General features: G+C 43.2%; 1 protein-coding gene across 1 annotated transcript; it reads left to right on the forward strand.

The window, feature by feature from the left end:
• The first annotated feature begins 53,911 nt into the window (after positions 1–53,911).
• UBL3 (ubiquitin like 3) lies at positions 53,912–115,141 on the forward strand. The gene is made up of 5 exons (XM_054804074.1): positions 53,912–54,968; positions 104,514–104,622; positions 108,290–108,376; positions 112,884–112,961; positions 113,373–115,141. Exons 1-5 carry the CDS (start codon positions 54,942–54,944, stop codon positions 113,423–113,425), a joined length of 354 nt encoding a protein of 117 aa, XP_054660049.1. The 5' UTR covers positions 53,912–54,941; the 3' UTR covers positions 113,426–115,141.
• Positions 115,142–125,783: the final 10,642 nt, after the last annotated feature.

Consider the following 125,783-nt stretch of genomic DNA (forward strand, 5'->3'; position numbering starts at 1 on the left):
CTTTCCTTCCCAACTGCATCACACAGGCAGGGATCCTGCAGGCAGGAGCCTTTCCTCTGCACAGCCCAGTCATGTTCCTGGAGCATCGTCTTTGCTGTCATGGATGGGAGCAAGGGTCCCAGCTGATCTCCAGTATGTGGCCATGTAATTAATTTTCCAAATGCACAGGTTAAGTGAAAGCTGCACAGGCAACTTTACTTGGATGATGCTGAAGTACAGGTAAGCAAAAGCAATAATATATTGCATTTGTGTACTTTAGACCAGCTATTTGTTATATCATATACCATGCTGGTAGAAACATGTTCTGAAGGATGAAACTAGTGGTTTAAAATGCTGACTTATCAGTTTTTCTGAGTTTTTTGACTACTTTTCATTTTCTTTTTGCACAGCACCATCTAAATCCAGCTTTCTCTCAGGTCTTAAACTGCAAAAACTGCAAAAAAGCCCCACTTATAGAGACCCAACTCTTCAAAATGTTCTTCAAAAGCGTGGCTGCGATGGGGGAAAGACTGCAGGTGACCCTCACCATTTGAGCAACGATGCTGGCCTTCATCAGTCCTCCCAAAGCAAGGAGAAATGCTGCGGCATCTTTCCCATATCGAGCTCTTCCATGGTGGTGATTTCATGGTACACCTCAGTAAACCATCAATTTAGCAGGAGAATTACCCACTGTGTAATGACATCTTCCAGCCTGGTGACAGGAATCCTTCTGCACTTTCTTGTAGTGGTATAAAAGCCACAGATGGGTCATTGGGATGTAGCTTTTTGAAAGCTAATGGGTAAACTCCTGCTGAAAGAAAGCAGACCTGGTCTACCAGAGCCTTAGGCCATCCTGTTAGTGAATGCCTGGATGGGGACCCAGGTATGAGCCTGGGTGGAGACGGGCACTTTGTGGGTATAAATAGATATAGGATAAATATGAAATTATTTTGTAGTGGGGGCAGGTGAGGAGAATTTAAAGAAAATCATGTTGATCTCTGCCTACCCTTGTATCAGACCCATGGAGCCCCTGTCACTCTGGCTGCTCTAGCTGACCATCTTCTGGTGGCCCGCCCAACCTCTCCTGCAGACCTGGCTCTGCAGTCATGGATGAAAGAAGGCTTGGAGCTTCACGCTGTCCCTAGAAACAAACCCACTTTTTATTAGGAGAAAATCCCCTCTCCTTTCCTTCTTCAAGCATTATTGATTCTCAACTCATCCAGGGAGCAGTTTTGGATATTCCTGCAACACCTTTTTGGCAACATTGATGTCTTTCAGGGAGGGAGGCTGGGTGCAGTCATCCCCTGACCTGACAGTAAGCAGCACCCTTAGCAACCTCTTCAGTGCTTAACTAAGGGATAAACACCTCCTGCGAGATCTTCTGTCCTCTTAACATATCAATGTTCAAAGCTTCAGTGCAACAATACCTTAAACCAATGTGAGGGATCCTCATCATGAGTCAAATGCTGTGACCACCCTGATGCAAAATATTGAGGATAAACTCACTGATGGGGCTCTGCATGGTGCAGGCAGTGGCGGATGGGTGTCCTTGCCTTGTCCGGTTCTGGCGTGTCCCTCCGAGTGACCCTGCACCACGCTGACCTGCTGTCCAGCAGTGGACTGGGGAGCCTCTCTGTAAGTTCAACTTTTGGATGAATGAATAAATTGGCAGCCATTCTTTATTTGCAAACATTGAGACATCACTGGGGCTGGACTGAGCCCAGCCATGACAGTAATTGTCCACGTTAGGATGACAGAGGTATTGGGGTGACTGACCTCCAGCCCCAGGGTTTGAGGGATGCCAATGCACCTAAGTGGGGAGCAGAACCTGTGGGAATCCATCTCGCGTAGCCCAAGATGTACAAAAGTTGCATTCAGGTGTTATGAGCAGCTTGTGGGTGCTGTGAATGTCCTGTGCTGGACACATTGGCAACTGTAATGTTTTATATATTTATCTCCTATGATCTCTGCTTTGGTTAGTCCATGAGGCCACATGGCAGAGAGACACTGGAGTGGTAACACTGGGAGGTGATCCCAGGTCACTGCCAGCCCTGCCTTGGGTACACAAGTGTGCAATGAGTGTGCAAAGTGGCCCAGCTGGCTGCACACCCACAGCCATGGGGGAAGGGGGCGGGGGTACCCCTGTACCTGTGCGTCCCCCAGCCCTGGCCTGGGTTCGGTTCGCCTGATGCGCTGATTTTTTGTTGTTGTTGCTCTGAGTAGGCACATCTTAAACTTTTCAATATAACAAAAATGAGGATCAAAACGAGAAATGAAATTTGGGGGGATTTTCCTGCCCCGGATCTGAGCAATGGCTGAAAGAGGAAGCAGCTGAGGTTCGCTGCTGCTGCTGCTGCCACCGCTCTCTGGGGAGCAGCCATGAGCAATCCCCACATCAAGCACCCCTGAAACCTGCTCCCCAAAGCAGGAGCAGCCCAACTCTCCCCCTGGCTGCAGAAAACCCTTCCCTGGAGAGGGAAGTGAGGACAGAGGTGTGAGGAAGAGTGAGGCAGTGGTTCCCTGCCATGGCAGCCCTTTGCCTCACAGCAAAAACCATGGCAAGGGTGTAACAAGCATACTTGGCATGCTCCCCATGCACACTTTCCTTCTTGAAATTAAAAGCTTAAAAATAGGTTTTGCTGCTGTGGTGGAAAGCCTTGGTGGCCCCACAGGTGCACTGCCGTGCCTGGAACATGGTGACTTGGTGGTCCACCACTTACAGTGGACATGGCTCCTCCTCCTTAGTGGTGAAAAATGCCAATGGAGCCCACTTCATCCTGCCAGGGCTTCGATTTAAGGAGATGGTTGTAATCTGTTGAAAACAGTGCGGTGGCTAGCCCAGAGGCAGAGTGACACAGAGCCCCTGAAGCAAAGAGAGCAGCTGTCACTGCTGCCGCTCGCCCTGCTGCTGCCGTCCCACCATATGAGGTTGGCCAGGACCCATGCTGGGGCCCAGCTCCAGAGACAGCCAAGCACGGGTCTCTGCTGGCTCTCTTCCCACTGACACAGCTGGTTAGTCCTTTCCCAAGGGAGCCAGAAAGGCTCCTGCAGTGGGTGCTTGGTGTATCGCATCCTCCCTGGGCTCGCTCTGGCCTGGAAACAGGGGGGGTATGCTTAGCCTGCGGCTCCCCGTGCAGCACTGAGCTGCCCAGGAACCCCACTTGTTACCCCGAACACCCCGTTTCTGATAACCAAAGGGTAAATGGTAAAACATGGGCATCTTTTTTTTTCTTCTTCTTTTATTTTTTTTTTGCAGGGCACCGTATGCTGTGCAGTGCAAACAAAATGGGTGTTATGCAGGGCTGCAGGGCTGCCTGGTGGGAAGCATCTTGGGGTTGACTGCAGCACAGCAGCTGTCTGTCTGCCTGTCTGTCTGTGGAGCTGCCTGCAGCCACCTCCAGCATGGGAGGCCTCTGGCAGGACTCCAGCCCAGCTCGCAGGTAATGGGGAGGAGCAGAAGCTTTGCCCAAGCTGGAAGCTGATGATGGATGAGGAATTTTCCTCCTGTCTCAGCTTTTGTGACTTGCCCTGCCTGGGCACATGCTACATGCCAGGGTGTGCAACCCATTGCAGGGCTTAGACCCCATGCCTGCATGCTGCCAAGGCAGCTGAGAAACCACCTGCCCCACGTGCTGTAGTAAATCTGGGATGTAATGGCACCTTGCTCAGGGCTGGGGCTGGAGATTCCCAGCCTGCCTCGCCCCGACCACCCCGACACTCGTTAGGGTGTCCCCGGCATGTCCTGCCCGCCTGCGACAGCAGCTCCAGCCCCAGAGCTTGGGTTGGGGGTTATTTTTGCCAGTATGGCCTGAGGAGGCGTCCTGGGGGCCAAGAGCAGTACCCGGGGTTGGCGCAGCCCAAACCTGTCAGGGTTAGACACCTTCAACCCCAGCCAGGCCAGAGGCAGCGCTCAGCCTGGGGACATGGCCCTGGTGCTGCCATCGGTGTGGGCTGGTGCTGGGCCCCGTAAAACTTCCCACCTCCCAGGACCAGCTGCCTGCCCCAGCCACATCCTGGCTCCATGCCGGGCAGGGGCGTCATCCCAGCACCCACGGAGGTGCACACCCACCGGCACCATGGCCATGAGCATTTTGAGGAGCACGGGTCTGGATGCCGCCTTTTCCCAAGCTGCCTTTGCAGCTTTGGGGGGGTGCATGACAGCCCCAGAATTTTAATTTCTGCAGGTACTGAGCCCCGCCATCCCTTTAACTCAGTCCACAGCTCCATCACTTGATGAAATGGTGCCACCTCCAACGGGTGATGGTTGTGGCAATGGTGGGGTGACGTGCCCTGCCTTCTGCCGCTCTCATGGAGGCACTATTTAAGCCATTTAGCGGTTACACAGTCTTACTTCAGATCACATAAGTGGCAAATGTGGCTTCCAGGGAGGTGTGGCAGGTCACACGCAGAGGCAGAGCTGGTGTGATCAGCCCTCCCCTGGGCCGCACATGCAAATGCTTAAAACCAGGCGATCATGAGTGCTCGGTGTAGCCCCGAGGCATTTCTTATTTGCTCTGTGGTAGCAAACACTCATGCCTGACAAGAAAAATCTCTCTTTTGATAGTTTTCCCTTTTTTAGCAGCAAACCTTCAGCTTTTCCCAAGGGCCTTGGAAAAGCTAATCCTAACATCCCCGGTTTCAGCTACCACCCACCACGCGTGTCAGTGGTGGGAACACTGGGTAGTTGGAGGTGGCACATACCCTCGTCCTTCCACTTTTTGTCTAGCAGGAGAAAATCCCAGGCCCAGGAAACGCCTCTTGCCAGGGAAGGGAACAGTGTTAGATAGATGCTGAGGACTCAAAAATCATCACCCTTCCTCTAAAGGAGGGGAGCTGAAAGCCACGCCTGGGCAATGCACTGCCCCACGCATCCTGAGATGTGGGTTACTTCATGCAGGGACATCTCACTAGTCCAATGCAAAGGCAAGGCTAATTACCAGCCTGCCGCAAAGTCAAGAAACCAAAATATTCACCCTGCTGTCTGTTTTGGCTTCCCTCACGCTGCCTTGGAGCATCTATAACACTTGCATCTCCCACTGAAATGCTGATTTGTTTCTGTCAGACACCTGGAGCTGGTTCCTTGGTGCCAAGCTGACTCATAAGTCACTGTTTAATTTGGTGTGGGACACAGTGGACAGTGGGACCAGGGTGACCCGGCCTCGCTGAAGCTGTGCACATGGGGCAGAGCCTGCAGCACCTTTCTCCTGGGGAGAGGAGCAGGCTGGAAGGGTAAAATGCATGAAAGGACAAAAAGCAGCTGAGGAAAGCAACCTGGGACCCATCAGTATCTGTCTTGGCCCTGGCATCGCTCTGTTAAGATAGCAAGAGTCAAAATTATTCTTAGCAAGCAGAGCAAGCTGATAGAGCTGACAGCAAAGCTGGAGCTCAGACGTGGTCTCCCCTGTCCAGCCTGGCTGATGCTCGCTCCTAGGCACCCTGTGCCAAAACAAACCCTGCATTAATGCATGGTGGGCTCTTGCCTGCAGCCGGGATGTTTCTGGAAAGCAAATGGTGGGTTTACTGGGGGAGAGCAGGCATGCAGGGGGCTGTCCCTGCACAGCGTGGTGTGGCTGCTCCCACACAGTTCCCCCTCTTTCCCCATCCAGCCTGGAACCGTCACCTCCAGCACTTTCCTGACTCACCTGCCCAAACCACCCCTTCCCGCCGCGCTCCTGCAAAGCTGCAGTGCGAGGATGCACGTTTAGCAGAGGTGTGATGCTAATAACAAGGCGTAGGGCAATGTAAACAGGAAATCCTGCCACGAGACACCTCTGGCCCTTAATCAGGCTTCCAGAACCAACCATCACCCCAAAGAAATGGAGCAGCCCTATATCCGCTTGTAATGCCAGGTGGGAACGCTGCCGTCGGGGTGACAGACTATGCCTGGCCCAGCTGCTCTGCCTTTGGCGGCTGTACCCTCCCGAAAGTGAACGTGAGCGGGAGTCAGATGCCTGGCAAATCCAAAGGAGAAAGGTTGACTTGCCAAACCTATTTAGTCTATTCAAAGCAGAGTAATAGATGCTTGTCTGAGTTGTGTCTACTATTAGTGGAGCTGTTCCAGAATGGTAGGAGATGTGATGAAAAAAAAGTGCTTCCATTTTAATAACTAATTATACAGGCTAACTCAGCCAGGGACTGCTGCTGTGGAACTGAATCCAAAACCTAAAAGAAATAGCGGTAGCTATTGCCTGAAGCCTTAGCAGTGAATGAGCGATAGAGCAAAAACATCTGTCCCTTGGAAGAAGGTCAGAAAAGGCTGATAGTCCTCTTCCAAATGGAGAAAAACCTCTCCAGACTGGAAAATAAAACCGCTCCTGTTGGACCAGTGCCCCCCAGCCCTCGACAAGCTGGCCAGTGCAGTGGCAGATGCTCCATCTACTGCTGCAGTTCAGGCATATGGCTGCATGTGGGCTACAGTGGTCCGGGGTTAGCACGAAGCCGGGGGGATGCCATGCTGCTGTGAGGGCAGCCAGAATGCCCCAGCCCCAGCCCTTCTTGTGGTGTTACTGGTTTATTAAATCATGGGCCAGGCTGATAGCTCCCTGGCATCCTCATGGCTTTGCTGCAAAGCTGGCTTAATTCTTGGCGTTGAAAGAGGCTGGGAGTATGGCACACATGGGGATTTGCTGTTCTCAGCACATTTATGGGGGAAAACCAGGGCTTTTCCATGAATGGGCCATCACAGAGCCTCCTCTATCACATTATGCCTCTGCTGGGGATCACGCTCACCTGGGTTTCTTGCTGTCCCACAGACACCAGCTTTTCATGCAGCTTTCCCCAGTGCAGAGGGCATCCTCCCTTACCTGGGGGGCCTGTTTTTATCGAAATTGTACAAACCTGCTTAGCTGGGTCGCCTTTGCCCCGCAGCCACATTTGGCTGAAATTGGTCAGTAAGGTCAAAAATTACTCTGGAGAGGAGCAGAAAGGCAGGAACAGATGCTCATGTGGGTGCACACCTGCAGGAAAGCAGGCTGGAAATGCAGAGTGTGGTGCCAGGGTGCTGGGGTGCTGGGATGCTGGGTGCTGGGGTGCTGGGTGCATCTGCCAGTGCAGGGGGCACCAGGCCAGGGGGACTCGGCAGCAGCAGCCACTGGTGGCATGGGCAGAGAACTCATCCCACCTGGTTTTGCATCCCAGACTGTGCAGCCAAATCAGGTGGAAAAAAAATTGCCTCAGCAGGTCCATTTGACAGCAAAATGTTTTTGGTTTTTGGGTTTTTTTTCTCTGACAGGTTCCTCAGGCAAATCTGGAAAAACCCAGAAAGGATAAGCTGGGCACATTTCATGCTTAAAGTAGGAAGTCACCTCTCCGGTGATAGTGTCTCATTTCTCTCTGTGGGCACAGCTGCCAGGCAGACCAATAAATCTTTCAGATGGAAGTACTCGGCGTGGACCTAAATATACACCCTCCTCTCTGCAACCCTCTCAGCTGCGCAGCAGCAGCTCCTAACACTGCTCCCAGACTGCTTATCTGAGTGCAGAGCCTTTTCAGGCTGCTAAAACCCGGCTTCCCTGGGTCATAATTTACTCCTGCTGGTTTGGGACGAGGCAGAGATAAAGCGACTCTTCCTGCGGGAGGCTGTGCGAGTTTATTTATCAGAGGAGGCCATTCTGCATGCTGCGGTAGCTGGGCTGTGCTGGTCTCTGCGAGGGATTTGTAACGTGCGTTTGACCCATGGATGCATACGGAGCAGCCCCGGCACAGCCCCGCTGCTGTGGAGAACCGGAGCCACCCCAGCACTGCTCCGGAAAGCATGTTGGAAAGCAATTCAGCACTGGGAGCAGCATGTGCATCTTTATTCCAAAATAATCCATGGTGTGCCGGTTGTGGTGCTTTGGAGTCTTGGAGATGGGGTTTGCTCAGCTGTTTGCTCAGCCGTCTCTTCTCCTGACCTCCAGGCTGCCAGGATAGCGGCTTCTCTCCTCTTATCTCAGCTGATGCTATCACTTGTTCCTCCCAAGCCCGCAGAAACATGTCATGTGGTAAAAACTCCCTCCGGGGCAAGCGGTCTTCCCAGCCCTGCTGCCAGCAAGCTTGGTGTGATCCTTCATCTCGGAGCGGGGAAGGAAGAGGTCAGAAATAGATGCTTCTTTCTCTTCTAAAGCATCTTTGATCCAAAAAAGCCTGCATGGTAACCTGCCCTTTGATGTCTGTATGAGAGTTGGCGAAGGAAGATTTCAGCTTAAACCCCTCCTAGCACAAAGCTCAGTGCTGGACTCTGTAAATCTGAATTGCTCTTACTGCTTGCTCCTGTGTGAGCCCTGGCAAGCCCCTTGCCCCAGCATCACTTCAGGGGGACGAGGGCAGGTGTGGCCCTGCAAATAGGGGTTTGCCTTCTTCCCAATCTCTGCCCTTTGCTGAGTGGGGAGAGACTTAATTCTGTGAAAGCTGCGTGCTCAGGAACCTGCTCTCTGGACCAGAGCTGGATACCCAGGTCATTGCCTGCTTTGCTGCAGAAACAAGTCCCTGACTGTTGCACACGTGTGCCTGCGTGCACACAAACACACCCTCTCCTGTGTGTTCCTTCTCCCGTGGCACTTAGGATTTTTCCTTCCATGCTGGTATTTTGCTGAGCTCAGATGGCCCTGGCAGAGGGAGCCTTAGCAGCATCGAGCCCAAAGGGACGCAGAGCCAGCAGCTGGAACCGAGGAGGGAGGAGTGGCAGCGCAGCTTTTTGATGGCCGACAAGATGAGTCATTTGGACTCTTCCACTCTCTTTACGTTTTAAAATAAGGTGGTGAGTAAACCGTATAATACCCAGCTTAAAAGACAACTCTGCAGTTAAAAATAGTAGATGGCAGGTTTGCTATGTACTTCTTATTGCTGTTTTCCTTTTTGCCATAATCACTTGGTGTGTGTGTTCGAGACGAGCAGGTAAAAAATGGAAATATAATATTGGTTCCCTGAGCATATTGTGTGCAAGGCAGGAGCAGGGTGTGGGGGAAGGGTGGGCAGATTCACTCCTCATTACCTGCCTAATGATCAATAAAGTCTCCTAAGATGCTGAGGCAATGCTCAAACATCCCAAGCAGATGGGCTAAGAGTGGTTTTTCCATGCAATAGGATTTTGGAGAGCTGCCGGCCATCTGGGCTCAGTAACCCTCCTGTAACACATAGGTGAGACCCAGGGCTGAGGGCTTGCTCCGGCCTCTTGATTATAAAGGACGCGGCATCCCAGAGGATTTGGGTGAAGCCCTGATGATGGCAGGGCTGAGCCTGGAGCAAAGGCACATCCTGTGCCTTGTGAAACCAGCTCTCCTGGCCCTGTCCCAGCAGCCTGGCCGGGGACTGTGCCAGCAGCCCAGGCTGTGGCTGGTGGAAGCAGGACCACCAGCGATGGTCACCCTGTCCCAGGGGCTGCCAGCTGCCTGTAGAGAAATCTCCTGGGGTTGGGTCTGTCTCTATATAAATCTATCCCATGCGATGCGTGGATCCCTCTCAGGTTTCTCCCTGGCACATCACTTTGGAGAGATGTGGGTTGCGTTCCCTTGGTGCTGGCTTTGTTCTTGATTTGACAGGGGTAAAAATAGCAAAAGAGAAATAAAGGGACCGTGTGGGAATGGTCTCCTTTTCACAGCACATCCCCCTCAGCACAGAGGCTGGAGGCAAACCCCCGCTCGTCCAAGAGCCCAGGACCAGGGATCACCTCTGATGAGATGACCCCTTTGCGACACGGTGCTGGCACGAAGGAGCTGCCAGGGCCTCGGAGCTGGAGGCGGCAGCACCCTGCGTGCCTCCCGCCCGCCCATGCCCAGCCGGGGCTGTTGGGTGAGGAGCAGAAAGCCTTCGCTCCCCGCCCCGCTGTGACTCACGGGCCACCCGCTCTGCCTGACCTGCTGCAAACGTTTCGACACATGGTGTTGTCTGACCCATTCTTCAGGCAGATGTCCCCTTGGCAGGTCCCTGGTGCTCCAGCACCCCTTGCAGAGCACCTTGCCCAGTGTGGGACAGCGGCTCGTGGCCACTGTGATGCTCCTTCTAATGCCCTGTGCCAGCCCTTGTCCCTGAGCTCCAGGGGGATGCTTTGTGACCAGCTATGAGAGCTGGCACCACCTGTATGGCACAGAAACAGGGCACGAGTGTTGCAGAGATACCTCTATAATTGCCCTGAAAACTACCCTTCTGAATTCGTGATCATCCTCTGACCTGTCCAGACAATCACGATGCTATTTTTGCCTTATCTGGATCTGTGCCGCAGTACATCATATGAACATGGTTTGTCACCGTGATAGCTCTCTTCCTTCCTAATCTCTGGTCACCATTGACAGTCGCATGCAAGAGAGTGACTCCTTTCCTGTGACGAAGAAGTGCCATAGCTAAAGGATTAGTTTCAGACAACCCACAGGAGATCCATCCTGGCAGCTGTGAGTTACCGCCTTTTACACTCCGGTCCTTAAACCCACTGTTTTGGCTCTCTGGTTTCACACAGAAGAGACTTCCAGGCTCCCTTTTATCTTTCTCTGCTACCCTTCAGGAGGTTTCTTGCCCAAAATCACACGGGAGTTTGCAGGAGCTGAGCACTGCTTTGGAGAAGCGAGGGAAAGCACCTGGTAGCAGAGACCAGCCAAGGGGAACCACCATGAGAGATGTTTGGGTTTTTGCAGGAGCTGTAGAAGCCATGAGGAGTGTATCTGAGTGTCCATGGCTTCAGCTGCTACCTCAGGTGCTCTCAGGGCAGTTTGGCCGTGATCACCATCCCAGAGGTTTGTGTGAAGTGCCCGTGGCACAGGGCAGCTGAGCTCACCATGCCACCTTGCTGTCTGCAGTATTTGTAGAGATCCGCATTGTGGGATCTGTTGGGAGATGGTGCTGGGGTTCAGTCACCCCGGGTTCCTCACCACCTTAAACAGCTGACTATTCCCAGGCCTGCCTCATTCACAGGGCAGTAAGGAGCTGCAGGCATTCGCGCCATGCCTATGCCTACATCTGTGGTGTGGCTGCCAGGGCACGTGGTGTTAGGAGAAACACCGATCAGTGGGACAGAAAGGACTCCCTGGGTTTGTGCTCAGCAGGAGGCCGGGTGGAGCTCTGGGACTTCTTCCAACACACCAGAAATGCCATAGCCCCCTGACACAAAAAGCTTATCTAGAATAAACATGCTCTGCTGGTGGGAACATATTTTTTGAAAGGTCATGCGTTAACTCTGTGTCACACCAGGGACTGACTGTCCCCCTGCAAGCGGGTGCAACCCTGTGCCACCTCCTTGGCTAGTTTGACAGAAACACACCCGTGTATGTGCCCGTGTCACCAAATGGGTGATTTTGCTGAATTTAATGATGACGGAGCCACAGACTACTATTTCCTCCATGGGGGAGAGCATCTTATCCCTGCGAAATGGCATATGCTCTTCTCAAGAAACCCTTGGGCTTCCAGAGACGAGAGCAGCCAGAAACACTACCCCCTAGAGAAATTAGGTGTGAATAACCTTTTGGGAGAGAGGGAGACTTGAATCTGAATCACATCCCTGAGAGATTTTGAGAAAGAAAAGGAGTATAAAGGTTGCCGTGAGTGGAGTTTCCACCCTGTGAAGGCAGCCCGAGGACCTGGGGCACGCAAAAGCACCAGGGGAGTTTGTAGCAAAGCAGAGGGAATAAAACAGCTTCTTTGCAGGGGGCAGCGCCCTCAGCTCGTTTGGCAAAAAGACCTCATGAAGGGTGGGCGCCGGGCCTTTTATCTGCACGTGCGTTTGTAGCAATAAGGCGATGGTTCTTGGGAATACCCAAGATCAAGTGCGAAAATCAAAAGAAGGCTTTATTTCAGTTCTAGGGCAGAAGCAAATAAAATGGCCACTCTGCCATAACGAGTGAGCGTTATCAGCCTTAAACCAGCTAGCTCCAGCCCTCCGCTTTCACACAGCAAAGCAAAACCTGTATTTCATGTGTGTGCGGCTGGGGGGGACAGAAGCATCCTGTGTGAATTTGAAAACTCATAAGGAAAAAAAAAAAGGAAAATCTTGTGTTAGGTTTAGAATAAACAATGTTTAGCTTTATTTTGCAGTTTGCGTTATTCTCAGGCACAACCAGCAGCAGACTCATCAGACTGAATCATTTCAGAGCTCTGCTCAAGACTGCTGCTTTATTTTTTATTGCCATCAGAATTTAAACAGAAACAACACCTTTACTCTTCTTTTTACTTTTCTCATATTTTTTAATGTGAATAATAGAATTGCAGAGTCACAAAATAATTTAATTGGAAAGGAACCCAAGGCAGGGCCAGCTCCAAAGCCAGACTGGGTCCTCAGGCCTTTGGTTCTGAGTTTCTCCAGGGATGGAGGTCCCACCTCCTCTCTGGGCAACCTGTGCCAGGGTTGACCACCCTCATGGTGAAATACTGTCCTTACATTGAACCAGCATGTCCCTTGTTGTAACTTGTGACCATTGCCCTGGTCATTTCAGTGTGTATCTCTGGGAAGAGCCTGCCTCTGTCTTCCCTATAATCCCCTGTAGGCAATGGATGACAGCACTAGGTACCTCTGTAGTCAGCATTAGGACCCCCCACCTCAGACCCTCTCGTCCCAGTATCTCTATGTCCTTTTTCATACTGGGGAGTACAAGACCGGACACAGCACCCCAGATGCAGCCTCATGAGTACTGTGTAGAGAGGAATTACCATTTCCCTTGACGTGCTGGGTACACTCTTGCTGATGTGGCCCCACGGGTGGCCAGCCCTCACCCCCCACTTGGCAGAACTCTAAGCAAGCAATGATGTGTTAGTCACAGAGTTTGGAAGGAAAATGCCATCACTGATAGAGTTCCTTAAATATTTGACTTCTCAAGAAGCCTAAAATCTGTATTTGCTTAGAATAAGACTAAGAGGATGACTTGAGAAACGAGAAAGAAGGAAGGGGGCATAATCTAGTAAAGAGATTCAGCCTCAATGAAAGGTATGGACAAATATTAATTGAAGGTGTTAAAGAAATTTAGTTCCCATCATAGAATCATAGAATCATAGAATGGTTTGGGTTGGAAGGGACCTTAAAGGTCATCTAGTTCCAACCCCCCCCCTGCTGCGGGCTCCACTAGACCACGTTGCCCAAAGCCTCATCCATCCTTGACCCATCCAAGTCAAGGACCTCCTAAGGCTTAAGTGGAAAAAAACCCCTAGTCCAGCCATCAGGTTGCTTTTGCCTGGAGCACCAGAGGACCCAGCCTGGGAGGTGGTGAAGCTCACGTGCCTTCCCTTCCCCTCCTGCCCCTCCAAGCATTACCATCCTGCAGAAAGCAGGGTCAGCCTCCCTTTCTGCAGGCTCTCCAAACCCCCAAACATCTCAGCACATGCAGGAAACCTCCACCTGACCCCTGGGCTCTTGCATTCCCATCACTGCCTACCAGAACTTGTTGCACACAGTCTTGGGTTGCATCAGTCTTCCCAACAGCTCCTCCCTGCAAAAACATCTCTTTTCCTTGTGCTGTCTCTTAGTTTTAATCTGTGCCCAAAACATGGGCTTTCAGCCCATGTATGACACTGTGGCCAGTTGGTGGTGGCAGGGCTGCCACATAGACAAGTTCCTGGCACGCAGCAGAGTCTGTCCAGGGACCCCCAGCATCCTGAGAGGGACAGCTGTGGGAGGAGATGAGGGTCACCCCTTGCCCAGGGAGACATGGTGCTGCTGGGAACAGTAATCTCTTGGAGAGCTTCCCCCATGCTTAACCCCTCATTTTGGGAGCTAAAAGCTCCAAGCAGAGCACTTTTGAAGCACTCTCTCCTCTTTCTTCAAACTACTCCATAGCCATCACCTTCACTGACACTGCTAGAAACCTGGCTGGGCTAGTGTAGCCATGGCTTGTGCTGGCTGGGGGGCCACAGCATTTACAAGCAGTTGGTGGATATCCCGACCAGCCAGTTCACAAACACAAACCTTTTTTGTCCTTTGCTTCTTCCTCTAGCTACAACAAACCCATGCCTGCTGGCATGGCTTCTTGCTGATGGCTGATCTCCCATGCACCCTCCACTCCCATCACAGCTTGGACCAAAATGGTGGCAGGGAATGTCGGGCACATTTTGATACCCGCTTGTTTACATGAAAACATGAGTACGGCAAAGCCTGCACCTCATATCACCACCCTTCCTCGCTGGATCTGTCACATCACCCCAAAGCTGGTGCACGCTCCCTGGCACTGCTCGCTAAGTCACTCAAAAGCCTTCTGACAACACGTGCTCGTTCACTTAATGGGGGGATGTGGCTGCCTTGCCGTCATGTGCTGTGCGCTGCGCATGGTGACTCATGCCTGACTGCCCTCCAGTAAAGGCATCAAAATGCCCTGGGGAGGTTCTGTGCTGGCCCTCTAATTCCCGTGCCTCGCTCTTGGGGTGGCCGGGCAGATTTCCAGCACTGTTTGCAGGCTGCTGGTTTGAGGTGGATGCTGTTAAGAGGGTGCTTGGATGTAGCAGTGTCATTGTTGAACTGCGTACGGTTGCCATAGAAATCTAGGAGACGTAAATCTGACTGATAATTGTCTTTTTCCCACCCTTTCTTTCTTTTTGCATTAAGTAAAGGAAACTGCACAGCTAGACCTGCTTTTCTGAGGAGCTGGACTGGGAAATCTTGGCTGTCAAGTGATGTTTTCAGATGTTGATGCTGCAAGTAGCCACATGTGTGCTGACACACAAGGGTAATGGTCAGGAAACAGACCTGCTCCAGAATGGGTGATGGACATAAGATGTAAAAGGCTTCTGCTCAGCTGGGACCTTATACTGCTGCTGATAACACAAGGTGGAAATGAGATCAGACCCCAGGTTTGCTATGCGCCATCTCTCCACCCCCAAATACATGATCTTGTAACAACAGAAATATTCTTTCTTAATTAATGACCCATCTTTGCATCCACAAAGCTCTGCCGGATATTTCACAACAAATACTGTTTGCACTTTACAGCATGCTATGATGTGATCTTTAAGTATATAAATTTGATTTCCTTCTGTAGATCCTGGATAAAAGCAATATAAGGCCTCATTCACCTTCAGAAATACCAACTGCTTGGCTCATGGTACATGCCCCAGTGCTACTGATTTTTAAGCAATCGTGCTTTAAGCAATCATGGAACCCTGATCAAACCTGGCGGTTGTTGCAATGTGAGCCGCAGCCGAAACATCCAAGACGAGGAAGCCCTTCACCTTTCTGAAAACTTTGCTTTTTCTCACACAAGCCCAGAAGCCACCCTCTGCTCACCTTAGCGAGTCCTCCCTCATGTGAGTGCTGCCATTAATATCAGAGGAAATAAGTACATTCCCAGCAGCATGGGAAAGCCTTGCACAACCAGGCCTAAATATAAACCGGACATGAAAGATCAAGTTTCCAGTAAATATAATTGCGATAGCTCGAGGGCCCAGCCAGCTCATGTTAATGTCAGGGGGCGGTGGTTCTCTGGCCATCTCCTGGCTTCCCCTCCAATCAAACTACATCGTCAAATTCAGCCCATGGCTGAAGACTAGGGTTTTTTTCTGAATTAAAAGCATTCTTAAGATAGCCCCTACTAACTGGTGTTTCAAAAGTGCCGTGGCGTAAGATGATGAGCAGCATGGCTCCTCTTCATACTCTGCAGCCAGGGCTGTCTTCCTCCCTGCGCAGCGGTCAGTACTTCTATTTCAGCAGCCCGCTGCGCCAACCAGCCTGATGTCTGCCAGCTGGTGGGATGCTCATGGGCACCAGAGCTTGTACCCGCATCACGTATGCCCAGTGTGCTGGGGCCCATCAGAGGGTGGAAATTTGGGTAATTGCCTCCCTGAGAGCCAGACTTCCAGAGCGTATAACTGAGCTCAAATTAAATTGCTCATCAACAGGTAATCAGCTGATCCACTTGATTTGCTAAGAGTCATAGCTGATGCTTTCCTGCTCCTCTGTTTTGTTCTTTGACAGGTTCCAGAATTTAAGGTCAAGGTGGGGAGTGATGATCAGTCTATCCTGCATGCCAAAGCCTGGCTTCAGACTCCAGCCTCATAATATCTCTAAAGGGCTTTGGGTTGGAGGGTTCAAGCACACACCGTGGGTAAGATTGCTCTGGGAAATCGTTTTTCTGACACTCCTCCAGTAGGAGACATTGCTTCCCAGACAGCTTTCTGGGCAACCCAGCTGCTGATCTGGCACAGTACGGTCATTTTTGCAATACACCAAAATGTTTGCAGTGATGATGCTTGAGCTCTTGCGTAGCACTTGAACGGTATAAACCTACAGCAGCAACAGATGGATCTAATCCCGTGAGATCCTGTGGGACTCTGAGGACGTGCTGATGCTCTCTGCTGCTGCTGGTGACTTCAGGAGGTGCTCCACGCCTTGTGAGACATAGACAGCTGGCCAGGCTCTTAAAAAAACCCCCAAACATTAAAACAACGCGCCAGTTTGTGGCCTGAGTTTCAGAGGGTTTATAGGACCTTTTGCACCAGTTTCAGCGAGAGAAATATGATCTCACAGGATGGTGGTTTGCAAGAAAAGCAGCATGGCTTGCCTGTGCATCCAGAGTTTCAAAGGCCATGGAGATCAAAGGAAGAGGCTTCAGACAAAGCCGCAGCACAGGGTGCTAGGCATGTTAATAATTTAGAAACAGTCAAATGTAAGAATTGTTAAATGCAGGTGCTGAAGGAGTCACAGGGCTTTCGAGGTGAGTACAGCCCAGGGCAGGAGATGGGCACCTGTGCAGCATGAAGGTCTCTCGCTCCCTGCTCGCCAAGGGAGCTGACGGACAGTCCTCCCTCTGCGGAGGCCCTGGAAGCATGACACGTATGGGTGAGCATGTCTTTGGGAATAAAAACCTCTGATTTTTGCTGGGTGTGCAGGCAGAGCCTTTGGGAAGTTGTGAGTGTATAGACTATGGCCCGCTGCCACTCATTTAGTGCACACGCGTGACCTGACTCTGAGTATGCTGAGCGTGCCCAGCTGATAAAAAGCATTATTTGGGTGATGGTTAAAGATTGTTAATAAATATTATTAGGGGGATGAAATGTTTCTTGGGAAATAAAGGATTTCTAATCAAGCTTTAATTACCATGTGCCACAGATCTTCCTTAAACTGAAAATAATGAATTTCAGTGTGAATTGTATTCTTAGGTGACTAATGAGATATTGGAAAACTCGCTTGGTGATTTTTAGGCATGAGTGAGAGAGAGTGTAAACAAAGACCCTGTCAGAAAAGCACTTGTAACCATTCAGCACTGGCTGCATGAAGAGATGAAAATGGGAATCTGAAATGGATCTCCTTTATAAACCCGTTTCACAATATTAAGGTATAAATTTTAGAGGCAGCCCACATAATGGCTTTAAGTTTCAAGTCACATGTGTAATCCATTTTTAATGGTACTATTTTTGCTGTGGCGCTTCTGACAAATGGTCAGAGAAACGTCAGTCTTGACAGTCCATAGAATTAGCAAAATCCCCCTAATAAAGCTAAAATCAGGAGCCACTTTCCGAAGCCGTAGGGGCCAGAGCAGCCCTGGGTGTGCGGCACGGCTCAGGCTGCCCGGTGCTGTGGGGACAGCTCTCCATGGCACAGGAGAGCCCCTCCAGGTCCTTGTGCCGGAGCCCTTGTTCTTACCGGGTGTGCACATCCACAGCTTCTCTGGGCAACCTGTCCCAGTGCCACACTACCCTCATTGTACAGAATTTCTTTTTTATGTCCGATCTAAACCTACCCTCTTTCAGTTTAAAACCATTATCCCTCATCCTGTCCCTGGCAAAAAGTCTCTCTCTGTCTTTCTTATAAGCCTCCTTTCTATACTGAAAGGCCACAATAAGGTCTCCCCGGAGCCTTCTCTTCTGCAGGCTGAACAATCCCAACTCTGTCAGCCTGTCCTCATAGGAGAGGTGCTCCAGCCCTCTGATCAGCTTCGTGGCCTCCTCTGGACTCTCTCCAACAACTCCATGTCTCTCCTGTACTGGGGCCCCCAGAGCTGGATGCAGTACTCCAGGTGGGGTCTCACAAGAGCAGAGTAGAGGGGCAGAATCACCTCCCTCGACCTGCTGGTCACACTTCTTCTGATGCAGCCCAGGACACAGTTGGCTTTCTGGGCTGCAAGCGCACATTACCGGCTCACGTCAAGTTTTTTTCCACTAGTACCCCCAAGTCCTTCTTTGCAGGGCTGCTCTCAATCCTTTCATCCCCCAGCCTGTATTGATACTGGGGGGTGCCCTGACCCATGTGCAGGACCTTGCACTTGCCTTGTTGAACTTCATGATATTCACATGGGCCCACTCCTCAAGCTTCTCGAGGTCCCTCTGGATAGCATCCCTTCCCTCCCGTTTATCATCTGCACCACTCAGCTTGGTGTTATCTGCAAACTTGCTGAGGGTGCACTCAATCCCACTGTCTATGTCATTAATGAAGATATTAAATAGTATTGGGTTGAGTATGGACCCTCAAGGCACACCACTCATTATTGGTTTCTATTTGGATATTCAACCATTGACTATAACTTGTTGGACACAGCCATCCAGCCAATTCCTTACCCATCTAAGAGTCCATCCATCAAACCTGTATCTCTCCAATATAGCAGGAAGAATGTTGTGGGGGACCGTATCAAAGGCCTTACAGAAGTCCAGGTACATGACATCTGTAGCTCTTCCCTTGACCACTGATGCAGTCAGTTCATCATAGAAGGCCACTAGATTAGTCAGGCATGATTTCCTCTTGGTGAAGCCACAGAGGGTGTCTGTGCTCACAGTATCCAGCTGGCGCTTTTGGAGTGAGGGTTTCCCTTAGACTAGCTGCAGCAGGGCAGGACGCACAATGCCTGGGGGGCGAGGTGTTGAAGAGTCCCAGAGCTGGTGGATCAGTGAGGTGGTGGACGTTGCAGCTTCCTGCTGCAACTGACTGCTCCAGGCCACACAGAGGTCCCTCATGGCCTCCTGGGACCTGGGCTGGGACTTTCTTTGCCCTTGCAGTCTTCTAACACTGTAGTTGCTATTTTTTTCCCTCAAGCCCCAAGAAGACACTAGCATCCCTGGACCAACCTGGTGGAGACCCTGCCCTAGCTGCAAGGCATGCACAGTGGAAATGTGCCATCAGTCCTGGGCTGAGCCCAGGGAGCCTGCAGCCTGCGCAAGGCACTGTGCGTCGCCATGCTGGGTGCAGGATCAGCCCCCGGGGAGGAGGACCAGGGTGGGGGTGATGGAGGGAAATGCTTACTCAGCACGTAATCTTGACAGGCCTTTTAGTTTAGGAGTTCCTTAAGGTATGTGCCTACACCCACACATATTTTTATATATACATACTCATATAGATCTCAAATCCAAAGTTGAAGTGCAAAGGCTTTTAAAAGCTTTAAAGGATTTAAAGACTCCTACTAGGAGCGATGCTGACATAGGAGAAGAGAGAAAATAAAGGTTTGCCCTGGCTGGGGGGGCAAAAATGCAAAAGGGTCATCATGGGGAAGCCCAGTGTCAGCTTCTTGCCCTTTCCCAGACTTTTTGTCTGCACACGAATCACGGTCAGTGTCTGTGAAATGGGGACACTCTGCCTCTTCACCACCATGGTCCCTAATGTCCTCTGCTCACAGGCTGCCTCTCAGTGCACAGCACAGTGGCAATCCTGCTGCCTCACGCTATTGCAATAAAAGTAACATGAAATAACAGAAAATGAAGCTTGGGTCAATAGCTACTGATTGGAAGCGAATGGAAGGGGAGCAAGTTCAGAGAGCACTGGTATCGGGTAACGCAGCCAAGAGCTGATGCCTGAGGAAGTATTCACCAGGGAACGTGGGATTTTTCCTCTCTTCTTTTCTTTTTCTTTGTGCCTTTTTTATTGATCTGCATGAGGAGAGAGTTCTGTGGCTGCAATATCTGAGAGCTGGTGGTATTTTGCACCTTCATCTGCAGTCCCTGTCTCCGTAATTGTACTTCCTCTGTACTGCATCTTGAGCTTTCTCCAGGAGGCCTTTCAGCCATCTGAAATTAAAGGTTCTTCTTCACCAGCCTCTCACCTGAGCTCTTTGCTTCCACTACTAACCAGCATTTTTCTCAGCATCCTGAATTGATTCAGTATTTTCATCAGAGATCAGGTGTTTCAGCTGGAAGAAGCCATTGGTGGTGAGGCCACCAACTCTTCTTTCGGCCCCAGCCCTCCTCCTCATCGCCCAGCACATGGGAGACTGGTTCAATTCTCCCACATCCTCCTCCAGCATGAGAGACTGGAGGGATGCTGCAGCCCTGCATTTCCCTCATTTCCATGGTGGTTTAGAGCCAGGAAAACACCTCAGCCCCCCTTATATTTTCATTTTTTGGGGGGAAGATGGTGGATGTTTCCATATCAGTGTGCTCAGAGCCAAAGGAGGGGAAAGTGTTGCCCTGCTCCTTGCACATTCTCCCCTCTTCTCCGACCCTCCAGCCAGTGTGGGCCCATGGCAGATGGCTGCTCAGTTTGCATCAGCGTTCAAGCCCAGAGACACCAGCATTTCCCGGGCAGAGTGGTAACCGGACGCAGAGATTAGCTCTGGCACATCTCCATGTTTAAATGAACTTCCCCTAATTAGGGAAATTGCCTGCGATGACACTTCAGACAGATCCTCCCTGGAATTATATTCATAAACTTCTCGTGCACCGCATTACAAATCGAGCCACAAGCTTGGTGTGAGGCGATGCTCATCCCCGAGCCCCTGCGCACTCCCACCTCTGCTGTGGTGGCCATGTCAGTGCCCAGGGTTTATGTTCTTTTCACAGATTCACAGATTCACGGAGTGGTAGGGGTTGGAAGGGACCTCTGGAGATCATCTAGTCCAACCCCCCTGCTAGACCAGGATCACCCAGAGCAGGTTGCACAGGATGGCGTCCAGGCGGGGTTTGAATATCTCCAGAGAAGGAGACTCCACAACCTCTCTGGGCAGCCTGTCCCAGTGCTCAGTCACCCTCAGAGTGAAGAAGTTTTTCCTCATGTTGAGATGGAACTCCCTGTGTTCCAGTTTGTGCCCGTTGCCCCTTGTCCTGTCACTGGGCACCACTGAAAAGACTCTGGCCCCATCCCCTTGACATCTGCCCTTTAGATATTTATAAGCTTCCCCCCCCCCTTTGCTCACTGTATGATGCTCACCTTTTTGGCTAGGGATGTGCAGGTTCCTCTTCCCCCATCTATCAGTGGTTACCCTAATGCCACCAAAACCATCTCCCCACACCTAAACTTTTATTATCCACCAGTCCCTGCTCAAATCCCACTGAAATCTCTACCAGGCCAACTCATGATGAAACTTTCCCTACTTGCCTTTGCTAAATGTGCACAATTTTTAGGAGGCCTTATGGAAGAACAACTTAAGGGGGTTGTGTGTATACATATTATATTGCTGCATTTTTGCTCAAAATAGACTCTTTTGGGATATCATGAAGACTGTGTGCTCGGAGAAAAATTAAATCTGGGAAAAAAAGAAAGAAAACCAACCAAATTAAGCTTGTTAAGTTTCACAGAAAATCGCTGCAAGTCTGAGGCATGACATAAAAGCTGGGGTTTTCAAAGGGCCCTGAGGGAAGCAGACCTGGGGCTGACACTGAATTTAATTTGCTCGATGCTGAAGGAGGCAGCTTTGGAGAAATGCCCATATGCATACTGATCCCTCAAATAGACATTTTACCAGGTTCAGCAAAAATTATGTGCTCCAGAGCAGCCAGGGAGTCCTTGTGCTGGATGGAGAGCAGCATCCAGAGAAGGGGTCCCTCCCCACTGGTGCATGGTGGGGACTCCATAAGCACCGTGGCTTATCTTTTAATAGAGATATTACTTTTTCTTGGGAGACACAATGGGAATTTCTCAGTGTACACAGACAAGAGAAAACATTTTCAGAACAGGAAAAAAAACCCCACCATCCCTCAACAAATTGCAGATGAAATCTATGTAAGAACAGGAAATGAATTTTCTGTTAATAATCCTTAAGGTTAACAAATTCCAAAGAGCCAGAGGGTGAGAACGCTGCCCAGCTATGACATCTGCCCTCCAAAGCGCTTTTTATTTGATGTCATTTTTTAATTGAATGGATTTCTCTTTTTCTGTTCTTTGAATTGCAGGTGATGCTTTGGACGGCATAAAGAGGCACTGAGCCAAAATGAGCTGGAATTGAAAAAGAACTGAGAGAAAAGCGGAGCTTTCCTGGTTTGAGAATATTTCTTTTTAATGTGGGAAGAGACAAACCAAACAGGCAGAGTTCCCTCCAAAGGGAAAAACACCAAAACCTAATTCAAGTCCTGGCTTCAAAGTCTGGTTCCTTATCTAAGCGCAGGATTTGTTATCACAAGTACGGTCACACAGAGAGTAGTAGAATAATGAGAGTGAAAACGTGTTTAGTGCTTTTAATGCAGTGCTGTCAATCTGAATTATTTCATCTTGAATTCCAGTGTCTGGAGCTTTTGTTAATACCAAGATGCTGCAGTCGTGCAGCTTTAGCAGCATTGCAACTTTTCGTTCCAGCTTCTTCTTTCTCTCCTAGATGTGGGGGAAGAAACCTTGAAACCCCAAGTCCTGAAGATCAGGATCCAAAAAGCTTGTGAAAGATATTTAACTGCTGTGGTTTTAAAGCCTCAGTGTTTACAAGCAGGATGAAGATTTTGGGAGTAACCAGGCGAGCATGTGGGGCTGGCCAGCAGAAGGCATGAAGCAGTGTCCAGGGGAGGTGAAGCATCTTCATTGCCCCTTAGCATGGAGGAGGCGCAGAGCGGCCACGCAGCCATGCTGCAGGAGCTCGGACACCGCAGTGCCACCCTCAGGGTGCATGCTTTCCCTTACGGCCTTGCTGGCTCCGTCTCCAGCTACTGCCCATTTTCTCTGCCTTTGAGGAGCAAAGCCACCACCCTCCCTTCTCCAGGGATCTCGCCCCAGGCCCCTTCCCGGGTGTCAGGGTGGCGTGGGGAGGGCACGCATGCCGTCGTGGAGGGATGCAGGGCTGGGGAGGGCTCCCAGACCACCTGCGTCTAAAGAAATTTGGAGTTTTGCATTGACTCACTAGAAAAGCAGGATGTAACAGCGTGTTGGAGCTCAGAAGGTCCCTGTGCCTCTCAGTGAGCCTGGGCCAGCTCTGAGTTTTGCTGTGCCTCCACACAGATCCCTCACCCAGAGGCCAGCTGAGCATCTCAGTTTCACTCCAACTTTTGGCTTCACGGTTTCAGGAAAAGAGTGAGATCATGCACTGTAACCAAAAAGCAAAATAAAAAGGGTACCATGTACATGATTTTTTTCAAATAGCAGGATTTTTTGTCAACTTCAGGATGGAAAGGAAATGGCTTGATGCTGGCGGTTGGCAATCCTGCCTTTACCTAGATTCATCCCAAAAGCAGGATGACATGAATGTGCTGGAGGGGACTCTTAAGCCTGGGGATAAGGTTTTGCCTCCATGCAGGAAGGGAGGGAGTAGGGTGTATGTCCTGCCTCAGGCAGACCTCTGCGTCTCCACTGGCAGCCAGATGCTGTTTTGGGAGCTGCGTATCAACAATAGTGTCTCTCCTGGGTAGTGATGTCTCTCCGCAACCAGGCAGGGTTTGCGAGCTGTCATGCAAGGTCCTTGACTCCCCCCCGAGCACTTTTGCCTGGGTTTGCTTTGTGATTGGATCTTTGATTGGTGGCAGAACTTAATTTCATTCTAAATTTGCCTGGAAATTAATCCAGTTCCTCCGAGTGCCAGCTATTTGCAAAGAAATAGCGACATCCTGGGTTAGAGTAACTCTGGGATCAGCGATTCCATCGCCAGCCTTCCCTCTTGCTTCTCACGACACACGACGAACACGGCATTATAATGTCAATACACTTGGTACACTTTTCAAACCCACTGAGTAAACATGCGCCAAGAGTGCGCTGCAGATAGGCTTGCTTGCCAAGGGCTGTTGCCTCTTTCCTTAGCTGTGTTTAGCGAGTACATGGTTTTGTTTAAACAGGAAAACACATTAAGAGGCACTTCATCTTCGAGTGTTCCTGTCTACGCTGCCTGCATTCCTGGCTGGGGTGTTTAATATACATTAAGTGCAACGTGCTCATGGGACCCTCTGATTAAAATACTGGCAGGCCAACAGCGCCGCACTGGAGTAATCGGGGTGACTACTTAACTAAGAAAAGGCCAGTTATGTTCATTTTTTCATCCCGTTTCTTTTTTTCTTAGGTTTCATACCCATTGTCTGATAGTCTGTATGCTTCCTATAGAGCCTCCGGTGGTCACAGCGATGGCATCTGGGTTAAAATCCACAGTCACGATTTTCAAGCATGACTTTCTGGTGTTGGCTTCCTTTAGCTTGCACCATTGAAAGCTGACTTCAGCCTCAGCTGAACGTCTTGGTTTCTTGTGCAGCCAGGATCAGCGCCCAGTCGGTGAGTCAATGCCCATTTTTCTGCAGTGACTGTGGACAGACATGGGATGGCTTACAGAGGAGACTCCTGCCATTTGGAGGTATTACACCACATGAGGTGAATCCCAGCTGAGGCTGCTCTATTTTCAGACGCTCAAGTTAAGAGGGGTCAAGGTGCCCGGCCTTTGCAGATCTCAGCACCAAATCTGGTGCCCTCAAGGTGTGTTGAGTTGAACAAAGACACTCATCATCAGGCCAGGCCCTCATCCTGATTAAATTTATAGTGGAAATCTAGTCTTATTCTCTTCTGCGCAATGGGGTAATATGGATTTACAGTAGTACAAGGCTTGCCCAAATGTGAAAATTTATAGATGCTGCTATTCTAGAAGAATTACACCAAACCCAGTTCTCAACTATTACTCCAAAACCACATTCCTCCACAATGTCCTGAAACAGATACTTTGGCTGAATGTAAGAAGCTGTCTCCTTACCTTACTGAGTTTGAGTCTCCAAACATCAGATCCACAGCCCCACGAACATGTTGGTCTGCAAAGATGACAGCAGAGCTGCTTTCTTTGACCTGCCGAGCGCATCCTTGGAAGGGTTTCTGACTGCTCCACCTTCACACCCAGAAGACCCCCTGCCATGGGCCCAGTGATCGCTAATGGTCCTGCATTCGCTTGGCACTAAGGGAAAACCTTTCAAGAGCTCCCACCGTGAAAGGTACGGAGAGGGTGTTGCACAATTCCGTCTGAGTTTAGCTACTGGGGATGAGACACAGATCTTATCTGTTAAAAAAAAAAAAAAAGAAAAAAAAGAAAGAAGAAAAGAAAACACAGCCACTGATTCTTTCTAATCTCCCTTTCCTCTCTTCTCATGAGCCTATTCTGGGATAATTCTCTGAAACAATCAGGTTTTTCCATCTCCATCCAATGCTCTTCCACTCAGCCTGAGACACTTCTCACCTGCAATCATGTTTTTTTCTAGTAATAATAATAAAAAAAAATCCCCTGTAGTACAAAAGGGGGGTTATTTTGTGTCCTTCTCAGTAGATGAGGTTGTTGAAGTGGGTTTCCATTAGATGCACCATACCCAGCGCTAACGTTAACAACTGCTTTTCTTGGTCCTGTAGCTCTTTCCCAGCAGGCTGGGTTGGAAGTGCCGGAGACCTCCTCCTTCAGTCCAAGGCTTATCTGGTTCCTTGTGGGACATCAGAGACGCAGCAATTTAAGAAACTTGCCAGGAACCTAAGTTGTGCCTCAACACTTTCTCCAAATGATCACAATGTACAAGGCAGATTGAACTAAGCTAGAGGGAGAAAAGGGTGCCAGACCTGGAGATAAACATGCCTGTATTTATACCAAAATAAATACTTGGAATAACTTAACAGAGCTTATCCTGGAGAAGATGTAGAACAATTTGCTGGGTGCATTTCCAAAAGGAGACAAATCAGGCCAACAAAATCCATTTTCACATATTTTTAGGAGAAGTGTAGGGAAAGGCTTTGAGAATGAGGAAGGATCTATTTGCTTGTCCTGAAAAGATAGATATTTTAGGGTTAGTGGCTCTAGTTTTCAGCAGCTCACCTGACAGACTGCACAGGGGGCCATTTGCCAATAATAATGATCGAGTTACAGGATTACGAGTCCCTGCCCATGAGAAAAGCAAGCAAGGAAGGCGATACTGTACAGCGTCTCTCTGTGTGCCTGCGCAGATCCAGGCAGTGCTCTAGTACTACACAAACACTGTTTTTGTTAGTTACAAAAGCAAAGTGCCCCACAAAGAAACAGTACTGGGCGAACCAGTCGACCAAGGAAATGTAGACTGTTGTAAGGAGAAACTTGAAGTTTGTAGTGTACCCAAAGAAAAGCCAATAGGAGCCGTCACTGCCCTCTGCAAATGCCTGAGAGAGGAAGCAAAGCTATTTAAGGTAAACACTGGCATCAGAAAAAAAAAAAATAATTATAACCTGTCTCCACAACCACTCAGGCTGCAGAGGGAAGACCTCTCACCATCAGAGTATGACGTCCTGTGAAGTCCCTGAGCTCGTCAGGGCAGTCGTGGAGGTTGGGAACCCTTCAGTGAGCTTCAGCCTGGAGCTGCCGGTATGTGGCGGTCACTGCCAGGCAGGGGCTGGCGTGTTACCACAGTGCTTCCTCCAATGAGGGAATTGTGGAGCAGAGCAGCGTCTGCTTAGGGCACTGAACAACCAGCCATTGTCCTGGGGTTGGCAGCCCACAGGGAACCCCGAGATAAGCTGCTGGCTGAAGCCAGATCCTGGACACTGATGATGCCTGCAATGTCCATTAGACAATAAAATCAACTGGTCTCCTTATCACAGAGGGGAAAAAACCCAGAAGGATTAGGCCTGGGAATTGCACCCCAGTCACATTTCTACTCCAAGACAGAAACGAGTCTCATGGGTGAAAATAATGGCCAGGGCTGGCCAGTTTGTGACACTGGAAACCATGCTGGTCTCATTAATGAGGAGAAGCAAGTAGGGGCAAAGCCCAGAAGAAGCAGCAATGAGAGGCATTGCATCTGGCAAACCCCAGTGCAGCCCCTGAAGGTGCCAAGGGAGCAAGCAGAGAAACGGCAGTGGGCGATGCAGCAAGGGTCACCCCCAGAGACCACCCCGTGCCCTGGGGCAGCCCCTGGCTGGGGCTGGTGGCCACCTCCCGGCCAACAGCCTCCTGGGGAGAGGAGCCTCCTGCCCACCCACAGGATCTTTCCTCTAACTTTCTTCAGTTTAAATCTGGTTTTGTCCTGACAGCTGGTATGAACAGGTCTGGTAGCCTGCAGTCAAATCCTGGCCCTAGGATTTCTGGTGCCCCAGATACAGCTGTCGGAGGAGACTGCAGTGACCCCATTTATTCCCTGGTTAGCAGCAGCAAGAATGGTCCGTCCACATCAATTCAGCTATATCCATCTCCACTGATAATTTTTCTCTCTGGAGGAATCTAAAAATTTATTTCGCCTCATGAGGAGTTGCTCAGAGCTGGGATAGCCTCACTGACATCCATGGAGTGATTGCTGGGTTAGAAAGAAAAGAGTCCCAGGGAGGTTGGCCACGACAGGGTTTTCCACATCCTCCACTTGGTTTGCATGATGGGATTTGGGTTTTTTTTCTGACAATATGGCAGTGCTGGGGTTTTCTTGGGCCTTTGAGGGCTGCTATATCCTGGAGGGAGCATGGCAGCATCTGCAGGGACATAGGCAGGGCTCTGCTGGGAAAGAGCCCTCCAGAGCCACAGGAGTTTGTCCCCTGGAGCCTACCAGGTTCTGCTGAGGTGGAAGGAGCCTCCAGGTCCAAGGACAGCCAGTGTCTCCTCCACACACAGTGCGTTGTATGCCAGGACCAGGATCCGGGTTGGGCTGGGTAGCACCTTTTACAGGGCACTAGTAGAGATGCTTCACCCATGCACAAAGTGTCCGATGCACCTTTTTGTCCATGTACACTCAAATAAGTATTGTAGAGCCCAAGAATGATGGAGGCAGGATCATTTCTTCAATCACAGTTAGGGTCCTGAACGAGGATTGAACACATGTCAAAAAAAGTGATGGAAAAGTCATTATTTGCATCCAGAGTGATTATATACAGAGAGATGAGGGCAGCTAATAAGCGGATGGAACTAACATTAATCAAAAGGGAGTAAGAGTCCTTTCAGACATTAATTTAGACAAACTAAAGGGAGGATGACAAAGGAGAGAGTAACTGATAAAACACTAAGAAATTAAATTAGCGGGAACGAAATACTAACTGAGATCTGACTGTTTTTTCAACAGCTAACTTTTCTCTAGCAAAGAAACATGGTTTGGCCTCCAAGACATGATGAAGTAGGTCATCAGGATTTGAGGGATTATGTTTCTGGAGCTCCTGAGTCCAGAGTCAGATTTTCCAGGTCTCTGACGTCACGATGATGAGTTACTTTACAGAAAGAGCTGTACAAAACAAAACATTTCAAGGAGAGTGAGGTTATTATAAGGGGCTTGCCTTCCTCAGTCGGGGCTGATGGACATTGCAAAAGACCTCACCATCAGTTTATTATTAGTGGGACTACACAGTCCTAGGCACCATGTCAAATGCACGGGGATAGCCTGGAGGTTTTGAAATCTGAGCAGACCAACACAGAGCACTGAGGTGAAGACCTGACTTGCCCAGGGTCAGAGCACAGGCTAGAGGAGAACTTGGATAATGAGCTCAGATCCCCTTGGCACTGCACGTTCCTGGTGTGTGTACAGTTAGAGGGGGCTGCTTTAGGGCTTTTACATACTGTGTACCTTTTTGGCCTGGTTACTGCAGACTTAATCTTTGACTTCTTCTAGCAATGCCATGCTTTCCTCCAGTACCCAAGCAGGAGGTTCTTCCTTTCACTTCTTCTTTCCCCAGCTGCACACAGCCCTGGGGCAAACGGCCAAGAATGGCAAGTTCTTCTTTGCAGCTTCCTCAGCTGAGTTATGCAAGTGATTAAATGGTTTATGCCCCCCACTCACCCACACTTGCTATCTTGTGACTTTATGCAGGGTATCTTTCCATCAGAATTAACAGCCAGCTATGTTGATAGTAGTCTCCAGAGTCAGTGACCTGCCCTCCTAGCTCCAATGCTGCATATACCATGCTGGGGTGATCTAGCTGTCACCATCCTCCAGCCCCCCCACCAGCTCTTTGCAGAAGTCACAGCCAAGATGCTGACGTTTCGCGGGAAGCTGAAGCAGTTGTCTTCAGTGAGTGCCCCAGCCATTGCCTGGCTGCCCTGGAGGAAGCTGTCTCTGCCGGACACATTCCCTCTTGCTGTTTTGAGCAGCTATTCCAGCTGCCAGGCAGGAGCCTGTTGTCATTAATCAAAGCCATACCCATGAGAAAGGGCAGTAAGAAATAGTTCGAGGATATTTTAAACCAGAAACTATTTTTTATGCTTCCTCTTGAGATCAGCCAGTCTCTGCCCAGGCACAAAGCAGTTATTTTCTCTTCCCTTTCCCCTGTGCCACCCTGGTCCTGGGAGGGTGCTGGTAAGGGCAGAGCCAGGAGCTCAGCTTCCAGGGCTCCAGGAGCTCAGGATGCTCAGCTCTCCCAGCACCCTTGTGAAAATTAGAAGGGTGGTGGGCAGGGGCACGCACTAGCCTGCTGTGAGGGTTCAGGCACCCTGCACAGCACGTGGGAGTCATTCAATGGGCATTTGCCCTCTGTCCCGTGCTGCGGTCCTATGGGGCTGCCTCATGCTCCAGACCCCCACTTTGCCATGCAGGTGATTTGCAACCCAGTGGGAGAGCATGGTGGCACTGCAGCCACCAGCTGCACGGCGCTGTCTCCTCCTCATGGCAGCCTGGCTCTGCTGCCCCTCTCCCTCCGTCCCATTCAGCTCTGCAGGGTTCAGCCCAAAGCACTCCTTCAAGGTGAAGATCACTTCCAAAAAGGCTGGAAGAATGAGCCAGAATTTTTCCAGCATGGGCCCCCCTCTATAACCCTCTCAAGAGTCCCAGTCTTGCCAGAGGGACAGCAGTTTGGTTACAGGAGATCTTCTGTATGCACTTTACCATCAAAAATATATTCAAAACCCACCTGGAGGCAACCTGCTCTAGTAAACTTGCTTTAGCAGGGGGGTTGGACTAGATAATCTCCAGATTATCTATTCTAACCCCTACCATTCCATGATTCTGTAATTCTGTGATTCTGTGATTCTGGTATCTAATATTTCTTTCAGAGCTGTTTGCTCTGAATAATAAGCTGCAACATGTTTACTGTGCCAGAGTGTGCCTCACCCATGAGCTACAGCTCACAGTGCATTGCAGTGTCTTTGGGAAGACCGTAGGTGCTAAGGTGTGTTGCAAACTGCATAGGGTCAAACCTTCCCTAACTCTGGAATTGTGTATTTGCCTCCCCATGCCCACCTCTTCCACCTCTCCCCCCTGTTTTTAGCAACTTCCTTTGACCAAAGCATTTGGGAGAGAGATGCAGCCAAGCCCTCTGAGGGCAAGATGAAGCAGTTCGGTCCCAGCTCTGACTCTGACTCCATGTGTGAATTTGGGAAAGTCATGCACAGGTAGATGCAGATGCTATGTGGCACTGACTGCCCCTGGCCAAAATGATCTAGTGGACAGAGAGTATGTTGTGTGGTTCCTGTGGTCTTCGGGGGTCTGGAGGAGAAGATGTGCCCATCACGCCTGTGTGACAGGAGGAGCTCTGGCACAGCTGTGCTTCCCACCATCCCTTCCCAGCATGACTGGTGCAGCTGCACGGGAATAAGAGGGTTTACAACTCCTGGGGGCATCACAGACACATTCCCCATCCACTTAGACATGTCCTGTAAGGTGTAAGTGAGCCTGGAAGGTACTGTGTGGCTGTTGAAGTTGCTCCTCTCTGCTAAGACAGCCAGAGGCAGGATGGAGAAGAGGAGCCTAACTACACTGCTGAGAGGGCGGCAAACCCAGTGGGGCAGGAGCATCACGATTTCCAGTCCTGCTTCTGGGCTTGTTTCTGAGTTTCTTTTCATGTCATTCCTCATGCGCTCCTGCATTACCGGTGGGGAACTCAGCTGCTACCAATGTAAAGCCACGTGTTAAGGGCACACCGAGCTGGTGGCAGAGGGAGAAATTGGAGACAGGTCCCCACAGTGCCCGTGGAGATGTCTGAGCAGAGCGAGCCTCCTCCTGCCCAGCATTTCCCTCCCTCCTTCCCAAACCCAGCCACGCAGTATATGCTCTCACGCTTCGAGACAGCAAGTGTACGGACCTCTGCTTCCCAAGGGGTTAGTCATTCCCATCGGGATGACACGCGACGCAGCCGGCTGCGCTTCGGCTCCCACCCACGCACCCCGTTCGCTCAGCCCGGCACCGGGACACCCACCCGGTGCTGCATCTGCTCACCCCGGTGTTAAAAATCGTAACGGTGAAAGCCAAGGCTGTGACAGTGAGCGGAGGCAGATGCTGAGCCGGGCGCGGGGGGCAGGCAGGGAGGGGACCGGCTTTCTGTCGCCAGCAGGTGGCATTGCCACTCTCACCGCCCTGCCCTGCGAAATCAAACACCACTTTCCTTTTTCCTTTTTCCTTTTTCCTTTTTCCTTTTTCCTTTTTCCTTTTTCTTTTTTCTTTTTTCCTTTTTCCTTTTTCCTTTCCCTTTTTTCTCTTTTCTTTTCTTTTCTTTTCTTTTCTTTTCTCTTTTCTTCTTTTCTTTTCTTTTCTTTTCGTTTCTTTTCTTTTCGTTTCGTTTCTTTTCTTTTCTTTTCTTTTCTTTTCTTTTCTTTTCTTTTCTTTTCTTTTCTTTTCTTTTCTTTTCTTTTCTTTCCTTTCCTTTCCTTTCCTTTCCTTTCCTTTCCTTTCCTTTCCTTTCCTTTCCTTTTCTTTTCTTTTCCTTCTTTTTTTGGGGTTTTATTCACATGCAGATGAGCCCAGAGCTGCAAAGCGCTTGATGGGTAAACTTATAAAATCAATTTATCAAATGTGACTTTCTCTGAAAGGTCTGTTCATGCAAAACCTAATGAAGGAATGCTGCCCCATTTATTCCTGGAAAAATAAAGGGCTGGGTGTGCAATATGCCAAGCATCCTTACATCCTCCTAACCCGAGGAGATGAGGGTACTTAGTGCTTTGGGCCTGGCCACAAGAAGACCCAGCAACACATCTCTTGTGAATGGTTGTAAGGTGACAGAGGACCGTGCTGGATGCTGATCACAGCCTGCTCGCCTGCCAGCTCCTACATTTCACCCTGTGCTGCACAAGCCCTGCCTGAGCAAAGCACTGCCCAGGGAAGATGGGCCATGGCTCCAAAAGCAAAGTCAGTGAGTCAGCAAAATAAGGCTGACTAAGCACTTCCTCATTAGATGTTGGACATCAAGAACAAAGCATCAATGACTTAGCATTTATTAGGCAGAATTACTGAAGTGGCTACAAGCTAACAGCCTTAAAGTACCCAATTACTCTCTTTCAAATGCAACATCCTTACTAAGCTCAGGTGATAAAGATTTCAATTCCTCCCTTCCCACAGCGAGGCAGATTGGTCCAGGAGAAGCATAAGCCAATATATCCTGTCATCTCCACTTACATGCTTCTTCCACCACGTCAAAGGGTCAAGTATGTTATGTTTTGCACATACCATTAATGATTAACTGTTGTCTGTAGAGGATCTAGTTTTCCTCCTGACTTAAAAAAAACTCTTGAAAGATGAAATGGAAAACCAGCCTTGGGTTGGCTCCAGCGGGTATTTATGACTATGGCATTGATGGTACAGAAGATTAGAAGGTATCTGGAATCTCAGGCATTTTTTTTTTTTTTTTTTGCTGATCTGTTCCTGGTAGGTTTGGAAATGGTTAGAAAAGCATGAGATTAAAAAAAAACAAAAAACAGGCTTGTGGTTGGGGGACATAATTTCCTAGTCTGGCTGCCAACTCTGTGTGACCTTGAACAGGTCACTTGAAGAGGAGAGCAAGAAGGGAGTATCCATCACTCCTGTTTCTAGGCTTTTCCAAGTCCAGGTCCAACTCTCAGTGATGGCAAACCTTGAGTCAGGGTCATCCCCTGAGCTCTGGGGCAGGGCCCCACAAACACCACAGGCTTCACTGAGGTGGTTGTGTAGGTTCTTCTTACTGCTAATGGAGGGTGAATCATCCCACCTATTTTGGAATGGGATGAAGTGCTCTCTGGAAGAACATACTAAAAAGAACATTTTAAAGAGAGGTTATTGCCTTGGCTTAGCTGCCTAATGTTGAGACGGCTGAAGATGGCTAGGATGACTCCTGGCCTTAACCTTCTCAGGACGCTGCCTTTGAATTGGGAAGAACTATCCCTTCTGCTGTCTTATCCCTTTGTATGTTAAGATAATCACAGAAAGGACCAATTCCTACAGTACAGTATCAGGGACCTTGTTTCCAGCTAGATGTCAGATCAGGGAGGGCCAGCCTGACCCAAGGGAGCTGGGGGAGCTCCTGATACCTGTGCTCGGGCATCCCCAGCACGCTTGTGTGCCCACTCACATACAGAGCTTTCCAGACATCTCTGGTGGCTCTTAGCTGCACGAAGCCTTTGGTATGTACCTTGCGGGATCACAAAGGTTTGGCCAGCCCTACTCCAGGCACTGCACGAATGTGGGAATAGGTGGTTATATTGTAGGAGAGCAGCTACACTGGTTTGTAGGCATGTACCTCAGCTGGATGAGATCAGATAGCTTGTTGTTGACTCCCATCTTGGTGGCAAGGGTTGGGCAGCACATTCACTGGCAGCCCTGGAGCTCGCTGTGCTGGGGCTGGGGGTGCTTGTGCAGGAGGTTGGCTGCTGCACACAGCTCTGCCATGGCCGTGGAGACCCCCTCCCAATGGACGTCAAAAGGACCATAGAAGTAACCACCTCCCAAGAGGTCCCACCTCTCCACAGCTGAGCTTTCACATAATAAGTAACCCCAGATGATCAAGGAAAATAAAACTAGCTCCAACCAAATTATTCTTTCAAACACTCCCTCTGGTCATTGCGGGAGAGACGGAAGCATGAACACAGAGTCACAGATCAGTCAGTTGCTCTGCACAGAGACTGTATTGATGGACATGTTAAAAATATCTGGATGGCTGTAAGCCAGAAACCATTTTTGTGTCTAAAATAGCATTTCATTTCCTTTTCCTTTCTTTTGTTTTCGTTCCACTTTTTCTGAAAGACCCTTCCCATGATTCACTACATCGGCACTTTACGCTTCGGTTGTTCCAAGGCAGGGAGGGCATTTTATCTGCTAAGGTGCTTACAATGCTTTTAATGGTATGATATGGACAGACTCACAGGTATGGTTCTGGTTCACTGCTGCAGAGAGATCCATCTCCTCTTCCTCCAGCTCTGCAGGGAGCTGGTCTGTCCTGAGGAAGAACAAAGGGTTAAAAATCTTATCATCCTGGAAAAGGTCAGGTTGGAAGGAGTTTCTGGAGATTACCTGGTGTCACTTTTCCTTGAAAGCAAGGCCTTAGACTGAATTTTCCAACTCACTAAGCACCATGGTAACCCTCTGCTGCATCCTGTCCCATTTTCCAACGTGTCTCTAGAACTGGGGACACCAAGACTGGACCTGGACCATGAACTATGGAGAAGAGTACAAATATTCCATTCCCTGGGTCTGCTGGCTATGACCTTCCTGGTCCGGCCCAAGAGAGGGCTTGCTTTTGCTGCTGCAGGGACACACTGCTGACTCAAATTTGGGAAGCTGTGTTTTTGCTGCTCAGAAACAGTTTGGGAGGCTGATTTCAGGGACAGGTACATAGTAATATGCATGGATCTGTTTGGGAGTGAACACGTGCTGAGTGATACAGACTGGGTACAGCACTAGAGTATAATCCATACTGGATGCTACAAGGGTGTTGCAAAAGGAACAGAGGAATATAAAGGCCGTTTGCACAGGAGCTTCAAGTATTTAAAACCATCATCCAATGAATTAAGCCTTTCCTTCAAAGCAACCAGTTGTATTTCAGCATATAAATACTGTGCATTCCTCAAAATGAATATAATAGTCAGAAAGCTTTTACCAAAGGTCCCCAATTAGCTTCTGGATATAATTTCACACTGCAAAATTTCAAGACATTGTGTGCAGAGAGCAGGTAGATCTTCTCTGGCGTAATGGTGGTCCTTTGTGAGATGTGACAGCTAACTCCCTAATTAATCTTCGAAATGTCAGAGCCTGCTGGAAGTAATTGGGCCTGACAGTTCAAGGGCTAATTAACTTCAAACCCTGCATTTTATCTTGCTTCCTCCCCAATTCTAGGTCACTTATTTACTTTCTTTTTACATGATTTTTAATGTTCTGGAGTGTGTCTGTTCATATCTGCTTTTCTGGACACGAAGGTCAAGACTGAAGGTGTGTTGCACCTTATGAATCCTCCTGGAGTATCATGACTTCACAGGAGAAGAAAGCTGATGTAAGCAGAGGGCTAGTCCCCGGGGAGCAGCAGCTCGCTGCGGGAGACACTGGTTGCAGCCTCCTGGGAACTCCTGTTTGCTGGGAGGTATCAGCAGTATCCGGGAGCAGGGAGCAGGCAGCGTTCCTGAGGCCGGGCATCCTGCGGAGTGGAGCCAGTGTCATTCATCATCACCACCGTCCCAGCGAGGCAGCAGGAAGCAGTTTTACAGGCTCCATAGCGCTGCAGTTTCACTGCCCAACTTCTGTGAGCAGCATTAGGTGTGCTACGACCCAGTGTCTCGGCAAGCCTCCGCTGGCCTCCTGCATCAGGTCTCCTGGGGCTGGTGTCTCATTTGTCTTTCTCTCTCTGCAGTCTCATTTGACCCGTGGCTGAAAACAGATGAAGGACTTTTGTAGCACAGGCTCCAAATCCCATCCCCTGCTGCCTGTACCCATGTTGAATGACCTTGTGTCTATTACTAGAAATGCATGAAAAGCCTTTTCTCTGGTTGACAGGCTCAGTCTCTGGTCACGCACGGATATAGAGCATGTCTTCGTGAGAGCAGCATGAGTGCAGACTCCTGAGCTGACCCCTGCATCTCTCTGTTTCCACATGGCCAATCCACAAGGACGAGTGAGGCAAAGATCTATTTGGGAGGCACTCCCCACAGGCACACCTGCGCCCAGAGCCGCAGGGCTGCCTTCAGGCTCTTCGGCAGCAGGAGCCCGGCACTGGGAGCAGGATCCTGCACCAGCCCCTGACTTCTGCCGTCACTGAATGGGTCCCTGCCGGGCACGAGGATGGGGCAGCCACATCCCTCCACCACCTCCTGCTGCTGCTGCTGGAAATCACAAGTGCCAAATGATTTCAGTCTCTTTCTGCCTCTGGCATAGCTCTGCTGATTACATTTGCCTTCTGTGTAAAAGAGAATGAAGAATGGGAAGGAAAACCTATTGCAAACTGTTTGGGGAGAAGAGAGGGTTTCCGTCTGCCCAGGTCTGAGCTCAACAAAGCTGCAATTCTGGGTGACTAAAGTTAAATCACGGCAGCAGCCATCTCCCATTCAGCCATTAGCTTCAGACACACACGGCTCATACCTGAGCAGAAGGATCATCTGCTCTGGAGAACAGGGGCTGGAAAAGCTGTATCTGATTTCCTCACTCTTTTTTTAATCCTCATTTCCTCTCAGCTAGAGCTTTCTTACAGCTGCTGCGTAACCGTCTCCAGACAATATCTAATCTGTCTGTCACAGACAGATCAAGATGTCCCTTAAGTGTGGTACCTAGTGATGACTGACAACTGTCATTAAGCGCTACTCCTCAAATGACAAGGCTCATTTCGTTAACGGGATTGCGTAGTCTAAGCCTGCAATCTCGGGAGCAAAGAAGAAATGACATATGTTCACGCAGGATTTATATAATGTTTCTTTTTACAATCCCTGTCATTTAGAAGCCCAACAAAATGAAGAACATATGATAATACTAACCATATATTTAATATATATTTTTGTTGGTTTGCTTTTAAGAGTTGTGTCAAAGAAAAGAATCCTTGATCTTATTCAGGATGTTTTCTTTGACTAAATGTTATCCAAGTCACTGCAAATTGTCTAAGCCAATGAAATAGAGGTGAAACATCAATGAAGAAGAGGTTTATGAAAAGTTACTATCTTACTGTAAAGGGGTGGTGGTGGTAGAAAGCAAATATAATGAACCAGAGAGCAAATGGCAGCATGAATCCTTTCCCTACAGACATTGCAATATTTCCTCTGCAGTTATGGCTTTTTTTGTTCACGCTCTTCTAGGAAGGCCATATGAAAGCACTATTAATTTCAGTTTTTCCTGGTCACCTTCCAATCCTGTGTTGAAGGATGCTGTGATGACAACAGTTCAACACCACTGACTGAAATCAGCTCTGCTATGAATTAAACTACTTATTCAAGTTAGAGAAGACAGGGGTTCATCAGACACAGGAATCCAATGTCAGAAGTAATAAGTCTTTTGTTCAGACAAGAAAGGTTCCAGAAGCGTAAGGAATTCACCTCCGCCAGCTTCCCTTCCTCAGCATTGTAAATAAGGCACGCGGTGACACAGCAGGAGCCAGCGATGCTGAAGGAGGGGGAATGACTTTGAGCGAGGAGACCAGAGTTCCTTGCCTGTGCCATGGCTGGAGCTTACATTTATCCTCACTTCAGCCTGAAGACCCTCCACCCCCTTGCTCTGGCTACTCTGCCTGGCTCTGGCAGCCGGGACAGCCTGGACCCTCCTTTGCACAGGCGATGGAGCCATCCCACATCGTGTGTCCTGATGCAGCATCTCAGCACGGGGATGTTTTCCTGCCTCATGGCTGTATCCTTTGCCTCTGTGCACAAGCTGTACCACACGCAAAGATAAAAGTCAAGTGAGGGCTCTGTGAAGATGCTGGTGTCGGGGCAGGATGCTCCTGGAGTAAAAAGTAATTTGTTTTCCTTGGTGAGGTCCAGCTTTGACAAAGGTAGGGAGTCACGCCAAAACATGTAGGTGCTTCCAGCAGCTGAGATTACTGCCCCAGGAATTTCGTAGGCCTTTAGGATCATTTTCTTCCTGACTCTGTGTGCAATACTGCCCACATTAAACCAGCATTCACCTTTGGGTTTAACCCAATTCTTCTTCTGAAAGTAGTTGTTTCTCCCCTCCCTGTCACTGATGTACTGGGAGGAACCAGGGGAAAGACGAGGATGTCTGGGCTCCTGGCTTCAGGTGTGAAGCCTGGCACCCCAGTAAGTCCATCCAGATACAGATAACCGTGCTTTCAGCTGGCTGTCAACAAATCAAACAAACCGGTGGCGTTTTCACACAGGAGAACTTCATGTGCTCTGGAAGTAACCAGAGAGGAGAGCAGCTACTTGTGGTCACGTCTCTAGCAAGCATTGTGCTTGCAGGGATCTGTGTCTGGGTACTGCTACTTTTTCGTTCTTCACTCTCCATCAAATCCGTGACTTTTGTTGCATCCACCAGCAGGGTCAGATGATTTTCATGGTGCTTTAAAAGCTGCAGTGAGTGGGACTGGTAATATTTACGCTGACCACTGCTGCCTTCTCTGTCTTATAGAGCATCCCTGAAGGAGCGTAGGAACAGGAACGGACCTTCTGCTGCTGTCTCCAGAGAGAGGAATGGTTTTGCAGGCACTTACATTTTGGCAAATGGAAACCCCAGCATCACCTGTAGTGCTGTATGCTCACTTTCTAGCGAGGGGGCTCAGGCACTGGGCTTTCTCCTGATGCCAACACAGCTTTGTCCTTTCCCTCTCCTCCTGCACTCCAAGGACAAGCCCGAAGGTAACCAGAGGTGGCTTTCTCCTCTCCAAGCCGGAAGGCGTTCGGGGATGGTGCTGGGAGCCAAAGCCAGCATGTGGCTTCTCTGGGTGTGAAATGTGGAGTTCAACATCGGGGAGAAAATCCTCATGGGTTTCTGTGCCTGGGTTTCATTACAAAACTAAGTGATTACATTTTCTGCTTTGTGTGTGTTCAGATTTTTAAAAGGCACGAGCACTTTCTGGTTTCAAAGTGAGAAGCGGTAAATACACTGGTACCAGAAGTGGCTTTTGAGTGTTTTGTATTGTCTTTATTTTCGAGCAGAGTATTTTAGCTCCCGCAGAAGGAAACACTGCCAGCTTTTGCTATACGGGATATGCAAGCTACCTGGGGCTCTGTGCCATTGCCTTTCCACTGACTTTGCTGTGTATAGATGAAACCATTATTTCCATAATGTACAAGTAAAAGCACATTGGTAGCGTGGGCGTTTCCAGTGATTAATGCTGGAAAGGTTAGGCATGGATCCTTTGCTGAGATATATCACTATGCTCTAGCAAAGATCGCTCTGCTACTGTGCGCAAAGTGGTTTGTTGTTCTAATATTACGAAGGTCATTTTATTCAGATATACTGGCCAAAATCACTTGAGGACTCTGTTGTTCTCAGCCCGAGGCTCCTCACTGCTCAGCATGCAGAAGGAAGGGGTATTTTTCTATTTTTTTGCACATCACCAGAGCTGGAATGCTCTGGCAGCAGGAATACCACGGTACCACATCTCAGAGAGACAACCACTTTTTAAAGTCGATCTGGCATGACGTCAAGTGCTTGTTTTTTTGGAAAAGGAACAGCAGACTCTGTTGGGGGGCCCAGAGCCACTCAGTTTGTCTTAAGATTAAAAATTTAAGGTTAGGATTCCTGTCACCTAAATTTACCTTCTCAGAAGTCAGGCATCTAATCTAAGCTAGCCATGCTGGCTGCCTGTCTGGTCAGAGGAGAGATGGGTTGCCAAAATATGGTTCATCCCTCTGAAGACAGCTGCCAAAGTAGATGGTATGACTTGCCCTCTACTCTTGCCTTTTTTTGTTCATTTGAATCTTAAGGTAAATACCAACCTTTCAGGTGGCTTTGAGGGGAATGTACTTCTAGGTGTTCAAACCTGCTGTAGCGCTCTGAATTGGGGAACTGATATTTTCTCCTTGAGATTATATTGTTGGGATGGGGGTTTTTGACCAGCATGCTTGCAACAAATGTGAAACCTGTTAAGAAATTAACAGATGGGGTTTTCTTCTGGCTTGGTTTGTCGGTTGTTTTTCTTTTTTTTTTTCAAATGTATGTCAGTATTTACCAAGGGAGGTGTTTGATCTGGGACAGGCTTGTATGTCAGAAGAGGTTTGTACTGACCCCTCAGAAAACAGAATTCTGGTTCCCCCTCGGTGAAGAGAGGGTGATCACAGAGCTGAGAGCAGGAGGATAAAAGAATAGGGCTGTTGGCATCTCCTCTCCCATTTGCTAACGAAACAAGCCTACCCAATACTTAATTTGGTAGATTAACAAAAGAAGCTATCCCTGCAGAGTTGGAAACAGGCTTCATTATGCCATGTCTTTAAAATTGCCAACAAGTCTCTACAGGACCTAATTTAACACATTCATTTGCTCACAAAAGTGCTTGAAGAACAACAAACCCGTCCTGTTGTGGTGGGTTGAGCCTGGCTGGAGGCCAGGTGCCCACCAGAGCCGCTCTCTCACTCCCCTCATTCACTAAACAGGGGAGAAAAGGTATAACGAAAAGATTATGGGTTGAGATAAGGACAGGGAGAGATCACTCACTAATTATCGTCACGAGCAAAACAGACCAAACTTAGAGAGGAAAATTCACCTAATTTATTACTAGGCAAAACAGAGTAGAGGAATGAGAAAATAAAATCAACTCTTAAAACACCTCCCCCCACCCCTCCCATCTTCCCGGGCTCAACTTCACTCCCGGCTTCAACCTTCCCCCCCTCAGCGGCACAGGGGGACAGGGAATGGGGGTTACGGTCAGTTCAGCACATGGTGTTTCTGCCGCTTCTTCATCCTCAGGGGGAGGACTCCTCTCATCGTTCCCCTGCTCCAGCATGGAATCCCTCTCACGGGGTGCAGACCTTCAGGAGCAAACTGCTCCAGCGTGGGGTCCCCCACGGGGTCACAAGTCCCGCCAGCAAACCTGCCCTGGCGTGGGCTCCCCTCTTCACGGGTCCACCGGTCCGGCCAGGAACTTGCTCCAGCGTGGGCTTCCCACGGGCCGCAGCCTCCTTCAGGTGCCTCCACCTGCTCCGGCGTGGGGTCCTCCACGGGCTGCAGGTGGAATCTCTACACCCCCTCATCCTTCCTCCATGGGCTGCAGGGGGACAGCCTGCTTCACCATGGCCTTCACCACAGGCTGCAGGGGGATCTCTGCTCCAGCGCCTGGAGCTCCTCCTCCCCCTCCTTCTGCACTGACCTTGGTGTCTGCAGAGTTTCTTACGTCTTCTCACTCCTCTCTCCGGCTGCAAAAGCTCTCTCTCCAAGTGTTTTTCTTCTTCTTAAATATGTTATCACAGAGGCGCTGATTGGCTTGGCCTTGGCCAGCGGCAGGCCCGTCTTGGAGCCGGCTGGCATTGACTCTATCAGACACAGGGGGAGCTTCTAGCAGCTTCTCACAGAAGCCACCCCTGTAGCCCCCCCACTACCAAAACCTTGCCACGCAAACCCAACACACCTGTACAAGGACAAAGAAACTCTCTATTCATGTACTTTTTCAAGCTGAACCAATCATAACAGCAACTGTATCCTTCTCTGCTTTATATTGCACATGTATATCTGATTCTGGACAATGAGGGAGAGTACCCATAACATTTCCTTGGGGCTCTGGACTCTGAACTAAAACACCCCAAATGCCCTTCACTAGAAGACCCCACCAAACATGTCAGTTACTTCTACAAAACCCCCAAATGCTCAGAGGGCCAAGTACCAGGTAATAGCACTCACAGGCAGGGAATTTGGGGAAAAAGAAACAACAGGCTTTACTCATGTACACACACACATATACTTCTATAAATATTTTTTTTTTCCTATGTTCACCTATCATCTGATCAGTACTTTACTTTGGCTTCTCCAAAAGCTGCTGCTCCCCAGTAGAAGGAAGTGGACGCCCGGAATCTCTCAGGAGGAATTATCTAATCAATACATGACAAGAGCATCCATCACACATTGCTCCACCTTACTCAAATTCTCTGACAGCGAGACAAGGCCACAAGCGGGAAGGAACTGTTCCCATGGGACTTCTGACAAATCTGGTCACCTACTGTGTGAGAAAAGGGCAAGGAGTGATTCAGAGTCCTTGTTCTCCACAGCTGCGAAGCCAGGATTTGGTTTGGAAATGAGAGAGAAAAAACAGGGCTGCACCTCAGACCTGCCACACGACGGACCTTACAAGCAGAAACCATGCTGAAATATCTAAGATATAGACTTAAGCCAACAACCGCTTGAGCTTGGCATTTAGACCAGACTACCCGAATAGCTCACTGATCTCCTGAATTCAGTTGCCACAGCAGGTGTTTCAAGCCTGATCTCCAAGGTCATGGTGTGCACAAGCCAAGGGCTGCCTCATGCCCACAGGGAGAGGATGTCTTCTCCCCACCCTTGGCCAGTGGGAGTCAGCCACAGCAAGAGAGCAAGAAAGAGCATGAGAATGGAGGCTGGTGATGAAGAGACAGATACGCGCTGTGCTAGCTGCTTAATGCAAACAAAATATTCAGGACTAGATTAAACACACGCTGCCCAAACTATTCAGCTACTTGTTCATTGACTTGTCAAATCCTTTTAAACTAATTGGAAAATATTTTTGAAATGGGAAAACCACTCTCACCATTTTCATTTTTTCTAATAATTTCTGAGTCTATAGAGATCTTGTCTCTACCATCATTTTAAGTGCTTATTTGTATTTGCTAGCATGTAAATCCATTTTAAGAGATCACCTGTCTTTAGATTAGAGGGTTGAATGAAAGGCTTAAATGCTGAAGAAATCAGCACATTCATTTATTTATCAGCATTCCCGGATACAGCAGTCCTGTGATGCATCACTCAGCTGCTCATTACCGAGAAGGAATGGCATCGCAGTCAGTGAAATCAAACTGAATCTAACGATGCATGCCAACAGCAAAAAAAATTGCTTTGCAAAAGAATTTATAAGCAAATTGTTTAAATTATTTGTTTCCTCAAACCTGTACAGCGTCCGGTGTCACCCATCTTTCCTCCTTGTTACACTTGATGCAAGTTGCTACAGGCTGTTGTTTCTTTAAGGGTTCAACTGTAAAAAAAAAAAAAGGAAAAATGTGGGAAAGAAAAAAAGCTTACCACTTTGCATATAAAAATTCAAACTCTACAAAATATTACCAATGGTTTAGAAAATGCAGAAAATGCAACGGTCGCTCTCATGGTTTCTTGTGTAATGTCAGGAGGGCACACGCTGCTGCTGTGGCTCACCAGGCAGGGAGGCGACAGTTCGGTGCCGGTGAGACTACGGCAAACACACAATGCTCAAGTCTGCGCTAATCTTTCAACTCTGTACCTGTATTAGTACCTGGGCAGTACATCAGGACTAAGCCAAAATCAGACATAAGAATGGGCAGGGTAGCGTCGGTAAATGGCTGTGTTTTAATGAGGATGTATTGCCTTAGTCCCCGAGTTTATGAATTGCTTAGCTCCGTGTGCTTCTTTATTGCTCTTCTCCATCCTACAGGCTGTGAGCTACTCTAACTTAATACTCCTGCATTTCCACGCTCACGCTGTTTTTTCTCATGTCTTTTTTAACCTGACTCATATTTGCAACATTCTAGGCTCGGATGTGATTAAGAGTCACCAGATGGTATTACTGGAGATGGTTTTGCTGATCTTATTTAAACTGACTTATTTAAGACCAGTTCCTTCCTGAAGAAATGTTTATGGCCAAGCGTGATACATTGCCAGTCTCAGTTGTGGAGAGGCTGACGGGTAAAATCTATTTTGTCTAAATGAGGGTTTTTTTCAAGACTGATGTGCGAATTCTGCCTGTTGGTTATATCTATGCAAGCAAACAGCCAGGAGCCTTGTAAATCCAAAATCAATCTATGGAGAAGTTTGCCTGTATTATTAAATATGCTCGGATCCTAGAAAGAATTTTAAAGGTCTGACACTCTTGGGAGCTGGAAAAGTCAAAGCAGCATGAGAGCTCTGCTGGATCACTGACAGCCTACAGAAATGTGCTGCTTTGAAAATCAGTTCTTTATCAAAAGTTTTGCGGGGAAATATTGCCTGCAAAAGCTAAAATGGAAATGCATTTTTTGTTTCATCATGCTACACACAGTAATCAGTAATAGAACAATTCAGTCTGATGACAGTTTTCATTCCTTTTCTTTTAGGGGAAAAAATACTGAATAGGTTTTTGTTTTTCAGTACTTGCCTTGTTCCTCTACTCCAATGTACAGCTTTCGCCCGCTTCTTCAACAGCCACTTATATACTTTGTAAAGCACGGGAAAATTAGTTTTTCATACAAAAGGGAAGAGGTGTTTCATAAATAAGGAAAAGCGGGAGTTCACTTTTACTGCAGTCATTTGTCACGGAAAGGGCAGGGAAAGTGAACAAGATCTTTGTTTGGTGGCATTTTTAATACTCTTGAAAACACTGTACTATTCCGTGTAACCAGTCTCTGTTTAAGAACTACCTCTTGCTGCAGCTACAAAGAAATCTGCAATAGTGAACTAGAAAGGATACACGTTACATGTCGTAGTAAAGCTATGAAGAAAGAGAGATCTATGCTTGTTTTCTCCAAGCTTTCACATCCTCTTCTTGTTCTCCTTCAACGAGCCTTCAACCATCAGCTCCCTCACGGTGTACTCAGTGTCCTGCATAAAGATCCTTCTGGAAAAATGAAAGGTTTTCAGACGTGATGCAACTCTCACCTGGGCAGCGGGGCTCTGCCCATGTAGTTTAATAGCAGCCAGGCTGCGCCCTGGGGACTTGACGCGGCAGACTCCAGAGCACACGCTGTGATCGCTGAGTAGCCTCATTTAGCAGAACAGCCAGCCTATAACCTTCTCACCTCTCTCAGGAGAGCACTGAGGTGTTCAAAGTGATGCCATGATTGTAACGCTTCCAAACTTACCTCATCAGTTTGAAAACCGAGTTAATTAAGTGACAATAGCAAGTTTTGTGCTGCAAAGGAAACAAAAGAAGAACATTTTCTTGCCTTGAGGTGATTATTATTTAAGCCTTGATCCTGCCAAAGTTTATGCACCTGCTTAAGTAGGTAACTAGTTCTGCTTGCTGTTAAGTAACTCATTCAGCTTCTGCCCACTGACTCCAGCCACGGCGGTACCGCTTTCATGCTGAAGGTCCTCCATAAATGTTTGCAGCATCCCCGACGTCGTATCTCAGCACTCTGGAGCACGAACAATGCCAAGGTCTGGGTGGGTTGGTGCAGAACAGCCCTCAGCAACAAATCATGGGTGACTTTCCAGCTAAGCAGTATGTGGAACTGAAAACACCGTGTTGGTGGGGAGAAGTGGAAGAGATTGGAGAAAGATTCACCATGGCTATCTTCAGCTTTATAAAAATTAAGCATCCAATCTAAAATAATTGTGCAAGCATTTTTAATAGTCATTAGAGTGAAGTTAAGCGTCTAATCTAAGAGGTCAGGGTGGTGGACGTACCTTGCTCCACTGATGACAGATGGAGGCCAGACAAGTAGCTTAGATAAGATATCCATTATTTCTAGAGGACTAAATTTAGGTGGGTTGAATCCCACCCTTAGCATCTGATGAAGGGAACCTGAAAATGTGGCATAAGTTTTTGCACATGGACAAACGTCAACACGATTGCTTCTCGTTCTTTTGTTCTGCCCGCAGCTGGCACCGAAGCCACCAGCCCATTGCCAATGACAGACGCAACATAAGTGAGTAGTGAGACTGATGTCTGACAAATTCTGCTTTCATTTAACTTTTAACACTTTAAACCACTTTAATAAATTAATACAACTAAACCTAATAAAGCTCTTTAATAGCAACTACACATACATAGGACAAGATCAAACATGGTAAAACCTGTCCACTCAGTCTTTCAGACTCTGTTGCTGTCTTGCTGTCTGTAGCAAGACTCTTGTTGACAGTAAACCAATTAGATGATTTTCAGTGCTAGCTATTTCGGGAGCAGTCGCCTATACTACGCAAACACCTATTACTGTCCACATAGGCCTTGGGACTGGAACGAGAAAGGGAGGCTAGAATTAAATCAGGCCCTCTTGGGTTTTATGGTCATGATGAGTGAAAGTGAAAATAGAGAAAAAAATCGATCCCAACACTGGCAGCATTCAGGACCCAGGTGACTGTAGGCTTGGAAGTAACATGGAATTCAAGCTCCTATTAATTTGCCCAGTCCCTCTCTCACCTTATTGTAAACGAGGAATAATTCAGATTACGTCAATGGAGTCAAACTCCATTAACGTAAAATTAATGTAAGATCTCAATGCAGTCAAAAGTCTCTCTGTTAAAAAAAAAAAAATTCCTATATGCAAGACTCCATTCCCCAGAGCTATTTTTTTCTGTATTTTCCCCTTTAAATCTGAAAGAAAGGGGACCATTCAGCAAAACAAAAAGCAGTTATTCAGTGTTTCATATACTGACAACATTCATCCTCAGGAAGTCTTTGTTGATTGTGCCTCACATGTATAGTAATAAAGTAAAAGAAACACAAAACTGTGGTGTCTCCATATCCTATAGATGACATGAGACTATTGTGCCGTTATGTTTAAACAATGCGCCACCGCTCATGGAGAGTCTCCCAAACAACAGTAACCAGTTACCAGAGGTCAAGCAATCTCTTTAGCCAATTAAAAATAGCATTTCTGGACACTGCTTCATTCAGATATTGTTTCTGGCTTGGAGGCTAATGAATGATAGAAAATAAGGCAGATGAAATGTTATATGACATCGACATAACGTGTGTAAACAGCAATTATCTCCTGAGTGCAAATTCTGAGATGGGTTTTTGTTTCAGTTCAAGTAACGTGCAATTAAATGTGAGTGTAATCTATCTAGGTGCTACAGTTAATTTAAAAAATGTTCGGAGAATTAATACGCATGTGTGCATACAGATTTAGAGCCTATATAAGCATATGTTTATGTATATATACATATACCTATGCGTATGCATGTAACAGCCTTAAATTACAGACATAAGAAGATCCTTAAATTAAAAAATCTGAAGAGTTCTAACATAGTGTAGATAACACATGAAAATCAAACAAGGAAGAATTATTTCTTCCTTCAATTTAGTATTTTTAGTACTAATTTTATAAATAGTAAATAGGAGCTATCATGGGAGCTCACTAACATTTAGCTTCCCAGTAGAGACCCTTACAGTAAAAAAAAAAAAGAAAAAAAAAATATATAAATGAACGTAGCTGCCTGATAATGTACAAAATAACCTGCTGTAGTCAGCAGGACAGAGGGATGATAAAACGCAGTCAGTACTGCAGGGTCCCCGCTGAGTTTGGCTCTGCGCAGCTAATAGGCTACACTCAGCCCTGGGCTGCAGCCGCTCCTGTAAGGCACAAATGAAGGCTGGGATCCTGGTAGCACCAACAAACAATTTAAGCTTTAGCTCTCATGTTGAACTGTTTTACAAAGCCGTTTCCTTCTACATCTTTAGTTGGGCTGAGAGTGATTGCTGGTGCTCTTTTACTGTCCTTTCTTGAACATTAACTATGTGTTTTTATTTTCTAGACAATTTCTTTTGCAACATTGAGTTTTGCAACAGCCATTCCCCAAAGTCACAGATTCTTGTTCCTTTTTTTGCAGAGCTGTCATTTAATTTGATATGGCACTTTTGGGGATCTTCGACCTCCCTCTTTAGCAAATTTTAGTAATTTTTACCACCGCAATCCTTACAACCAGTTGTATAGGACTTTTTCATTTCCACATATTTGATTTCCTGATATTAAAGAGCATTTTACTGCTATGTTTTGTAAATCCTTCACAAAATTCAAGTTTAAAGTTCAGAGCTTGAGCATTATTTCAGCGTTCTCCTTAGTTCCTCCTTGCTGTCAGGAAGCTGATCCAGGATGGATGCTTCTCTGCTAAAACTTCTCCTTCCTGTTTCTTATCTATTATAAAATAAGGAACTTCTTCCAATCATTTTCAGGGTTATTTTTCTGTATGGACTGGACAGATGTATCTGTTAATTCCTGAATTCATGGATAGTTAAACCACCTCAAGAAGGCTGGTGATTTGAGCACTCGCTAAAATAGGCCCAGGGATTTCTTCTTCTCATTCGTGTTAGTCTTTCCTTCTTATTATTCCACCTTTGTACTCTCCTCTGTCAATCTTCACCTCTGCTCTTAGGAGTTCCCTGACATAATTTATGACATCAGTAACTGTAACACCACTATGTCATATCTCTGCTACACCCATTAGATTGGCAGAGCACGGTTCCTGGCTGGTTCAGCTGCGTCAGGAAGGTCAAAAAATAACCTCTGGCACTCGGTATCACTTGGTTGTTTCCTATCGTCTTGTCTTTGTACCTAGGTAATGCAAACGTGAGGGGGGAACATAAATCCTTATACTGAGGCATTCAGGGGCACAATGCAGGTTGTTTTAAATAGCTGTGCATTTTTATTTTCCAGCAAGATTGGTCTGACAAGTAACTTAAAAAGTAAATAAATAAACCGTGATTATGGCCAGTGGTGTGTATTATAAACTCTACAAAACCTCAGAGGTCCTTTCGTTGCCTTCCTGCTGGCTCTCAGGTGGGTGAGGACTGCTAAACGCTGTTCCCAGAAGACTGTTGGCATGGATGGAGAGGCTGGTAGGACCCACAAGCTCGTTTGCCTTGACACAGAAGTAGCAAACAAGCAAAAATCAATCTTCTTTCAAAGGGAAAGAACAAAAAATATCTGAAAACACAAAATCTGAGGTTTTTCCAGCAGCCAACAGGAGAAACTGACAGTGCCCGGCAGCAGACAGCGGGTGCAAGTATGCTGCAGGATCCCGCCCTCATTTCCAGTGCAGTTTTTTACCTGAACACTCCCTTGGAAGGGGCTTGAGTTCAACAGGACCAAGTCACACCTAGTTCAATGCAAACTTGGCTCTGTGTCCTGGTTTTAGCTGAGAGGGTTGATTTTCTTCATAGTAGCTAGTGTGAGGATATGTTTTGGATTTGTGCTGGAGACAGCGTTGATAATATAGAGATGTTTTTGTTCTATGGACTTATTGTTGAGCAGTGTTTACACAGGGCCAAGGCCTTTTCTGCTTCTTGCACTGCCCGGCCAGCGGGATGGCTGGGAGTGCACAAGAAGTTGGGAGGAGACAGACAGGACAGGTGACCCAAACTGACCAAAGGGATATTCCATACCATATGACGTCATGCTCAGTTTATAAGGAGCTTGGGGGGAAGAGAAGGGGGGGGCAGCGGCGTTTGGAGTGATGGCGTTTGTCTTCCCAAGTAACCGTTACGCGTGACAGGGCCCTGCTTCCCTGGAGATGGCTGAACACCTGCCTGCCCATGGGAAGTGGGGAGTGAATTCCTTGCTTTGCTTTGCTTGTGCGCGCGGCTTTTGCTTTACCTATTAAAATGTCTTTATCTCAACCTACGAGTTTTCTCACTTTAACTTTTCCAATTCTCTCCCCCATCCTGATGGGGGGGGGGAGCGAGTGAGCGGCTGCGTGGTGCTTAGCTGCCGGCTGGGGTAAAACCACGACACTCTGTAAGAGTTAAAAAAAATGGCCATGTGTTTCTACAAAGGTATTAAAAGTATCCTGTTGACTAGCCCGGTGTGTTCCTTGCTGCCCTGGGTATCTTGCCTCTGTGGCTGCCAGAGAGGGAAAGAATCCTGATCTGTCCCGCGGCCAAACCCTGGAGAATTAAACTCTTTGTCTCAGCAGCCTTTCACCTTCTCAGGCTGCTCTGAAAAATCTGGAGAGAAATCAGAAGCAATGGATGTCCTTGCCTTAAAAGAAATTCCTTGGTGGCGTGTTCCTTCTCCTGAAGATGCTCCTGTTCGCAGCTTGCCTCAAAGGGAAGATGCTGGAGCACAGTACGGGGCTGAAAGCTTTTAATGTTGGTCTTGGAGCGTAGGTTTGATGTGGTCTCCAACCCCAGCAATAACAATTGTCAGGAGAGAGCGCTGCTGCTTTGAAAAATGGCAATCAGTCTCACATGTTATTGATGGGTTATTCTGCCATTAAGGCTATAAAGGACATGAAGTTTTGTGCTTGAGGGCATAAACCAGTCTCCCCAACAGCCTTGGCAGCAGTGGAGACTTAGCAAATAAGAAGATTATAACATAATTGTCCATCATGGGGGGGGGTTTGTGTGTCTTTCTCTGAAGCATTTGATGCTGGCCACTGCTGGAGACAGGATATCGCATTGGCTGGACTACTAATCTGATTTAGAATAACAGACCTTTTATTCCTATTAAGCACGTCTCAGCACAGAGTCAGGTTTCAACTAGTATTGATGGCCACAAAACACTAAAACCACAGCCCAACCTACTTATAGATACCTGGCACAATTCTTCTCAAAGGGAATACAGTATGGCAAAATTCTACTTATTTACTCATGCCATGTCATATTTTTCAAATGAGGAGCAAAATATCAGTTTTATATTTCATCATTCCCCCCCCATAAATTACCAGAGTAATGATGATGAATGATTTTGTACCTGGATGGCTAAATTCACATGACAGTTCTACAAGGGAGACTTAATGGAAATAAGATCTGTGCATCTGAGTACAGGATTAGGTCCCAAAAGTGGAATGGCCTTTTTAGCTTTCTGTGTTGCTAACACTTCTCTCAAACAGCACTTCCCTTTTTGCCTGATCCTTGGATGTGGGAAAGATTTGTTTTGAGATGTGTATGCCTGTAGCACTTGCTGGGGATTTAGCTGCAAGCTGATCCCAGGCGCAGCCTGCAGTTACGCTTTTGCAGGGTCCCTTGTTCCAGCCGACTGCTGCTGACCACAACTCTCATTTCCTCTCTGTGGGAATGTGAAATGAACACTACCATAACAGCCTTTCTTAATACATGCCAAAGAGAAAAGATCTTTTTCTGTTTTATATTTGACCACGCTGCATTTCAAATAACATGACCTCAGCTCCAGGAAACCTGTGGGATTTATCCCTTTCATCATATGTAGTACAACTTCTACCAGGATCATCATGCAGCGCCTCTTTTTATTCATTTGCCTAGCACACAATCATCCTAAAATGATCTCCAGCATGTACCAGCTGGGCTGGATCCTCCATTTGTTTGTGTTGTGCTGTCATAGCTGAGGGCCAGGGGAAAAAAAATCACGCAAATGTGATATAAATGTCAACCGTAGAATAAACCTGGTACTATGAACCTTTCAGGACAGAAATTCAGATATGTGCTTGTATGTGCTGTGCCTAAGACAGTGGATTCTGGCTTGAAGTCACAACTGTAGATTCAAATATGTAATGATAAGAATAAAAAAGCTAATGCTTCATGTTATCTCTTGGACAGCACAGCTGTGTGTCAAAGAGAAGAGCTGATCCTCATTTATACAACACTCAGCAGAAAAGTTGACCAACCCAAGTGCGTACATGAAGTAGCAAGGACAGTCCCCTGACTCCTCCTGTACCCCACCGCTTCATCAACACGAAATGCACGATCCTTCCTTTTAACGGACCGTTAAACTAGAGGCAAAAAAGCAAACCCCATAGAATCATGCTGGTTTAGGCTCTGTGTCTTCTGTATTCCTTCCTATGGTTACGTCCCATGGATGCGCTTATCTCTATGCACCACAGATGAGCACAGATGTGCTTGGGCACAAGGACTTCTTGATGCTCAATCGAAAGGTATTTCCATATAACCTTTGGCAATTCACCCTGTGAGCTGTAAACGATTACAAAGCCCTGCTGCCTGCCTTGCCTCCTCGTAGCAGAGGAGGTGGGAAGGGCCATACACCTCAGCTATCGCAGCGTGGCTGAGGACATCATTTTGAGTTGCCATCAGTTTCAGTTTACATGAGGAGACAGCTGTGAGCTGCAACACCTGAAAAGCAGTCATGGTGCCTATTCTCTTGTCCCAACTGTGAGAGTGCTAGCAGGGAGGGCATGGGCAGGGCACCTCCTGGGATCACCCCGAGGCACCTGTACGGGGCCACAGTTGGTGTGGAATGCAGGGCTGCTCTGCAGGATGGCCTTGGAGCAGATCTCGAAAGTCTGTTCAAACTTAAGCTGTTGTATGTAAGGGGGTTTTAATTTTTTTTTTTCAGGGAAAAGCCCACATTAATAACGTTCTAATTATAAACTCTATTCAGCAAGATCTGTTTATAATTCTTCAGTCTGTCACTGATTTAACCAGAAAGTCATATGCGCCCAGGAATGCATATTATTTGGCATGGAGAGACATCCTTCAGGACTCATCCCTTGGACCCTCATCTATGAGTATTATTATTTAGATGTTTTATGAAAGTAAAAAAAATTTAAAAAATGAATGAGAAACCCCTGGACTTTCTCTGTCCCTCAAGGATACCAGATTGGAGAAAAAGTAAGTGATGCTTCAACAATTTGCTATTACTCCCACAAACACAAGCCTTTGTATCCCACTGGTGGCTATAAGACCTGACTGTGACCGAGGACGATGATATAAGGTACCATAAAAGCATTTATCAGGGGAGAGTCACAGCATCATTTGGGTTGGAATAGACGTCTGGAGGTCATCTAGTCCAACCCTCTGCTTAAGCAGGGTCAGCCAGTGCAGGTTGTCCATGACCGTGTCCAGTTGGGCTTTGAGTATCTGCACAGACAGAGGCTCCACAACCTCTCTGGACAACTTGTGCCAGCGTTTGGTCACCCTCATAGTAAAAGAAGTCTTATGTTCAGATTGAATTTACTGGGTTTTATCTTGTCCCTGTTGTCTCATCCTGTCAGTGGGCACCACTGAGAAGAGCCTGGCTCCCTCTTCTTCAGTCCCTCCCACCAGGCACTAGCACTGATGAGATCTCTCCAAGACCTCATCCTGGGGCCAAACAGTCCCAGCTCTCAGTCCTTCCTCCTGTGGAAGATGCCCCAGTCGCTGCCTCCCAAAAAGGTACCCTCTAAGCAAACTAGGCTGACAAGGGAGGGAACGACGTGCCTAAAGTCACATGTGTGACAGCACAGGATCCTCACAGAGGCCACATGTGTGGGGACTCTTCTGCTGGCCCCAGCTTTTCTCCCAGGCATCAGACGGGGCTGGTTGCTGTCAAATCTGCCTTCTGAACTCAGTAGCTTTGTGCTATTTTGGAGCAGAGTATAAAGAAAAGAATTATAACCTCTGCAAGGGATGGTGTCTTGCCAGGGGTTGCCTTTGCTGCATGAAGTCCTAAAGAGGAAAGGCAGCCTCAAACTTTTAGTATTAAAGGGAACAACTCTGTCTTAATTTCCTGTGGTTTTACATGAGATCTGTCCCTGAAGAAACCAGGCTGCATCTGTCAGAAGCTCCATCTACTTGATTTTCTTGATTATTTTTTTTTCTTGGACAGCTTTACAGTACAGGTATATAAATGTGTCTCTCCACACCCTTCTGAAAAGACCTACTCATATCTTCAATAGATCTGCACCTTGTGCTTGTGTAGGATTTTTTTGTGTCTTTGAGGTGGGATGCATTTTTCATCAGGCACAGCCTTGCTTTGTTGAATGCTAGTATCTGGGAGCAGCCTGGAAAAAGGAATAAAACACCCATTACAGACACCATTTCGAATAATGTGGTGCGGTAACAAACCAGGATGGCTTCTGAAGGGGACATTTTACATTGCTAAGTGCCCTTTCTCCAGATGTTTCTGAGTTGGAAGTCATCATTTCCACTGTCAATCTTACAGGAGCTTTTTTCATTAATGAAACTACACAGTTTAGAAAAAAAAAACCACAAAACTTTGATATTTCAAACTCTAAAAAATAATGTAAGGAATAAGAAATTCTATGATTCTATGAAATACAAAGAAATGGTCTGCAGGCTTAGACCTGCGGACCTGGGATGCAATAAAAAACCTCAAAACAATAAAACAAAAAAGCCCTTTTTTTTTTTTTAAGCTGTCCAAGAGTACAGCACACACCCACACGTCGGGACCGGGATCCACGGAGAAAAGGGCTGCGAGGGGGGCCCCAAACGCCCCGAGGAAGCTGCAGCCGCCCTTGGGAAAAGGAGGATTTATGTGGTATGCACCCGGGTGGCGAGGCCTGCTGCTGGCTGGGGAGGCCTGCTGCCAGGGCGGGGAAGCGGCGCCCATACCCCGGCGCTGCCCCGGGGACCCCCGCGGTTCCCCGCCGCCACGGGGCGGGGGCGAGGGACACCCCCGGCCGGGCCGGGCGGGGCGGGGCGATGGGCCTTGCGGAGGGAGGCCCCGCCCCGCCGCAGCCCCGCCCCCCGCTCCTCAGCAACCGTTGCGAAGCCCAACCTGGCCCCGCTCCCTTCTGCTGGCAGCCTACAAGCCCCATGGTGCCGCGCGGGGTGTCAGCGTGTGACGCGCCGGGAGGGGGGAAGGAGGAGGAGGAGGAGGGGGTCCGTCTCGCCCCTGCCGTGTCCCCTGTCTCGGCTCGGCAGACGCCATGTTGGTTTGAGCCGAAGATGACAGGGGGCGGCTGCGGGCGAGGATCGCGCTGAGGACTGGCACCTCCGTCTCGCAGCGGGGCGAGGCAGCGCGGCCAGCGCGGTTTGCGGGGGAGGGGGGGCGCCCCTGCCGCGCCGCCGAGGGCGCCCGGAGCCGCCGGAGGACGAGGCGGGGGAAGGAGGGCGGGCTGAGGAGGAGGAGGCGGCGGCGATGCGAGCGGAGACCTGAGGCTGCGGGAGGCGGCCGCCGTTGAACGCCCCCCGGCCCCCGCCGAGTGCTGTCGCCGCCGGAGCGCCGCGGGGGAGGACTTCCCCCTCCGGCCGCCCCTCAGGCAGCCTTCCCCGGCCCGTCTCCCCGCCAGACCCTGTTGAATGTCGCACACCGCCTAGGGAGGGCCGAAGCCCGGCGTCCTCCCCAACGGCCCCCGGTCCACCTCGGCCTTCCCGCCTCCCTGCCCTGCCGAGGGCAGGAGCGAGGTCCTGTCTGCCTGCCTGCCCTCCCGGGTCGCCTGCGCTGACTGAGGAGGTGACTTGGACGCACCATTATCCCGTGAATCATCCCGTCGTCATTTGTCAAGGCTGGGAGAGAAGGAAGAGGGAGAGGGGGGAAAAAGCCCGCACGCAGCTCATGTGGCGGTGTAGTCCTGCCTGGTCTACCTGGCACCGCTGGTGCTGCTGCTGCCGCCGCCGCTGCTGACAGGGATCTGCTGCCATCTCTGGTCTCCCGCTGGCTCCTCCGGTACAGCCCCGGCACCGCTTGCCCCTGGATATTTCTCCTTCTCAGCCGGCCGCCGTCCCCGCTGCACATCGGGCACTTCTTTTTCGTAGGGGACGTGGAAGTTGCTGCCTCCGACATTGACACCGATTTTGCTTCTTGAAGATCTCCGGCGGGTTGTTCTTGGTGGTTTGGGGGTTTTTTGCCTTTTTTTTCCTTTTCCTTTTAAGTTGATTTTAAGCCATTTAGGGTAACGTCAAGATGTCCAGCAGCGTTCCAGCTGATATGGTAAGTCTTATACTCCTTATATAATAGTATTATGGAATAACGTTTATTTCGGCCTGTTTTGGCAGAGAAGATGGAAAAAAGAGGGGCGTGGGAAGAAAAAAAAGAAGTCTTGGTTACATATTTAAGGAACAACAAGTTCCCAGTTAATACCCCCCGCTCCCGCCCCAGATGCTGGTTCTGCTTTGCTTTTTGGTAGCGGAGTGGGAAATCTGCAGCGTCGCCTTCTGTGTAGCAAGGCAAGGGGGGATGTCTGCTTTCTCCTACCTATGGCAGTTAGTATCTGACTGCTCTTGCCTATTTCGTGTAGCACTGCTGCTCAGCTCTGCCGCTCAGCTCTGCCGAGCGTTTTTTGGGGGACGAGAAATACGAAGTAGAACATTCAGAATGATTTAAACAAGCCGTTTCTCTCTCTTTTTTTTTTCATTCTAAACCAGCTGAAATTTAGTCTCAGCCTTCTTCCTTTTCTTCTCTGAAACTTCGCTTGTTTCTTACCAACCATTTGTCTTCCGATGTTGATGGGAAGTTAATCTCTTCACTTGCTGCCGGGTCAAGAGCGAGAGAGAAATTCTCATGCATTTATTTACATAGCGAGGTCCTTTGTGCACTAGCTGCAATCTGGACATTTTTCAAGGGCACTCCTAGTACTTCTTATGGCGGACTGTACTTCAGTCTGTGTTGGATACTCGGCTCCGTACATTTAAAATAGGAAGGTGTAGCAAGGCAGGAGGAGGGAGGGTGAATCGGGTCTGCTAGGTAATCTTTGTGTTCAGCACGATTTTCCCCATTTGTATGTATTTCTCTAGATCACTTCACTGGGGAAAAAAAAAAGTTTGGTGTTTTAGTTCTTAATGGCAGAATATTTTCACTTATCTCCAAAGGTACTTTTTTTTCCCTAAAAGCAGCAGACTTGTCCGTGGTTTGTTTGTTTTTTTTTTTTTTCTTTCAGGACAAAGTTCTGTTTTGCGAGTAAAATCTGCCCCAGTAGTGATAACAATAAAACTGAGTAGCCCTTCTTTCAGCCATCGGTATATAATTAATGGTGCATATGTATGACAAATGGGCTATTGAAATAATGGTATCCTTTACTTGCTTACTTTCAGTGTTTCCTTCACAGCTTTTCTACTGCAGTCAAAATGAGTGAATTCTGCCAAAAGAGCAGAAACAGTAACATACAGATGATCAAACACCTTAAGCTCACTTTTTTTTTTTCCTTTTTTCCCCTCCCCCCCCACCTTTCTCAAATATAATAAATAGATTTTACCCCCTGGAAGAAAAGGATGATGAGAATTATTGCCTCAGACTTTTAATCCTTTCAGCTATTAATTTGCATGTATTTCTTTTTAGGCTCTCTCTGGCTATTAGAGTACTGTGAACCCCCTTCTCACTTGCACGTGTCTGTCTTGCGTTGTATCACAGAAATCCTCCCCTTAGCTGTGGAGGGTTAGAGGCAAATCTCTTAGTGCTGCTTTTTAAATTGCCTGGAGGAGTCCCTTGTCAGTGACATGAAGCACTCCTCTTCCCTCTCACCCTGGGCTGAGCGCACTACCACCTCCATGCTACTTCTTGGTCCTGTCTACCTGCGTGGGAATCGTGATGCTGCCACTAGTCTTGTAATGTGTGACATTTGACGTATTATACAAAATATAGGTAGATAGGTAAAATACTGTTTTGTTTCTATGAAAACTGTTTCCTTCCGTTGCTATGATGTAATGAGAATACCACAGACAGGAATAGCTAGGCCTAGTGATGCTCTGTTTCTTCAAATCAGGAAGAAGCTTGTTATACATAGTGATGTTTAAATACTGAGTCATTACAAAAACATTTGAATGAAGATGTTACCAATGTTGGTAGAATTTAACTGAATAAATAGACATATTCTGATCTGAATTAGGATCGTTTTGTGGAGTGCCTGTGTTATTAGCTGCAGCTTCTCTCTGAAAGTTTGAAGTGTGCTGTAGAAATTCAAGTTATTAAATGCAGTTAATAAATATTACTTTGTAAAAAGAGCACTTGAAAACTCATTTTGGGTCTCCTTTTGTCACCATCTTCCTTATTTCAAAGGAGCTTGTTCAGGAAAGAAAATGGGATTGTTATTGGATTGCTCTTTAAAGAGGAGCACTTACCAGGCTGTCACCTTGCTCATATATGTTTTTATTTAGTGTAGGATTTTGCAGTTTGCATTTCTCTTATCCACCCACTGCGTAATTTGCATTTAGAAAAAAATGATTTCTGTAGGAGCTGGCATCAGTGTGATGGAGTGTCATATTATGAAGACTCCATCTAACTTAGTAAATCTGATGTGAATTACTTAAGTATTATAATAATTATGTTTCAAACTGTTTATGTCAGATTCATGAACTAAGCCTCTCATAATAATAATAATAAAAAACTGTTGTAATTGCTGCTTCTTAAAAATGTGTTAATTTGTCTTCCTGTCCCACCTTTGAGAAGGATCTGCTATATATAAATTCATAGTAAATTATTAAATCTTCACTAAACTTCGTACTTGTATGTAGGCATAATTTGATCCAGCCTCCTTTTCTCTGACATTTAGTTGACTTCTTTCCAGAAAGACAGCAGATTTTACCAGCTAACCATTTCAACATCACTTCTTAAATAATTAACACAGTGCTTCATCATTTGCATTCCACTAATAAATTGGATAGTGACACACCGCATTCCGGGTATTATAAGTTCGTGGTGCATTATTCTTTAGCAATGTTTGCTACCTACAAGTTAAAACACCACTTCTGGAATGAAACCTGCTAATATTGACCTCTCTACTTGGGTAGCTTCATTAACTTAATAAGGACTTAATATATGGAGCAGTGCTTGAAGACTGTGCTGCATATCTAGAGCCTAATTTTGTTTAATTTTTCACATAAGTACTGGCGATTGTGATGGCAACAGGGCATCTCTAAATATGTTCAATAATTTCATCAGGTAATTTATCAGTTTTGCCATTTGGTAGCAGCTAGGGTTTGACTATGAATAACTGCAGGGCTGTTTGCAAGTCGTATTTCTTTTGTAATAATAAAGAGACATGAGGTGGTTTATGGACTTGTGAAGTTAATCACACTGGGTTTTTTTGAGTGGACCAAATGAAAATGGTTTGGTATTTGTTTAAACACTGTAGCTGACTATTTTAAAACAAGCTATGAAAATCCTACGCTCAGTCCAGAAGTTATTACCCCATTGAATAATCCCCTTTATTTAAGTGGAGTTATCACAAGAATCTGGGAAGCTACATCTCTGTATTCTGTGTGCCTATGATACTTCTCCTTACAGATACAATTCTTCACGGATCTTAGAAGTTCACAGTAAGGGGCCTGTATGACTGAAAAGTATAACTGTGTCTGGCGTTTCCTGTATTGGTGCATTTTATGTAGGTACAAAAAGGTTCTGCCAGCACTTTCTTCCTGGGCAGTTCTTTGTATGCCCTCTAGGATATCAAATTATTTTTCTGTCTGAGTAGTAATCGAGAGTGATGCTTTTGGCCCACAGTGATTTGGGGTTTTGTTTGTTTGGGTTTTTGTGTTGTGGTTTTGGGTTTTTTTTGGCATTTGATAAACAGCAGAACACTGAAATCTGTAAGTTAAAGTATTTCAGTTTTATTATCTACAGCTATTTAATCCCTATGCTATACTTAAGAGATGTAGACGATGTGGGAGAGATTATTTTTAATAAAACTAAATGTTTGGTGTGAGACATTTGCAGACATGCAAGAGGATGGAGTCGTGGTCTAAACCACTTATATACATGGACAATGTTAGAAAGGGGCAATAAGTGGAAGAAGAAGAAGAAATAGAAACCCTGCTCAGTTCATGCCTTGTTATTGTCAGCATCTTTAGTGGAAATGTGTATGTGTATGTTCTTTTTTTAGGAAATTTAGTATAGAATGGTGATGAATAGCTTAACATATATAAGGACTTCCTTTTTAGTACATATTAATGGCGGCTAACGGGAAGAGGATGGACATGTAACTGATGCTACCTCAGCAGGGGAATCTTGGCATCCAGGAATAAGATTCAGATAGGAGGGACTCGTAGGAGTAGCTGGTTGTATGGCAGCTGAGTTTTGTTGTCCATCATTCAGTCTAAACAATTCTTTCATTTAAGAATAATAAGTCAGTATCATTATAATATGCTTAGAACATAGAAAGAAAATACTTTTTTCACTCATAGCATTTTAATGTATTGGAACAAAATGTATGAAGTCATGCATCTTTGTTGTTCTATTTTAACCACTTTTCCTTTTGCCTTCCGTAGATCTTTTTTCCTGGCTTTGAAAATTATTGTATCCCTCGTAACCTGTGTGCATGTAGTCCTAAGTTAGTCCCGTAAGTTTTAGCAAAGGTCTAATTATTTCTCTGTATTTTTGCACCCTCCATGCTGAAAGCTCTAATTTATTACATTCTAAGATGAAAATAGCTTATCAGGTTTTTTTCTGTAAGGATATTTTTTTCCTTCCCTTCTTTTATTTTCACTATTGTTTGCTGATTGTAACAGATAGAAGTATCCTAACACTTGTCATCCTCAGTGTTTTATTTTGAGTTTTTTGTTTCTTTTTGGAGAAAGAATTGGTGGGATCTTTGTTAGAAAGAGGAGCTTGAAGAAGCTCCTTCCTGATTCCCCCTATATATTAAGCCAGCCTTTGTAGCATATTGCAGTGCTGCTTGTAATGAGATGAAGAACCTCCTCTGTTATCTGCCGTAGTGGCTAGGGATAAACTTGTCAAAGCTGATGTTGAAAATATATATATTTGGGTATACTTCAAAATGATTTGTATTTACCATTTCCCCCACCCACCTACATTTTTTTCTTCCACAGATTGAATGATGTCTTACCTATTTGTCTAAAAACCAAAAAGAAATATCTTAGTAACGACTGGCATTTTTATCTATGACACTGTAGTGGTAATTCCACAGCATTCTAACACATTAAACATACTCTGAAATGATATTTGCATGTCCTTCATCTCATTTTCTTCGAGGATGAACAGCTGTAACCTGTGGATGAGATAATGATTGATATTTACGCTGGGCCTCGGTGCAGCACTATACTTCAGATGGAAGTGTAGGCTGGCAGTGGAAACTATTTCTTCCTTCCTGCCACCCACCCTTCTTGTTGTTGTTACCTGAATTGGTTTTTCTCTCCTTTTGTTGTCTTAACTGTGAAAGACTGGAGGGGATGTGTACTGAAGGACATTTAACTCCTCCCTTGTTGGGAATGCTGGGAAGCCAGCAGTAGCGGCTGGCAGGTTCCAGCAGGGTTGAGAGACAAAAAAACACGTGCTGAGTATCTGAGTGTAGCAAAACGATCACCTCTCCAGCAGAAACATTGAATTCAGCATGTTAAAAAATTGCCAGATGTCATCTGTGGGAACTGGACAGCTCAGTCCGGACCTGAATGAGCACAAGCTGCACCTCTTGGATGTGGAATTACGGACAACTTCGGGTACTGGTAATCCGTATTTCACCTTGGAGCTCATGACTGCTGTTCATGTGTATCTAAACATAAATTTTAGATCATTCAAGGTCCATAATTCTCTTCCTTGGCTTGGCTTAAGGCTGTAGTAGGAAATTAGCCTGTCTGAATGTGGTCCTTGCAGCAGATTTGGTAAGCAATACTTTTATGATTGTTGTAAACAAAATTACTAAGGGCATGCTTTTCTGTTTTTTTAACTGAGAGTTCTTCCTAAGTACAACTGTTGTGAATGTTGAAAGCCATGCTCATGGTATATGCAGTAAGTGGGATTTACTTGTTTTATATTTCTGGTCAGTCAGCTTTGTTTCTCAGCAAAATTCAGAATGTAAACTTTTGGTGATGGCTCTATATGTGCTTAGGCAATACTGAGCAGAATGGAGACCTCAGTTCTGACTCAGCCTGTGAGTGCTACTCTAGCTTGGAATCCAGAAATATCTGGAATGTGACTAATCATTCTTGTGGTTTTATGTAAAAGAGATAGTACAGCTTATTTTCAGTTCTTTCTTTGTACAGTATTCGATCCACTAACTTGGTTATTTCTCATTCTAACTGTGGTGAAAGGCAGAGCTGCTGATCAATACTCTTTTCCACATTAAGTCTGGTTTTGCAGCAATTAATTGAGCCTACTGAAGTAGCAAGCCTTCCCTGCCACAGTTTTGCATGTGTAAACTTTAGCTCACCATAATTATTAAAGGGATATGACTGAGTGCAGTGCTTTCAATTTAGAAGCTGTTTAAGATGAGCAGAATGTCAATGAGAAATTTTAATGTAATTGTTCTCATGTCAAATCTAAACTCTGAGACCCCAGCTCTTCATCAGTTTTAACATAATTTAGAGGTCTGTCTTTTGAAATCCAGCTATTGTTAAAAACTACTCTGTAAATTCTGCTAGAAGGACAGCCTTTAATTTTTGACAGCTTCTGTTGTATGTATATTGCAGAACATCTTAAAGCAATGACTGGAAGATTTTTCACTTGGTATACCTCCAGACAAATTTAAATTCACAGATGTACCACTAAGTGTTGCAAGCAATGATAGCGAGGAATGATACTGATGGAAGAAAACAATGAAGATCAACACCCTGGAAAAATTGTTTAAAAAAAAAAAATTGCTGGCACATCAGTTGAGGTTCTGCAAATAGCATTATGCTCCTTAATACCATGCTTGTTTGTATTGGAAAAGAAATTTGAAGGGGGAGAAAAGTTGCTAACCGGACTTTTAAGAATGTAGAGAAAATTATTTAGGAGATCTGTTTATTTTTGAGAGCAATGCTTAAAGAAAAGGTTAAGACCTTCTTATTTGTGGGTCTGCTGGGCTTCAAAAGTGTAGTTCTGCAAAAATACTTAAATGTTGTTGCAGCTGAGTGCTCTTATGTATTTGTGGAAATTTGTTCCATTTTGTGGTCACTAACTGGGATTGTGTTTAGCTCCTTGACAGAGGATGAATTTGTTGCTGCTTGTAAACCATGCACAGTGAGGGCAATCTCTCGATTTGTACTAAGACTGTGCAAGTATGTTGAAATCTGCTTTAAAGAAAAGTAGTGTATAGTCTCCACAGATAGAGACTTTGTGTGAAATGAGGATTTGGCAAATTACACAATTGTGACGGTGCCATCAGTGTTGTCTAGTTTTTTCTACTTTCTGTAAAAAAATTTGAAAATTGCTTGCTAGTGACAGGATTACATTTGTGGGTTTGGTTTGGTTTTTTTACTTAAAATTATTTGAGAGATTCAGTTTAGAGTTAAATGGAAAGTTTGTGGCAGAGTTTAGCTGAAACTTTATTCCATGATACTGGTTGTTATGGAGACAGAAACAAGCAAGAAAGTCCTTGAGTTTTATGTATCCTGTATAAATTAACGAAGTAAAACCAGGGGTTCTGCCTAGGAGTTGGGTAGGTTTGTTCTACTACCAACAAATGAATCTGTGCCTTAGTGGGATGTAGGTACCAAAATGGTACTTTGTGTTCAACAGCACAGGAATGCAGTCTGGAAATGTTTGTGTTGGTGTCTACCTGCTGTGGTGGTTTTGGTCTCTCTTGAGAGCTGGCACAGATTACCATTCAGGCTAATCTTATTTATGTCAGGGGCTTGGACCACTGCTGAGGAGCAAAGGTAGTCTTATCCTGGAGTGCTCTTTAGCTGCAGCTGAGGATCTGGATTTTAATCTGTGAATCTATTGACTGTTTGGATGGGAATGAAAGCTTAGCTCCTTTTTTAATTTTTTTTTTTTTTTTTTTTTGTAAGGATGGTCCTAAAGTCTTCTGGAAGCTTTTCTGTGATCATTATGCAGTATTCACTGTTTCATGTTGCATAAGAAATTCTCTTAAGCACTTGATAAAAGTGTAGTACCAATTTCAAAATAAACACAAGGAAACTAAGTGTGTTTTTCTTTCAGAGATTGAAAAGAGCAATGTGTTTCATTTAAAAAAGAATAGTACTTCAAAGTCATATACTGTAGCATTGGTTGGTATCTCCTCAGTGGAGTTATGATATGGTAATGCTTTGTGGTCTGGCAGAGACCTACATCACTCTTATCTGTTGCTGATACTTAACGTATATTCTAGATGGTACTACCTACTCTGTCTCCGGAATCTGACATATGTTTTTAATATAGAGAAATAATAGAATGGTGATAAAATAGTGAAGTGCAGTGTTAGTCAAAAGTCTTTTGTAGCTGGGGATTTAAATTTAGGATTCTCTTCTTAAAGGTAGATTAGTGCCAATGTACATGTGAATATATGTGGCATATGCTAGTAGGCCTCAAGACAGTTATTCTAAATTATGTTACTATAAAATAATTCTTCTAAAGTAGTAGTCCTTTTCAGTATTTCTTTTAAGATTAAATACTGTCTAACATTTTTCAGACATGCTTATCTTTTGTATGCTATAAGGGACTGATTAGAAGCCTTTTGTATGTTTTTCAAGCCTGAAATACCTAGTTGTAGTATTTTATATATTTTTTTAATTATAAAATTAATATTTGTATGGGCAGTAACTTGAACATAAAAATAAAGTTAATTGTTGGAGTAGTATTCTGTGGTTGTATTTGAAGAACAACACATTACTTAGGGCATATTAAATCTGAATATTTATGTTATTTTGCCTGTGAATGTGTAAATCTGTGCAAAGGAGTTACATGTAAAAGCTGTGGGGTCTCACTTCTGAAGCTGGGTTACTGATCTGTGATGGAAACAAATGTTATTGGACTTAGATGTTTTAGCGATTTATATTTTGTATACTTGTATAGATATTTTTGGCAATAAACCTCAAACTTTCAGAAAGCTTTATTAAAAGATTTTAAATGAGGGGAATAAATCCCCATTCACTAACTGCCTATGATTCAATAATAATGAAATTAACATGAAATCACACAAAAATTAATAACTTCCAATACCCATATTACAACACCTAAGTGGTGATGAGGATCTATTACTGTATATTTATAAGAATAATTAAAAAACTGCTCTCTCAATAGAGTTGTGTGCTCTCTTATGAGGACTTCCTAAGTTTTCACTTGTGTTAATTTTTTGGATTTTAACTGTTGGATTGCAATGTCCTATATTAAGCAGGACTAACGGTGGCTCACCATCATGTGCACGCTGTAGCTGCCCCCCGGTAGTTACTCGGTGTGGGTAGCGCTGCGGGTAAATAGCTGCCTGAGGTCAGCCTAGCTCTGGTTAGTGTGGTTGGGACACTGGAATCGATGGTTTAGCTGGTCTGGTGAACACCTGAGGAGATATACTGCTTTCCCTCTTACACAAAGATCATGGTAATATTTCTTGGAGTCATTCTAGTTTGATTGTATCTCCGGTCAGGAACTACATGTTTGTTAAGGTGGGGCTTGTCTGAAATGTTACCTTTGGCCATAAAAATGTGTAGGGATTGTTTGACTTGAATATTCAAAGACTTTGTACCAAAGTATGCTGTCATGTGTATTCTTCATGCTATGGATTTTCAAGAAAAGCTATTTTAAACACCACCTTTATAATTTAGAGATGTGGTAAGTATTTTATATATTAGTGTCAGCTCTATGCTAGTTCACTTCTAGCTCAAGTACAAAGGAAGGGAAGCTTTCATCTCAAAAAAAAAAAAAAAAATCCCAAACAAAAAACCCAAACCTAGTGAGTATTTCTAGTTGTCTGGACACAAGACCGAGGTTTTAAGGTACAATATGTCAGATCTGGTACCAAGAGAACAGCTTGTTACTGAGAAACTTGACTTTGTCTTGAGGATCTCGTTTTCATAACTAATGTAAGATGACTAGGAGCTCTTATTAAAGAGAAACTGCAACTGTGTTTCATTTCTGTCTACCTGTTGCCCCTGGCCTGTGTAGTTTCATACAAATCAGGATTTCATGTAATTCTGGAAATGGGTATTTTTATTTTTTTCCAAATGACATATGTTTAAAATTATTTGGAGGTATGAAATATCCACCGTAGTGGGTGGAATGCTACGTAAACTGTAAGTGGGGTTGTGATGAGGGCTCCAGTGAAGGTGGCAGTGGGTATTAGCAAAATTATTTTAGCTTAGAGATGGTTCCTTTGATTTGTTTCTTCTCACTAAGAAGGGAATCCTGTAGAAGGTGGTTCAGAGGAAGAGTGTAGGTGCTCAGAACAGGGTAGCAGAGAAGTCCAGTGATGAGCTCTAATGCTTCTTCAGTAGCAAGTATCTCAAAAATTGTAATTTTTCACATTCATTGTAAAAAGGAAAATTGAAGCACGCTGTTTTGCAGTGAGCTGTCATCACTCACCTCAGCCAGGGCGATGGGACGTTTTAGCTTTCTCCTGGTGCCACTTTTTTTATGGGAATGAAAATAGGCCCTGTGTGCCCATTTCTTCCACTTTGGGGATAGCCATAGAAATCCCTATGGATTGCTATAGTGCAGGTGCAGAACGCTTCTTGTTCCAGCACTCTGATGCTGACGCTTGACAATGCTAGCATATCTGCTCCTTGCGCTTATTGCAGGAGGTAAGTAGGACTAGGAAAGATTTTCATGGGGAAACTATAAAGTTTTGGTGGGGATGGACTCCAGAGCCACAGCTGTATCTTTCCCTGAATTGACTGAAGAATGTAAAATCTCTTTATAAAGAGCCTTGCACTTCTAAGCTGAGCTTGTCTTTTTCGAGATGTATGGCTTTTAAGCAAATACAGTTTGTCTTGTATTTTTTGCCACTGTGACCATGGTGCATGTACCACACCACTGTTTCTCATACGTGGAAAACTCGCATTAAGAGGGAACTTTTCCACTTGTAAAATGAAATACAAAACGAGCCATAAATACCTGACTGTTCAACAATATTTGTCCATCCTGCGGTATAAATGCATCACTGTCTCTTCCAGAACCATGTGCTTTTCTCCGTATTCAGCACCTCCCCATTGTTCAGAGACTGGATTGGTGCCTTACCTTCCTGTACTGCTCAAACTTTTTGTGGATGATAAGTTTTAATTAAATCTTGAGCCTTCCTGTGATACTAGTCTGCTTAACAAGTTCTTAATAAAAATCCATTTATTTTTGGAAGAGCTGTGAGAGAAGAGGTTATTATTTATGAAAAACTGTGGATATTATGGAATGTAATTTCACTTAAATATACTCTTATACTAGATAACTCTGCACCAGAGTTACCAAATCTTACAGTTTGAACTGCAGCCAGACAGAAACAAAATTCAAACAAGATTAAGATTTTTTTTTTTTTAATGAGGTTGTATAATTTAGTCAAATTTTGTTGAAATTTCTCTTGCCAACTCTGCTCTGGTGCATCTTCAGTGCCTGTCAGTCTTGGTTGTTCAGAGTAGCCATATTGCATGTCTGTACCAACATTTCAGTTAAGCTAGTGTGTTCTTTGTTTTATTTCAGAAGACTTGTTGTGGACAGCGAGTTAATTAAAATGATGCAAAAGTCAGTAAAATATTTATACATTGATAGGATGCTCCAAAGAATATTTGGAGAAAGGTTGTAATCATATTTGTTAACAAGTTGTAAAAAGCAAGTTTTGAGGTTAATTGCTTTAGGGGAAGCTGATTTTCATACTAGCTTTGTTGTAGGCTATGTTAGTATTTCTTCCAACTGTTTTTATTGATTGAGAATCACATGATTTTGCTGAAGTTTTTTTATTGATCTTTCAAAGAGATTCTGAGCACTTTATTATCAAATGTTGCCTAACTGTAGCTGTCAATTTTCATGTTCCTACTTTTCAGTTTAAATCTGAAGCAATTTCGGGAGAAGAAAACAAATCCACAGCAGTTTCTGACATTCAAGGATGTGGGGATTTAGTTTTATTCTTAAATTACCTCCTTCAAATTCTGTGGTTTTTTTTTTTTAATTTTATTTTTTTAGGAAATGAAATGTAGGAAAGACAGCTTGCCCTATCCATAGAGCACAGAATGACTATCAGTCAATGCCTTTATCTACAAATATGCTGCTTGGTACATTTCAAACTCAGCTTGAAAAAAAAAAAAAAAAAAAGGCAAGCACCAAAGTGGATAATTCAGAGTGCTGACTAATGCCAAATAAGGTGGAGTGAAGGTAAATAGTTTCCTGCCTTTTATAGTTGATTCTGCTGCTGTGTATCAGTCCTGACTGATGCTTAAATGAGTGTCCAAGGTTATGAATTTTATTTATAATGAACATGTGGTTAGGAGGTGACTTTGTTCTCCTTTGTTGTTCTTTTCTGCAAAAAGAAACTTTTCGTTTTATCTTGTAGTTCTTAGCATATAGAAATGAACACTGGAGGGAAAGAAAATTGGCATATTTAGTGCCTCTATTAGTACAGTTTTGAAGGTTTTTTTTTCTTTTATTAGATGTTGTTTGAAACTTCCTCTACAAAAATCACTTGTCCAGAATCTTAAAATATAGTAGTCTTGTATTTTTCTTCTATCTTTAAGTTTGGATTAAAGCCAACAGTTGTTTTGTGGTGCTCTATTAGAAGCTATATTAGCTAACCCTAGAGTGTCTGTGGAGCTGTTGGGATAGGGAAGAGAAATCTTATGAATTGTTTCAAAATAGTTCTTGCTGGGTTGCTGAAAAGATGGCATTCACTTCCTCTTGTAGGCATTTTGGACTGCTGTAGCAGTTTGTAGGATGGGTGGTGGTGGTAGCAGCTGAAAGTAGTACAGGGAGAAGCCAAATCAAGATTACACAACCATCTAGTGACAAAGGTACAGGCACTGAACACAGTGTCGAAGCCTTCAGGCTTATTTATGGACAGTCATTTGCTGTACAAGTGTGATGAGCAGCAAAAAAACAGTCAAGTAGTCATCATAATTTTCTCTTACCATGCCATAGGTTTTGTACTCATAGTGATTAAATGCCATTTAATGAAGTTTTTAATGTGTCAGATGATAACAGGTTTCTGATGAAAGACATCCTCACCATTCCTCTGCCTGCCAGACACAAACATATCCAAATCCATCCCTTAATATTTGTATTTTCAGTATTGGTGCTGAATGGAGACAGAAAAGCAGCATGTGTTTCTTTGCTGGGTGGAAAAACTATTGAGATGTGTCCATGTAAACATTGTGTCACCTTCTGGGAAAAGTAAATCTTACACTACCAGATATAGGTTCTAAAGCAATAAGGCTTCAAAGACTTGATTCAGTTGCCTAAACATGGCGTTTAGTGCCAGTTCGCACATACCAGTGTGTCCAGGCTGGCCAGAGACAGCAGGCAGCAATGACACGTGAGCTACAGCAAACCCATGCCCTTCGGGAGGAGCAGCTGCACTCTACGGGAGGGAGTACTTTGCAACACCTAAAAATAGCACTAGATGTATATGTTTAGGTAATTCTTTTGAGCTGTTGGGTCCTTGTAAAACCTCATTTGTCACACTTTTCATTTTGGCTTTTGGTAGGTTATCTTCTCCTAGATTAAATTCATTAAGTAGTGTTTCAAAAACATTAAAAGTTTTAATTTACAGTAAATCACAGTTCTATCAGCTTTGTTATTTCCTACAGAAAAGTTTCCCATCTATGGTTGTGAACACTGTGGTAGAAAGAAAATTTTCCAGCATTCAAAATACATTTCTTTCCTTTTAGCTTAACAGATCTTCCCCTAATTAACACTATATGGAAATTTGAATAGTTGTAGGTGTACTACTGCTTGTTGTGGTGAAGTAGGTATAGTGTGATTGCAGATCTTTGCCAAGCATAATCCTATCTAAGCTGTTGTACACAACCTGTTGAAGAAAATGGAAGTTTATATGTTACTGTAGTAAATTTAAAAGTAATTTAAGTTACCAAACAAATGAAAATTTCTACACAACTGGGTTTGTTTCAAAAATTGTCCGAAGTCCTTGAAAGTGCATTATCCATCCTCATCATAATTTGTTGTATAAAATTGGACTTGAACGGTCTATTCTAAACATCACAGCAGGAATACAGTATGTTTTTTGCCTAAGTGTCACACTTGGAGAGCAGGAGAGAAAGCATACTGTCTATACAAATGCTATGTTGTTTTAATGATACTGAATTTTTTATACTGGAGTCTTGTCAGAGAAAGTCAGATAGGGGTTTTTTTGTATTAGATTAAAAGAAAGAGGTTTACTACTTGAAGCTTGACAGGTTTCTCTTGACATTTGGCCTGAAATGTTTGCAAGATATTTCATATCCTCAGAGCAGAAATGAATATGAGTGGGTTTAAAAATTATGCTTACATAATTAAACAGTGAAGATTCTTTGGCATTATATAAGATATGAATGCAGGGAAGCTTGTTATCATTGCCCTAGCAAGGTTTCTGTTGTATACTGGAGTAAATTTCATACCTGTAATGTGATAAATACATTTTACATTCATATTTTGGAGGGCAGCTTTTGATACTTCTGTATTGCTAAAGGTTGAGTTATGGATTGAATGAAGCCTTTATGCTGTGTTTCACATTAGCACTTTTGTTTTGGCTTAGTTTAAGTTTTGAAACGCTAGTTTTGTGTGCGATGGGGTTTTTTGGTGTGGTTTTGGTTTTTTTTTTTAAGTTAAAGTAGAAATGTAATGATCATAAATGAAGCCTTTCCAGCATAAATTATTGTAGTATTTGTAAAAAAGGAAACAATATCCAAGCTATTTCATTATTATCTTGAAACTAAACATATTTTGTCTCTGCATACTTAAAGGCTGCATTTTATTTTGATTAAACACTTCACGTTTTGAGGCATTTCTTGTAGATGAATCTTTATATGGTAACTGTGTAAATAGATATATATCTAAATATAGTCTTCATTCCTTTGACAAGACAAATCTTTGCATTTGTGCTTCTAGCAGACCTCTTTTGGGTAGCTAGATTTAGTTACTGAGGGATCAGTCAAAAATTTAGAGTAGAACTGATAAATCAGGAACCCTGAAAATAACACTTGATCTGAAGAGTCAGATTTTTTTTTTTTATTTTTTTTAAATAATTTTTTAAGTATAAAGAAGCAAAGTACTATCAGCCCACAAGTATGTTTGTTCAACTCCATTTTCTGCTGTGGATACAGGGGCTGTTAGACTTTTTAATACAGCTTCTATTTGTGGATGAGTCTATCATGATTGTTGAATGCAGGCAGTTTATTCAAAAGACTTTTATTGTTCAAACTAAGCTGAAAATGATCTGTAGGATAAAGCTGTGACCTAGTTCTGAATCTCTATGGTTTGGAAAGCATTATATTGCCAAATCTGTGCATGTGTATGTCTTTGTTTAATTCTCTTTCCTTCTCTTTGAAGATTGATGATTAATAAATCATTTTAGGTTAATAGTTGCATATCTGTGAATAGAATGTGCAAAATATTCTATTCAGTGTTAAATTTTAGGGTTTAATTTTTGTGGGAAGAGAATTTTTCACCCAATGTAATGTATTAGAAAGAAGGTCAGCCTACCTAACTCATGCTGGCTCCGAAGTAAGTATCGTGCACATTTGTAGCATCAGCATTTTACGTATGTAGGGAGAATTGACTGCCTAATCTGTAATGCTAGGTATTTGAATTTTGTAAGTTTAATAATGCTCACATTTCTTTTTCAGGAATGGTCAAGTCTCTGTAAATGAGGAAATTTATTAGTAAGACATACTAATTATAGTTTTTAAAAATTAGACCGAAGAATTGCAGTTAAGCAGTTATGTTCTGTGTTTTCCTTTGCTTTTAAATTGAAATATGGGGCAGTGCTTGCTACTCTTAAGTAACTTGACCCCACATTGAGCTTGATTTTTTTTTTTTTTTTTTTTTTTGGTGACATTGAACTTCCTGGTTAAGAGATCACAGCACTGACATCTGTATTTGCAAGTTTAAGAAAAATACCTAGTACAAAACAGTATTTTCTGAGAAGATACCTTCACTTTTCCCTATACCATGTGTAAAGGTTAAGACTTTAGTTTATAAAGTAATAGAAGGGAATTATACTTGTTTAAAACAAACAAATCTCCTTTCCACCCAAACCCTGTGATGTAAAACAAATATAATGGAATTACTTTTTTCTCTCGGAAAATTGAGTATGGTGACATACATTACATGCCGAAGGAGTATTTATAGAAGGCAGCTTGGTGGATATGTGAACGAGGGGAATTTTTTTATTGTTTGGTTTTTTTTGTTTCCTGACAGGCAGTATAATATTCAGGCACGCCCCTAGCTTTTTTGCTTGGCATGCCTCTAACTTTTTCCTTGAGGTACAAGAAAGTAACCCTAAAACTCATTTTTCTCAGCATGGAGTTTTTTTTCCTCAGACAGGAGAAATGTGGAATAGGATATAATCTATAGAAACATGTTTTTGTTCTAAATGCAAGTGTATGTACTACAATAAATGCTTAGTTTTGTTTCATTTGAGAAATGTTCTAAGAGTATTTAAATATTGTATCTCAGTTATGTTAAAAAATTATATTCAGAGACTGAAGCAAAGACCAATTTCATAACCTGTGGCACCATCTGTTAAATACACCAGAAGCTTTTTTTTTTTTTTTTCCTGGATTAGTTTAGCCAGCTGTCCATTTTGCACTGTTGCCTGGATGGAGGCGTGCATTTAAGAATAACACAGTAGGCTTTCTGTGAGTTGACAAAAAAGCTTTTTTATTTTGATCTGAGACTCCTTTAGCTTGTCTGACACTTCCATATATTTAGTCTCTGGCTGAGGAATGTATTTGAAACTTTTCCCCGGTTGCACTCCTCTAGTCTGTGCTTTCATCTTCTCCCACGTAGTTCTGGAGCTGCTCCACAGGACAAGACATGTGCCTTCTCGCTGAACTCTCTGCGAGCATGTGGATGTATTTGCTAGCCACAACCCAAAGTCCATTCTAATCCTATTGACATCTAACCCAAGTGGCATTTAGTTAATCTGTCTGGCGCTCTCCTTTCTTTAACTGACCCTGTGAGATGATACAGCTTTTTGTAACTTTATTTTCTTTTAGATGAGTGTTTCAGGGTGGTAAGACAGACCAGTAGAGCTTACTGAAATAATTTTCCCTTTTAAAATGTTATCTTTGTGGTAAATAAGATGTATTCAATAATAGTGTTAGGGTGACCTGGCGGATTTTAGTGTTACATTGTTACTATACTTATTTGTAATTTATATAAGGGATGATGAAACAAGGAAAAAATTTGGTATTTACAAAAGTCTGGAAAGAAAATTGTTGCAGATCAGTTAATCATTCTATTCTGCTATTCAGTTTGCAGCAAAACAACCTGTATGCAGAAAAAAAATAATTATAGAAAATGGTTTAGAATTGGAAAACAGCTCTTTGGTGACTGCAATTTAGAGCTGGCTTTAACTCTAAAATGTAGTTTTAGAAATTAATTTTCTGACTTCCACAGTAGTTTTGCTTTTTTTTTTTAAATTGCAAAATAATGCCCAAGTAAAATCTAGCAGAAGTTAGTTGAAGAAGCTACCTGAGGCAATGCACTGTATTTTCTGATATGGATTTCTATGAAATACATCGTTTGCTGCATCTGATGGCTCATACTTAGAATGGCAAAGCTCCTTTTGTTAGATCACTCCATTCTGTCAGGGTGAGACTGTTGGGTTGGGAAAGGATTTCACTTCACTTCATGTGGAAATCCTTGTTTGTTTGTTCTTCATAACAAAGTTAGCTAGAGGTGTCTGCACCACTTAAAAGCATGAAACCTCTGAATTCAGCGTTGTGTATGAATACCTCAGTATATTCTCATCCTGTCCCACTTCGTTTTCTGGTCTTCTCAGAACAGCAGTGCTCTGTTTTGGTGCAGCTTGATTGAGTACCGTTTTGCTGTGTCTCCAGAGTGTAGATAAGCATATGAAATGGGAACCAGAATTTGTTGCTATTGTATGGAGGACATCTGTGCTGCTAATCAAGCTATGGTATCAAAATATTTGAAATGCTTACTTTTCTTACATGCATGTGTCAGTTGGATAAACTGAACTTGAGAATTAATTGCATCCAGTCTCTGCTGTTTGTACATGGTTTGTTTTGGCTTAACTTTATTGGCCCAGCTCATCAGAGGCTTATTCTAGGAAGATCAAGGACCTCAAATCTATGCTTTTACAATCTCCTTTGCCTCAGCCTTTGTCTTCAAAGTCTCACTGGAATCTTTATAGCTAAAACCAGGGTATACGAGGTGATTGTAGGACAGTCCATTTATCTGTGTTCCTGACAAGTGGACAGGCAAACAAAGCACTTAATGCCTTCATTCATGTTTTGATGAACCACTGGACAATATTGTGCTATAAGCTCTGTTCTGGCAATTCAGTTTCTCCCTCTACACTTTCCCATCTAGTCGTTACATCTGTACACAACTAGACATGTAACACTTGCCTCCACTGGCCATGTTTCCACCATGTCCTTATAGTAGGATTTAGTTAGTGGTCATGCAGCTGAAAGAGGAATTGGCTGCTGAATGATTTGATGGAGGAGTAATCTGCCAGAAATTCCCCCAAAGCTTTTCCATACACCCAGCTTAAATACGCTCATCCAATGATACTAGGTTCACTAGATCTGACCCCAGCAAAGGGGAGAAAGTGGGAGCATACGTTTCATCGATAGCCAGAATTCACACAAGTTCAGATGTAACAGAAAATGTACTCTCTTTATGAAAAGACAAGCTAGCTGAATGTTAGAGATCATAGCATGCTTACATTTATGTAACCATTGATGTACTGAGACAATGCCAATCTCCAAGTGGGATCGTTGCAATGAACATAGCTTAAAGGATTAGCTGCTTGTCAGGCACAACAGAAGCACTCTTTTTTTTAATTTTCTTTTGTGAATTGAATATTAATGGTAAAAGGCACATGAATATCCAAATAGTCTTCATTTTAAGTAGTTATTGCTGTTGTAAACTTCAGATGGAATTGAATAACCAAGAAGAGAATTAAGGAAATAAATGTGGCACCAGGAATGTGAGAAAGGAATGAGTAAGTATTGCAACAAAAAGAATTTTTTATTAAAATGAAATAAATTTATCAGACATTAATCTCCCTACTGGTGCTGCTTTGTGTGTGTGTGGAAATAAATCAGAGGAACAGTGAGAAATCTGTAGCAATAAAAATCCTTTGGTTTGACAGAGGACATGAGTTTTAATAAAGATACAATGTGTATGTGTGTGAGGCATTGGAGGTGTTCACCTGTTCCTGTAAAATGGGATTTTTTTGTTTGTTTTGTGTAGCCCTTCAGCTATCAGTTGTAATAATGGGATAACAGTATAAATTGTTAAGGTAGAATAATTTTTTTTTTTTTCTTTTTAACTCCTGAAGTCTCATGGAAAATTTGTGAGTCAGAGGTTGTTATACAGAGATATAGTTCTATACACATAATAAATTATTTTTCCAGAACTTGTTAGTTGGGCTTAAACCTATTGGTGGGGCTGTTAAACATGGACTTTGAAGCTCTACTCAGTTTAGCAGTGTCTTGATACATGGAATATGTTTAATACAAATGATATTCAAAAGGAAGAAAATCCATATTTCTAGATGATGGAATCTTAAGGTTAGAATAGACCTCTGAAGGTTGTGTAGCCCAAAGCAGAGCTAGCTGTGAAGGTAGTTCAAAGCAGGGCTAGCCTCAAACTTGATCACATTGTTTAAGCCTTGTCCACTTGAGTTCTGACTGTGCAAAGATGCTGATTCTGCCGCCTCTCAGGGCCAGAGATGAACAGAGCTTAAACTACCTTCACTGGGATGGTTTATCTGCATGTGCAGTGGGAATTTCCCTTGCTGCAGCTTGTGACCATCAAGATGGTACAAAATGCTGTTAGATACTTTAGCTCTTTGAATAAGAACTTGCAACCAAACTATATCAGAATTCCTTGTGTTTTAAAGTCTAATTGATTTGAAATTTGTAGCAGATAGGGAGTTTGCCTGTGTATAGGACTTTGAAGAGATATCTGTGAGGGTTTTTTTTTTTCAAAATAACCTACCATTCTGCATTCCTGATTTCCCTTCATTAGGGTATTTACCCTCATTCATTGATGGAATGGTTGTGTTTGTATAGATTTTTATTGAAAAATGGGCTTAGATCAAATACCCCCAAAAATTGTCCATCTCAGTTATTTAGGTGAGAGTAGGAAAGAGGAAGTAAACTTATTTTTTGGGTTAAGAGGAACTTAAGAATAGCAAGATAGTTCAATTAAAAATAGATAGCTAAATAGGAACAAAGAAAAGAATTCTCCCCAAATGCAAAACAGGCTCTTGTATGTGTGAGGCTTTGGAGAGGACCAGTTGATAAGATTTTTGTAAGGCAAAAACAATAAACAAGGAAAAGTTTATTCTCATTTTGTTGTTTTTCATAACAGGAAAAAGTACTTTAAAAATTTATGTACAATGTTATGTTCTCCTGTCCATTGTTTTGGGTCAGAAGTTAACCTTTTGTTCCTTGCGTGTATAGTAACCTGTGTTTTGTTCACTTGTATATTCTGTTTAATGTGTTGGTGGTTTTTGTTGTTTTTGGGGGTTTTTTTTTGTTTGCTTTCAATTTTATTTTAAGCATTCAGGCTACTGAAAGAAATAAACAGAAACAAGGGAAAAATACCATCAAAATGTCTTACTTAATCTGAATGGTGTCAGTAATACTAAAATAGATGGAAAAAAGTGAAAATTGTGTGTAAGTTGTTCTTTGAAACACTACATTGCATGTGTTTCATAAATTTTTGAAAATAGATATTGCAAGAAAGGTTCTCATCTCCGAAATATGCATCCTAGTGGAATTTGGTACTAATTGCTGGAAAAGAGGAAGGTCTTCTAAAATAGAATATTGCTCTTTGCTTTTGTTATGGAAGAGGAAAGGGGCATCAGTGATCTTGTCCCTGGCTGGGTGAACACTTGATGTGTGCTTCACTGTCCTGTGCTCACTGTGGGTGCTCCACTTGGATGTCCATGCTGTTGCTATACCTTGCTATTTGTATATAACAAAGACTCTTTTATTTGAGTATCTGTTCCCCTGGCTTTATTTATGAAAACCCCTTCAGTTTTCTGAAGTGTGATAAAATGCAATTAACATTCTTAGTTTAATCCTGCAAGGCCACTGGGACTTGTGCTCCTCCCATATGGATAACGTCACATCAAATGTACAATACCTCCATCTGCATATTACAGGCAGTGTCATTCTCACAGCAGGTTGTGAAATTACCAGGTAGTATTTTAGATAATGTTCTTCACTTTATGACTGCTTGTCTGTGGCCATTTTTCTATCTCATTGTAATACCAAGCATAAACAGGCAATGAGTCAATGAAGAAAAGCATGTTTATAGTATTTGCATATCAAGGGAATGTGAATGCTTATACCTGGTGACTTTTTTGATCCTTGCAGATTTACAGGAAAAAGATATCCATACTTGTCACTTAAAGAAAGAATTTCAATACTGGAAATAAAATTATGACGTAAGAAAACACCCAAACCACCTATAAAATTTTGTAGACTCATTAAAGGGTTTGAGTCTAGGGAAGTGAAGCTTCAGAAGATCTTAATTTTAATGAAAATGACACTATGGGGTTTTTTTCCTCCCTTCAAATAGAAGCCATGAAGAGAAAAGTTCATGCTGTTTTAATGAATTTTAAAATGACCTTTCCATAATCTTAGTAGTTACAGGAAGAGATAATAAAAAAGCAAAGAAATACATTCAAATCCCAAATGACTTTCTGAACAGATATTTATTCCCTGCAATATGTTTGTCTTTCTAAACAGATCCAAGGGTTGGTTTATTAAGTTTACATTTAATTCTTGGTGCCAAGAGAGGATTATGAGTAAAATGAGAATAATTTTTAAGTAGGTTTATATACCAGCAATTCAAAACATTCTGATAAGACATGCCTTTCTTCCCTGGACTTTTGCTTGGCCTAAAAGTCCTAAGATCCCTGGTCAGATTGTGGGAAAAGCTATGTTAATTCAGGTATTATGTAGACAGCCATATGGTAGAAGAAGAAACAGAGGGAAATTTTTTTTTGTAATTAGATAATGGTGGAGATACTGTAGACTACAGCATCCTACAGTGCCAGCTGGAAACTGTGCCGTGCCTCTTGCCAAACTGCTAAAGCTTCCCTTTTCTGAGCTGTCTTCATCAGGGCTTTTTACAAGTTCCAATTCCTCTAAGTGCAGGGATAGTCCATCTCAATAATCGGGACAATGAGTAGATGAGCCAGTATACTTGCTTGGTTAAACAGGGAACTCATGGCTGGATCATTAAGCTTAAGAGGTAGTGCTTAATGGTTTCCTACCTGGAGGTTGATTACAAGCAGACCTGCAGGGATCTGTTGTAGGACCTAGGCTGTTTAATATCTTTTTCAGTGACCTGGAAGAGGAGACAGACTCATTAAGTTTATGAACACCAAACTGCAGGTGCAGTTGACCTGCTTGAGGGCAGAGCTGCTGTTCAGAGGGACCTAGGCAGGCTTGGGAATGGATCAGCAGAAACATCATAAAATTTAGGAAGAACAAATGTCTTGCATCTGGGGTGGACTGACCTCCAGAAGTGGTGCAGGCTGGGGACTGACTGGTTGGGGAGCACAGTGGGCCAGATGTGACCCACCAGCGCATCTTGGCAGGAGTGAAGTCTAACAGCATCCCGGGTGGTATCAGGAGGAGCATAAACCAGGGAATTAAAGAAAGGGATTGTTCCCTTTTACCTGGCACTCAGTAGACTGCATTGGGAATACAGTGTGCAGCTTTGGATGGTTTTTCCTGTACCACACTGGAAGAGGAAATGTACTGATCAGCTGCAGCGTGTTCAGCAGAGGCTGCTGAGATGATCTGGTCTGGAGCACTTCTCCTGTCAGGAGAGGCTGAGGGAATGGGACTTCTTCAGCCTGGAGAAGAGCTGACTTTGGGGATACCTAACACCAGCCTCCTAGTACTTACAAGGAGGTTATCTAAAAGATGGAGCCAAGCTCTTTACTGAAGTAAAAAGGCAGGAGAATGAAGGACAGTGATCATAAATGGGAACAGGAGAGGTTTTGAATTAACGGGGGGAGAAATACTGTAAGACTAACTGTTAGCCTTATGTTTTTTTGCTTTTACATTCATCTTTATGAAACTTTTTTGACTCATTCATAAACTGGCTGCACACTTTTAGTATTCATGTTTACTTTCCTCCATCTTTTTGGTTGCTAGAGAAGTCTTCTGGTCATAACAGTTAGTAAAAGAGGTTCCCCCTTCTCCTGATCCATGGTGACCCAAACCACCATGTGCAGCTTCTGAGGGTATATATTTTGTCTTCATCGGATAGCTAGTAGAATATGCAGGGAAGTAAAGAAGCTTCATAAATTAGCTAAATCCTTAGGTTAAATGACTGCTTTGTTAATAAATTACTTTGAAATAATTTTTAATTAAATCTAGGTTAAGGTAAAATTCAAAGCCACACTGTATTTATAATATTTCAAGTGGAAAACATGAATAATATAAAGAATACAAATACACAAATGGAAGAGAGGATTATAGTTAATTGATTTACATGAAGATTGAATCTGGAAGACCTCCCTCATACCCAGATGGTTTGCCATATTTTATTTCTGGAAACCCACCTTGACAGGGTTGCTGTCTTTTTGTGTTGTGTTCCATATGTAGTTGCTTCTCCTGGAACCTCTTTATTTTTTTTTATCCGTGGCTTTTTTGAAATCCTGAAAGGCTGTGAACATATTTAATCTCCCCCTTGAAACATCTTAATTTTTACTTCAGAGAATGTCTTCTGCTGTGCTAACACAAGTGCTGTTTTGCTTTCTCGAAGATGGAATTGCAATTTAGTTTTTTCAGGTGTCATTTTCAATTGTTTTTGTCCTGCTAATAACAACTAAAGACGACTTAAAACTTCTTCCTTCTGTGCCTGCTCTAATGCCTATAAATCTTTGAGAGAAACATCGTCTTCAACTATATCATCTATCTGTGTCCAACATTCATTAAATAACACACTTGTTACTAACATCTAAATAAGATACATGAGTATATATCTCACTATTGGTTGTAGATTTGGGACCAGATGTGGCAATAAATTACAGCTTTGGGGTGATAGTGGATTTGAGGTAATCTGTCCTTCAGGGATGCTGTAACATTAATTTCCTCTTATTTTTTTTCTGCAACATCTTTATTACATTCTCTTTAGATGACTCTTCCTGTCTTTTACTCTAAGTTTTCTTGTAGGGATTTCACAACACTCTGTCCTTGGTACTTTGCTTAGTCACATTTGTGCACCCGTCTCTGCTCCATCTCTCCCTGCTACGACTTTACCAAACGTTTCCCTGTTCATAGACAGGACCTTCTGCTGCCAGGTTTGTATGAAAACTTCTAGTCCAGGCTTGTCTTCTGGTCCAGCTAAAATCTGTCTGTCCGTCTGATGCATCTTTGATCAGCTCAAGCAGAACTGGGCCTAAAGCCATCTGCTTTACCTCTGTTCTGGTATGTGGGCAGTATCAGCTTTCTGATCATCGCCTGGGCCTATAATCTAGGTGCCGTTTTTGAATAGCTGTGATTGAAAGGCTTTAATGAGATCTTTATCTAAATCTTTCAGATTCTTGTTTCATAGCAACTCTAATTAAAGTTATGTTCTCTTTACTTGTCCCTACAACTAGACTTCTCCAGGTTCTCCTCATCTCTCTTCACACCCCCCCCCAGTTACCACAACATTCTTTTCTATAACCCCTTTTATACGCTTCCAGAATGATCTACAAATATATAAATGTAATGTTTGCATTCTTAATATATCCGTTCACTATCTCTTCCCTAGTTCATGAAAAATAGATTGCTTATCTTTGTATCATACACTTCTGTTTTCTCCTGGATTGTTCGACTCTCAATGACAACTGCTCCTGCACATGCACTTAATGATCCAGTGAGTACATCTTGACCTTTATCCCATGCTGCCCATTCTGTTCAGAAAGAATATAGGTCTACTGCAAAATTAACGTTTTCCATTTTTTTTCCTCCTGAATTTCTTGTGCAAATTTCCGCATGAATTTTGACACCACTTAGGTGACATTCTAAGACAGCTGATGATAATAATAGGTAGCAGTACTGGCTTTGTGGTTTGTCTGTAGAGTTTTTGTATTTCCTTGTCAACCTTGAGCTATAAGGAATAATTTATTTATTCTCCTCACAGTTAAGTGTGTTAGACTTTGATTTCTACGCAATATGGTGATACAGATAGTAAGGAAAAGGTGGGCAGTGTCTGTCTATGTACATAAGGGGGGAAAAATAATATTCAAGGCAATCTGGAAATTGTAAGGTGTGCCAGAATGATGAAAGTCCTGGTCAGCAGCTACTCACAGCAGTCAGAAAAATGGGACAATAGTAGTAGGTACAAGTAGGACAAGAGTTTCAAGGTAAAATATAAGCATACTTTGGATTGTGCTGAGATTGAGCTACCTGCAGATGAAATTAATTGTCAGATATGTAGGAGACTAAATTGAGGAAAAGTGCTTCGATGTATTATGTCAGATAAATGTGTGAACACAAATGAGCCACCTTGGACTGGGTGCTGGTAAGTAGAAAACCCTTCTGAAAGGGGGAAAAGTTAGGAAAATAAATAAGAAAATTGATAGGAAGCTGAAGTGTTGTAAGAGCAGGGAGAGCAAAGAGCACATAGGATCACAGCAGTTCAGAGGAGGCTAGGGATTAAACAGAGTCATCAGCATGTTTTATTGCATTTCTTGTTCACCTTCTGGAGATAAATTGGTTTTTGGCTTCCTGACAAGTCGCAGTCAAACAGGGTGATGTAATATGTGTTTTCTAGTGATTTGTGCTGTTTTGTTTTTGTTTTTTTTTTCCCAAGGAGCAAGAACTTACCCTAGAAAAAGTAAAGCTGATTGTATAGGATGATTCATGAAGGAAGCTGAATATGATATGTAGTGCTCATATAAAGGTGTCCTCAGCCTTGTATGCTTACCTGTATTGCTGTAGCTGGTTGGTTTCTTCAGTTGTATTTACTTCTTTATGCAGTTGCATCTAATTAATTGTGAATTGAAGTAGGAAATAAATGTTATCTACAGACAGTAATGTTGGCCAATGAATTAATTACCAGAAAGCTATCAGCTAAAATGACATCCGCAAAGGATGACTTGTTGCGAAGCTTCCCTTTTAAGATGTAACTCTTTCAGGAAGGAGTAAATGGTGTATTGTGATATGGTTTCCAAGATGACTGTAAATAGATGTATTTTCTTCTCTTGAGTTAGAAGGTAGCTATGTATTGCTCATCAGTTAATGTTGAACATATGGTACATCACTCCAGCCTTACCACTGGACCTTTAAATTTGTGTCCTGGTTCTGGCAAGGACAGAGTTAATTTCACAAAGAGCCAGGACAGGTGAGCCAAGCTGGCCGGGGCTATTCCATACCATGTGACATCATGCTCACCATAAAGGGGGCCAGTCGGGCAGGGGCGGGTTCGGCGTGGCTCCGGGACAGGCTGAGCGTCCGGTCGGTCGGTCGTCGGATCGGTAAATTGTTCTTTGTTATCACCCATTGTGAATATCTGTTATCAGTACTGTTGTTGATTGTTTCCCTCTCCCTTGCTGTCCCAGTAAACTGCCCTTATCCCAACCCTCGAGGCTTTGCCGTTGTTTTTTTCCATTCACCTCCCCAGCCCGCCGGGGGAGGGGTGAGTGAGCAGTGCGTGGCACCCAGCTACTGGCTGGGGCTAAACCACGTCAATTTGTTTCCATTTGTCTTGATACAATTGTTTCAAAGTGATAATTAAACAATTGGGTTTTATTAAAAATTTGTGGAAGTGCTTCTTTTTTTTTTTTTTTTTTTTCTTCTTGTCCTTTCACTTCTCTCAGAAGTGGTCGTTTCATTCTAGTCCTCCCTTTGGACAAACAGAGCAAGCCCTATCTTAAGTGAGAACCAGTGTAGAAAATCTCAGCCTCGCAGATGGAAGTTTCAGACTATTAAGTGTGATTAGTGGCAGACGGCTTCAATGGAAAACCTTGGTCAGTGTTAACCATCTCTTTCCTTCTAACACTGTATGTATTACTAATGCAGTGAATGTGGGTCTGTTTTTCTCTAAAAATGTTTTTCTGGACAAGTTTGAGGTGGATGTACAACCTGCAGTTTTATACATCAAAAATGTAATCTAATTGTTTCAAGAGCAATTAAGATAATTGTGACTGTTTAAAAACCAAAACAACTCTACTAACCCATTATTGTACATAAACAGATCTAGTCTATTAAAATGTATTATTTATTTACAGTTCACGAGCACTTAATGCTTGCTTTTATGGCAAGTATTATTTCAAGAAATTAAATATTTGTTCTGTGTTTTGTACTGCTTTCATACTTGAATGTGTGCAAGGGGAAAACCATTTTGATTAGTAATATAATTTCTATGCTACGGTGCACTTTAAGTGTTAAAAAATAAAAGAAGCTAGCATAAAATATATTAAAATTCTTGAAGTACCATTGGAATAATTGAACATTGTTCTCCTTACTTAAGCACTCTTGATCAGAAGTTGTAAGGTCTTTGGCTGTGCCTGAACACAGAGTGCTTATGGTTCTGGTTTGGTTAGTAGAAATCTGGTAAAGGAAAATCTGTTAATTTTGGAAGCTGATGGTTCAGTAGTTTTATTCTCACAGTAAACCACTGCTTGTGGAAGACACTGGTGAAAAATGTTTGTTGGTTTTCTTTTTCTTAAGCTCAAACTAAGAGCATATACTTAAAGTAGTACTCTTACACCTGTTTCCAGGGACAAGATGTCTAACTAAAACTACTCAAAGCGTGCACAGGTACAGCACAGCTTTCAAAATGGAAATTAAAGGCTTTCTTAGGTTGAGGCTTATGCCTTTGGCCTGTTGTCATGAGCATATGCTTCCAACTGTTCATCTTGCTGCTTTGCTTATAGGATAGGGGAAAAAAAACTATATTTCTTTGTGTGTCTATTTGCACTGATTTCTGTGCAGGAGAAAAATCATATGACAGCATGTGTGGTTGTGTTGGGTTTGCGTGGCAGGGTTTTGGTAGTGGGGGGGCTACAGGGGTGGCTTCTTTGAGAAGCTGCTAGAAGCTCCCCCTGTGTCTGACAGAGCCAATGCCAGCCGGCTCTAAGACGGGCCCGCTGCTGGCCAAGGCCAAGCCAATCAGCGCCTCTGTGATAACATATTTAAGAAGTAGAAAAACACTTAGAGAGAGAGAGCTTTTGCAGCCGGAGAGAGGAGTGAGAAGATGTAAGAAACTCTGCAGACACCAAGGTCAGTGCAGAAGGAGGGGCAGGAGGAGCTCCAGGCGCCGGAGCAGAGATCCCCCTGCAGCCTGTGGTGAAGGCCATGGTGAAGCAGGCTGTCCCCCTGCAGCCCATGGAGGAAGGATGAGGGGGTGTAGAGATTCCACCTGCAGCCCGTGGAGGACCCCACGCCGGAGCAGGTGGAGGCACCTGAAGGAGGCTGCGGCCCGTGGGAAGCCCATGCTGGAGCAAGTTCCAGGCCGGACCGGTGGACCCGTGAAGAGGGGAGCCCACGCCAGGGCAGGTTTGCTGGCAGGACTTGTGACCCCGTGGGGGACCCCACGCTGGAGCAGTTTGCTCCTGAAGGTCTGCACCCCGTGAGAGGGACTCCATGCTGGAGCAGGGGAACGATGAGAGGGGTCCTCCCCCTGAGGATGAAGAAGGGGCAGAAACACCATGTGCTGAACTGACCGTAACCCCCATTCCCCGTCCCCCTGTGCCGCTGAGGGGGGGAAGGTTGAAGCCGGGAGTGAAGTTGAGCCCGGGAAGATGGGAGGGGTGGGGGGAGGTGTTTTAAGAGTTGATTTTATTTTCTCATTCCTCTACTCTGTTTTGCCTAGTAATAAATTAGATGAATTCCCTCTCTAAGTTTGGTCTGTTTTGCTCGTGACAACAATTAGTGAGTGATCTCTCCCTGTCCTTATCTCAACCCATAATCTTTTTGTTATACCTTTTCTCCCCTGTCTAGTGAACGAGGGCAGTGATAGAGCGGCTCTGGTGGGCACCTGGCCTCCAGCCAGGGTCAACCCACCACAGTGGTTTTGGAGAGGCAGAGGGGATGGAAGGGAGTCCATTTAGCAGCTTCTCATCATTATTATTTCTCTTTGGTTTTCTTTTTAATGCTTTTCTACAAATCAGTAGCAACTCTTCAGGAGAATCTGTTTGGCTTCAGCCTGTTGTTACGAGGCAGCAGAAGCAGCAGCTTGGGGAGCTGCAAGTCAAACTTCCAGGTCCCCCGCCCAAGCACACAGAAATGATGCAGAGGCCTCTCTTGCAATCTTCTCCTATTGAATCAGTGTTAGTTGGACACTTAGCATCCATTTAGAGGACAGCTTAGTTGATGGAGAGAAGGGAAAAAAACCTTAAGAATTACTATGACTTTGTCTTTTGTGGTTTGCAATGTCAGTTATACTTCCTTCCTTGATGAAACAAACAGTATAATAACTAGGGAGTATTAATTTCCATTGTATTTTCCTTTGGAAAGTTTGGAAGTCTTTAACTGAGGAGCGTCTGTGAATGTAGCTTATGAAGCAGAGAAGTAGGGTGAAATACTCTTTTGATTTATGTCCCTCTACTTATTTAGCTTACCACAAATGCTGTTACCAAACCACAGAAGAAATAATTAATAGGCAAGAAACATTTGGGTTTGTGTTGCAATTTGCAGAGTTCTGAAGAAACATATTTTCTCTGTGTGTATATGCATGTGTTTTGTGGTAATGATTATCAGTATTTAAAGAAAGATCAAAGTTAGGTTCTTTCAAACCTTCCTGCGCAACTTAGCGCAGTTGTATTTGACTTCAGCTTTACACATTGAAATATCACATTGTTTACTCTTAAACATTAACTTAGAAAATAATGTGTTCTGAGTAGCTATGAATTGTTATTAGCCCTTAACATCAAGGAGAAACGTGGAATTAAGGTATAGGCAAGGGTAAAAATGCTGCTTTGGGAGTAAAAGGACTTTTTTTTCTTCATTAAATACAATCTTTCGAAGTAGAACAAACTCCAGTGAGCTACAAGCTGAATTACTACCTTTTTGGACATGAAAAATATGCTTAATCCTTTGTTTGAGGTAAAAAAAAGGATGGGAGAGTGCTGTAGGAGTTGATATCTGTATGAATTGTCTGGACAGTGAGGCAGATGAATTGTAAGATTTAAAGAGCATAGAGGTTGTGTGAAGTAATTTACTGGTTAGTTTTAATGAGGCAAAAGATGTAATTTCATAAGAATCATTGTGAAAACGATTGTCATGACTTATGTCAAACAGCTGTTAATTTTCAAGAGCCAAAAATAGTCATTGAAGGTAGGAAAACATTCTTCAGTTATGGCACTGTGGAACTGAGACTCTCCATAAAGATTTTACTCCTTTCTCTGAGATATCCAGAATAGGGTTGTGTCAAAATAAGATTCGAGCTATGTTAGATGCTTGGATTGATCTTTGATGGTATTTTTTATTCCTTTCTTTAATCACAGTAGGCAAGAAAAGTCCTAAACAACTTTTTGTCTCCTCCCCTCCAGTTTTGTTGCTTATAACTTCGCCCCTGTGTTACAAAATGACAGAGTACTCTTTATATCTTGTTTTACCTTAATTTAAAATTCTGCATTAAAAGTTAGGCATGGCAAAATTGAAAATTTTGGAAACTTCTCAAATTGGGTAGATTTAATTGGGTTGATTTTGAGTTTCTTACATTGTAATGTAATAACTGATTACATAGAGCAGTCTTGCCATGCATTGAAGTACACTGTGTGGAGATCCATCTCCAAGTTAGTATTCTCCATAGGTAGTTTTTATACTGAGAAGTAATACTGTAATAGTTATGGAAGTGTTTGCTAGCATATGGACTCCACTGTCTTGTTTATTTAGCAAAGGCTTTAATGGGGAAAGGTGGAGGTGTCATTTGCAAAATGCCAGTAGTATTTGACTTGCAAAGTAAGTATCTCAGAAGTTTAAGAGAAGTTTAAACCTGTGAGCTGACAAGCATTCTAGAATGTAATTTCTTTTATCTTCATGGAAGCATGAATTATTAATATTGTATGTAGAATCAGACTATTAATAAAACTGAATTCTACAGATAATGTATCTAAATTTTTCATAGTGGCATTGAATGTGAGTTATTTTTCATTGTAACGCAACCAGATTGACTCAATATATGTATTCCAGATAATACTTGAAACACTGATGTTTTTTAATGACACTAGTCAACTTTTTCACCACTTACATGAACGTGTGTTTGATCTCTGTTTTGAAGTTTCAGATTGCTTGTCCTTCTCTTGCACTGATTTTTATAAAATATCTTTGTGGAGGCTTATTCGTGTTTTGATATTTAGTGTGTTAAAGATTGTTTTATTGTGTTAATCTGTTGTATATAGTGTATATAAGTGTTCGTAATGTAAGTAATATTACATTTCTTAGTGTAAGGATTTTAGTTTATTGTGGATGAAGTCCATTTTCTTCACACTTAAAGAAAGGAAAATGGATTATGGAGAACAGATGTGTTCTCTGTTCCATAGTTTGTATGGGTGCAAGGCAGTGAGGTCTGTGCTGCTTAACTCATGAGCATACATGCAGTCTTTCCTACAGTGTTTTATGAACATGACACCAAGGCTTTTGAGATTTGACTGTTTGCAGGTAATGACAATAAAGGTATCCTCTACAGAGAGCAAATAGTAAGTACCCTGATGATTTTACTGACGCACTTGGGGAGGAAGGTGAATGTGATCAGCTGGTTCAGTACTTGCATGAAAAGCTAATTAACTTCTTAATTCTACCTTTGAGGCATGTATTGGAAAGGTCCAAAATACCATGGATTTTGAAGAAAGAATTTTTACTTAGTCTGTTACAGTTCTCTGCTGCAGTTTTTAAAATATGAAACTAGTTTTTGCCAGGATAGAGTATGATCTTTGATTAAAAATCTCAAAGCCTTTGGCTCAGAGGTACTTTGGGCAAGCTTTTATTTGGGGCATAGCATGTTAGGTATATTTAACTGATATTTCTGTGCAAGGTTTGCACCTTGAGAGGCTCAGACAGTTAGTACCTTGGGTTTACTTATTTTTAAACACTTGGCCATGTATATTTGTGGCCACTTGCTTTTCACAACTTAAAGCTTCGTAGGCTTCATGTAGTTTTACCAAGATTGTCGCTGATGGCTATCAGTCTCATTCCATGCCATGTTCATCACCATTGTACTTGATTTTCTTCTTTTTGCTGCTGTTCTGTTTCCTTTGCTGATGTTACTCCTGTGTCCTTTGCAGTCTGGAACTGGGTTGGGTTTAGTTCATTGTTTGTTTGGGGTTTTTTTGTTGTTGTTATTTTGCTTTTTTTGTTGTTGTTGTTTGGCTTGTTTGTTTGTATTTTTTCCAGGGAGACAGTTTCCAGGTTTTACAAGTTTTTGTAGCCTGTCATCTTGTTCCACTTCCACCAATTTCCTTTGTCATTCTTTGGGCTGCCTTGTTTAATTGCTTTGTAGTGGTTTCAAGCTTTTCAGTAAAGTCTTAAATTAAATAATAAATTTTTTGAGTATCACACTTACTGAGACTAAATCAGAAATGAACTGTCCCAGATGGTACTCACCTGTCAGTTAGCTGACACACTTAACAAATGTACCGCCAAGATGACAAGATTGAACTTTCCTGTAATGTGGTGATGTTTAGGTCCTAGACGGTATCTGGCACAGCGTACACTTATACAGCTGCTCACATCCTTGATCTGTAGTGTAAATACTACACAGTGATCATGCAACACTTACTTTGTATAATTTGATAGGCTGTTTATTACAAGTAAACAATCTTGCCTGTTGAAGTAATCAATGAAATATTTATATGCACATGAGAATTCATTATGTTTTTTTGAAAACTAATTTCTGAATGAGAATGTTAATAGGAAAAGCAGATGATGCCACAGTTGTGTCTGGCACCACTAAGTGACAGTATCACTAGTCGCAGGTTGATGCTGATTGACTCTCAGCTGAATAGTTGCCCAAGCCATGGATCTCTTAAGACAATAGTTTTCTTGATAGCTGTTTTGTATGACAAATGCACTTTTCTTTCTAAATCCCAGATCTTCCTTTCAGCTTTGTATAATGATTTGTCTCCCAAACTATTGGGAAGAATGAAATAGTTCTGACTATGTGGACTTTCATTCTCTTCCTATAGAGCAGCTGTATTTTCTATACTGTCTTGTGAGTACATGCTAGACTCTTTGTATGAAATAGTTCTGTCTACAATTCTACTACTGTGTTCTAATTGTGACTTAGTAATTAGCTAGAAAATCAGTTGGCTGATAACTAGAAACTTTTGAACTATATCACTGTTAACATCAGGTTCTATGCACAGAATTGTCATTCAGTTGATACGTACATACATATTTTCTCCCCAAAAGATTCATATTAACAGCTGACAGCTTGCTCAATTCTATTCCTACACTCTTCCTTCCAAAAACATAGTTGTTTAACTTTTATCATATCATAACAGCAAACACATCTCTCTTCCCTGTAATTAAAAGATGTTTTCTCTTTTTTTTTTTATAATTATTTTTGTTGAAAGATTGATCATCGTAGCCAACGTGGACGTCTATCCACAACTCTGAGTTGAACATGTGGAGTCCCAGTAAGAAAGAGGACCTTCTGGCTTCTTTGTTTTTGGGAGAGAGAGTTTGCTGTTTCTTGTAACATCAAAGTAATGCTTCAATTGAGATAATTAAAAAAGTTTAGTAATTGTCTGGGAAATAATTCTCCATTAACTATACTTAGTCATAATCAGTGATACCAGTGAGATTTTTATAACATGGTCGGTCATTGATGGTGTCTCTCTAAACTGTCATGCCTTTTGCCTTAATGAAAAGAGAGGATGAGAAGGTCTTTAAAACCCAATATAGAATTTGTGGAACTATTAATAAAGCACTCTTAGTTTTAAAACATCTGTTCTGTAAAATAAAGTATAGTCTGGAACTATTATATATAAAGCAAAACAAGCAGCTATCCTAAAAAAGCTAACAATCTGAGTACATGAGAAACAAAAGGGGAAGAGGGAGGTAGGTCTTCACCTCCACATCTCAGAACTTGGACATGTGGAGGTGGTCAGTAGTATGTGCTACCTGTATTGACCACGTGTCCTAAAAACATGAGGATAAGAAAGTTTAGGATTTGGAATATGACTTAAGTCTAAAATGATTTTATTCTAGCAAAAGTCACAATGTATGAGGAGAAAAGCCTGTTACATGACTTACTATCCCATTGCCTATGTATAGAGATTCAGTGTCGTTCAGGAAGGTAATACTAATTCTTTTTTGTTTTAAAGGTAAGAATCATAGATACTTTGGGGAGCTTTCAATAACATACCTCTGTAGTTGTCCATACATAGTGCTTTGTAAACCATAATTAAGATGCAAGCTAGAACACGTTGCCCCAGATTCACATAAGCCAACCTTACTCACTACTTTGACACAGAGCAGATGGCTTGTTATAATGTAGTTGTTCATGCAGTAAGAACTGAGAGCCATGACTGGCGTTGCTTATAATTGCTACCGATTAAAAGACTGTAATGCCTTCAAGAAGGCATCACTATTCTCCCCTCCTGCTAAGGGTTTAGTGAGATCCTAGACCAAGATGATATTTATGCTTAGAAGATGCCTGGATATCAATTGGATCTCAAGTTTGTGCTTTTTATTTGTATGTAGATAGATTTTTTCTGGATGGCTGGAATGAAGCATTTTTATGTAATTTGATGCTTTTTGTGTAGACTCTGGGCATACTAGACAAATGAAGAAAGGAAAAAAATAGTAAATGTGTGCTCTCTAATTCTTTTTTTTCTCCTCACTAAAATCCAATTTTCTTTGAGGAAAAGTCTTTTTGTGGATGAAAGTTAAGGTGCCTTGCCAGGCAGATGCAGTCTGCTTTGGAAGCGCTTTACTATTGCGGTGGTGAGTACTTCACAAAACCATGTACTAGACATACAGGGATACTGCATCAGGAGCTACATCATCCAAGGAGGTTGAGAAGTAAGCTAACAACTGGTAAATTGTGTGTTTCTGACTCTGTAGAAGGCTTAACAATACCGGAGGAGGGCAAAATGAAAGGGCAGCTTTAACTGTTTTAGTCATTAGTAGACAGTCTGGATGGGCTAGTGTTCTTCATGATGGAAATAGGATAAGAATTACTATAAGACTGCCAGCTGGTTGGGAGAACAGGAACAGAAAGGTGGATAAGCTGTGCTTTTTAGTATTCAACAGTGAATGCAGAGCACAGTAAATAACTGGATCAGACCTTATTTGTGATATCACTCCATTAACTTCAGTCAGTTGACTTCAGTAGGCTTAGCTTGGGGATGAATTAGTGCCATAATGTTTAAAGAGAACAAAACCATGCAAGCCTTCTATAAACATGTTTTACATTTTTGTTGAACATTAAGGGTAACTCATTGAGGAAGGAAAAAATGGGAGGTAAAGAGTGTTCATTATTCTGTTCTGAGAAGTACAGGCATAGGTCAGGGTCAAGCTGTTTGCTCTTGAAGAGTTGTATTCTGAATAAATTGGCATCAGCATCACAATCCTTGATCTCTTATCACATAATTAAGTGTTTTCTCTGGGCTATTTTAGGAGGAAAACAATTAGAAAAGGTTGTGTTCTCCTTCATATTTGAGTTGCTTGCTTTCACTAAAGTAAACAAGATCTCTGGTCATTGAAACACCCATTTTGATTAAAATTTGAACTATCTTTTGCATCAGAGACAAAAATATATAATGTCCTGTCTCTTGCCTTTAATTATCACAGCTCAGTGATTTAGATAGTGCTTTGGAATGGCAAAACTTTGGCTGACTGCCATAATACACAGTAAGCCCAGAGAAGATAGGAATCAGTAGCTAATAATAAAAATTTAATTTTATGGTATTTCCACCCAAGTGAGCTGAAATACATCTCTAAGGCAAGGTGCAACTCTTTGCCTCTTTCATGTTTTAAAACATATTTAAGACTTTCCCCATTTTGTTTTTGACACTCTCTGTCAAGGCTTGAAAAATTTAATACTTCAGTGCTGACCAAGATACAGAATCATACAAGGGTGAAGGACTGGTCAGCAGAGTCCCAAAATGACTCTAGAATGAGAAGGTGCAAACTTAACCTCCTATTGCTAGCATTTCCATTGGGAAGAAGGTCCTGAAAAATCTTAGGGAAGCTTTTTTTTTTTCATTCATACAATATTCTTGTAGCTTAGAGCTGATATGAGGGGACTTTCAGGGGACCACATCACTCTCTATTTGTCTTTAGGGAGCGACTTCTTTTTTCCTGGAATTTTTCAAGCTGTGTCTAGTTTAAATGGCAAATAGCATTTATATTAGCTATATTCCTCTACTTAGTAGCAGTGTGTGTTTGTACTGCACAGTAAACTGCATTAAAATCATATAGTACAACAGTTATTGCAAGAGAAAATTGAATAGAAGAAAAAATTGGATTCAGAAAGTTGTTTCCTTGCTCTTCCGTTGTTTCTCTTCTGCTCCAAATCAGGCTATTTTTGTACTTGGCTATCACTGTCCCTTTTTTGGGGACCTGAGAACTAGCATGTATTTTTAAAATAGGCTTTGCATTGGAGATCAATTTGTTTCTGAGGAGAAATATCACCTCGTGAATCTTTATGCTCTCATAAGGAGCGAAGTGGTGGACCTTTCATTTTCAAGAAAGTGAGATGTTTTGTTGTTTGGGTTTTTTTTCCTTTTTAAATTGTGGTGCGTTGACCCTGGCTGAACACCAGGTGCCCAACAAAGCCACTCTATAACTCCACTCCTCAGATGAACAGGGGAGAGAAAAAACAACAAAAGGCTCATGGGTCGAGACAAGGACAGGGAGAGATCACTCACCAATTACCGTCACGGGCAAAACAGACTCAACTCAGGAAAATTAATTTAATTTATTATCAATCAAATCAGAGTCAAGTAATGAGAAATAAAACCAAATCTTAAACCACTTCCCCCCACCCCTCCCTTCTTCCCGGGCTCGACTTCAATCCCAATTTCTCCACCTCCTCCGCCCACCAGCAGCACAGGGGGACGGGGAATGGGGGTTGTGGTCAGTTCATCACACGTTGTCTCCGCCACTTCTTCCTCCTCAGGGGGAGGACTCCTCACACTCTTCTCCTCCTCCAGCATGGGGTCCCTGTCATGGGAGACAGTCCTCCACCAGCTTCTCCAACATGAGTCCTTCACACAGGCTGCAGTTCTTCACCAGCTGCTCCAGCGTGGGTCCCCCACGGGGTCACAAGTCCTGCCAGCAAATCTGCTCCAGTGTGGGCTCCTCTCTCCATGGGTCCACAGGTCCTGCCAGGAGCTTGCTCCAGCATAGGCTTCCCATGGGGTCATGGCCTCCTTTGGGCACCCACCTGCTCTGGCATGGGGTCCTCCATGGGCTGCAGGTGGATATCTGTTCTCCGCCATGGACCTCCATGGGCTGCAGGGGGACAGCCTGCCTCACCATGGTCTTCTCCAGGGGCTGCAGGGGGATCTCTGCTCTGGTGCCTGGAGCACCTCCTCCCCCTCCTTCTTCACTGACCTCGGTGTCTGCAGAGTCGTTCCTCTCACATATTGTCCCTCCTTTCCCTGGCTACAATTGCTTTTGGTGGTGGTTTCCCACCTGTTTCCCCTCTTCTTAACTGTGTTATCCCAGAGGCAGTGCCACCATTGCTGATGGGCTTGGCCTTGGCCAGCAGAGGGTCCATCTTGGAGCTGGCTGGCATTGGCTCTGTTGGACATGGGGGAAGCTGCTAGCAGCTTCTCACTGAAGCCACCCCTGTAGCCCCCCCCCCCCCAAAACCTTGCCACACAAACCCAATATATACATAAATTATTTTTTTCCTTATTTAAAGATTTTTCCAAGGAATTTTATAAATTAGCTAGTTACTTGTGTCTTTTTGGTGAGAATTGAAAAATTAATATAGACACTAACTTCGAAGTGATCCTTAATTGCCGTTCCTGTCTTATATGGTAGAAAATGGGAGCGGGGAAAAGAGCAATTGGACTTGTGCAATGAAGATGAACTCAGGAATTCAGAGAACCCAATACATTTTTATTATGTTTAAATTACTTAAAATGAGAAATCATTTCTTAAAACTGCATTTAAAAAACCAAAAAAAACAAATCCAAAACCCCCCACTTATCTCTCCTGAAAATTAGCATGTAGAACTAGATGATATCCATGACCATGTGCTGCTTGCGATTACCATTGTTTTGATTGCTTCCAGTTAAGAGCAGCTCCCTTGAAATGTCCCCTTTTTCCTGTATTTTTAATGTTTTCTTTGTGTTCACATTTTTTTTCTTGCTGAACTTCATTTCTGGTCAAATTGAAGCTGATGTTTGTTTTCATCCAGGCTGTAACTGAAAGATTACTTTCAGCTTTGTCTATGGTCTCACTGGCCTGTTCTGGTGTAAAATTGTAATACCTCCCAGTCTAGGTATATTGTATGCAGTTTTCAAAATTTCCATTACGCAGCAGGAAACTCAGTTTTCTGCCTCTGTTTTTTCATAGTGCACAGAGCATTCAATATACTCTTCCCAGCCCAACACTTGTTTTTCTTTATTGTTTGTAACCATGGAACAGCTGTATCTGAAACTTCTAGGAACATGAGTTAACCAATTTTGTGGGGCTCAATTTGATTTAAAGATAGGAAAAAAATAATTGATTGGGGGTTAAGAAGGCATGGAGGGTGTCTGTCTTCCCCGTGAACTTGGAAAAAGCAGCTATGTATGGAACCAGTTCTTCAGAATCGTATTTTCTCCTTTGCAGCAGCAGTAGTATTCATTTTCAAATCTGAGATGTTAGGCATATCACAAAATAAGTGTTCACAAACTTGATCGTCTTGCATCTCTCTCTTTTTAAAGATGACATTGAACTGTCCTAAATAATATTTTAAAATATTACATGAATAGTCTGTCTATAGAATACATTAGAACAAATGTTATATCAGAATTAAATCCCAATTTAAGGAAGTGCCTAGCATCATTATTCATATTTGTGGAGTGAACTTCTAAGCTTTAAATACCAACTGATACTAGAGGTTGAAAACAAGGTGATGGGTTTATCCAGGGGCAGCTCTTGAGAAAAGATGGCAGGATGGTAACACAGATGGTACCCACTGATTTCACTTTTAAATTCTGGAGTCAGATGTTGGGATGCGTGTCACTAGAAGGTATTTTTAAGGAGATAGAGATTGAAAATATAGAACCAGATACCTTCTTCTCTCTCCTACTTACACTGTTTCCCACTTGAGAAAGAAAACCTGGAATGCTCTTCTCTGCTGTTATTGTATGTATGTTCTGAAGAAGTCACACACAAGCCTGTGCTTGTTGCTGCTTCACCACTAACTCCATGTGTACAGGCCAGGGACACCCAGGATATGTTGACGCAGAATGGGCCAGTTCCACTTTCACTGGGAGTCTCTCCTGAGAGCAGAAGCTCTAAAATACCGGAGTTATCAAACCACGTCACTGTGACCATGCTCACCAGAGCTAACCAGTTCAGTCCGCAAGCATGAGCTGCTCACGTGTGCCTTGTCATTTTATGCAGTTTTAATATAATTTCCACTCCTGTGTTTTGAAATGACAGGTTCAGCGTGGTATACTGATTGCTAAAATGATCACTACCAAAATTTCATGTTAATCTGAGTATGTCGGTTTCTCGGTTTCATGTTTTAGTCACTTTATTTCAAAGTGAAAATACACTTACTCTAACACTGGTTTTAAAGGATAAACTTTGAAAATACCAAGCTTGAATTCCACGTGGTTAAAGCTCAATTCCAAAGCATGTCTTCTGTATGTTGTAATTTACATAATCTGTACACAGTTCTAGCATAAGAGAAGTTTATTTTACATGCGCAGGGTGAAACTGCCCTAAACTGGCCTGTCTTTGGCTAATTAGTAATCAAAGTGGGTCTTTCTCTGAGTCTTCCCTGAGTGGATTCGCTTGGGGGCCAGCAGGAGACAGGTTAATTCTGTACCCTATGATTAAAGCATGCACCTGGGATACAGTAGACAAAATGCCATTTGAGCTGAGAAGACCAGATACTTGAGTGCTTGCATTATTTTAGGTAATGGAGTGCCTCTTTTGTCTTGTACTGCTGGTAAAGAAATTATTCCTGGGTGGGCATTTGTGACTCCTCATCAAATTATCAAAAAATCTTTACACTGATAGAATCAGTATGTTTTAGGGAAAGGTTATTCTTCTGTTTTTACTTCTGTATTAAAACTGATTTTCAGTGATGCTTTGGTGTGTTGTGTTCATCTTACCCTTCTCCTCCCCCCCACCCCCCCCCCCCCCAAAAAAAAAAAAGCAAAACCAGCCTTGTCCTGGGAATGCTAATAGTCAGAATAGCAAAGGAAACAGTATGCAAACTCCACTGAAATCCACTGTATTCTACTGATTATTTATGGTAGTATCTATATCAATATATCTTGAAGAACAATGTTTCCTAGGTAGTTCTTCTTAAAAGATAACTGTGGAACTCATAGGAGGATATTGAAGAATATATTGCCATCGTTCCTGTGTTATTTGAACTGAAGTGAGGGAATGGATGAAGTGTGATTAAGCTCTATGATTTTAAGTTCAAGAATGTCATTGTTTCCATAGAAACAGCTAGCTCTATCATAGCTACCGAGTTAAATGCTTACAAGATTTTGCTTTTTCCTCCTCCAAATAAAATTTGATTATGCTTCATTTTGGTTTTTTCTTTCCCTTCACTTCAAACTTCTCTTAAATTTGCTAAGTTAGTTTTTATCAGTACAAAGTTACCTTAGCCGTTCCTTGTTTGAGAAAGCAGTTGCACATAAAAACATATTTGTTTCTCTCTGAAGTAATCTAAAGATGAGTGCATCATTGGAACTGGTTATGAAGTTCACCTTAGTTTTAGAGTGATGTGGAGTGCTGTCACACTTCCATGGTGTCATGTTGGGATCACCCTACTTCACAAGTGGTGTGGCTTTGAATGAATGATGCAGGTCTGTCAGCTGGCTGGCAATGAAACTTCAGAGCTTTGTTCTGTCGCATTGACAGTTTATTACTTCTCATGTTCCATGTCTGTTTTTTCCTGATATAAAGCAAATTTTACAGGTGCAAGGTATTGTAAGAGTAGAGCAAAGCCCCTTTGTCCATCTAAAGGTAAATGCAGAGGTTCTGAGTGTTGCCAAATGTAAATTTTAGGTGTTCAGTTGAGGAAGTGCAGTTAAGTTACCTGTATTCCTTATAAAGTAGCTGGTGAAAAAAGGTGCCTAGAAGTGTGATTCATAAGAACTATAGTTTTATTAATTTCACCAAGTGACTCTTGAAAAAGAGTCTGGAATCAAGGATCTCTTCTCTCTCATGAGAATGCTTGCATCATTGGGCTATAAATTCATACTTCTTGCTCACTTTCTTACCTTATGCAGTCCCTCTACCAGCTAGTTTCTTGGCCAAGAAGGAGCTAATCTTATTATTCCAGATGTGTCTCTTAATTTTCCAGAAAGCTCTGGAAACCTTCAGAAGGCTGTTTGGGAAAATGACATTGGATCTAATGATCATGAGCTGATACAGTTAAAATCAAATGGAGGAATAAACAAAGTAGGAGTGTACATAAAGGCTTTGGAATTCAAGGAGACAGATGCTAATTAAACTAAGTGTACTGGGTTAGTATAAGGAGCATATGTGAAGAATTTCCATGCTTGGTATTTCTTCAAGTTGAAGACATTAAAGGTATAAAATATCTGCATGACAGATGAGTGAAAGGATGTAGAGAGAGACTTTGAATTTGACAGATGAATAACCACCTCAAGAAGGATATTGAGAAGGAGCAGAGAAGAAATAATGGAATAAAATTCACAGTATATATTTACCCAAGTTAGATTATGATGGATTCATTGGCCAATTTTCTTTGGAAGGAGAGTGTTGTTCAGATGAGGGAAATGCAGAAGAGGCGTAATGTGTCTGGACTTCAGTAAGTAGTTGATGTTGCTTAGGAATGAATTGGTTTTGGAAGGCAGGGTTTGATAAGGCATATGACTTGGGTGGAGAAGATGGTAAAATACAGTGCTCAATGTGGAAGCGTCAGGCTGGCAGTTATGCTTAGTACAGTTCTTTAAAGATTAATTTTGGGACCAGCTATCTTTCTGATGTTTTCATTTATGCCACTGACACAAGGAAAATCAGTATGCTGATGAAATTTGTTGATGATGAAAATCTGGTGGCACCAATAGTATAGAAGATGATCATGATGGTGTATGGAAAAGATAGGATTATCTCAAAGACTGAATTAATAGGAACAAAATTAATTGCATTAATATAAAAATATCCTGTACATCATAGGTGGTTAAAAGCAATATTTTGTAATGCAAACTTGAAGGGTTATGTCATGGAAATGACTGGACTAGAGAAGAGCATTGCGAGATTACTGCATTGCCTTGCAGACTGCTCCTGGCTGTATCACTGGTGCCCACATGAAACAAGAACAGCAGATAATAATCAGTGGACTGTGCGAGGCTTGGTAGTCTCTCAGTGGCATCGCTGATCCGAGCCCCCAGTAGGCAGCACACCTCTCTAGAGAGTGCGTCAGGTCGGCAGATGGTGCCTCTGTACTTCTCAGAAGAGTCATCTCCTACTGTCACCCATCATTGCCTTTCCTTAGTTGTGCTGGTTGTTATATAGCGAGCAGACTGGGCTGCCTTACTCAGCTCCAGCATCTCTCCTGATGTGGCAGGTCTTTCCTCTTTGGTCTGCAGAGCGGTGAAGCAGTTCTGCAAAGGCATCTCAGGTGTTGGGGGAAGTCTCTTCCTCCTGCTGGTCCTTGCTGTTGCAAGCTTCCATTCTTCTGCATTTTTAGCCCCCCTCACATCTGTGTGTGTGCCAGTTTTGGCTGTTTGGCCGTGGGCTGTGGATCCACTGCAGACTGCACTTGGAACCAGATGTCTAACTCCTTCTCAGTCTCCCTAATGTTATGCAGCCTTCTCACTCCTCCTGCAGCTCAGCCACCTGCTGCAGGGGGTCCTCCACCTGGGCACACCTTGTGCAGGTAGGTCTGCTGCCTGTCACTGCTCCGGGAGAAAGGTCTGAGCACTTCCTGCAGGCTGAGGTCTGCACTGCAGCCTCTCCTTCAGCAACTCTGGGTGGAGGCATCGGTCACCGCTGGGGTAGATGGTGCAGACCCCCCGAGCCAGAGCTGCAGCCTTTGCTTGCAGATGAGTGCCCACCATTCTGCCTTGAGGGAATGGTAGGATGGGTGCCCTTGACCTGTCACAAAACGATGCCTGGTTGCTGGGTTGTGTGTACTTCAGGTCTCCCACTCAGCCAGTGGAATGCCCCTCTTTTGAAGAGGCGCCTGGCCGCGTGAAGTGCCATGCCATGCCTTGTTTGCCTACTGTAGGCACAGCACTCCCTAGGGCTGCCTTGTGTAGGGGTGGCCACTGTTGCTCTGGCTCCATCCAGGCTGCTTCAGGGTTTCCTATGAGAGCTGCTGGCCGCCTGGGGACCTCTCCTCAGGAAACCCCCCGTGCGCCAAAATCTGCCACTCTGCTGTGGGTTGGGCCAGCTCTGGAGCAGCTGCCCTCGGCAACTTTTAGCAAAGTGTGTCCTTGTCTGCAGATGTGGAAGAAAGCCATCAAAACCCCACAGCGGGGAAAATGCCTGTCATAACTAAAGCACAAAGTAGGTCTGGCATCAGTGAACGTAACCTGTCCAAGAATAAACTTATGCTGAGAGTTAGAAGGAAGCCCCACTCGATGGGACAGTCAGGTTCTAGAGCAGCCTTCCAGGGAGTTTAAAAACTGAAGTTCTTCATTATATGCAGGTGGATACATTTCCAGAAAGGATTACATGAGATTATATATCCACTTTAGGAGTGGAGTCTAGAAACTGCAGGTCCCTGCTGACTTGGCCTGTGTAATGCTGCTGTTTTGCTTTTATTGTTCTTCAGGCTTGGTTCAACCTCTTAGGTGAATCTGGTGGAATTCAGTCAGTAAAGTGTACTGCGTGGTGCTGTGAGGTTTCTCTTTGGCTTAGAGTTATTTGGAAACTTTGATGCATCTTTGGAGAACAAACTTATTTCTTACAATTGTGAACTTGAACTAGAGAGTAAAGGTACTGGATTTTGAGAAGTGAAACTTCAGTCTGCATTTCTGAATGTTTTTATCTCCTCGCTTTCTCTTCTGGTCCATCATCAGTTTTTAATTCAATTTCACATCTATTAAGAAAAGGAAAAACAAGAGTCTTGTGTATGTATTTTAATCTTAAACAGCTGAAGAAAAGCAGTTAGTTTAAACTTGGGGTTGTATAGCATTATGGCATTATGACACTTTTCCTCCTCTGCATTTTAATTGTAAGATGGGAGAAATCTTAAGCTGCTACTGGAGCATAAAATTGATAACAAAATAACTTGTTTAACTGAATAGATGGGAAGTCACTTAAACATAAAGAAAGATCGTGTAGGTTGTAAATCTCTCATTTCTTGATGTTTAAGTGACTTCCCATTTATTGAACTTTAGCTGTGAAATTAGCAGCACTGTGGCACTAAGGCATTTTGTAGTTACACCTTAAAGAATGAACAAACTCTGTTGCAGATGTCTATAACAAACAAAACACAACTTATTCTACATCTGCATATACATGACCCAAATTTCTGTTCCAGAAGTTGCGGTCACAGTTCTTACTAAAATCTTTGCGCACATATATATATATATATATATTTATTTATATATTTATTTTAATTAATTTTTTTTGTTTACAATATATAATCTACACTGAAATTCTTTATTGTGTATGCAGTGCAACTGATGGGTAGTTACTGGAGCTGTAATTATGACATTGGTGCTGGCTGTGGCGTGTGGGGGGGAGAGGGCGAGGTTTGCATGCTTGAGATCACAAACAGAACGTGCTATTATATAACCGTGCAGAGGGGATGTAGTCCACAAATTTTATTTCATCCTCCTTCTGATACTGTGGCTCTTCTTAACTGCTTTCATCAGTAACGTTGCAGTTGGTGCTATAATGCAGAAGTGTGAAGATATGATCCTTATCAGTTTGCTGTTGCAAAAGGCCGGAATTCCTTTTGGTAGCCTGAACCACCCCCCCCCCCCCCCCCCCCCCCCAAAAAAAAAAAAACCAACCCCAAAACAAACAAACAAACAAAACCCAGCCTAAATCAGGATGATGGTTATGTCTGCTGTGGAAGAGCAAACTTGCAGGGCTATGAGAATCACAAAAGTGACTTGGGACCAGGATTCTTTTGACAAGAATATGTGGAGGGGCTTTAAGCATACAAGAGATACAGATACAACTTCCTTGCTAACTTTTAACATAGGAAATAGGATATAGGGTAGCTAAGACCAGCAAGAATCCTTTCATAACTTGAAAAATTAAAATTTGCTGCTTTTATGTCAAAAATTCTCTACCTAACCAAGATTTTTTCCCTGCACTTTCCTTTGAGTAAATGTGTATACACAAATACTTTTTTGTTTGTTTTTTCCTTTTTTAGATATGAACTTTCATTAATGGCATTTTGCCAGAAAGGTTTGTTTCAGATCCCCTATAGTTTGTTTGTAGTGGGGTTCTCAGGCTGGCAGAATAAGTAGTACAGCAGTTGCAAGCCATTAAATTTCCTGGTGCTCTTGAGGGGAATGAGATTAGACTCTAAACTTAAGGGCAAGTTTTGGGATTCTTTTGCTTCATACCCTTTGAGGTAGTGTGATGTGCAACTCAAGACTAAGATTCCTTCAAGCCAAGATTAAGAAATATAAAGACATATATATATCTTATATATATGCACATATATAGAGACAGACAAACGTGCAAACTAAATGTGTCAGTGGCATGCTGTACTATAAATAAGAAAATACTTTAACCTTTCATTAGAGCAGCTGTTTCCTTGCACTTGATGCAGCATCTGCTTGACTGATTTAAGGATTTATTTTTGGGCTTCTGCTGATATTTGGTGATTTTTTTTTTTAAATGAAAATATTCCTCCTGTATTTTACACATACTTTGTAGTATATCCTGTAAAATTATTAGTTTATCTTGATGTGCCTTTTATATTTTATAGTAAGACTATAAGAAATGCTCTTCAGCAACAAAAAACTTCAGCACTATTGAGTTATCCATCTTGTGGAGGTGAGGGGGAAAGAAGGAACTAACAATTTTCACTTTTTTTTTTTCCTCTGTTGCTTATATTGATTTTACGTTGTAAATTAATTGCAGAAGTATGACTTAATCAAATTTTCCAGGAAGCCAAGTTAGTTTTGGTTATTTCTCTCTGATATTCTTCTTTCCGTGTTCACTTTAGTGTGCTTGGTAATCTCAAAACTCAGTAGTGAGAATAAAAAAAGATGTGTCTCCTTAATGTTATGCTAGCTGATGAATAACTTTAGTTCTATATTAATGCTGTGCCCTAATCATATTGTAAGTGCTGAGCAGGACTAATCTGGGGAGTTTTTAATCGTCTGCTTGTAGGATCTAAATCAGACAGTTCTGGGGGGTTGATGGTTTGGTGTTGTGTCTACTGCCTAGGAAAGCATTACGATCTTCAAAACAGGTAATCCCCACAACAGATATGCTACACACAGATGAAGGAAAAGAAATCCTTAGATAATCTGCAAAAAATCAGAGTTGGGGGACTGCTTGGCCAGAAGGAGCAAGGTAAGGGGCGGGGGGGGGGGGGTGTCTCAGGAGCCAGTTACAGGAAACAGATGCGGGGGGATGCAAGTGAGAGGCAAGGGGGGCTGCTGGTGAAGAAGCTCCTCACCATTAGTGCCTGCCTCAGCCTCTGTTGCTGAATATTTGGGGTTGGTTGGTTTGTTTGTTTTCTAAACAGGCAGCTCATTCCCAAGTACAATAACAGTTTGTGACGCAGTCTAAACCTCCTAAATTTTTGGCAGTATCTTGGTGTTGTAATGAGATGCATAAATGCTTAAAGGATAATTAAAGATAATGAGGTATAGAGAAAGTGGAATGGAGCGCAGCACACCACGCCTTTGAAAGCTGGAGTGTGGCAAGCTGACTTCTGATGAAAAGAACTTCTTTTCTATGTAGACGTTTTTATAGTTTCATCTGAATATGTATATAGTAACTAATGTGGTGCCATGTTGCAAACTGTTGGTTAAATAGGAGAAATTAGGATTTAATAGAGAAATTATGAGTGTGCATCAGGGCCTAACATAAAGGACCTAGCTGAGAGGAGGGGGAAACCAGCTCAGCGAGAGCTAGTTGCTGGAATCATTATGGATCAATTGTCAAATCAGTCTTATGTTTCCTGATTCATTTTATGACAAAGATACATGTAAGGGGACCTTACTGCTAGAATTTGTTGATGACATGAAGTTCGAAAAATGCTCTTAACATAGAAAGTGTTGCACAGAAATTTTGGGGGGATTCCATAGGCCATGGGCCCAGACAGGAGAGATCCGAAACATCTTTGTGGTGCAGAATACTTCTTTCTATCTAGTCTCCTTTGCCCGAGAGGGATGGAGTAATAGGAGTGGGATGAAATTTGGAGCCTTGTGCTTTAGGGCATTACAGCCAAAATGTCAGTTATAAGCTTGGAGGCTGAATAATTGAAAGGATCAAAGTAGAGCAAATGGTGTGGTGCAGTTATGAAGAAGGTATATGTGCTCTTGGGACACAATCACAGAAAATGTTTCCAGTAAACAGAGGAAATTACTGGTGGTGTTATACAGGCATGTGGTGAGACATCATTTAGTATGCTTCAGAAATAGTAATCTGTTTTGAGGAGAAAAGAGGAGAAATGTGCAGAGGCAGGCTCTTAGGATGAATGAGGAAATGGATATCTCACTAGAGAAAGCTTGAAGAGCTTGTCTTGGGTAGTGCAGCTAAAGAAACCATATATCTAAGCATTGTTTATACATGCACAACTGGAGACAGCTAAGAGGGAGGAAACTACTTAAACTGAAAGACACTATAAGCATAACAACAAGTGGATATAGTCTGGCCATTGCAAAATTTAGGCATAACATTTTGAAGTTGTAATTTTTTACAGCATTCAGGTTTTTGGAGTAAACAGGAATGGTTGAACTTGATCTGCTTTTTCTGCTAAATCTTGGGGAGATTTGAAAATAATTCCTTAATCATTCTGAAAATATCAAAGAAAATGGAACTTTAATGTTTATAGCCAAATGTGTTCTGAATTTTATGAATAATGGTCTTTGACTAAATAGCATTCCTGCAGCTTCTCTGATTTAAGTTTTTTTGCGATTTCCTGGTATGCAGCGATATTCTTTATACTGGCTGTGGTGCTTTCTCAGACAACCACCACTTGGCTTCTCTCCTGGGCTAAAGACAGAACTTGTATTTTCTGAAGGACGTTAGCAGGGGGACAGGGAGGGGAACCTAACCCTTCTATGGTAACTCTGTTTATCCTTACTACACTTAGAAATAGAGACTGAATTGCTTTTTGGAGGGGTAATTTTCTTCATTGACCTTGAAGTGTGCAGAATGATAGAGATTGTAATTTGGATACCTCCATTAGGTGCTTAAAGGTAGGTGGGATGAATCCAAGCCAAAGCATTCAAGAGAGAACAGACAATCTGTCTGGAGATCTTCTGAAGTAAGGGGTGAGTAGGTAACTGTGGCAGGGCTGTCATGTTCAGTGGGTATGATGTGCTGAGATTTTTGACTTGAAGAAGTCTTGAAAACTTGGGCATCGCTGTAGATTTTTCCTTTTGTATTTGATCTAGAAAACAGTTTACTGAATTCTAACAAGGAAAGCTTTGTTGCAACTTAACTTAAAATGAGAGCCACAGTTTGAGAGAGTCATGCTAAAAGTTGATGTAATTTGGGCTTGTAGGCCAAAACACAAAAACAGCTAGACTGCTACTTGCCATGGGCATTGGTAAACACTAGCTACCCAAACACATCTTGTGACTGCTGTCAGTTGCTTGAGGAGCCAAACTTTAATCTCTTTTGCATTGTAAGTAATGTCATAGTGAGCTCTTTATACAGGTTATTTTAATGCTATATGGAAAAGGAATTACATTCAGTAACTTGCAAATAGAAGACAGCAAGGTTATAGCTGAAGATGCTGATGGTTAGATAAAGGAAATCAATGATAGAAAAACTATGATGTGGTGTTATTACTGTATTGCAAGTGGATCTCAACCACTTTGCTTGTAGTGAAAGACAGTGGTGGAACAAAGTTTTGGGTTCAGAAGACTGGCAGAAGGATTCAAATTCTGTGGCAGGTAGGACAAAGGAAGGATGATGTCTGACTCCCTGGTGTTTTGTAGGAGATGCAATAGGTGAGATCAGGGCTGACAAATACCATACTGGAGGGAGGGTGCTAGGGCTTTTACTGAGGCTCACAAGGCTATTCAGGTGCAGATTTTGATATTTTTGGTGCTTTCTGTTTGGGTTAATTTTTCGGGTTTATATTTTTCCTCTTTATTCAAGAAGATAGTCTGTCTTGGCTGGAATTTTTTTAATATGCTGCTGAAAGCTTTTTTTAATGGCACAGTTGATTCAATCACTACCTATCAGAATCTTCTGGTGTTTATCATAAAAAATGCCATCTGTTAGAATTTCATCTTCCTGGATTATGTATAAGCAAACAAAATTTTATTGACCTCTTCGACCCTATTTTTAACACCATCTTAAACAGTTTTCTCAAATCACTTCAGATCAATCTTCTAAAACCAATGGCAATTTTTTAGTAATTTAAAAAAATAAAATAAAATTAAGTTTTCTCTGGATACTTTCCTAATACTGTTTTTTTTTTTTTTTACAGATAAATTTGCGCCTCATCTTGGTAAGCGGGAAAACGAAAGAGTTCCTATTTTCACCAAATGATTCTGCTGCAGATATTGCAAAACATGTGTATGACAACTGGCCGATGGGTGAGTAGCTGTGTGGCTTTGGCTTTTTAACTGGCAAGCTAGAAGCTTTCCTGTATTTTCAGACTAAAGTGTCAATGAATTGATCTCTGTTCTCAGTGTTCAACTTAAGTATGTTTACTGTGTATCTGGGCATAGATTTATATAGAAATACAATTGTCGTCTTGCCACCTTTTTCCGTGTTTCGAGTGGGAAGATTTATAGATGTCTGGACTATTTCCCACTTTATTTCTAAAACTTGCTTCCCCAAACTGAAGTACTTCTTTCCCCCTATCTTTAGACACTTTTCTTGATCCATCTTGTTAGAGGACATAGCAAGCATGAGGAAATGTTGGAGATATAAAGCCTCTTATGTGAGGATGTAAAACATGGCATGTCACAGGAATGCATTAGTGAAATTGGGTCTGCCTTATCTTGGAAGGGATCTCTAATAATGGTATTTTTCCAGGAAGAAATCAAACATAAAAGAACATTTTAAGAGACATTAAAAGACTGAGAGAAACTAAGGTTGTTCGTATGAATATATTTGGTGTTATGCAAGAATACTAGCTTTGGAAAATGGAACTGAAAACTTAAGATGTGTATTCATATATGTGAATAGTTCCACAAAACCAAAGTGCTTCTGTTCTCCCTGACTATGATTTCATGGGAAAAGAGCCAAAACATGGACATAGTATTACATATGATGAAAGAAAATGCTTCTTTTGGTACAAGACTTCATTTGGGTTACTGTTTTGATGTTAAAAAAGACTACTATTTACACAAACTGAAGTGTTGCAATATCTGTTTCTGTGGTGCCTTTGTCAAAGAGGTATAGTGGATGATAATTCATGCCAGAAAGTTAGTGTTGATAATCCATATTTTAGGCTTAAACTGGTCTTTGAGGTCAGGAAGAACAGGATTTCAGGGGACTTGTTTGCCATTTGTTTTGCTGGGATGCAGCATTATGCATTTAGTAAAATATGTAATGAAGGAGGAGGCTTTTAGTCCTCTGAAGTATTAGATACAGATGTAAAACAGTTTTACTCTAAGAAACCTGGTTGATGTATCATCTATGTAGCTACTGTACATATTTTAATATGTGCCTACAACATAGATATCATGACCAAATGTTCTTTGTGTACTCTTATCTGAATTAGTAAAGGCAGAACTGTTTTTTTCTTACTGAAGTTTATTCTTGAACATGTGGTGTCATGTGCCTGGTCTTGTGAAGAGCTTGAAGGTTGCAGATTCTGAGTTTCGAGTTGGGAAGAAACCAAGGCTTTAAAGTCTCTTTTTTAAAGAAGAAGGAAAGTAGAACCAGACATGGAAGCCTCAGTTCACATGTCTGCTGTCCTGAGGAAGCGCTCTGAATCTTGATGAATATTTAATTGCCTGTGCAAAGAAGAGTAGTGTCAATTTAAAAGAGTGAGGAAAAATCTACTTCAGAATAATATAGGTTTTCACAAACATTAGTCCACTAGCTGTTTTCAGACTGAAAGTGCTCTTCTTTGCCACAGGACTGAGAAATCTTGATGAGGAATAAAGTTTTCTTGAAATAGAGATGATATGAAATGATTGTTTTTACCATCATTTTGACTTGTCATGATCTTGTCGGGGAAAAAAAGTCATGAAATATCCTCAGTCACATGCTGGCAAGATTAAGGCAAACTGCTCCTTGCCTCTTTTGGCAATACAATTGTTAACTAAGGATCTCTTGGCTTGTAGTGGAAAATACCAAATTTATGTTAATGTATATCATCTAGGTAGGTTACCTGTTCTCTTTCCTGCCCATTTTCTTCTAAATAATATTAACTTTTTTCTTGTACAGCAATTATCTGTTGAACTTTAAAATAAAAAAAGTTAAAAAAAGTTGTAGGTAAATCTTTTCTCCTTGGCTCATTTAGTCATCAGTGGAAATTAAAATCTGAAGTCATGTCAGAAAGAAATGTTTCAACTGCCAGCCAAGAAGCAAAAATTAACAGGATGGGTAAATTGGCAGCTTAACAATGGGCAAATATCTGTGCCAAAATATAGTCTGTCCTCTTTTCGTTGCTGTTTTACATCATTATGGCACTGTAAACTGCCTGAACATCTCCACTATACTATGGCTGTAAAGAGGGGTTCAGACTGTTCAGGGAGTAAAAAAAGAAAAAAGAAAAAAAAAATGGTTTCTTCCAAAAATTTGTTTACCCTAGCAGTGCGATAATTCCGATCCTTAGCATAGCCCACTTCACAGCATAGCGGAAAGGGCATGTGCTTGAATTGCAGGACAATTGAATCAGACCCTGAGTGGGAATACTTGAAATTCAAATAGCTTTGGTTGCCTAATTTGATCTAATCTTATAAACTAGGCACATGGCAGCACCCAGGGATAGCGCAGCTTCTGCTGTGGATGCCAGCCCTGCCTCCGCCGTGTTCTGCGCAGCACCAGGGTTGCGATGGCTCCTGCTGCCCGCGTCTCTGCCTGCTTGCTTTTTTGCACCAGATGCCTCTCCGTACACCCTCTGCAGCCGTGTCTTTTGTTTTAAATGCTTCCCCTTCTCCCCTTTTCAGTTCTTCTCCCCTTTTCAGTAGTTCTCCTTTTGTGGTGCCAGTTGCTACTGCCTGTATGTTAATTGTATGTTCACAGTGAACAGGTTGGTTTCTGTTGCTTGTCTGATCCCTCGCTGAATATTCATTTTGGTATATAAACACTACAAAAGCAGAAAGAGAGTACATTTGTGAACAGCTGTTGCCAGATATCTGGTCAGCTAAGAAACAGCAGACACAGTATTTCCAGAGGGCCCATTTAAATTCAACATTTCACGGTTTTATGATATTTGTTCTGAAAGCAAAGTGCACATTTATTTGTTGTTCGCATTGTGACAGGGAACAGTAAAAGAGTAGGAAAAGATCATTTAAGCTTATAAATGATTTATGATGGCTTAGGCATTAAAGGAAATGCATTATAGGAAAATACATGCTTGCTTTTCCTGAATCACTGTTTGCCACATAAAAACATCCACACATTGTCCTTTGAGAAGTTCCTTAAAATGTATCCATCAGTGTCTCTTCTGTTCACGCTCTCCCCTGTGACTGTTCGGGGCTGCTCAGGTCACTGCTCCCTCTGGATATTTAACTGGTTGGATCTGGCCATCATCGAACACCGCTGAGCAGCCTGCGGAGCGTTTTCAGAGCTGTGATCTGAGAATCCTATTTCAAATGACCCATCACATGCACTTTTCCTCTCTGTGTGGCTGCTTCCCATTGCTGGAGAATGGCTCTAGTTAGACAATTAACTGGGGAGGAAGAGTATGGCTTGAGAATCTTCTGAATGGGACAAAATTAAGACAATTTTAGCAAAGTGGGTATTAAGCCTCAGGAAGCAACTTGCATTTATGAAACATTTTTGTAGGACTTGCATGTGTGCTAAATTTCTCATGCAATCTGTGAAGTAAGCTAGTAATATTTATACTTGCAGGCATAAAATAATGTGTTTCAGTGCCCAATGTCAAATAATAAATTTAAGAATAGATTTCAGGAGTGCTAACCTTGAATTATCTTTCTGTACGTTCAGCCTATGCTCTTTCTTTAGTGTTTCATGCAGAAGAGTCCTGGTTTTAGTTTTCTTCCTGGATAAAGGCGAGAGAAATAAAAAAAGATGTTTTTATTACAGTGTAACTGTGAAAATTCCCTTGCTTCTTTTCAGATTGGGAGGAAGAACAAGTCAGCAGTCCAAATATCTTGCGGCTTATTTATCAAGGGAGGTTTCTTCATGGCAATGTGACATTAGGAGGTATGAAAATAATTTTCATTATGCATATTACAGCCAGACAAAGGGGATATTTATTTACAGTGCAGTAAATTCTACTTTACTGTTCAAGATCACAGTATGGCTTGCCATATACTATTTTTCCTCTGCACAGAGAGACATTTTTATCTTATTGTGTATTTTTCCATCTTGTTACTAGTTGTTAAACTTCAGGAGGTATCATCTTCTAAGTCAAGTCTCCTCTTGCATAAAGAAACAGTAATGCTGCTTTCATGTGTTGTCTTTCTAAATGGAATATTTTTTTCCACCTCTCTTACACTGCCCTTGCAGGGTAAGCTACTTCATAAATGTCTGAAGTATTTTAAAATGTTTGATAAACTTTATGCTAATTGGTTAAACAATACTTTAAATCTCAGTGCAATGAAGGAAGACATCCTATGAATGAGAATGAGGGGAAGCATTCTTGCTGTCCAGTGCTCTCCCAGGGATACAATTGCATAGTTATGCGAAAACAAAAGTAAATGGCTTCACTTCATACTCTTAAGGAAATGCAATTCAACTGTGCCCCCTTGTGGCAAGTTTTTTCCCCACAATTAGATATTTTGATGGGTATCTTTGATAGAGGTATGGCACAAATCTGTAACAATAATCTTTCCTTTTGTAGGTAAAAGTTGCCAGTATGAATATCAACTATATCAACAACTAAACAAAATGAGACTCTCTTCTCTGTGCCAGTTTAAAAATAAATTAATATTTCTATTTTCTCTATATGTTCAGATTGTTCACACATATGGTACTTGAGTGCAATACAGAGAGGAGAATATAATACAAAATCACCAATGAAATATTTCTGAAGTTAAGGTGAACCTGAAAATAGTATTTCTGGACTGCTTATGGTGATCCTTCCATGAAGAATTGACTGGGATGATACAGCCATTGATTCACTTTCTACCATTACTGATGTTGGCTAGTGATGTACTTTTAGAATAGATTTACTCTCCGTATAAATCAATTTTTAATGCTGCTATATATACAAAGATGATCATTGTCAATTCATCTAGAAGAAGTCTGAAATTTTTATTCACTTTTTAATTTGTATGCTTACCAGGTGCCAATGAATGCAGGTAGTAGCAGTTGGAGTAGGGTTGAAAGACAAATGTTAAGTTTTGGATTATCTCTGCAATTAGAGATGCTAGTCTTACCCTACATTTTCCAGCCAAGGATAGCTAAATGGGATTTTCTTTGCCGTTCATCTCTAGGTGTTGCTTTTGACCACCGTTGCTTGTTCCCTTTAGTGACATTTGTCTAAATCTGAAACAACTTTGAATATTTGTTTAATATATTTAATATATTGTTTTACGAGTTAAGCTGAAAAAGAATAGCTGAATGCTGTTGACTCTTGCATTAACTTAGGTCTGTGGATTTTGAACTCTTACTTCGGTTCAGGGCACTTCATTCTTAATCATTCATGCGTTGCAATTTAATCATCATGATTTTACCCTAAGGATCTTACATGTATATTAGTGTTTTTCAAAGATCTTTTTGTTGCTGTATTGTTTTAAGAAAAAGAACCCCTAAAACATTGGCTTACTTCAGTACTAATGAAGTTATCTGGAGTAAGATTATACAGTTGAAAGGGGAACAGCAATTCACGAAACAGCCTGAAAAGACTGTTACTTCAGTTTGTGGTGTTCATTAGATGTAACCCTAAGCGAACTAGTTATCTTTAAGGGGGAGGAATTTCTTGCTAAATACAATATGTTATTTCTTATGCTGTTACAATACAGTTCCATTAAGCTTTTCTATCTGCAGCTCTTTATAACTGAGTTATAGCACTTAGTGTTTTATTTGTTTTAGGTGATTAGGAAGTATTGACTGGAATTTGGACCTACTATGTACTGAAAGTCACTTTATCAACTGGTGAAACAAAAGTTTCCAAGGAAACAGTTTGGTGTTTTTCTCTTTTAACAGAAGTCCATTTCTGTTCCCATTTAAAAATGACATCGTAATGTTCTTGTTGTAACCTCATATGTCTACATAGTGTCTTACAAATATGAGACTCCTATAAACTAAGAAGCCTCAGAAAATGACAAGTTGATAGGAGAAACTGGCTTTTGAGTGAAAAATTTTATTTTAAAGAAGCCATCTCTTTTGCCAGCTTCTCTGAATGGGCTGTCACTACAAGAACAGTAGAGCTAATGGCATTGGAAGTGGTAAAGAAAAATAGACCCTTCTGTAAAGCTTGCCATGCCACTCTGCCTGTGGTGCTTGAGCCACGCTGTATTGTTGTGTCCTGCCTGCGTGAATGGTTGGGGAGTTAGCTGGCAAGGCAGACTCTGTTGTTCAGATTCCAACAGGAAATTTCATCCTTTAGCTAAATATTTGGTCTGCAGTTTGCATTTGAAATAATATTAATTAGGGAAGTAATACATCATTGACAGTTCTCAGTTTCTTGTTAGATAATGGTAATCAGGAACGTTTTACTTCCTTATTTATTGGGGAGGGGGGAAGGGAAGCCAACCCATCCAAAAAGAGGGGTGAAAAGTAAATTCTGACAATAGAAAATCTGGAACAAAAGTGGAATTAAACAGATAGGAAAGGAATTAAATACAAGTTTAGTTAAAGTGGGATAAAGGGGTGAAAGAACAAAGAAAAGAGCAAGAAAGGATTTATTGAGCATAGGTTAGGGTGCTCAGATTCTGTCATGGTGCTCCAAGCAATAAGCTGGAAATTGCTAATAAGAACTAGTGTGAGCTATGCAAACTACTTGCTGAAATTACTTAATTGAAATATTAGTGTAATTTTACTTGATTACTGTAAATAATCAGTCTCTGCAGGTCACTAATCAGGTCTCCTTGAGTGTCTTGGTATTATGAAAGATGTCCCTGATGTGATTAGTTTATAGCATTTTGCACTTTCTGTAATGGCTTCTTAAGAGTTTGTAATGAAGACAGTCCTTTTCCATTGAGTTTAATAGACTGTTAATATGCTCTTTGCAGAGTTTTCAGTCGTATCAAGGAATGAAGTACCCAAAATACTTCATCCTATCTATCAATAGCTTCTAGTTGCAGGCACAGGCACTGCTTCAAGTAAACTAAGCAACTTTCAGATATGACTTACTATAGAGATGGCTTTTCCCCAAGTACAGCTACTTCAAAGCAGCTTGTGGATCTGTGTATCCCTCTGTATGCTTACACCTGTGTTTTAATCATAACTTGCATTTTTTCAAACAAATAAATAAGCAATGAACATGATTTAATAGCAGTGTTGTAGCCAGGCTTTTATTCAATGCATGTAGTAGCCATATACTAGGTTTATTTATTCATTTTTTATTAATTTTGAATCTATGCTGTAGCGATTAAAATAGAGACATTTTTCTCTTCAGTTACCTTCAGGTTTATTAGACATTCCTTATTCTTTTATTCACTTAATTTACCTTGGTGCACTGTATGTGAAAATAGTAAAGTGAATTTGAGGGCACAAATTCTACTCAAGTTAGAATGATTTCCGTATTTAAGGTTAAATTTTTGTTACATTTATCAGTAACTTTTTTCCCCTCTATAAGGCGAGGTGAGGACAAAACTTAGAGCATCTTTAAATTACATTTCTCAGAAAAATGATGAAGAAGGAGGCTTAATCTTAGGATTTGGAGAGAGGAAACAAAACTAAAGTTATGTAAAGTACTTGTAAGAATAACTCCCCCCCGCAATAAGTGGAAGAAGTCAAAGTTCAGAATATTGAATCTGGCAATGAGACTCTGCTAAATATAATGAGCAACAGAGAATCCTTTCATTTCAAGGAGACTAGAAGTTTTGATAAGTATTATAGTACAATGCTAAAACCATAAACATAGCATTGTGTTGGTATACTTAAATCAGAATGTGAACATTGTCATTTTAGTTTCAGCAACGAGCAGAATGAACTGTGGAAAGCTCCAATTTTGTTATTTTGTGTTACTAAAGCTCACAAAAGCAGCATTGTGAGAGCTACCTTATCGGATTTAAAATGTTATAAATTTGATACTTTTTGCATGCACCTGATGTTACAGATTCACATTAAAAGGCAAGATGCAGGCATTTTGTATTTCAGAAAATCTGTATCAGGGATTAAAGTATGTTTTAGGAAAATCTGTTTTGCAGTAGTAGCTCTGTTCTGATGTCTCCGGAGTAACAATTTAGTGGTTGAATTGGCCACTTTTTGCATCCTTCTCGTTAAAGAGCACTTAGCACCTGAGTCTTGGCATGAATACCCACTTCTGCTTTTACTCAAAAGAGGAAGGCTTAAGTTTCCTAACAGGAATGTCATGTCTCTACGAACACAATGTTTTAAGTGATTATTATCAGGTCTTGAGATGCTGATATACAAACTTTAGCCTGAAATGCCTTTATATATCTATTTAGTAAGCAGTTCAAACCTAACAGTATGAACTTATAAACAGGTGCTAATCCAATTATAGTTAGTTTCAACTGGGTGTTTTGAAGAAAGAGGACTGCTGTAATGTATTAATAAATCTCCCTTTCTCCTTTTGCAGCATTAAAACTTCCTTTTGGCAAAACAACAGTGATGCATTTGGTGGCTAGAGAGACATTGCCAGAGCCAAACTCTCAAGGTACGCTGTGCACTAGAGGTATTTCTTACTCAAGTACATGGCAAAGCAGTCAGATCTCTTAGTTTTTGAGTATTTAATAGTAGAGAAAAGCCAAGGCCTTGTGGTCTTCTGCAAAACAAGTAATGGAATGCTTTAGTCCATGTTGTTTATAGAAAACTAATAAATTAACTTTCTGGTTTAGCATTTTTATAGAATGCAGAATTTTACCCAACTTTAAAAGCTTTAGTTTTTATTGTTAAAAACTACTCCTGATTTATTTTTCAGCAATGTATGCATGTGTATAATAATAATAAAAACTTTTTTTTTACTAAAAATAATAAAAAGCATACTTATGTCAAGCATACTCACACATAAAACAACCTAATTGCTTTAGAAATGGTGTGTAAGCAAAACTTTCTTCTTGCTCTACAGGTCAAAGGAACCGTGAAAAAACTGGAGAAAGCAATTGCTGTGTAATCCTGTAAACCCTGTTAGCTTTACCTGCTAAGTGTGATGTAATATAGTCTTTGTCTTTCATGCTGCTGGAATAGAAGAGGCCCTACCTTGCTTCAAACACCTGTAGGAAGAGCCTGTCTGTAAATCCATGGAACTGAAATATTACATGAACACTGTCTCATTAGTCTTTTCTTTTTTTTTTGTAAGAGAAAGATCTATGAACACTTTCATTTTAATTTTTTTAAATTCCTGCTTTTTGTTTGTTGAATAATCTTACAGTACATCAGTTCTTGAAAGAATTAAATCTCCAGAAAAGTTAATGTGTTCTTTTCCATAGCAGGAACCATTTTGCTACCACAAAAATCTCCATTAACCGGATTTAACCAGTCAAGCTTTCTAGATGCAATTTGCACTAAATATGGTTGACAGTATATTTCTCATCAACAATCTCTAACAATATTTGAGATACCTAGTAGTAACCTACAATGTATAATGCAACACTGGAAAATAATATATCTATAATTAAAACAAATCTCACTTATGGCCAAATCAAAGTAAAAACTGTTAAGTCAATTCTACCTAAGTCAGCCTTGGTGGCCGAACTGGCACAGAATACTAACTAAACCAAGTCTAACTATGTATATTTTCACTGCAACAAACAAAAAAAAAACTATGTGCCTGTAATTTAAAAGCACTCTGTAGAGGGCTGATGAAACTGATTTTTTTCGTTACTGCATGCACTCTGATCTCGTACGTTAGTTGAGTGCTTATTCAGACAGCACAAACAAGTGCAGAGAGTGCATTTCCTAGCCTTAATATGGGAGGGGTAATTCCCTGTAGTTCATAGGCTTTTATTATTGTGCATAAATGTTAGAAAACATCATTTACTAATCAATTTTATGTATTTGAATATTGGCAATTGGTGTTTTTCAGTCATTTTCTCATCTGTACTTTAGTGTCCAGTGTCATGCTTACTCATTAGAGACTTCAAAAGAATTATTAAAGTTTAAAAAGCAAAAAGAAAAACCTCTGCCATAGTACTAGTTTTGTTTCTTTACATAATCTGCATTTGGTATTAGTGCTTGCAATTGTATTAAAATCAGAAGCCGATTTTTGAAGGCATACATAATTAAAAAGGATGCCATTCTTTTTTTTCATATCAATAATTTAAACATTGATATGCTGAAGAAATTTGCACAGCACTAAAGCATGAGCTAGTTTCATCTAAACCTGTAAAAAATAAAAATAAATAAAAATAAAAAATATAAAAGATTTTATATTTTTTCACTGGGGAGGAATTCTTCCTGGGTGAAATTACAAATACATGTAGAATATATTTAATAAAAATCTTATAAAATACATAACTATAGAAGTTAAATATAGATTGGCGTGTAGTATAATAGAACAATATTCCATATAAATAGCTTTAGCCTTTAAAAATATGAGTCACAGGTTGACATTGTGTTCTGTACTTAAGTGTCCACAACTCTTACAGATGTTCTGTGTAATCGTTTTTTCGAATGATTGGCATCATTCAAATGTAATCAGGTTATTTTATTCATTGTTACTGCTTTGATGAAATGCTTTATATGCAGTAGATTTACAAAAATATTGTTCATACTGATCAGAATTAAATTTGTATAGAGCAGAGTTTTAAAACAAATTGTAAATAGCACTAAACATTTTCTTTCTGCAACCTGTACTGATAGACTCTTCTGTAAACTAAATAAAAGAATATTGTAGTGCATTTTGGTGGTGTTTTAGGGGTTGTAATTGGGTCTGTAACTACTTTTAATAATACTTCTTAATATGGAAACTGAGTAAGGATTCCATTTTATTTATTAAAAAAGAAGAGGGGCAAAACCTGCTGAAAACTGCTAATGGGATTTACCACTTCAGTTTTATTCTTCTTTCATGTCAAAAGAAGCAACTTAGAGGTTTTTTCTGTTGGAGAAGAACACAAGCATGGACAGCTGCAGTTGCAAATGTACAGCCATGTCACACCCTGGTGTACCTCACAGGAGTTATGTGCTCATACTGTTAAAGTTTTTCTAGTCTTCACTTACAACAAAGAGGTTACACAGTCCTCTTAGGGTGTTGGGAACTCAGGTGACTATTATTATGTGCTCGTTGCCTAAATGAATCTTGGGAGGGAGATTTCCTTGTACTCTGCAGTGTAGTTTCTAAATAAGTAACTATAGGGACATAAACCTTACTTTAAAAAAAAAAAAGAAGTTTGATCAACATCAGCTTGAGAAAGCTACGTGAAAGAACCATGTTATCGTTTTTAACTATAAAATTAAACTTCCCTTTTCCAAAATGCTGACCACCAAAGTAACACAGGCTTGGATGGGAAATGGCTGTGACAATACAAGAAAAAGAAACATGCTGAGGCAAGACACGTTTTGTTCGTTAAAGCTTTCAGATGCATTGATTTTGGAAAATGAATGTTTCAAATATATACTTGGTTTGAAAAAGTAGCTAAATACTTAATACAGTATAAATATATGGAAATCCAGTAGCTTCCAGTTAAAATATTTGGCAAGCTTGAGTAGCAAAGTATGTGGAGTTCCCTTTTGTTGAGATGAATAAGATGCATATATGCGCATGTCCAAACAAATCCTTAAATGTTGCTTGGCATTTCAAGTGTGAGCTTGCCAAAATACCTCCTGCAGAAAGTGGGTAGAACCATTGCCTTAATTTTCCTGCAAATTGTCAGAGTTCTGCCCATTGCAGAGCATTTCTGTTGTGGTGTGAGGCTGGTGGAAAACTGGGGGGGAGGAGGGGGCGGGGGAGGCGGAATTGCTAAAAGATTTGTGGTTTTTTTCTTTGGATGCTTTGTACTGTGGATCGTATGTTTGCCAAAACAAAAGCAGTAGCTCTTAATCCCTGATTCCTCAGCCTTGCTAAAGTTCACGCATCTGCTTCTCTTCTACATCGATTGGAGTCAAGAGGATACATAAAGATTAAAGCTTAAGTCTTTGCAGGGTCAGGCTGTTGGTCTGATAATACCTTGAAGAGTTTGATGTTTAATTTTCACTGTTAGATAGAAATTATATTTTCCCTGTGGATGAGTTAATAGTTGTCATGAAGGAAGGGACAGAGAGGATCAATCGGAGCCCTTCATATTCTGAAATACCATGAAGGAACCACATCTGTCTCCCATCCCATTGTGTGTGTTATCAATCATAAATTAATACTCAAACCTGAGGAATAATGTCTGATAGCAGTTAAAGTACTCTAACTTCTGTTTTCTTAAATGATAGCAAACATATTACTGTTGAAACAGTCTTGGGGATTAGGTTAGCTGCTGGAGGAAGAAAAGTATGGCCACTGCGATGTTAAAGGCTTTGCTAACGTGCTGCATCAATGTTAATGCAGTGGTTGATCTCTGCAGTCTGCTTGCCTTAGTGCGCTGCACTTACAATGGCGGAACAGTGATTTAATTTAGGAGAGAAATACATGGTGCTCCAAAAAATCTTCCTTCCTCTCTTATAGGTAAGAAGGAAGGGAGCTGTTTCTGGGCTGGCCAAAAGTTGGGATTTTCTGCTGCTGCTGCTGCTGCTCATTGGGGAAGTAAAGCTTGTGCATTTTGTGGTTCTGTGTGTGCTCCGATAAGATTTGTTATACAAATCTTACGTCAAGAAGCAAATAGGAAAATGGATATGCTTCTCCAGCTAAAACTCACTAACTTTGTGCTAATTAAATGGGTAAGCTTGAGCAGATTTGGGTTTGTATGTGCTCTCTGAATTGACCATTAACAGCAGTTGCAGCATTGAAAGCAATGGGACTTCTGTGCTTAAATCAGGGGAAATGCCAAGATCTGATGAGATTCTTAAAGGAGAGTTCCTACCCTCTTTATTTCTTCTGAAGTCCTTAGATTCTTCCTAGATACTCTGTCTTGGCCAGAACTTGTCAGTATCAAGTTTATTTTCAGAGCACAGTAAAAGGCCTTTCTTGTTATTCAAGAGGCTGACAGTAATGATAATAAGTTGTTAAAAATACTTAGGAGGTAGTAGCATATTTGTCCTTCTATGCCACGTGTACATACCCTTGAAGAGGTTTACCATGTAATAGCTAATTTGCTTACCAATTTATTATACTAAATGTAAAACTACAAAAACCTCTTTATGCTCTGTGTTTTTCCAATAGTTATGATTGACTACTTCTATTTTTTTAAATTGATAAGGTTTGGGGTTTTTTATTTAATCTGGAAAAGGAATGAGCAGTGAAATAGAAAATGGTGAAGGTTATTAAAGTCAAGCTCACAAAAAATAAAGAAAATTTAGTTGTACCTTATCCGGCTCATGGAAGGGATCACAGCAACAAATGAAGTTCAATTTTGAATGTAAAGGATGGATGGCATAGTTAGAGAAGGCAATGTACTCGCACAACTCTGCCCTGTAAAATCACCTGGATCGGTCTGGGACTGAGTTCTGGGCATCGTGGGCAAACACTTTGTATTGCAAGTTCCTTCCAGTTTGGAAAATGATAACAAAAATAACGAGACAGCAGAAATATTATAGATTGAAGAGAATGAGGTTAAAATAGCTACATTTATGACTAACCCAGAGAAAATGGATGGAGAACTTCTATTTTTGTCCTGTAGTTTTATTGGCCCAGTTTTTACATTTGTCTTTAAAGCAGAGGTGACAAATTCAAATCCCATAGAAACGTTTTTCATGAAATCAATGGCAGTCACTTCCACCAGAAGTAATGGCAGGAGAAAAGCTGAGCAAGATTGAAAAGGAAAATAGATCATTGCATCAATGAAAATTGATGGAATTTCCAGAATTATCAGACTTTTTCTCAACAAGACAGTAATTTTTGTCCTTCAGACATTATCTTAACTTTTAATGAGGAGCCCAACTCTTCAGGAAAAAGTACGTCTGGCACGTTACCACCTCCAGTATGTACAAGCAACTGCCTGACACGAGCCCCAGCCTGTGTCGTGTATCGCGTACCCCGGTGAGATCTCATCAGTACAAACCTGCTGCTTCACGAGAAGAACCTTTGGTCAGAGTCAAGGTGATGCCCTTGCTTTCCTGGAGGAGGCGTGAGGGAGTAAGTTCCTGTTTAGCTGGTGGAGAATGTGAACTTGAACTGCGTGCGGTTCCGTAGGGCAGAAGCGAATGCCTCTTGAGCGGTGCAAGATGAAAGCACCCTGCTTTTATCAATTCAGGTAGTAAATGTTTTGACTCGTCTATCAGAAAATACTCTCCAGCTACAGGGGTTTTTTTATAGAGGCAGGGTAATGGGATGAAACAGGAGAATTTTCTCTTTCTACTGTCTTCTATCTATTCTTTGAACTACAGATCAGGAAGAAATAATGGGAGAAGTTTTAGGTGCCTTCTGTAGGATCAACCATTAAATGGCCGGTCAGAATTCACCTACCAGTAGCTATCCATGCCACAAAGAGCAGCTGCGGGGAAGAGGTGACTGCTGCCTGCGGTGTGGCAGCTCTAATTGCCAGGGTGATGTGGCCAAGGTTGTGAATGAGGGGCGGGAGGGGGTGATATTTGGTTGCTTCATGAAGCTTTCAGTTGTTGCCTGGCAAAAAAGGGGGTTGGGATCTTGTACCAGTCATTGGGGGGCAGAATAACAGAGTGGAACCACCTATAGAGGTTACTTTTAAAAAAAATTAAAAAAAAAAAAATCTGTGATACTGGATGATAGTGCACTTCCAGACCAAGACAGGGAAATACGTATTGGTGTCTGTTACAGGCATCTGTCTGTTACCTGTGCTGGCTAAATTAAAGAAAGATTGAGTTTCAGTTCTTTAATTTCTGCAACTTGCACGTGTCCGTAAATGAGGATCGTTAATCCCCGGTGCTGCCAAGGTTACAGCTCTGCCATGGCAGGCAGCGGAGCTGGCAGGGAGCTCACACCCCACAGCCTCGCCGAGTGAAAAGTCAGCACCACAACTGCGCACACCAGTGCGAGATGAAAGCACGTAGGTCTGAAGTGGGAGGAAACGTCAATGTGGCGAGTCAGCAAATGCCAGGGCGAGGGAACTGCCAAATCCACGCGACTGTACCAGCAGCTGAGTGTTCTGCCTTTCAGTGAAGTAAATTCTGTGGGTATTCTTCTGGAAAGCAAATATGCAAGAGTCTTCTCTTGCACCCTTGCCTTAGCTAAGTGATGTCAGCCAAATCATTTGGTTCCTGATTGCCAGCATCCCAGGGAAAGATCTCTCAACAGACAGACTCTATTTTTCTTGTCCCCTGAGCAATGATGGTCTGGCTTCATCTCCAAAGTCTTCAAGTTTCCCATTGTTCTGATTTTCCCCCAGCCTGGTGCTTCTGGCTGCAGACGGCAGTGCTCACCACTGGACACCTGCTCTACTGAGCTGAGTCCACGGCAAGGACTGGAAAAAGACATCGCCAACGTGGATGCAGTGTGCGTCTGCCGCAGTCCCTGCTGAGCTGCGGACAGGACTCCTCCAGGGCTCTGGTCGTTGAAGGTAGTCTGAGCTGCCTAGAGGAGAGGAACGTGCTTTGAGCTTCCAAGCCAAGGGCAGACCCACCATTCGTGACGCTGGCCAGGCCCCAGCTGTGTCTGCTTCTTTCAAGCTGGGCAAGACTGTTGCAGCAAAGAACCTCGCTGGCGATCAGACTGGTAAGAGCTTCTGTCCCTCCTGCAGCAGGGAGGCCGTAACCCCTGGGGTGCTTTGCCAGGTCTAGTCGTGAGAGCAGACGTGGGTCAGGAGGACCCTTAGCTCTGCCCTGCTGCTGAGGTGAGCACCACACTGGTGCAGGGCTGTCCCTGAGGGCATGGGAATGGGCAGGGGAAGAGAGTGTGGGGAGGTGGTTTGGGACCTGGCTGTGCTCTTCCCCTCGGCTGCTGGAGCTCCTTGTCACAGTGGGGCAGGGCTGGGAGCACCAGCCCCGGCTCCAGCACCCCAGGCTGCCCTGGAGAGACCTGCCTGGGGGCTGCTCAGCTGCCAGTGCAATTGTACCATCCCAAGGATCGCGATGATGAGAATGATATTCAGCTCGCTGTTGGGAGGCTGGCACGTAGCTGCGGGGCTGGGACGTCCTGAGCCAGCCCTGTCCTTGGAGAGCCGCTGGGGAAGTGCGGTCAGTGCAGATCACTTCTGCCAGCTTCCCGTGGCTGCACCACTGCTCCTCTCTGCCTCCAGCCCTGGTTTCAGAAGCTGACTTTCATTACTGCGGTGCTGCGTGGCTCAGCCTGTCTACCAAGGTGCAGCCTCGCTGCCTCCCCCCCTTATCCCCAAGACCAGCACTCAGGCCTGAGCTGGTACCTCCTCCGGGGAAAAATGCTCCCGTGAGCTCCCCGGAGGTGTGCTGCCACCAGCGGGGTGGTGGGACTTGGGCTTCCAGAAGGTCTTGTGGAGGACAAGGTCTGAGCCCGTGGCTTTTGTTTGCCTCATTGGCCCAGCAGCTGCTGCCAGCCAGCGAAAGCATCAGCCTCCCCTGGGCTTCGTCCAGGTGGGGACCAGAGGGGTGGTGGGGGTGACGTCTGCCTGCTGGTTAGAAGCTATGAGAAGGCTTTTGTTCATGCTAAATATCATGTGTGTGCTGCTGTGCCTGGCTGTTTTAATCAACTGAAAATTAATCGTTAAGCTCCAGAGACTGCGGCCAGGCACTGAGCAGCCTCTCGTTACCTCTGGAAATTAAGGCAGCTGGAAGGTGTGGTGACTTGCTGCCTGCGTACGTGCCAAACGCCCACCCTGCCTGTGAGGAGGGCTGTCTCATCAGCGGTGTACGGTTGTGCTCCCTGCACGTATGGGAGGATCCAGCTGCAGGCAGGCTTGCATGCACAAGTTCATGGGCTGCTTAAGAAAACATGGTCTTAAAGATGATGGGTCGGTGTAGTGGTATCTGAATCTTTAACTCCGCTTTGATTTAGCAAAGAACTTTCCTCCCATTTCCTGAAAAGGGAAGCTGGTGTGCAGAAGTTAATGCACTCCATTTTTTTCAGATATCAGTTCTGCTGGAAATAATTGCCTGGAGGGCAGGTGTAGGTATTCCCCGGTGCTCCAAGAGGGATGAGATGGCCAACAGAAAGCGAATGTGCATCCTCCTTAGGGTGAAATGTAGCTGCTTCCAGGGAAAACCTGAAGGGTTCATCTGATTCCCACAAGCTGATTCCAAAACCTGGAGAGCCACCTCTCCCTTCTCAGGTGGAAAAATGAAAAAAGGAGGCAAAAATAATTTTCATGTTGGTGGGTCACTGCAAACAGAAGAGCCTGGAGATAATAAGCTTCTGAGAGCACAACATAATTGGATCTAATACACAACTCACCTTGTCAGCTGCTGTTCGGTATTTAAATGTGAGTGGTTCAGTTCCTGCACCTCCAGGATGCTGCAGTCCTTAGTGCCTGGGCCATGTGTGGGAGAGAGAAGATGACCTTCTGTATAAAACATTAAGGGCACACAAACGTGGTGGACTATGAACACTCCCCAACTCATCAGACCTTTCCTTGAGGAAAGCCACTGGGATTTGTGAAATCACAGACTGCAGCTTATTATCTGCTGAGCGAGAAGACGAGGAGATTTGATAGCCCACCGGTGCCCCCAGCCCCACGTTGGGCAGAGCTGGGCTGCGAGCCCTGGGCAGCCCCAGCCGCGCTGGCGCTGGCGTGGGCAGGAGGGAGCAAGGGGCTCAGCAGCTGCACGGCGGAGCTGTCTGCAGCTGTGCTTGGCTGCACAAGGAGATTTAAATTAGAGGTGTAACAATCCTTAATTGCACTGTTTGGCTAAATATGTTGAAAGGGTTTTCAGCCAAAAGTAAAATGAAGTATTTGTGGAACAGTAAAAGGATCGTACGTTCAGCTCCCCTGAAGCAGAATGGCAGTCAGCAATGCTGGTTTCCAAGGCGAAAGGTGGCATGGTTAATGGAGGGGGAGGGAAAAAGACTGAGCGCAGTTCAGCTGGGGAAGAAAGCAGGGTACCGCAGTGACTGGGCATCAGCAACAAAAAGCTAGTTGTAAATAATGCTGCTCCTGGCACTTTGGGATTTTGCAGACTGTCATATTGAGGCTATATTGATTCCTGGGTACAGCTGCTGAGTTTTGACATCTGATAGTCCTCCACAACTGCAGTTCTTGAGCTTATTTCTTTATAGAATTACAATTTCTATGTGTGAAAAGAGCTTTGTGTTAAGAAATGCTCCAAGGGAGAAGAGCTAGTTTTGTTAGGAAACGCAGAGGTGACTGGTGTAGGGAGCAGAGGCCGTGGCTCTTCACCTGACGTTCTTACCAGGTCCTGATGAGGTAAGTGCCTCCGGATCAGGACTTTCCTTCCTGTACCTGCTGCCATTCCGGCGCCGGGATATTTCTGCTTACTGTTGTTTTCTTAAATGTGAAAATCTCAATCAAAGCAGCCACTTTTAGTCAGGCTACAGTCCTGTAAAAGTAGCTTGAGTGTCCTAGTTTTAGCATGAAAACAGTAGTTTTAACTGAAAACAAGAAAGAAAAAAAAAATTCTGTATGATACACTAAAGATGCAGAAGCATGTAACAGATGCTGTTACTCATTTCTAGACTGAGTATTCGGCCACAATGTTTGAACCTGAGTCAACAAAAGTACTTTTTCCTGTGTGATGTCCCTTCTATACACCTCTTTGGGGTACTGAAGTCACCCCAAAGGAAAGTCACCTTTCTTTGACTCTTGGCAATGCTGCACCGGCAATGCTGCCATGCCTGTAAGAGGAGCCGTATCTCCTTCTCTGTGGCTACTCCGTCACCGCTCCCTTCTGGGAGTGCTGGCCCAAGCACGGAGAGGGGCTGGGGTGGTGACCCCTGCCTTCTCCTCTGGGTCTGGATCAGACCCTGGCTGAGGCTGCCAGGTTTTCAGGTGCTATCAGGAAACTATGAATGAGCAGGTCTCTCAACTTCTTTAGGAAGACCCAACAGTAATTTCCCCATTTCATATCTCTGCACGGATCCTGTACCAGTGGTCTGTGTATTTATATACTCTTTTTTTAATGTAGGAAATACTGAATTTGGTTAGTCAGGCTGCAGCAGTAGGAATCAATCTTCCTTCCTCATCTGAGGTATGCATCTTTTAGGATGCAGTTGCGTGTGGAGTAATAGCTGCTAGCTCTAATGCATCCTGCAAGTCACGCGGGGAAGGAGGAAATGAGACTGCCGTACTCCAAGCTGGTATATAAAATGCTTTAGATTATAGATGGGAAGGTGGGCTGATGTGCAGGTACATCGCGTGATGACTGAGTTTGGGCTGGTGTAAATGAACATCTTGGAATGCCAGTGACCAAACTGGAGGGCTGTTGTCTGCTCTCATTAGCAGCCATCTCACAGCCTTACTCTTAGTTTCCTCTTCCAGTGCACTGTTTCTTTGGGGCCTTTTGCATTTCACAGATTCACGGAGTGGTAGGAGTTGGAAGGGACCTCTGGAGATCATCTAGTCCAATGCCCCTGCTAGAGCAGGATCACCCAGAGCAGGTTGCACAGGATGGCGTCCAGGCGGGGTTTGAATATCTCCAGAGAAGGAGACTCCACAACCTCTCTGGGCAGCCTGTCCCAGTGCTCGGTCACCCTCAGAGTGAAGACGTTTTTCCTCATGTTGAGATGGAACTCCCTGTGTTCCAGTTTGTGCCCCTTGCCCCTTGTCCTGTCACTGGGCACCACTGAAAAGAGTCTGGCCCCATCCCCTTGACACCCATCCTTTAAATATTTATAAGCAGTGATGAGATCCCCTCTCAGTATTCTCCAGGCTAAACAGACCCAGCTCTCTCAGCCTTTCCTCACACGAGAGATGCTCCAGTCCCCTCATCATCCTCGTAGCCCTCCGCTGGACTCTCTCCAGTAGTTCCCTGTCTGTCTTGAACTGGGGAGCCCAGAACTGGATGCAGAACTCCAGATGTGGCCTCACGAGGGCAGAGTAGAGTGGGAGGATAACCTCCCTTGACCTGCTGGCCATGCTCTTCTTAATGTACCCCAGGATACCTGGGGTTATGCCAAGTGGCAGGACAATATTCACATGCGATGAGAAGGGGGAACAGAAACTTTCCTACCAGCATGTGAATACAAGTTTAAGATGACAAAATATCCCTGTTAGGAAAAGGGCAGATGGGAAAGGATGCTGCACTGATTTTGCCCCATTTAGCTTCACTCCTGTGTTGGTTCCTCAGTGCTTTTTTTGCATCTGTCTTAAAAGCTGAGGATCCACCTTATATAAAATACATGAAGCTCATGTGTTACATGATGCTGTTGTATGAACTGGTCTGTTAAATCTGTCAAACCGAACTGACCTGATGAACTATTTGAGAGCTACAGCTGCCTGATGGATTTTGCTCAGTCGTCCTCAGCCCAGACTACCCTGGGATTTATCAGCAAACTGGAAATTGCTGTACAATTTCCTTTCTTTCCTTTCAAAGGCCACAAGTTGTGACTGGGCTGCGTTAGTTGGGAACCATTCAGCAATTGCGTGCCACCTCTGAGCAGGCATGTGCTCTGCTGCAAATATTTTGGAAATCAGAAAGGCTGATTCTCATTTATGTGAAGGACCACGTGTGCCATGAGGGAGGTTTCAGTGTTAGCAGATGTGCAATTTGCACGTGGATGGAGCCTTTCAGCCCCTTTGTGCTGACAGCGATGCAAAGGGCTCACAGCCCATTGAACCTAGAGGATGTTTGTGTCATTCAAATTGAAGTGATTCCTATTAATGGATGAGGGATGGAGCGAGTCTCCTCCAGAAAAAAAATGTATGAAATGGCCTACACAGTGCTGGAGACGAGGCGTCAACACAACTGTTTTACAAACTTTATTAGCTGAAACTTCATTTTGTCAAGCTATCCTTGTTGCAGGAAATGATAATGCACTAACAGAAGTAGCCAGTGCAAGGCTATTGATTTTTAGAAGTATGCTGATAAATGAGGAGCACAGGAAGCAGACTTGGCTGGTCTCCAAGGATTGCCAATAGACAGGAGCAGCAAAAAGAAAAAGGTACTGAGAAATGTGGCCCCGTCTGGTTCCCACAGTAGTTCATGGAAAGCTTTCTGTTGACTCCAGTCATATTTTTTTTTGCATTTGGCCCATACCAAACATGGTGAGAGCTGTGATGGAAGTTTCCCACTGAAAGACTTTGTCCCTCCTCTGAATTCAGGAGATCTCAGTCCCTTTTGAGACCAGAGTCAAGTGCCTCTGGGATGGGGATCCTTCTGGATGTCTGAGTCAGCATCCAGGCTGGGTCAGTCTTCCTCTCCCATAGTTTTCCTTTGAGGACCTCCTGCAATGAGCTAGAAGGGGAGAGTGGTCCTTCTGATGGTGGCTTGTTCGTTCACTCTGCCCATGGTACAAATGCCAGCCACAGAGGAATCTGAGGACACCTTCATCTGCCTAGTTGATTATGGTACCACTTCACCGTTGTTGCTGTTATGTTTTATTCCTCCTAAAGCTTTG

The sequence above is a fragment of the Grus americana genome, chromosome 1, assembly GCF_028858705.1.
Source record: "Grus americana isolate bGruAme1 chromosome 1, bGruAme1.mat, whole genome shotgun sequence".
Taxonomy (NCBI): Eukaryota; Metazoa; Chordata; class Aves; order Gruiformes; family Gruidae; genus Grus; species Grus americana.

What these genes read in the sequence shown, in the direction of transcription:
- UBL3 (XM_054804074.1), top strand. Translation starts at nt 54,942, where the DNA reads ATGTCCAGCAGCGTTCCAGCTGATATG. An exon ending in GCAGCGTTCCAGCTGATATG is followed by an intron (nt 54,969 to 104,513) that starts GTAAGTCTTATA and finishes TTTTTTTTACAG; the next exon opens with ATAAATTTGCGCCTCATCTT. An exon ending in GTATGACAACTGGCCGATGG is followed by an intron (nt 104,623 to 108,289) that starts GTGAGTAGCTGT and finishes GCTTCTTTTCAG; the next exon opens with ATTGGGAGGAAGAACAAGTC.